Raw genomic sequence first — 144,179 nt, 5'->3', positions numbered from 1 at the left:
CTCCCTCCTCAAGCCTTCTAAATGCTGTTATTTCTATTGATAATGACATTTAAGGGGTTAAAAAGCTGGGAATGGTGAGGGCAATGCTCCTGACAGTGACAGCCGAGGCTCTGCTATCACTTAAGCCAAGCTCCCGACGATGATGGTGAGGGCACAGCCCCTGGGCCCGGCACAATCGTCATGATGTTACTGTATGTCAGTGGTTGGGAATCCCTTCCCGATCAGGACGTATAGGTATGTCAAAGGTCATGAAGGGGTTACAATTTTAGCAGCAATTTTTCATATTTCCAAGGAAATTTAAAATAAACTGCACTTTTATGGACCTATTCACTTTTGAAGTGACTTTGAAGGGCCTTTTATTGTAACCCCCTAAAAAACACCCCAATTTAAAGAATGGAGGTTTCAAAGCATACAAGAAGTTTGGTATTCCTTGAGGTGCTTTGCATTAATGAAAATATAAGGAAAAAAAATTAATAATTCCATTTAGTCAAATTCCATTCAGCTAAAATGTTACTTCAGCCCTAATATTTAGACTGCACAATTTATTAAACAATTTATCCTGAATGCAGCATTACTCCTTGTATAGCAGACACTAATATTGTATAGCTACTGTACGGTTTGGTACTCACTCGGCTGCGGCTGAGGTAGGCACAGGAAGCATTTTCATTGAAATCCAGGCTAGTTTATTCAGACAGCATAAACTGCTCAGGTAGCAAAACTAAAACACCCTTTTCCGGCACAAAGTGGAAATACAAAGTAAAATGTCCATACAATGTTGCGGGTTCGACCGCTCAGGTCAGTTTCAAATCCTTAGGTGTTTAGCACAGACCAGCATCCTGGAGATCCACATATCTCCAGACACAGAATGAGACAATTGGTCTCCATTTTATTTACCAAACCACGCCCCCGGGGTGGGGATATGTGAGCAGCCATTCCCACCAATCTCTTATGACTGCTCATAAAAGCGGCCCTCATACGTCCTATTAACCCTTTCAGTACTATATGTGCTGGAGCATGCTTTTCTGGGTTTACATCACCGAAGTTAACAACCTCGAGGACCTGTCCGGTGGCCATCTTACATACCCTCCTCTGCCCAAAGCTGGCGGGCTTGGCTATCAATAAGCAAAAAAACTCAAAATTCGAAAATCACGATACACATGAAGATTAGAAGAAGAATAATCAGTTCTGAGAAGGAAATGCATTAAGCATAACACTGTGTGTGTGTGTATGTATGTATGCATGTATGTATGCATGCATGCATGTATGTATATATATTATATATATATATATACACACACACATGTATATATACATACATACATACACTACCTAGTCAGGGTGCATGTTTAAAAAGGACTGTATAGACCAATCGGTAACTAAAACACAGAAAACCAATGATATAGAACCAAAAAGAAGACCAGAGTATGCTAAAATATAACAAATTTTAATGGATCAAGCTAAAATACGAATAGGGGTGGGAACAAAGCAACCAGGAGAAAGCGCTGAACAACATGTGTTTCCCACATGCAAATGTACAGTACAAATCAATGGAATATATACCATTGCCACCATTGCCACCAGAATACATATATATACATACAGTGGGCACGGAAAGTATTCAGACCCCTTTAAATTTTTCAATCTTTGTTTCATTGCAGCCATTTGATAAATTCTAAAAAGTTCATTTTTTTTCTCATTAAAGTACACTTTGCATCCTATCTTGACAGGAAAAAAAACAGAAACCTAGAAATTTTTGCAAATTTATTAAAAAAGAAAAACTGAAATATCACATGGTCATAAATATTCAGCCCCCTTGCTCGGTATTTGAATTAGTACAGCCATGAGTCTTCTTGGGTATGAAGCAACAAGTTTTTCACACCTGGATTTGGGGATCCTCTGCCATTCTTCCTTGCAGTTCCTGTCCAGTTCCGACAGGTTGGATGGTGAACGTTGGTGGACAGCCATTTTCAGGTCTCTCCAGAGATGCTCAATTAGGTTTAGGTCAGGGCTCTGGCTGGACCAGTCAAGAATGGTCACAGAGTTGTTGTGAGGCCACTCCTTTGTCATTATAGCTGTGTGCTTAGGGTCATTGTCTTGTTCGAAGGTGAACCTTCGGCCAAGTCTGAGGTCCAGAGCACTCTGGAAGAGGTTTTCACTCAGGATATCTCTGTACTTGGCCGCATTCATGTTTCCTTCAATTGCAACCAGTCGTCATGTCCCTGTAGCTGAAAAACACCCCCATAGCATGATGCTGCCACCACCATGTTTCACTGTTGGGATTGTATTGGGTAGGTGATGAGCAGTGCCTGGTTTTCTCCACACATACCGCTTAGAATTATCATCAAAAAGATCTATCTTCATCTCATCAGACCAGAGAATCTTATTTCTCATAGTCTGGGAGTCCTTCATGTGTTTTTGAGCAAACTCTATGCGGACTTTCATTTGTCTTGCACTGAGGAGAGGATTCCGTCGGGCCACTCTGCCATAAAGGCCTGACTGGTGGAGGGCTGCAGTGATAGTTGACTTTGTGGAACTTTCTCCCATCTCCCTACTGCATCTCTGGAGCTTAGTCACAGTGATTTTGGGGTTCTTCTTTACCTCTCTCACCATGGATATTCTCCCACGATTGCTTTGTTTGACTGGATGGCCAGGTCTAGGAAGACTTCTGGTGGTCCCAAACTTCTTCCATTTAAGGATTATGGAGGCCACTGTGCTCTTAGGAACCTTGAGTAATGCAGAAATTATTTTGTAACCTTGGCCAGATCTGTGCCTTGCCACAATTCTGTCTCTGAGCTCCTTGGGCAGTTTCTTTGAGCTCATGGTTTTCATTTGGTCTGACATGCATTGTGAGCTGTGAGGTCTTAAGCCCCCGTCTCACATAGTGATATCGCTAGCGAGATCGCTGCTGTGTCACGGTTTTGGTGACTCACCAGCGACCTCACCAGCGATGTCGCTATGTGTTACACTTTGCAACGATCAGGCCCCTGCTGTGAGGTCGCTGATCGCTGCAAAGTGTCCTGGACCATTTTTTGGTCGTTGGCCTCCCGCTGGCCAGCACACATCGCTGTGTGTGACCAGCGGGACCAAAGAACTGGCTGGTAACCATGGTAAATATCGGGTTACTAGGGGCACGCGCGCACTTAGTAACCCGCTGTTTACCATGGATACCACTCTGCTACGGTGCGCGGAGGCTCCCGCGCACCGTAGCAGAGTGGTATCCATGGTAAACAGCGGGTTACTAGGGGCACACGCGCACTTAGTAACCCGATGTTTACCATAGTTACCAGCCTGCTCCTGCTTAAGCAGCAGGCTGGTGACGGGAGCAGGACATCGTGGAACGATTCTTTCCACGATATCGCTGCTCCCCTGATCGCTGGTGAGCCTGCCTGTTTGACAGCTCACCAGCGATGTATTAGCGATGCAGCAACGATCCCTGACAGGTCGTAACGTTGTCGGGATCGCTGTTGCATCGCTTAGTGTGACGGGGCCTTTATACAGACAGGTGTGTGCCTTTCCAAATCAAGTCCTATCAGTTTAATTAAACACAGCTGGACTCCAATGAAGGAGTAGAACCATCTCAAGGAGGATCACAAGGGGTCTGAATACTTTCCATACCCATTATGTATATGTGTATATATATATACATATATATATATATATATATATATATATATATATAATACACATATAAATAAAACAATAAGAAACCAGGTGTATATCAATACAGATTATATGTATTAGATATGGGGAAAACATATGTACTACCTCTATCAGGGTGTAAATAAATATTGTGCAAAAGAACCACAGGATGCAAGAGAGGGGCAATGATGGAAATAGCTCCTAACGTATAAACTATTCCATAATAATAAACCAATATAGGCGGGTATAGAATAGTCTATATACCTGTGTATGAGTCTGGAGTAGAGGGGGCATACGGTGCAGAGTCACCACCCCGACAGCAGTGGACCCTCGACAGTGCATCAGCATTGCCATGCAGTTTCCCGGGCCTATGCTCTGCATGGAAGCTAAAATCCTGAAGGGCTAGGGACCATCTGGTCACTCCGGCATCGTTCCCCTTCTTGTCCCTCATCCACCTTAGTGCGGCATGGTCTGACACTAGCCTGAACTTCCTGCCTAAGAGGTAGTATCTTGAAGTGTCCAACACCCACTTGATGGCCTTTTCCACAATGGAGTAATTCTTCCCACAGGATGTCACATTCTGACTTAAATACATTATGGGATGCTCTTCCCCATTCACTTCCTGTGATAGGACAGCACCCAGCCCGACATCTGACATGTCTGTCTGGACCACAAACTTATTTGAGAAATCCGGTGCCACCATAACTGTCTGTTTACACAGAGCTACCTTCAGTTCCGCGAAGGCAGTCTCAGCTTCTGGAGATTACTTAGCCATAACCGACTTTGTCCCTGTAAGGAGGTCTGTCAAAGGGGCCGCTATCATGACGAAGTTAGGGATGAACCGGCGGTAATAGCCCACGATGCCTAGGAACGCTTTGACCTGTTTCCCTGAGAGGGGTAGTGGCCAACTCTTCTTGATCACGTCGACTTTATTTGGGGCTTTATTTCACCTCTCCCTACGACATAACCCAAGTATTTGGTTTCTTCAATGCCCATGGCACATTTCTTCAGGTTTATAGAAAACCCTGCCTTCTTTAAAGAATCAAGTATCGCCTGGACTTTGCTCAGATGGCTTCCCCAATCCTGGCTATAGATCACGATGTCATCCAAGTAGGCTGCTGCATACTTCTTGTGGGGAGCTAGAATCAAGTCCATGGTCCTCTGGAAGGTAGCCAGGGCTTCTTGCAACCCAAACAACATCCTTGTGTACTAGAATCAACAATCTGGCGTTGAGAAGACAGTCTTCTCCTTGGCATCTTGGGACATGGGTATTTGCCAATTCCTTTAGCGAGGTCAAGGGTGGTAATATACCTGGCTGGCCCCAACCTTTCAAACAGTTCATCTACACTGGGCATTGGGTAGGTGTCAAACTTCAAGAATTTGTTGAGTTTCCTATAGTCATTGCAAAACTGCCATTCTCTATTTGGTTTTGGCACTAAGACTATGGGACTGGACCAGCCACTCCTGGACTCCTCAATGACTCCCATGCTCAGCATCCGCTTCACCTCTTTTGCAATCACCTCTCGGTGGGCTTCGGGAATCCGATACGGCTTCATATTTACTTGGACATGATGACCCGGAAGAAACTCATGCTCTATGATCCGAGTACGCCCTGGTAGTTCTGAGAACAGGTCTCAGTTCCGCTATAGCAACTCTCGGCACTGTGGCATCTGGGCATGTGACAGCGACTCTGCCAGCTTGACTTCCTTCACGTGGGCTTTGGTCTTCGCCACCAAACAGGAGCTTCCACAAACTCCCTATGTCGCCATGGCTTGATCAGGTTGACCTGGTACACCTGGTAGGGCTTCCTTTTCCCTGGTTAGTGGACTCTATAGTTGACATTGCCAAGCTTTTCAAGAACTTCATAGGGGCCCTGCCACTTGGTCAGGAATTTGCTCTCCACCGTAGGCACTAGTACCCAATTTCCAAGGTGGAAGTGTCTCACCCTCGCTGATCTTTAGTACACCCTTGACTGTGCCTCTTGTGCTTTGAGGAGGTGTTCTTTCACAATAGGCATCGCCTCAAAAATCCTTTCTTGCATCTGGGCCACATGTTTGATTACATTCCTGTAGGGTGTAGACCCCGCCTCCGAAGTCTCCTTTGCTACATCCAGGAGTCCAAGGGGCTGTCAGCTATATAACAGCTCAAATGGTGAGAAGCCAGTAGAGGCCTGTGGGACTTCTCTAATAGAAAACAGAAGGTACGGCAGTAGACAGTACCAGTTCCGGCAGTCTTTCTCTACGACCTTCTTCAACATGGCCTTCAAGGTTTTATTAAACCTCTCCACTAAGCCGTCTGTCTGGGGGTGGTAGACTGAGGTCCTGAGTTGTGTGATTTGCAGGATTTTTCACAACTCCCTCATCCCCCTTGACATAAATGGGGTCCCTTGGTCCGTTAGGATCTCCTTAGGCAACCCCATTCTAGAAAAGATGTGGACTAGCTCCTGGACTATGCACTTGGCAGAGGAGTTTCGTGGTGGTACAGCCTCCGGGTAACATGTAGCGTTGTCCAGTACCACCAAGATATACTGATGTGCTCTGGCGGACTTGACCAGGGGTCCCACTAGATCCATGGTGATGCGATCGATTGGGACCTCAATGACAGGTAGTGGCACTAAAGGGCTACGGAAGTGAGCCACAGGGGAGGTCAACTGATAGGTGTGACAGGACCTACAGTAATTCACAATCTCTCGGTGACAACTGGGCCAGTAGACCCTCTGGAAGATTCTTTCCTGGGCTTTTTCTACCTCCAGATGACCACCTAAGACATGTACATTGGCCATATCTAACACCCTGCGTCTGTACGGCCCTGGCACTAGTAACTGATCGATTACCTCTCTTCTGAGCTTCGTGACCTGACATAGTAACTCCCCAATTCCAGCAAAGTATGGATATCAGGTATCAGCCCTAGACTCTTGAGCAACACCATTCAGAACAGTGACATTATTAAACACACCTTTTAGAGTTCAGTCCCTGAGCTGGGCGTTTCCAAAGTATCCCCACCTCCAGCTCAGGGATGCTGCTTCATCCTCACCCCCAACAAGCACATGAAAGGGAAAACTGTCGGTTGCGGCCTGCGACGAGGTTTCTTTAGGAGCGACCTGGTTGTGGTCTGGACAACCCAGCTTCCTCCCTTTCTCCCACAAGTCCCAAAGCAAGGCAAAGTCCTGCCCTATTATAACAGGGTGCAACAGGTCCTTGACTACGCCCACCTCATGGGACTCGGTGCTACAGTTTGTGCCTATGACCACTAGGACCACAGGGTAGTCCTTAGCGTCTCGATGGATACAGCAGATGTCCACTTTTTTCTGCAGAATCAGACGATGAGGAATTATGGCCCTCACTAGGGTTACCAAACTCCCAGAATCGAACAGACCAGTCATTTGCGCTCCATTCACTGACACGGGGCATGCCTGTAGTCCCACGCCTCGTGGAGGGACAGCACTACAAGCAGGATATGCAAAGTAGCGCCGTCCTGTGCTGCAGTCTACTGGCTCGTTGGTCATAGGGCAACAGGCCACTATTAGACCCGGGGTGTGACATCGCCAACAAATTAAGTTATTGGATGGGGCCTTTGGTAGCAACTCGGGACCCCTCCTGAACTCTAGGATGCCCCCCAGATGTGGTTCTAGTTCCCCACTTTTGGGTGTCCATCCCCCCTGTTGGTAACCACAGTATGGAGATGCTCCCACCCCTTACTTCCCCAAAGCACTCTCGACCGCCTGGTACCTTTCTACCAACCTCACAAGGTCATTGGCATTATGGGGATCTCCCTGGGCAACCCAGGATGGCACCAGCCTTGGAAGGGAGTGTATGAACCTGTCCATCACAATCCTCGCCACTATATGTGCTGGAGAGGAAGATTCCGGTTGCTACCATTTTTGGACCAAGTGTAGGAGGTAAAACATTTGGGACCGGGAAGGTTTGTCACTGCAATAGGCCCAGTGGTACACCCGCATCATGTCAGTCAGAGTCACTCCTAAGCACGCCAAAATCTCAGTCTTCAACTTGATGTACTCTTTTGCATCTTGCAAGGCCAAGTTATAATAGGCCTTCTGCTGTTGCCCTGTTAAATATGGTGCCAGAACCTCCGCCCACTGCTCTGGAGGCAATATCTCTCGCTCCGCCACCCTCTCAAAAATTGTCAGAAACGCCTCGTCCTCATCACCCGGGATCATCTTTTGTAAGGCTCTTCTTAACGTCTTCCTGGCAAGTGAGTCATCACTTGGACTTGGGGGTGGGGCGATTGAACTGCCATGGATTAACTCGGCTAGGAGGTTTATCTGCTGCTTGTACTGCTGCTGCTGCCACTGCTGCGGTTGATGCTGCCGGAGATTAGCCTGCACCAGTTGCTTTATCAGCTCCTCCATGATGCCAGACGTCCCCTACTGGCTGACGGCCTTCACCCAAGACATAAAAGGTTTCCTGTAGCAGTCACACTGCCCCTTGGGATTTGTGACTGTGCTTCTAGCACCAATTGTAGGGTTTAATACTCACTCGTCTGCGGTTGAGGTAGACACAGGAAGCATTTTCATTGAAATCCAAACTGGTTTATTCAGACAGCATAAACAAAAATAGCGTTTTCCGGCACAAAGTGGAAGCACAAAGTAAAATGTCCACACAATGTTACCGGTTCGCCTGCTCAGGTCAGTGTCCAATCCTTAGTACAGACTAACGCCTTGGAGATCCACAGGTCTCCAGACACAGACACTGAATGAGACATTTGGTCTCTATTTTATTTACCAAACCACGCTCCAGAGGTGGGGATATGTGGGCAGCCATTCCCACCCATTTTTTATGACTGCTCTTAAAACCGGCCTGATACGCCCTATTAACCCTGTCAGCAGTATACGTGCTGGAGCATGCTTTCTCGGGTTTACATCACCGAAGCTACCAACCTCGATGATACATATTTCCCCTCAAGGACCTGTCCGTCAGCCATCTTACACTATATACATGTCATTAAGGGTATACAAGTTTAAAGATTGCACATTTTTCAAAATTTTCAGAAAATTTGGAATATTTTCATGAACAAAGACAAAACAACAGATCTGAATTTACCGGTAGTAACAGGTAAAATGTTTTACAACAACAAAATCACAATCTCAGAATCACTGACAGAAGCATTTTAAAGTTATTACCGCAGAAAGTGACGTATCAGACTTGAAAAATGGGGCTATCAGGAAGGTTAATGCTGATTTACACGAGACAGGGTTAAGAAACATGGAATGGTATTGTGCAGTACATACCTATAGGTGAAGCATCATCTCCCTCAGAATCTTCCTCTGTATAGTAATGAAACACTTATTAGTAAGGGTGAAAAAATAATATATATATACATTATATATACAGTACAGACCAAAAGTTTGGACACACCTTCCCATTTAAAGATTTTTCTGTATTTTCATGACTTTGAAAATTGTACATTCACACTGAAGGCATCAAAACTATGAATTACCACATGTGGAATTATGTACTTAACAAAAAAGTGTGAAACAACTGAAAATATGTCTTATATTCTAGGTTCTTCAAAGTACCCACCTTTTGCTTTGATGACTGCTTTGCACACTCTTGGCATTCTCTTGATGAGCTTCAAGAGGTGGTCACCGGAAATGGTTTTCACTTCACAGGTGTGCCCTGTCAAGTTTAATAAGTGGGATTTCTTGCCTTATAAAAGGGGTTGGGACCATCAGTTGTGTTGTGCAGAAGTCTGGAGGATACACAGCTGATAGTTCAACTGAATAGACTGTTAGAATTTGTATTATAGCAAGAAAAAAGCAGCTCTTCTAGGAGTGGAATAAACAACTTGGCGGCATAAAAGCAATCTTTTTAGAGACTGGATGCTGGATGCAGCGTGATGCTCAACTTATCTCTTCAGAATTTCTCCCATAGGTGTTTCATTTGGGTTCAGATTAGAAGACATACTCACTGAATCATTTTCAATCTGTTCTTCAGAAATGCAACATATGTGTGCTTTGGATCATAGTCATGTAGCTCCCGACATCAGCAGCACTCATGCAGCCTCACTTAAGGATACTGATGCAACCACCATGTTTTACTGTAGGCATCATGCATTTTTCTAATTTCATATTTGTAAATGCATAATGCCAACACTAAAACATGGTGGCAGCAGTATCCTTATGTGGAGCTCTATGAGTACTGCTGGTGCTGGGGAGCTATATTTCATTGAAGGTATCATGAGTTCAAAGATGTACTGCTCTATATTGAAAGAAAATCTGCAACCATAACTCTGTGCCCTTGGTAGACATGCAATTTCCAACATGACAATGATCCAAAACACACATAAGTTGCATTTTTGAAAAAGAACAGGGTGAAAGAGATTCAGTCGCCAAGAATTAATCTGAGCCCAATCAAAAGACCTTCAGGGAATTCTGAAGAGACAAAATAAAGGGGTTTTCCCACAAACAATAGTACATTTTAATCAATATATCTTGGAATACTAATAATTTCCACAATTGGATATGTTTAAAAAATGTTCCTGTGCTGAGATAATCTTATAAATGTGCCCCTGCTGTGTACTGTGTAATGGCTGTGCCTGACCAGGAACGAACATGGTCTGATTATACCACAGCTCTTGGGCAGGGGGTAGAAAAAAAATGTGCACTGATATTACATCAGGGGATCGCAGATGATTCTTTCTTTGAAGTAAAACATTGTTTAAAAACAGGCAGGGAAATGTTTTACCTCACAAAAAGAATCAGTTGTGACCCCATGCTGTAATGTTTGTATATTCTTTTGCTTCCCCCTGCCCAGGAGCTATGGAATGATCAGACCAGGTCCCTGTACGATCAGACACGGCAATTACGCCATACATAGCAGGGGCACATTTATAACATCATCTCAACACAGGAACATTTTATTTAAACACATACAATTGTGGAACTTATTATTACAAAATCTATTGATTAAAATGTACTTTTTTTTGTGAGGAAAACCCCTTTAAGCATCACTCTCCATCCAGCATCCAGGCTCTAAAGAGGTTGTTCTTGAAGAAAGGGAAAAAATAGATGCTGCAGTATGTCTCCAACTTGTTCATTCCATGCCTAGAAAACTTGTTGCTGTCCTTAAAAGTCATGGCGGTCATACAAAACACTACAAGTAGTAGTTTTTGATGTGGGGTGTATACATTTTTGCATTAACAAATTTGAGAAAAACTGAAGATTTTGTAAAAAAAAAATCCTATTTTTATTCTTAATTTAACTGCTGGATACAGACAAACTCCAGGGATAAAAGATGGGAGGTAGCACAGGTGCAACATACTGATGAACAACCACTCACACCGACCATTCATAGGGAAAGGGGTGAATGATTAGAATTTAAATGCACATGAATAAAACCTGTATAATGTGCCAGTCACATAGATGCATGTAGTGCACCATGCTGGCTTATTATGTATAAGAACACACTACAGGGACAAGCATCCTATTTCCCCAACCAACACTACAGAGCCTGGTTGTATCCTGCAAAGATGAAAAATACTAGAGTTATTGGTTTATATTTTGATTATATTAAGAGGAATCTTTGTGTGTGTGAATGAATGCAGAATGGGATGGGGGCCTGGCTGGATACACAAGGGGGGGCCTGGCTGGACACACAAGGGGGGGGGGCCTGGCTGGACACACAAGGGGGGGCCTGGCTGGACACACAAGGGGGGGCCTGGCTGGACACACAAGGGGGGGCCTGGCTGGACACACAAGGGGGGAGGCCTGGCAGGACACACAAGGGGGGGGGCCTGGCTGGACACATGGGAGGGGGAGCCTCCCTGGACACATAAGGGGGGGGCCTGGCTGGACACACAAGGTGGGCCTGGCTGGACACACGAGGGGGAGCCTGGCTGGACACACAAGGGGGGGGGGCCTGGCTGGACACACAAGAGGGCCTGGCTGGACACACAACTGAGACCTGGCTGGACACATGGGAGGGGGAGCCTGCCTGGACACATAAGGAGGGAGCCTGGCTGGACACATAAGGAAGGAGCCTGGCTGGACACATAAGGAAGGAGCCTGGCTGGACACATGGGGGAGCCTGGCTGGACACACAAGGGGGTGCCTGGCTGGACACATGGGAGGGGTGGCTGGCTGGACACATAAGGGGGAGATTAGCTGGACACATAAGGGGGGAGCCTGGCTGGACACATGGGAGGGGAGGGAACCTGGCTGGACACATAAGGGGGAGCCTGCCTGGACACATAAGGGGGAGCCTGCTGGACACATAAGGGGGTGCCTGGCTGGACACATGGGTGAGGGGGCCTGGCTGGACACATAAATGGGGGGGCTGGCTGGATACATAAGGGGGGGCCTGGCTGAACATGTAAGGATGGGGGGTTTGGCTGGACACATGGGAAGGGGGGCAGGATGGATATATGGGGGGGGCAGGTTGGATTATGGGGGGGCAGGCTGGACACATGGAGGCCAGGATGGATATATGGGGGGGCAGGCTGGACAGATGGAGACCAGGATGGATATATGGGGGGGGAATGGACACAGAGGCCAGGATGGATATATGGGGGGCAGCTGGAAACATGAAGGCCAGGATGGATATATGGGGGGGGCAGGCTCGACACATGGGGGCCAGGATGGATATATGGGGGGGGGGGCGCAGGCTCGATACACGTGGGCTAGGATAAATATAAAGGGGCCACGCTGGACATATGGGGAACAGAAGGGATATATGGGGGGGAGCCAGGCTGGACAAGCGACTTAATTACTGTTTATGGTGGCGAGTGGGGAACATAATTACTTTAGATTCCAATTATGAACATTATTACTTCTGTAATATAATTTACTTTTTAGGAAACTGTTTTCCATGGGAGGGACCAAAAGTGGGGTCCTGTTACTGTGCAGGGCGGCACTATGTCGCTTTTCTTCAACTGGTGTAGTGTAGAAGTCAGGGGGGAAAAAGTGGGAATGTGCTCTAGAAGAGATCAGTTATTGATAACTGTGTGTTATTTTCTGCAGAGATGATTCATGACTGGAAGAAGTGATGGCGGTCTGTACCAGATGAAGAAGAAAAGCGAAGATGAAGGACTTCACCTAGAGACATCATTGGTGAGTCAGTGTATTACATGAACACTTACACTATATAGTATATACAGAGCTCCTGTGTATAATGTCACTGGTGATCACTGTATTATTTGTACACTATACACAGAGCTCCTGTTTATAATGTCACTAGTGATCACTATATTATCTGTACACTGACACTACACTGTGTGCAGAATTATTAGGCAAATTGTATTTTAGAGGATTATTTTTATTATTGATCAACAACTATCTTCTCAATCAACCCAAAAGACTCAAATATCCAAGCTTAATATTTTTGGAAGTTGGAGTGGTTTTTTTTTTAGATCTTAGGAGGATATCTGTTTGTGCAGGTAACTATTACTGCGCAGAATTATTAGGCAACTTAATGAAAAAATGAAAAACAAATATAATCCCATCTCACTTGTTTATTTTCACCAGGTAAACCAATATCAGTGCACAAAATTTAGAAATAAACATTTCTGACATGCAAAAACAAAAAAATTAGTGATCAATATAGCCACCTTTCTTTATGATGACACTCAACAGCCTTCCATCCATAGTTTCTGTCAGTTGCTTGATCTGTTGTCGATCAACATTGCGTGCAGCAGTCACCACAGCCTCCCAGACACTGTTCCAAGAGGTGTACTCTTTTCCTTCCCTGTACATCTCACATTTTATAATGGACCACAGGTTCTTTATGGGGTTCAGATCAGGTGAACAATGGGGCCATGTCATTATTTTTTCTTCTTTTAGACCTTTACTGGCCAGCCACTCTGTGGAGTAGTTGAATGCATGTGATGGAGCATTGTCCTGCATAAAAATCATGTTTTTCTTCAACGATACCGACTTCTTCCTGTACCACTGCTTGAAGTGAAGAAGTTGTCTTCCAGAAACTGGCAGTAGGTCTGGGAGTTGAGCTTCACTCCATCCTCAACCCGAAAAGGTCCCACAAGTTCATCTTTGATGATACCAGCCCATACCAGTACCCCACCTGCACCTTGCTGGCGTCTGAATCGGAGTGGAGCTCTCTGCCCTTTACTGATCCAGCCTCTGGCCCATCCATCTGGCCCATCAAGAGTAACTCTCATTTCATCAGTCCATAAAACCTTTGAAAAATCAGTCTTAAGATATTTCTTGGCCCATTCTTGAAGTTTTATCTTATGTTTCTTGTTCAAAGGTGGTCGTTTTTCAGCCTCCCTTACCTTGACTATGTCCCTGAGTATCGCACACCCTGTGCTTTTTGATACTCCAGTAACGCTGCAGCGCTGAAATATGGCAAAACTGGTGGCGAATGGCATCTTGGCAGCTTCACGCTTGATTTTCCTCAATTCATGGGCACTTATTTTGCGCCTTTTTTGGCTAACATGCTTCTTGCGACCCTGTTGGCTATTTGCCATGAAACGCTTGATTGTTCGGTGATCACGCTTCAAAAGTTTGGAAATTTCAAGACTGCTGCATCCCTCTGCAAGACATCTCACAATTTTGGACTTTTCAGAGCCAAACAAATCTCTCTTCTGACCCATTTTGCCAAAGGAAAGGAAGTTGCCTAATAATTAAGCACACCTTATATAGGGTGTTGATGTCATTAGTCAACACCCCTCCTCATTACAGAGATGCACATCACCAGATTTACTTAATTGGTAGTTGGCTCTCAAGCCTATGCAGCTTGGAGTAGGACAACATGTATAAAAAGTATCTCGCGATCAAAATACTCATTTGCCTAATAATTCTGCACGCGGTGTATATACAGAACTCCTGTGTATAATGTCGCTGGTGGTAATAACAGTGTTGTTAGTATTGTGGTTTGTATTCATGATCAGCATTGTAGTATTTGGTCACTTTGTGGTGGTGGTAATATGTAGTCCGGTCATGGCGTGGCAGTATTTTTTCCTTGCATGTGGTATTATTGTCACTTTGTGGTGGTAATATGTGGTCTGGTCATGGTGTGGCCGTACTTGTTCTTTGTATGTGGTATTATTCGGTCAGTAAGTGGCGGTAATATGCAGGGCTGTGGAGTCGGTAAGCCAAACCTTCGACCCAGACTCTGATTCCTCAATTTCCATCTTTCCGACTCCGACTCCCTCATACATGGTTCATATTTAAGTGATGAATTTAAAAAAGTCTAGATCCTTAGAACAGGAATAGGACAGACATTTATAGAACATTTCATAACTTTCCCAAATTCTTATGAAAAAAATATTTTCCACAAACTGCATTGAACTACTGTACCCAATTTAGTATATATTTTAGGAGTTGTACCAGAGCGTCAGAGGTACACTTACAAGGGTCTCTGGTGAAAACAAGTAATCACCTCTCCACAGGATAAGTGATAAGTTACTGATTGGTCGGGTCCTGACTGCTGGCATACAATCGGCAGAATGTGAAGCTTTTCTCCCCATTAGACTGGAGCTCATGTGCGACTCGATCACTGATCCAATCATTCCCACAGTGGCTGCGAGCGCTGCTCTTTTTTTGGAAGCCCCCAAGAGAATGAATGGAGCTGCGGTCAGACATCCCATCTGTCACTGCATTTTAAAATGGGGATAAGTGTCCTGACAGGGATAAAACTTCCCCATGCTTCCGATGCTTTTCCAATGTTCGGACCAAAACGATCAATAAGTGATCACCTATCCTGTGGAGCCCATGGATCGGTGATAACTTGCTTTAACCAAAGAACCCCTTTAATGCATACTATCGTAATTGTACATCCCAGTTATAGTATATGCACGGCAGATGTGCCGGAGCCGTCAGTCAATGCTCCACTATAACAGGGATAGAGGATAACAGATATTTGCATATTGCTGTAGGTGGGCACCTAGAGTCAATTACCCCTGTGGGCCCCAGACTCCCCAGTCCGATCCTGGACTACGTCTGGAGACCAGGCTTTTCTGAAATGGAAAACCCCTTTAATAAGTGTTATTTAGTAAAATCATCTTTGATGAATATTAGTATTCAAGCTATATCAAATGGACAGTCATATTTTCTGTGTCCTTCCAATCTCACCTTCTTTATAGCTCGCTCTCCTGCGGTTCAGAGACGTCTTTTCTAACAGCTTCCTAACCTGTCATGTAGAGAGGAGAAAATCTTCTAACATGGAGCACTTAGGCAGACTTTCTTTTTAATGAAACATGAATAGAACCAATCTATCACAACAAATATTGGCAGAATGTAAATTTAAATATAGACATCAACATGAAGGATGAAACAATGTAGTGCTTCACTTGGTCATGCCCATACCCAATACATTTAAATTATGTGTTGAAACAGTTCAAAATGCGTCACACAGACTATCATACACAGTATTTTACCTGCGGTATAAGGAATGGTTCTGGCAATTCGGGAGAGCTGTTCATATTCCCAAAATAAGGATCCGGGTCATCCTCCAGCATGTCAGGAAGTAAGTAGTGTCTAAATATGCACAAAATGTGTCACTATATAATGCAGAAACTAGTTTTACCTTCTATAAATACAGTATTTGCAACAACACATACTACATTAGGAAAAAATATTAGTAATTTAACTAACTACATGGAAAGGTATTATGCCATTCAATATGAGTGCTTTCATTTCCACATACAGTACAGACCAAAGGTTTGGATACACCTCATTTAAATATTTTTCTGTATTTTCTTGACTATGGAAATTGTACATTCACACTGAAGGCATCAAAACTATGAATTAACACATGTGGAATTATATACTTAACAAAAAAGTGTGAAACAACTGAAAATATGTCTTATATTCTAGGTTCTTCAAAGTAGCCACCTTTTGCTTTGATGACTGCTTTGCACACTCTTGGCATTCTCTTGATGAGCTTCAAGAGGTAGTCACCAGAAATGGTTTTCACTTCACAGGTGTGCCCTGTCAGGTTTAATAAGTGGGATTTCTTGCCTTATAAATGGGGTTGGGACCATCAGTTGTGTTGTGCAGAAGTCAGGTGGATACACAGCTGATAGTCCTACTGAATAGACTGTTAGAATTTGTATTATGGCAAGAAAAAAGCAGCTAAGTAAAGAAAAACGAGTGGCCATCATTACTTTAAGAAATGAAGGTCAGTCAGTCCAAAAAAATGGGCAAACTTTGAAAGTGTCCCCAAGTGCAGTTGCAAAAACCATCAAGCGCTACAAAGAAACTGGCTCACATGAGGAGCACCCCAGGAAAGGAAGACCAAGAGTCACCTCTGCTTCTGAGGATAAGTTTATCCGAGTCACCAGCCTCAGAAATCGCAGGTTAACAGCAGCTCAGATTAGAGACCAGGTCAATGGTACACAGAGTTCTAGCAGCAGACACATCTCTTCAACAACTGTTAAGAGGAGACTTTGTGCAGCAGGCCTTCATGGTAAAATAGCTGCTAGGAAACCACTGCTAAGGACAGGCAACAAGCAGAAGAGACTTGTTTGAGCTAAAGAACACAAAGAATGGACATTAGACCAGTGGAAATCTGTGCTTTGGTCTGATGAGTCCAAATTTGAGATCTTTGGTTCCAACCACCGTGTCTTTGTGCGACGCAGAAAAGGTGAATGGATGGACTCTACATGCCTGGTTCCCACCGTGAAGCATGGAGTAGGAGGTGTGATGGTGTGGGGGTGCTTTGCTGGTGACACTGTTGGGCATTTATTCAAAATTGAAGGCATACTGAACCAGCATGGCTACCACAGCATCTTGCAGAGGCATGCTATTCCATCCAGTTTGGATTTAGTTGGACCATCATTTATTTTTCAACAGGACAATGACCCCAAACACACCTCCAGGCTGTGTAAGGGCTATTTGACCAATAAGGAGAGTGATGGGGTGCTACGCCAGATGACCTGGCCTCCACAGTCACCAGACCTGAACCCAATCGAGATGGTTTGGGGTGAGCTGGACCGCAGAGTGAAGGCAAAAGGGCCAACAAGTGCTAAGCATCTCTGGGAACTCCTTCAAGATTGTTGGAAGACCATTTCTGGTGACTACCTCTTGAAGCTCATCAAGAGAATGCCAAGAGTGTGCAAAGCAGTCATCAAAGCAAAAGGTGGCTACTTTGAAGAACCTAGAATATAAGACATATTTTCAGTTGTTTCACACTTTTTTGTTAAGTATATAATTCCACATGTGTTAACTCATAGTCTTGATGCCTTCAGTGTGAATGTACAATTTTCATAGTCATGAAAATACAGAAAAATCTTTAAATGAGAAGGTGTGTCCAAACTTTTGGTCTGTACTGTATGTAATCCATGTCAATAAAGTATTAGAAGACAATAATACAGCTGAGACTGTGCACCACTAAAGTAGTGTTTTCTCCAATAGACAAATATGATTAAAAGTGCAGAACAGAGGCTCATTTTTAGGCACCGTGCTATGTAAGCGCATGACTGAGGACATAAACCAGCTTATTCCAACGCATTGTCTACTATACCTCATGGGTTATATATACTGAAAGTGAATGAAGTGAGGCTGAATGGCACCAGCCAAGACGTGGAGAGATGAAACCAAGACTAATTGCCCCAACTACTCCCCCATAAAGCCCTCTATGCTCTCCAGCTTAACCTGTCAGAATTTGCCACCACCAATACATGATTAGATTACAACTATTTAGTGAGGATGGCTAAACTGTCTTTATCTTCTTCATACATGTGTGCCAGGAGCAGTCTTATTCTCATCAGTAACTGTCATAGGTCATTTTGCTTTTCACAGTGTAGATCTTGTGTGGTACAGACCATGCAATTCAATCAAATGCACTCATTTCTTGTGACCCTCCTCAGGAAAGACAAAGACATGTAATTCTGAAGGAGTCTCTATGAGAACAACTTAATAAATTAATACTAGCAAAATGATGTAGTCTGGTGGACAAGTGACCGAATTAATTAAAAAAAAAAGTTTTACTAGGCTGCTACTTTTAGTTAAAAAATATCTACAAATTGTAAAACACTTACTGTACAGTAGGTGGTAAATCCAGGTGGGCTGTAGATAGAGGGGTGACAAAAAAGGGAAGGGATGGTCACTTCCTCTGAGAGATGAACAGATTTTTAAAGGATGAAAATGGCACAAATAAAACAGCAACAGGAGACATCAGAAAACATGTTTGAAATAAAAGAAAACTCTCTTCTAAACTCTAGCAGCTCTGGGCCTAGCTGGTTTGATTCACATCCCTTGCCTGGCGCATGTGCTGAATTTGGTGGTGTAGAGCTTCCTTAAAAATGACCCACATATGTCAGAGGTGCTGCTGAAAGTGAGGGCAGCATGTGCATGCTTTTGGCGTTCTCACCCTGCGGCTGCCGACCTGCCTGCGCTGCAGCATCACTTCTACCTTCACACTCACTGCCTCATATGCAATGTGCCAAGATGGAACTGCACCTTACATATGCTGGAGAGACTGTGTGAGCAGCAGCAGGCAATGGTGGAGTTTCAGCTGCAGCACGCACGGGGGTGGGATGCTGTGAAGAACAACACCACTTAACCACCAATGAATGGGCTTCCATGAAGGACGTTTGTGCCGTGTTGCGCTGCTTCGAATACTCCAATATAGCCAGTGCTGATGACACCATCATGAGCGTTACTATACCTCTTCTATTAAGAAATTGAAAAAACTGATAAATAGCCTATTTTGGGGAAAAGGGGTGGTTATGTGGGAGAGAATAATCGCCCTAGTAGTCTATATCCCAATCCACGTGTTAGTGGACCCCAGAAGGACAAAAGAGGGATTTAATTCCAAAAATATCAATTTTATTAGAAATTTTAAAAATTACATCATAATTCACAATATAAGAGAAGGGAAGAAGAAGAGGTGGTAGGTAAACCATAGGGGCAGGTTTTAAGGAATAAAATCCTGCCAGGAGACTAATATACCTAAACCAGCATAGAAGGTAAGCCAGGTACGCGTACTAGCTGCTATTTAAAAGATAATGGAAGGATCATATCAATCTATGTCCACACTAGTAATAACAGTGAGGTATAAAGCATGGTATACAAGATAATAATATTGATATGTGGGCATATGGCAGCATATATCAGATCATATAGCAGTGATATATGGGTAAGAGCATTAAACAAATAGCATTAGATAGATAGCATAAAACATGTACACCGGTGATACATAAGTGTAAATAGATCGATAGTGCTATTGATATAGTATTACTGTCTAGTCTGGAGCTGTCTAGTCTGGAGCTGCGGCTCTATAGAAAATCAATTACCTTGTGCCATATGAGAAGTGAGCTCCACATCCCCCCCAGCTCTCCAGGACACGCTGCTTTATCACTTCTCATATGGCAACAGGTAATTGATTTTCTATAGAGCCGCAGCTCCAGACTAGACAGCTCCAGACTAGACAGTAATACTATATCAATAGCACTATCGATCTATTTACACTTATGTATCACCGGTGTACATGTTTTATGCTATCTATCTAATGCTATTTGTTTAATGCTCTTACCCATATATCACTGCTATATGATCTGATATATGCTGCCATATGCCCACATATCAATATTATTATCTTGTATACCATGCTTTATACCTCACTGTTATTACTAGTGTGGACATAGATTGATATGATCCTTCCATTATCTTTTAAATAGCAGCTAGTACGCGTACCTGGCTTACCTTCTATGCTGGTTTAGGGATATTAGTCTCCTGGCAGGATTTTATTCCTTAAAACCTGCCCCTATGGTTTACCTACCACCTCTTCTTCTTCCCTTCTCTTATATTGTGAATTATGATGTAATTTTTAAAATTTCTAATAAAATTGATATTTTTGGAATTAAATCCCTCTTTTGTCCTTCTGGGGTCCACTAACACGTGGATTGGGATATAGACTACTAGGGCGATTATTCTCTCCCACATAACCACCCCTTTTCCCCAAAATAGGCTATTTATCAGTTTTTTCAGTTTTCTAGGGATTACTGACCATATATATATTCTTTATGGCCAGCTTGTAGGTTTTCATTCTATTAAGAAATTGACAGAGAAATTAATTGGGTATCTTGAAAATAATTTCATGTAAATATCATTATACCCTATTTACATTAATTTCAAGGATCACATTTAGAAGAAATTCATATTCAATTATATAAATATAATGAAAAAAATGGAGTGCTGACTTCATACAATGCTGGCCAAAAGTATTGGCACCCCTGCAATTCTGTCAGATAATACTCAGTTTCTTCCTGAAAATGATTGCAATCACAAATTCTTTGGTATTATTCTCTTCATTTAATTTGTCTTCAATGAAAAAAACACAAAAAGAATTGTCCTAAAGCCAAATTGGATATAATTCCTCACCAAACCTATAAATGGGGGTGGACAAAAGTATTGGCACCCTTTGAAAAATCATGTGATTCTTCTCTAATTCGTGTAATTAACAGCACCTGTAACTTACCTATGGCACCTAACAGGTGTTGGCAATAACTAAATCACACTTGCAGCCAGTTAACATGGATTAAAGTTGACTCAACCTCTGTCCTGTGTCCTTGTGTGTACCACATTGGGCATGGAGAAAAGAAAGAAGACCAAAGAACTGTCTGAGGACTTGAGAAACCAAATTGTGAGAAAGCATGAGCAATCTCAAGGCTACAAGTCCATCTCCAAAGACCTGAATGTTCCTGTGTCTTCCATGCGCAGTGTCATCAAGAAGTTTAAAGCCCATGGCACTGTAGCTAACCTCCCTAGATGTGGACGGAAAAGAAAAATTGACGAGAGATTTCAACGCAAGATTGTGCGGATGGTGGATAAAGAACCTCGACTAAAATCCAAACAAGTTCAAGCTGCCCTGCAGTCCGAGGGTACAACAGTGTCAACCCGTACTATCACTCAGCGTCTGAATGAAAAGGGACTGTATGGTAGGATACCCAGGAAGACCGCACTTCTTACCCCGAGACATAAAAAAGCCAGGCTGGAGTGTGCCAAAACTTACCTGAGAAAGCCTAAAACGTTTTGGAAGAATGTTCTCTGGTCAGATGAGACAAAAGTAGAGCTTTTTGGGAAAAAGCATCAACATAGAGTGTACAGGAAAAAAAAAGAGGCTTTCAAGAAAAGAACACGGTCCCTACAGTCAAACATGGCGGAGGTTCCCTGATGTTTTGGGGTTGCTTTGCTGCCTCTGTCACTGGACTGCTTGACCGTGTGCATGGCATTATGAAGTCTGAAGACTACCAACAAATTCTGCAGCATAATGTAGGGCCCAGTGTGAGAAAGCTGGGTCTCACTCAGAGGTCATGGGTCTTCCAGCTGGACAATGACCCAAAACACACTTCCAAAAGCACTATAAAATGGTTTGAGAGAAAGCACTGGAGACTTCTAATGTGGCCAGCAATGAGTCCATACCTGAATCCCATAGAACACCTGTGGAGAGATCTCAAAATGGCAGTTTGGAGAAGGCACCCTTCAAATATCAGGGACCTGGAGCAGTTGCCAAAGAAGAATGGTCTACAATTCCAGCAGAGCATTGTAAGAAACTCATTGATGGTTACCGGAAGCGGTTGTTCGCAGTTATTTTGGCTAAAGGTTGTGCAACCAAGTATTAGGCTGAGGGTGCCAATACTTTTGTCTGGCCCATTTTTGGAGTTTTGTGTGAAATGATCAATTATTTGATTTTTGCTTCATTCTCTTTTGTGTTTTTTCCTTGCAAGCAAATTAAATGAAGAGAGTAATACCAAAGAATTTGTGATTGCAATCATTTTCAGGAAGAAACTGAGTATTATCTGACAGAATTGCAGGGGTGCCAATACTTTTGGCCACCACTGTGTATACATGGATTGGTGGGGGGGAGGAAGCATATATACATGGATTGGTGGGGGGGGGGCAACATATATACATGGATTTTGGCATATACCAAGATGGGAGTGAGCACATTCTTTATTTCTGCAGTCTCATACCCTGCTCCTTTCTGTGGCTGCTCTATGCTGCCCTCACCAGCTCTCTGTACGAGTTGTTTTTCCTAAACTAAATCCTCAGTATTCGGGTTAATTTGCCATATTGGCACTTTACGATAAATAAGTGGGTTTTGGGTTGCAGTTTGGGCACTCGGTCTGTAAAAGGTTTGCCATCACTGCAATATACTGTTGAGACAGTTGACCCCCGAGAGCATGGATTGGGACACTCCGCTACCATCCCAGAAACAACAAAGGTGGGAGATATGGAAGAAGTCTCTGAAGGTCTTAGAGCATGTCCAAGTCTCACGCAGTTATTCCCTAAGCACCCTTTCAGCCTCCACCAGGAGAGAAATCCACATTTTCTCCGACGCATCTACAGAGGCCATAGCTGCAGTAGCCTACCTGAAAACCTCAGAAAGCAACAACAAGGTACATTGTGGATTCATCCTTGGCAAGGCAAAACTAACACTGAAACCGTCTCACTCTGTACCAATACTCAAACTTTGTGCTGCCGTACAGGCAGTGGAATTAGCTGAAGCTATAAAGGATGAAATGGACATTGTGATTGATTCATTTACATTCTACACAGACAGTAGAGCGGTACTTGGTTACATTTACAACCAAAAAAACAATTTTACGTCTACATCAGCAATAGAGTAGAGCGTATCAGAAGCTTTTCTATCCCTGAATACTGGCACTACGTCTCTACTGACCTGAACCCAGCTGACCGAGGGACAAGATTCACAGCCGCGTCTAAGCTCAATGACAACATGTGGCTGTCACCTCCAAGTCTCTTATATAAGGATTCTAGTTCAAAGGACATCAACAACACTTATAAGCTGGTGGAACCGGAGTCTGAAAAAGAGATCAGACCAATCACCTCTACTCGCTACACTTCTGTGATGCCAAAATCAAAACTAAGATCTCACTGCTTTGAAAGCTTCTCAAAATGGTCAGCTGTTGTGCGGGCCATAGCTCGTCTTGTTCACATCGCTCATTCCTTTGCCAGTGACAAATCATCAGTGTTGTGGCTGGCACATGTGTAGAGGATACCCTACTGTTGCTGACATCAGACATGCCGAGCAATTCAGCGGTGAGTGCAACAAGAATATGGTCACGAGATCGACAGTATCACAAAAGGGTACCAGCCTGTCCAAGAACAGTTTACTGCTTGAATTGAACCCAGTGGTCGATCATTACGGACTGTTAAAGGTGGATGGTCATATAGAGAAGTCTGATCTATGTAATAAGGAGCAGAATCGTATCATCATTCCGGGTCGGCACTACAATGCTACGCTATTGTTCCATCACCATCATGAAAAAGTGCAGCACCAAGGCAGACAGTTTACCGAAGGCATCATAAGGTCCGCTGGCCTCTGGATCGTGGGGATGAAGAGATGTGTCTCCTCAGAGCTCCATAAATGCTTTATGTGAGAAAAAGTAAGAAGAAAACACTAACATCTACAGATGGCAAATCTCCCAGCAGATCAGCTAAACACAGACCAGCCATGCACATATGTCGGAGTAGATGTTTTTGGACCATGGTCGGTTGTTACAAGAAGGACCCGTGGTGGAGCCGCAAAAAGTAAGTGGTGGGCTGTGCTTTTCACCTGTCTTAGCATCCAAGCAGTTCACATTGAGGTAATTGAATCCATGGATTCCTCTTGCTTCATAAATGCTCTCAGAAGATTCTTTTCTATCTGGGGACCAGCCAAATAGCTCAGATCTGACTGTGGCACTAACTTTGTGGGAGCGTGCAAGGAACTACAGTTAGACAACTTCTAGACTGACAATGGGTGCACTTGGGTGTTCAACCCTCCTCATTCATCGCATATGGGAGGATCCTGGGAACGCATGATTGGCATTGCTCGAGGAATCCTTGATTCGATGTTGCTGGATCATAAGCTACCTCTCACCCATGAAGTCCTGGTTACCTTCCTTGCTGAAGTGTCTGCTGTGATAAATGCAAGACCATTGGTACCATTATCATCGGACCCCAAAGCTCCAATGATTCTTACTCCTGCCACACTTCTTACTCAGAAGGTTGGAGATGCTGAAATCCCTCCAGGGAAGTTTGTGGACAGAGACATTTACAGGTGTCAGTGGAAACAGGTACAACACTTTTCTAATGTCTTTTGGCACCGCTGGAAGGCTGAATACCTGCACTTACTTCAAACCAGTCACAAATGGCAGACTGCAAAACCTAACCTCCAAGAGGGAGACCTCATCCTCCTTAAAGATAAAGAAGCTCATCGCAATGACTGGCCAATGGGTCTTATCACCAAGGTTACACCAAGCAATGATGGAAAGACTTGTAAGGTAGAAGGCAAGGTCATCTCGCGTTTTCTTTCGTCCAGTCACTGAACTTCTACTCCTTTTACAAAAGGAGGTCATCACATGAAAGACACTGCTTCAGGACACAGCTTACGACGGAGAGCCTACCGCCATATACTTCCAGCTGTGTTGGGACATTTGAACTTTTCCCAGTGGATTCTTAGGTTGGTGGAAGTGTTTGCACATTGCGGCTTCCCCAATCCGAAGATGGGTTTCTGTTTTGGACTCGGATTATCCGGCTGTTGAAGACTTCAATGGAAAATTGGACTACAACTATTACTGTTATTGTTGTTTGCTTGTGTATTTTCTTTTGTCTTTCAGGTCTACCATGACATTCCCAGAAAACATCACATTAAACGAATCATTAAAATCTAAAGATTTCAGACGGGGAGTGTTACGTCCCATGAATGGGAAATTTGCTGACTATACACTGAACTTTTTACAGTTGCTGTGTATTACTGTTTGATTGCATTGCTGCAAGGTTCACCTTCCTTGAAGTTTGTCCCTTCTCTCTCCCTGTCTCCCTCTTATGTGACTGTGATGTAGCTAGCCCCTCCCTTCTTCTTCCAGCCTTTCCTAATTCTCAATCTTGCAACAATTAGGAGCTCATGTGCTTACAGCCTGTCTCAGGAAAAGTTATTTTTACTTGCTGTTGATGCATGCATTCTTACAAGATTTCTCAAGATAAATAAAGCTTCTTCTGAATTCTTTACAACGTGCCTGCCTGCAGCCGAGTTAAAGCTATCTGTGTCCATCTCCCTTGTAAGTAAAGGTGAAGACACAGCACCCTATATTTACAGCACAGCCATGGGGACAGAATATTCCTCTTGGAGATTATTGTAGGTTTAATCGTTTTCTTTTTGTTTGACAGCTGTCACACACTAAAAGACGCTTTTTTTTTGGCATCACTATATTTTGAGAGCTATAATTTTTCCATATTTTGTCCAACAGCGTCATGTGAGGGCTTGTTTTACGGAACGAGTTGACATTTTATTGGTATCATTCTCAGGCACATGACATTTTTTGATCGCTTTCTATTCTGATTTTTGGGGCGCCAATCCAAGGGCAGAGAGGGCTTCCTCCCTATACAAGCTCTCTAAATGCTCCGATCGATGTCTATCGCCATGAGGTATCCATACGTCCAAGTTTGTTAAAGTGAACCTGTCAGCAGGATTGTGCTTAGAAAACTACATACACTGTCAGGTGGGCGCCGTTAAACTGAGTAAAATGATACCTTGGATGTTGTAATACGTCCAGTGGTTCTTTTATCATCTTTAGTTTCAGTTCTGCTGCCATAATGATATGTATGTGCTCTGGTGCTCTGCTTCTGTATTCATGTATTCCTATCTCTTTCCTCTGACAGGTCACTGTCTTTTCAGTGACCTGCCTACTCTTTTACATACTGCCTGTGTAATTTCTCTGCCCATGTGAAATTTACATCCCCAACATGGATGCCCGCGCATGTGCAGTAGCATCTTTTGGTTGCCGAGAGATGCTACTGTGCACACGCGAGCACCATTTTACTCAAAAGTCTGAGCATAGGGAACATGGTACCATAGAGCAGGACTTGAAAGAAGAGCACCATGAATCTAGCACTCAAGGTTAAACGGCGCACACGCGAACAACATAATTAAAGAAATAGGGCATGGTAGATGTGTAGAATGAGTCAGAAGGATAAAACAAAGAAAAAGAAAGAATACAGAAAAGGGGAAATGGGATGGCAAACATAGACAAGAAAAGTAAGAGCCAAAAGTAAGTTTTTTTTTATACCTGGTGAAGCGTTCAAATGACCTAAAGGGAGACAAAAGGGGGAAAAAAACAATTAGGATATATATGTAGGAAACACATAAAATTACAGTACAGACCAAAAGTTTGGACACACCTTCTCATTTAAAGATTTTTCTGTATTTTCATGACTATGAAAATTGTACATTCACACTGAAGGCATCAAAACTATGAATTAACACATGTGGAATTATATACTTAACAAAAAAGTGTGAAACAACTGAAAATATGTCTTATATTCTAGGTTCTTCAAAGTAGCCACCTTTTGCTTTGATGACTGCTTTGCACACTCTTGGCATTCTCTTGATGAGCTTCAAGAGGTAGTCACCGGAAATGGTTTTCACTTCACAGGTGTGCCCTGTCAGGTTTAATAAGTGGGATTGCCTTATAAATGGGGTTCGGACCATCAGTTGTGTTGTGCAGAAGTCAGGTGGATACACAGCTGACAGTCCTACTGAATAGACTGTTAGAATTTGTATTATGGCAAGAAAAAAGCAGCCAAATAAAGAAAAATGAGTGGCCATCATTACTTTAAGAATTGAAGGTCAGTCAGTGCGAAAAATTGGGAAAACTTTGAAAGTGTCCCCAAGTGCAGTTACAAAAACCATCAAGCGCTACAAAGAAACTGGCTCACATGAGGACCGCCCCAGGAAAGGAAGACCAAGAGTCACCTCTGCTTCTGAGGATAAGTTTATCCGAGTCATCAGCCTCAGAAATCGCAGGTTAACAGCAGCTCAGATTAGAGACCAGGACAATGCCACACAGAGTTCTAGCAGCAGACACATCTCTACAACAAGTGTTAAGAGAAGACTTTGTGCAGCAGGCCTTCATGGTAAAATAGCTGCTAGGAAACCACTGATAAGGACAGGCAACAAGCAGAAGAGACTTGTTTGGGCTAAAGAACATAAGGAATGGACATTAGACCAGTGGAAATCTGTGCTTTGGTCTGATGAGTGCAATTTGAGATCTTAGGTTCCAACCACTGTGTCTTTGTGCGACGCAGGAAAGGTGAACGGATGGACTCTACATGCCTGGTTCCCACCGTGAATTATGGAGGAGGAGGTGTGATGGTGTGGGGGTGCTTTGTTGGTGACACTGTTGGGGATTTATTCAAAATTGAAGGCATACTGAACCAGCATGGCTACCACAGCATCTTTCAGGGGCATGCTATTCCATCCAGTTTGCGTTTAGTTGGACCATCATTTATTTTTCAACAGGATAATGACCCCAAACACACCTCCAGGCTGTGTAAGGGCTATTTGACCAATAAGGAGAGTGAAGGGGTGCTACGCCAGATGACCTGGCCTCCACAGTCACCAGACCTGAACCCAATCAAGATGGTTTGGGGTGAGCTGGACCGCAGAGTGAAGGCAAAAGGGCCAACAAGTGCTAAGCATCTCTGGGAACTCCTTCAAGATTGTTGGAAGACCATTTCCGGTGACTACCACTTGAAGGTCATCAAGAGAATGCCAAGAGTGTGCAAAGCAGTCATCAAAGCAAAAAGTGGCTACTTTGAAGAACCTAGAATATAAGACATATTTTCAGTTGCTTCACACTTTTTTGTTAAGTATATAATTCCACATGTGTTAATTCATAGTTTTGATGCCTTCAGTGTGAATGTACAATTTTCATAGTCATGAAAATACAGAAAAATCTTTAAATGAGGTGTATCCAAACTTTTGGTCTGTACTGTATGTATTTAACAGTAAAATTATGTCAACAGATATCGCTAATCCACTGGTTAAATAACACAGAGGAAACAAAGGAATATGTTAATCAATAAGACAGTTCATACTCTGGATTGAGGCCATATGCCTGCCTCTCCTTCAATCTGTGTATTCTGTTGCCACCTCGCCTTTTCAAAGGAATAGACTCCAAGTAGCGTAATTGTGAAACGTTATGTCCGGCAGAAACAAGATGAAAGGGAACTGGCAGCATTGTCCTCTTACACCTAATGGTAGATTTATGCTGAGGTGCGCTTTTAAGGGGTTGTACACTAATATTTAAAATATGCCAAAGCGTTTTTATAATGAAAAGCAACTTCTTTATAATTACCTTCCTCTGTCAGTGAGCGGCGCTATCACTGGCCGCTCACAGGCAGCACGTGAACCCCCGCTGACGTCCCGTTTATTGAGGCGTGACTCAGCGCTGGGGTCCCCGTGGTGGCTTCTGGGTTGAAGGCGGGGTTACCCCACCGTGTCACACCCAGCATCCACCGCGCGTTTTCCCAATGAATGGGGAGAGGGACAGCATGCGGTGGATGCTGGGTATGACTTGAGGGGATAACCCCGCACACAACCCAGCAGCCACCATGGAACGCGGAAGAGAGAGACCCCCGGCAGCAGTCTGGACTTGTCGTGACATCAGCGGATGTCAGAGCCGGCTGCAGCCGGGGGTTAAGTGATGCCTGTGAGCGGTCAGTCATAGCGCCACTCACAGGCAGAAAAGGAAGAGGGAGGCAATTACAAAGAAGCAGCTTTTCAACATAAAAATGCTTTGCCATATTTTACATAGTAGTGGACAACCCCTTTAAGTACAAGGGACCTGGGTGTATGGATATGTCCAAGTCCATAAAGGGGTTAATTAATGCAAAATGGAATGAAAGAATTAAAAATGCCATTAAGTCAAATTCCATTTAGCTAATATGTTACTTTAGACCCAAATTTTAGCCTGCACAATTTATTATGTAATTTCTCCTAAACGCAGCATTGCCCCATACATAGCAGACACTAATATTTTCTAGCTATATACAGTACATAGCATTAAGGGTAAACAATTAAAGCGGTTGTGCCACCATAAAGAATACAGTTAACCAACCAGAAAAGGTGGAAATAAATAGTTTTGTAATTTACAGTGATTCAAAATTATGCTTCATTCAAAAGTTACCAAGCTTTTACTTTTATGAATGCTGCTCTCTGGCGCCCCCTGGCGTTATTCCATTACATCCTGGTAGTGGGTGATCAGCTGGTCGGGTTTGGGCAGTTCCTGTCATAAGAGCTCCCAACCGGCAGTCTGCACAATGTATTGCAAGAAAAGAAATGAAAAATTCCATCTCCAAAAACGTTGTATTAAAAAATTCCAAGTTGTTATTACATCATTTTAAAATCTGATGAGGTCACAAGGTACATGGGGATTCACATAGCAACACGTTTCCAATGCCAACCACCGTTCTTTGTCAAGCTACTATGACATGATTCTGTGATCTTTTAAATATTTCTGAAACCAATATGATGCAGTGACTGGGATTGTATACGAGGGATGTGATATATCCCCCAGAATGTGTACAGAGACCTATTAAATCCATTGGAGTGCATTGCAGTCACACGCTCACCTCCGGCTGCAATGCAGGAATGAAGGTGAGCATTGACCTGGTCAGGCTATCTGGCTAAGGCAGATTAAGTAAAACCCGGCAGGGCCTTCATTTCTTGGGGGAGGCTACAGGAAGGCAGTGGGGCGGCCTCCTCCCTCCAAGCCGGGTTTTCCAGTGGCTCTTGCCACAGGTCCTTTAAAAACCCTGCACTAAGGATTAGTGTGGTTCTATGTTGGAACCTGCTAGGAGCATAGCAGGAAAGCTCATCAGGATTGAGTGTGGCTGAACCCACGCCTGGGAAGGCTCTGCACCTGTCAGGCTCTGAGTGGCCCGGCGCGGCCGTTGCCTATGGCAACCGTTGTTTAAGGACTTGTGTTATCCCAGAGGACTTTTCTGTTTACCGGTGAGTTGCTGAATAAAGCTGTTTATATTGGACTTGCTTGGGTCACTGCCTCAGTTACTGCACGGTGTGAACACCGCTGCCTTACAGCTTGGTGGAGAATGCTGGCATAGTGACTGAGGCATACCCCACTGGCCGCTGCATGACCACAATCCGGCCGGCCACCTTTCAGCCCCACCCCGTGGACAAAATGGAGGAGCTGTTAAAGCAGCTGGTACTTACCCAGCAGCAGCAGCTGCAGTCTCAGAGGTAGGAGCTGGAACAGCAGCATAATCAGCAGCAGCAGCTACTGTACCAGCAGCAGCAAAAACCAAAGAACTGTTGCTGCAACAGATTGCTGCCCTGTGGGAGACGCCGACGGCACCAGCCCCGGAACGTCGCGAGGCCAGGGACAAGGTTCGCTCAGCGTTGAGGAAGATGGGACCGGAGGACGATGTGGAAGCCTTCCTGACCATTTATGAGCGCACAGAGGAGCGGGAAAACCTACCGGATGGCCAGTGGGCAGAAGTGGTGGCTCAGTTTCTGGTCGGCGATGCCCAAAAGGCCTTCTTCGACCTCAGTCGGGAGGACGCCCAGGACGACCAGAGACTGAAAGGTGAGATCCTTGCCCGACTGGGAGTCAATACATACGTGAGGGCTCAGCATGTATTTTCATAGGCTTATGTGGAGACCCGACACGCCCGGTCTCAGGCTTATGACCTGCAGCTGGTAAAGAGGTTGCTCCAGCCTGAGACTTTGTCTCCAGCCCAGATGGTGGAGAGGGTGGTGGTTGACCGGCTGGTGAGGACTCTGCCAGCCGCTATCCAAAGTTGGCTGGGGCAAGGGGACTCCAGCACACTCGACCAGGTGGTCAGCCTGATCGAGCGCTACTCGGCCATTCAGGACTTTATCCAGGACTCTGCCCCCTCGCGGCTGTCACGCCGATCCCTGCCAACTCAGGAACCTGGAAAGGGGTCGCGCCCCTCTGCTGAGGACAGTCAGCACCGTACCCGTGCTGAAGGGGTACCCCGAAATGAGAGTCGCAGGAGACCTGTTCCCTCCCAAACAGTCAGAAGACCTAACAGTACTTCCACCATTAGGTGCTGACGGTGTCAGGGGAAGGGACATGTGGTTGCTAACTGCCCCCTAACTACGGAACCCATGGACTGCGGGATTATCCACCGGGTCTCAATGTACGCCCAGACTGTCTGCACTGCGAGCGCCGACCCCCCTGACAATGAACCCCAACTGTGCCAGGTACTGGTTAATGGGTACCCCACAGAGGCCCTCCTAGATTCGGGGAGCCTAGTGACTTTGGTACATGGGTCGATGGTGGCAGGAGACAACCTCAGTGGACGGACTGTCGGGGGTTGTGTGCATCCATGGGGACCTCCGAGAGTACCCAACCACAGGTAGTTTTATCCAAGCCAAGTGGAGACATAAAACATGTGGTGGGGGTGGTAAAAACTCTTCCCTATGGGACTGTGTTGGAAAGAGACTTGCCCCTGTTCTGGACTCTGTGGAAAAACAAAATCCACTCTCCCCCGATAAAATGTATTACAGGCGCTGTACCCGACGAACCTGATTCAGGGGTACCTGCCGTAGTGGTATCCAACCTAGGGACAGAGTGTGACCCCGATAGGTTTCCCCTAGAGGTGCTGGCAGGAGAGGTCGAGGAGACCCCATCGATCCCTGAGCTGGAAGTGTCCCGGGACACGTTTGGGACAGTTCAGCTACAGGATGCCACTCTGACTCGCGGGAAAGGGTGTTAGAGGTAAATGGCGTAGCTCAACAGCCCCGTGCAGATACTGTATTTACACGCATGGTAGTCAAGAGTGAGTTGCTCTATAGGGTAGACAAAATCAGGGACCAGGTCGTGGAACAGTTAGTGGTATCTCAGTTGTACCGTCTGCAGTTGGCACACACACACCAGCTGGGTGGACAATTGGGGGTTAAAAAGACGTAAGAGCGTATCTTGCAGCGGTTCTTTTGGCTGGGGATTTACGCGGAGGTCCAAAAGTACTGTGAATCCTGCCCTGAATGTCAGTTGACCACACCCACCACAAGTTTCCGTAGCTCATTGGTACCCCTGCCAGTAATAGAGGTACCTTTTGAACGGATTGCAATGTACTTGGTAGGGTCCATTGTAAAATCCGCTCGTGGCCACCAACATATACTGGTGGTCGTTGACTGTGCCACCCGGTGCCCGGAGGCTATACCGCTATGCCACACCTCGGCATAACAAATTGCACAGGAGCTGTTTGCTATGTTCTGTCGCCTTGGACTACCTAAGGAGATCCTGATGGATCAGGGGACCCCTTTTATGTCCAAAATGACAAGGGAACTGTGCAAACTGCTAAAAATTAAACAACTGCGCACCTCGGTGTACCAACCTCAAACCGACGGGCTAGTAGAACGGTTCAATAAAACCCTCAAGTTCATGTTAAAAAAGGTGGTTTCTAAGGACGGAAGGGATTGGGACATGTTGCTACCCTATTTGATGTTCGCCATCCGTGAGGTACCCCAGGCTTCCACAGGGTTCTCTCCCTTTCAGTTATTGTACGGCAGACACCCTAGAGGTCTGTTGGACGTAGCCAAAGAGACGTGGGAACAAGAGCCGACTCCACATAGGAGTATAACTGAACACGTGGCTAGCATGCAGGACCGGATCGCGGCGGTCATGCCCATCGTGAAAGAACATTTTTTAGATGCCCAGGCAGCCCAGAGGTGCACATATATTAAAATAGCCAGAGTCAGGTCTTTTAACAAGGGCGATTGGGTGTTAGTACTTGTACCCACAGCCGAGAGTAAGCTCATGGCCAAGTGGCAAGGGCCATATGAGGTTCGAGAAAAGGTGGGGGAGATAAATTACCGGTGTATCAGCCCGGAAGGAGGAAACGGGAGCAGCTTTATCATGTAAACCTGCGAAAACCTTGGAAAGATCGAGAGTGGTTAGTTACAGACATCACTCCGGGCATATCACCAGAGAGTTCTCTACCTTCAGCCAGGGATGCGTCCGGGGGAGAGGTCAGGATAAGTGATGCTCTCACTAAACAGCAGCGACGGGCGGCTCGCTCACTGGTGCAGCAGAATACCGACGTGTTCTCAGAGCTACCGGGTAGGACTACAGTTCTCCAACATGACATTGTCACCGAACCTGGGGTAAGGGTGCGAATGAGACCGTACCGGGTACCCGAAGCCCGGAGGCAAGCCATCACGGCTGAGGCAAAACAGATGCTCCAGTTAGGCGTCATTGAGAAATGACGGAGTGGGCTAGCCCCATCGTACTGATTACAAAACCAGACGGATCGTTACGCTTCCGTAACGATTTCCGAAAACTAAATGAAGTGTCGAAGATTGACCTTTATCCAATGCCCAGGGTGGATGAGCTGATTGAGAGACTGGGGTAGGCCCAGTACTTTACCACGCTCGATCTCACCAAGGGTTACTGGCAGGTACCTCTCACGAAATCGGAGGAGGAAAAGACCGCCTTCATAACTCCGGAGGGTCTATATCACTATGCGGTCTTACCTTTTGGGTTACATGGGGCCCTGGCTACATTCCAGAGGTTGATGGACATAGTGCTCAAGTCTCATCAGGAGTACGCCTCCGCATATCTAGATGATATTATCATCTTTAGCACCGACTGGCATACGCATCTATCCCAGGTACAAGCAGTGCTGGATTCTCTCAGAGCAGCGGAGTTAACGGCAAACCCGAAAAAATGTGCGATAGGGCTAGAGGAAGTCCGATATTTGGGGTATGTGATTGGCCGAGGAGTTATCAAGCCCCAAATCAATAAAGTTGAGGCCATAAAAAATTGGCCTAAACCGTCAAGTACACAGCAGGTGAGGGCGTTCCTTGACATCCTTGGGTATTACCGCTGGTTTATACCTAATTTTGCTGGGAGAACGGCGGCCCTGACCGATCTCTTGAAAGGAAAAAAATCAGTAATGGTTCAGTCGAACCTTCAGGCAGAAGAAGCCTTTCAGTCCATGAAGTTGGCCCTGTATGGACAGCCGGTCCTCATCAGCCCCAACTTCAAGGAAACTTTCATTGTACAGACAGATGCCTCAGAAGTAGGCCCAGGGTGCCAGTGGCGACTTTGCCAATCCTGGTGTTATGTGGCAAATGCCAAGCGTCCTGCACGGTGTTGGGCTGTGAGCACAACCCCCATCTGTGGACGTCAGACCATCATACCACCCTCATGGAGTCGGTTTCCAACCGATTGTGCAGACACATGCACATTTGTGACCTGCTGGAGGTCATTTTGCACGGCTCTGGCAGTGCTCCTCCTGTTCCTCCTTGCACAAAGGCGGAGGTAGCGGTCCTGCTGCTGGGTTGTTGCCCTCCTACGGCCCTCTCCACGTCTCCTTTTGTACTGGCCTGTCTCCTGGTAGTGCCTCCAGCCTCTGGACACTACGGTGACAGACACAGCAAACCTTCTTGCCACAGCTTGCATTGATGTGCCATCCAGAATGAGCTGCACTACCTGAGCAACTTCTGTGGGTTGTCGAGTCCGTCTCATGCTACCACAAGTATGAAAGTACAACCAACATTCAAAAGTGACCAAAACATCAGCCAGAAAGCATTGGTACTGAGATATGGTCTGTGCTCCCCACCTGCAGAACCACTCCTTTATTGAGGGTGTCTTGAAAATTGACAATCATTTTCATCTATTGTCTATTCCATTTGCAAAACAGCATATGAAATTGATTGTCAATCAGTGTTGCTTCCTAAGTGGACAGTTTGATTTCACAGAAGTTTGATTTACTTGGAGTTATATTCTGTTGTTTAAGTGTTCCCTTTATTTTTTGAGCAGTGTATTTGATATGTAACTTTCTATGTATTTGTCTCTACTTGTTCTTATTGGGGTTTGTTGTTAAGAGTTTTTTTTTAATATGGGTGTGATCTCATTGGTCATGTAATCGGTGTATTACTTGTAATTGGTTTCGGAAATATTTAAAAGATCACAGAACCATGTCATAGTAGCTTGACAAAGAAAGGTGGTTGGCATTGGAAACGCGTTGCTATGTGAATCCCCATGTACCTTGTGACCTCATCAGATTTTAAAATGATGTAATAACAACTTGGAATTTTTTAATACAACGTTTTTGGAGATGGAATTTTTCATTTCTTTTCTTGCAATACATTGTGCAGACTGCCGGTTGGGAGCTCTTATGACAGGAACTGCCCAAACCCGACCAGCTGATCACCCACTACCAGGACGTAATGGAATAACGCCAGGGGGCGCCAGAGAGCAGCATTCATAAAAGTAAAAGCTTGGTAACTTTTGAATGAAGCATAATTTTGAATCACTGTAAATTACAAAACTATTTATTTCCACCTTTTCTGGTTGGTTTACTGTATTCTTTATGGTGGCACAACCGCTTTAATTGTTTACCCTTAATGCTATGTACTGTATATAGCTAGAAAATATTAGTGTCTGCTATGTATGGGGCAATGCTGCGTTTAGGAGAAATTACATAATAAATTGTGCAGGCTAAAATTTGGGTCTAAAGTAACATATTAGCTGAATGGAATTTGACTTAATGGAATTTTTCACTTCTTTTTTTGCATTGATTCCAAGTGTGACCACACGTTGTTCCTGGCTTCAACACACTGAAATCCCTGGAGGGTGAGCTGACTTCCATTTGTTCTCTATTGTTATGCACCATGTACTCTTGGTCACAAGGCCCCCTGCTGTAAGCACAGAGTGTCTGTCATTCACCCCCTCCCTCTGTGCTCATAGCTGATCTCCAGGTGGGACACCTCCTCCCCCTGCTTCATAGCTGATCTCGGGGTGAGACACTCCCCCCCCCCCTGCACTCACAGCTGATCAACGGGTGAGATACCTCCCCCCTGTGTTCACAGATGATCTCCAGGTGAGATACTCCCTCCCATTGTGCTCACAGCTCATAGCTCATCTCCAGGTTAGACACCCTCTCCCCCTGCGCTCACAGCTCATCTCCGGGTGAGATCATCTGCTTCACAGACTTGAGAGCCCGATAGCAGGGAAACACTTCCCATGCTTAGTCTGTGAAGCAGATGATCTCATCCAGAGCTGAGCTGTGAGCACAGGGGGAGGAGGTGTCTCACCTGGAGATGAGCTGTGAGTGCAGGGGAGTATCTCACCTAGAGATCAGCAGTGAGTCAGTTGACCACACCCACCGCAAGTTTCCGTAGCTCATTGGTACCCCTGCCAGTAATAGAGGTACCTTTTGAACGGATTGCAATGGACTTGGTAGGGTCCATTGTAAAATCCGCTCGTGGCCACCAACATATACTGGTGGTCGTTGACTGTGCCACCCGGTGCCCGGAGGCTATACCGCTATGCAACACCTCGGCATAACAAATTGCACAGGAGCTGTTTGCTATGTTCTGTCGCCTTGGACTACCTAAGGAGATCCTGATGGATCAGGGGACCACTTTTATGTCCAAAATGACAAGGGAACTGTGCAAACTGCTAAAAATTAAACAATTGCGCACCTCGGTGTACCAACCTCAAACCGACGGGCTAGTAGAACGGTTCAATAAAACCCTCAAGTTCATGTTAAAAAAGGTGGTTTCTAAGGACGGAAGGGATTGGGACATGTTGCTACCCTATTTGATGTTCGCCATCCGTGAGGTACCCCAGGCTTCCACAGGGTTCTCTCCCTTTGAGTTATTGTACGGCAGACACCCTAGAGGTCTGTTGGACGTAGCCAAAGAGACGTGGGAACAAGAGCCGACTCCACATAGGAGTATAACTGAACACGTGGCTAGCATGCAGGACCGGATCGCGGCGGTCATGCCCATCGTGAAAGAACATTTGTTAGATGCCCAGGCAGCCCAGAGGTGCACATATATTAAAATAGCCAGAGTCAGGTCTTTTAACAAGGGCGATTGGGTGTTAGTACTTGTACCCACAGCCGAGAGTAAGCTCATGGCCAAGTGGCAAGGGCCATATGAGGTTCGAGAAAAGGTGGGGGAGATAAATTACCGGTGTATCAGCCCGGAAGGAGGAAACGGGAGCAGCTTTATCATGTAAACCTGCGAAAACCTTGGAAAGATCGAGAGTGGTTAGTTACAGACATCACTCCGGGCATATCACCAGAGAGTTCTCTACCTTCAACCAGGGATGCGTCCGGGGAGAGGTCAGGATAAGTGATGCTCTCACTAAACAGCAGCGACGGGCGGCTCGCTCACTGGTGCAGCAGAATACCGACGTGTTCTCAGAGCTACCGGGTAGGACTACAGTTCTCCAACATGACATTGTCACCGAACCTGGGGTAAGGGTGCGAATGAGACCGTACCGGGTACCCGAAGCCCGGAGGCAAGCCATCACGGCTGAGGTAAAACAGATGCTCCAGTTAGGCGTCATCGAGAAATGACGGAGTGGGCTAGCCCCATCGTACTGATTACGAAACCAGACGGATCGTTACGCTTCCGTAACGATTTCCGAAAACTAAATGAAGTGTCGAAGATTGACCTTTATCCAATGCCCAGGGTGGATGAGCTGATTGAGAGACTGGGGTAGGCCCAGTACTTTACCACGCTCGATCTCACCAAGGGTTACTGGCAGGTACCTCTCACGAAATCGGAGGAGGAAAAGACCGCCTTCATAACTCCGGAGGGTCTATATCACTATGCGGTCTTACCTTTTGGGTTACATGGGGCCCTGGCTACATTCCAGAGGTTGATGGACATAGTGCTCAAGTCTCATCAGGAGTACGCCTCCGCATATCTAGATGATATTATCATCTTTAGCACCGACTGGCATACGCATCTATCCCAGGTACAAGCAGTGCTGGATTCTCTCAGAGCAGCGGAGTTAACGGCAAACCCGAAAAAATGTGCGATAGGGCTAGAGGAAGCCCGATATTTGGGGTATGTGATTGGCCGAGGAGTTATCAAGCCCCAAATCAATAAAGTTGAGGCCATAAAAAATTGGCCTAAACCGTCAAGTACACAGCAGGTGAGGGCGTTCCTTGACATCCTTGGGTATTACCGCTGGTTTATACCTAATTTTGCTGGGAGAACGGCGGCCCTGACCGATCTCTTGAAAGGAAAAAAATCAGTAATGGTTCAGTCGAACCTTCAGGCAGAAGAAGCCTTTCAGTCCATGAAGTTGGCCCTGTATGGACAGCCGGTCCTCATCAGCCCCAACTTCAAGGAAACTTTCATTGTACAGACAGATGCCTCAGAAGTAGGCCCAGGGTGCCAGTGGCGACTTTGCCAATCCTGGTGTTATGTGGCAAATGCCAAGCGTCCTGCACGGTGTTGGGCTGTGAGCACAACCCCCATCTGTGGACGTCAGACCATCATACCACCCTCATGGAGTCGGTTTCCAACCGATTGTGCAGACACATGCACATTTGTGACCTGCTGTAGGTCATTTTGCACGGCTCTGGCAGTGCTCCTCCTGTTCCTCCTTGCACAAAGGCGGAGGTAGCGGTCCTGCTGCTGGGTTATTGCCCTCCTACGGCCCTCTCCACGTCTCCTTTTGTACTGGCCTGTCTCCTGGTAGTGCCTACAGCCTCTGGACACTACAGTGACAGACACAGCAAACCTTCTTGCCACAGCTTGCATTGATGTGCCATCCAGAATGAGCTGCACTACCTGAGCAACTTCTGTGGGTTGTCGAGTCCGTCTCATGCTACCACAAGTATGAAAGTACAACCAACATTCAAAAGTGACCAAAACATCAGCCAGAAAGCATTGGTACTGAGATATGGTCTGTGCTCCCCACCTGCAGAACCACTCCTTTATTGAGGGTGTCTTGAAAATTGCCAATCATTTTCATCTATTGTCTATTCCATTTGCAAAACAGCATGTGAAATTGATTGTCAATCAGTGTTGCTTCCTAAGTGGACAGTTTGATTTCACAGAAGTTTGATTTACTTGGAGTTATATTCTGTTGTTTAAGTGTTCCCTTTATTTTTTGAGCAGTGTATTTGATATGTAACTTTCTATGTACAGTCATGGCCAAAAGTTTTGAGAATGACACCAAAATTATATTTTCACATGATCTGCTGGCCTCTGGTTTTTATTAGTGTTTGTCTGATGTTTATATCACATACAGAAATATAATTGCAATCATATTATGAGTACCAATAGGTTACATTGACAGTTAGAATGAGTTAATGCAGCAAGTCAATATTTGCAGTGTTGCCCCTTCTTCTTCAAGACCTCTGTAATTCTCCCTGGCATGCTCTCAATCAACTTTTGGACCAAATCCTGACTGATAGCAGTCCATTCTTGCATAATCAATGCTTGCATTTTGCCAGAATTTGTTGGTTTTTGTTTGTCCACCCGTAACTTGATGATTGACCACAAGTTCTCAATGGGATTAAGATCTGGGGAGTTTCCAGGCCATGGACCCAAAATCTCTATGTTTTGTTCCATGAGTCATTTAGTTATCACCTTTGCTTTATGGCAAGGTGCTCCATCATGCTGGAAAAGGCATTGTTGGGCGCCAAACTGCTCTTGGACGGTTGGGAGTAGTTGTTCTTGGAGGACATTCTGGTACCATTCTTTTTTCATTTCTGTGTTTTTAGGCAAGACTGTGAGTGAGCCGATTCCCTTGGCTGAGAAGCAACCCCACACATGAATGGTTTCAGGATGCTTTACAGTTGGCATGAGACAAGACTGGTGGTAGCGCTCACCTCTTCTTCTCCGAATAAGCTGTTTTCCAGATGTCCCAAACAATCGAAAAGGGGATTCATCAGAGAAAATGACTTTGCCCCAGTCCTCAGCAGTCCACTCCCTGTACCTTTTTCAGAATATCAGTCGGTCCCTGATGTTTTTTCTGGAGAGAAGTGGCTTCTTTGCTGCCCTCCTTGAAACCAGCACTTGCTCAAAGAGTCTCCGCCTCACAGTGCGTGCAGAAGCACTCACACCAGCCTGCTGCCATTCCTGAGCAAGCTCGGCACTGCTGGTAGTCAGATCCCACAGCTGAAACAGTTTTAAGATACGGTCCTGGCGCTTGATGGTCTTTCTTGGGCGCCCTGGAGCCTTTTTGACAACAATGGAAGCTCTCTCCTTGAAGTTCTTGATGATGCGATAGATTGTTGACTGAGGTGCAATCTTTGTAGCTGCGATACTCTTCCCTGTTAGGTCATTTTTGTGCAGTGCAATGATGGCTGCACATGTTTCTTTAGAGATAACCATGGTTAACTGAAGAGAAACAATGATACCAAGAACCAGCCTCCTTTTAAAGTGTCCAGTGATGTCATTCTTACTTAATCATGACTGATTGATCGCCGGCCCTGTCCTCATCAACACCCACACCTGTGTTAATGGATCAATCACTAAAACGATGTTAGCTGCTCCTTTTAAGGCAGGACTGCACTGATGTTGAAATGTGTTTTGGGGGTTAAAGTTCATTTTCTGGGCAAATATTGACTTTGCAAGTACAGTAATTGCTGTTAAGCTGATCACTCTTTGACATTCAGGAGTATATGCAAATTGCCATTACAAAAAATGAAGCAGTAAACTTTGGAAAAATTACTATTTGTCTCATTCTCAATACTTTTGGCCATGACTGTATTTGTCTCTACTTGTTCTTATTGGGGTGTGTTGTTAAGAGTTTTTTTTTAATATGGGTGTGATCTCATTGGTCATGTAATCGGTGTATTACTTGTAATTGGTTTCGGAAATATTTAAAAGATCACAGAACCATGTCATAGTAGCTTGACAAAGAACGGTGGTTGGCATTGGAAACGCGTTGCTATGTGAATCCCCATGTACCTTGTGACCTCATCAGATGTTAAAATGATGTAATAACAACTTGGAATTTTTTAATACAACTTTTTTGGAGATGGAATTTTTCATTTCTTTTCTTGCAATACATTGTGCAGACTGCCGGTTGGGAGCTCTTATGACAGGAACTGCCCAAACCCGACCAGCTGATCACCCACTACCAGGACGTAATGGAATAACGCCAGGGGGCGCCAGAGAGCAGCATTCATAAAAGTAAAAGCTTGGTAACTTTTGAATGAAGCATAATTTTGAATCACTGTAAATTACAAAACTATTTATTTCCACCTTTTCTGGTTGGTTTACTGTATTCTTTATGGTGGCACAACCGCTTTAATTGTTTACCCTTAATGCTATGTACTGTATATAGCTAGAAAATATTAGTGTCTGCTATGTATGGGGCAATGCTGCGTTTAGGAGAAATTACATAATAAATTGTGCAGGCTAAAATTTGGGTCTAAAGTAACATATTAGCTGAATGGAATTTGACTTAATGGAATTTTTCACTTCGACCACAGGTTGTTCCTGGCTTCAACACACTGAAATCCCTGGAGGGTGAGCTGACTTCCATTTGTTCTCTATTGTTATGCACCATGTACTCTTGGTCACAAGGCCCCCTGCTGTAAGCACAGAGTGTCTGTCATTCACCCCCTCCCCCTGTGCTCATAGCTGATCTCCAGGTGGGACACCTCCTCCCCCTGCTTCATAGCAGATCTCGGGGTGAGACACTCCCTCCCCCTGCACTCACAGCTGATCAACGGGTGAGATACCTCCTCCCCTGTGTTCACAGATGATCTCCAGGTGAGATACTCCCTCCCATTGTGCTCACAGCTCATAGCTCATCTCCAGGTTAGACACCCTCTCCCCCTGCGCTCACAGCTCATCTCCGGGTGAGATCATCTGCTTCACAGACTTGAGAGCCCGATAGCAGGGAAACACTTCCCATGCTTAGTCTGTGAAGCAGATGATCTTATCCAGAGCTGAGCTGTGAGCACAGGGGGAGGAGGTGTCTCACCCGGAGATGAGCTGTGAGTGCAGGGGAGTATCTCACCTAGAGATCAGCAGTGAGCGCAGGGGGAATCTCACTCTGAGATGAGCTGTGAGGGCAGGGGGAGGAGGTGTCTCACCTGGAGATGAGCTGTGAGTGCAGGGGAGTATCTCACCTAGAGATCAGCAGTGAGTGCAGGGGGAATCTCACTCTGAGATGAGCTGTGAGTGCAGGGGGAGGCTGTGTCTCACCCGGAGATCAGCAGTGAGCGCAGGAGGAGGGGGTGTCTCACCCGGAGATCAGCAGTGAGCGCAGGAGGAGGGGGTATCTCACCCGGAGATCAGCAGTGAGCGCAGGGAAAGGGTTTATTTCACTCAGAGATGAGCTGAGAGGGCAGTGGAGTATCTCACTCGGAGAAGAGCTGTGAGGGCAGGGGAGTAACTCACTCGGAGATGAGCTGTGAGGGCAGGGAAGTATCTCACTCAGAGATGAGCTGTGAGGGCAGTGGAGTATCTCACTCGGAGATGAGCTGTGAGGGCAGGGAAGTATCTCACTCGGAGATGAGCTGTGAGGGCAGGGGAGTTTCTCACTCGGAGATGAGCTGAGAGGGCAGTGGAGTATCTCACTCGGAGATGAGCTATGAGGGCAGGGGAGTATCTCACTCGGAGATGAGCTGTGAGGGCAGGGGAGTATCTCACTCGGAGATGAGCTGTGAGGGCAGGGGAGTATCTCACTCGGAGATGAGCTGTGAGGGCAGGGGAGTATCTCACTCGGAGATGAGCTGTGAGGGCAGGGGAATATCTCACTCGGAGATGAGCTGTGAGGGCAGGGGAGTATCTCACTCGGAGATGAGCTGTGAGGGCAGGGGAGTAACTCACTCGGAGATGAGCTGTGAGGGCAGGGGAGTATCTCACTGGGAGATGAGCTGTGAGGGCAGGGGAGTATCTCACTGGGAGATGAGCTGTGAGGGCAGGGGAGTATGTCACTGGGAGATGAGCTGTGAGGGCAGGGGAGTATCTCACTCGGAGATGAGCTGTGAGGGCAGGGGAGTATCTCACTCGGAGATGAGCTGTGAGGGCAGGGAAGTATCTCACTCGGAGATGAGCTGTGAGGGCAGTGGAGTATCTCACTCGGAGATGAGCTATGAGGGCAGGGGAGTATCTCACTCGGAGATGAGCTGTGAGGGCAGTGGAGTATCTCACTCGGAGATGAGCTGTGAGGGCAGGGGAGTAACTCACTCGGAGATGAGCTATGAGGGCAGGGGAGTATCTCACTCGGAGATGAGCTGTGAGGGCAGGGGAGTATCTCACTCGGAGATGAGCTGTGAGGGCAGGGGAGTATCTCACTCGGAGATGAGCTGTGAGGGCAGGGGAGTATCTCACTCGGAGATGAGCTGTGAGGGCAGGGGAGTATCTCACTCGGAGATGAGCTGAGAGGGCAGTGGAGTATCTCACTCGGAGATGAGCTGTGAGGGCAGGGGAGTAACTCACTCGGAGATGAGCTGTGAGGGCAGGGAAGTATCTCACTCAGAGATGAGCTGTGAGGGCAGTGGAGTATCTCACTCGGAGATGAGCTGTGAGGGCAGGGAAGTATCTCACTCGGAGATGAGCTGTGAAGGCAGGGGAGTTTCTCACTCGGAGATGAGCTGAGAGGGCAGTGGAGTATCTCACTCGGAGATGAGCTATGAGGGCAGGGGAGTATCTCACTCGGAGATGAGCTGTGAGGGCAGGGGAGTATCTCACTCGGAGATAAGCTGTGAGGGCAGTGGAGTATCTCACTCGGAGATGAGCTGTGAGGGCAGGGAAGTATCTCACTCGGAGATGAGCTGTGAGGGCAGGGGAGTATCTCACTCGGAGATGAGCTATGAGGGCAGGGAAGTATCTCACTCGGAGATGAGCTGTGAGGGCAGGGGAGTATCTCACTCGGAGATAAGCTGTGAGGGCAGGGGAGTATCTCACTCGGAGATGAGCTGAGAGGGCAGTGGAGTATCTCACTCGGAGATGAGCTATGAGGGCAGGGGAGTATCTCACTCGGAGATGAGCTGTGAGGGCAGGGGAGTATCTCACTCGGAGATAAGCTGTGTGTATACCTTGACTTCTCCAAAGCGTTTGATACCGTGCCACACAAAAGGTTGGTATATAAAATGAGAATGCTTGGTCTGGGGGATAATGTGTGCAAGTGGGTAAATAGCTGGCTGAGTGATAGAAAGCAGAGGGTGGTTATCAATGGAGTAAGCTCAGGGTGTGTCAGGGTTACTAGCGGGGTGCCTCAAGGGTCTGTCTTGGGCCCTATATTATTTAATATATTTATTAATGATCTAGTGGAAGGGTTGCATAGTAAAATAGCAATATTTGCAGATGATACTAAACTTTGTAAAGTAGTTAATACAGATGAGGACAGGGCACAGCTACAGGAGGATTTAGATAAATTGGGGAGTTGGGCCAAAAAATGGCAAATGGGGTTCAATGCCGATAAATGTAAGGTCATGCACATGGGAAAGAAAAACAGCAGTCACCCATACATATTAAATGGGAAACCGTTGGGGAAATCTGACATGGAGAAGGACCTGGGCGTCTTGGTTAACAGCAAATTAAATTGGAGTGCCCAGTGTCAGGCAGCAGCTGAGAAGGCAAAAAGAGTCATGGCATGCATCAGAAGAGGAATAGGGGCATATGATGAGAACATTGTTCTTCCTCTGTATAAAGCGCTGGTAAGGCCGCACTTAGAATATTGTGCACAGTTCTGGGCTCCGGTGCTCAGGAAAGACATATTGGAGCTAGAGAGGGTACAAAGGAGGGCGACTAAGGTAATAAAGGGAATGGAGGGACTAGAATACCCAGAGAGGTTGTCAAAATTAGGCCTATTTACATTGGAAAAGAGAAGGCTTTGGGGAGACCTCATAAACATGTATAAATACATCAGGGGGCAGTACAGAGATCTCTCCCATGACCTGTTTATACCAAGTACCAAGGATGGTGACAAAGACGAGGGGGCACACTATGCGTCTGGAGGAAAGGAGGTTCCTGCACCAGCATAAAAGGGGATTCTTTACGGTCAGAGCCGTGAGACTCTGGAACTCTCTGGGAGAGGAAGTGGTGATGTCCAACTCACTTAAAGAGTTCAAGAGAGGCCTGGACGCCTTTCTTGAGAACAATAAAATTACATCTTATGCTTAGTTAATTAATCCAGGGATTTAATCTTACTGCCAGATTGGTGTCGGGAAGTGAATTTTTCCTCAGTGATGTAAATTGGCCTATACCTCATGGTTTTTTGTTGCCTTCCCCTGGATCAACGCTGCGGAATAGCTGCAGTGCACAAGAAATAGGCTGAACTGGATGGACGCTTGTCTTTTTTCGGCCTTATAAACTATGTAACTATGTAACTATGAGGGCAGGGGAGTATCTCACTCGGAGATGAGCTGTGAGGGCAGGGGAGTATCTCACTCGGAGATGAGCTGTGAGGGCAGGGGAGTATCTCACTCGGAGATGAGCTGTGAGGGCAGGGGAGTATCTCACTCGGAGATGAGCTGTGAGGGCAGGGGAGTATCTCACTCGGAGATGAGCTGTGAGGGCAGGGGAGTATCTCACTCGGAGATGAGCTGTGAGGGCAGGGGAGTATCTCACTCGGAGATGAGCTGTGAGGGCAGGGGAGTATCTCACTCGGAGATGAGCTGTGAGGGCAGGGGAGTATCTCACTCGGAGATGAGCTGTGAGGGCAGGGGAGTATCTCACTCGGAGATGAGCTGTGAGGGCAGGGAAATATCTCACTCGGAGATGAGCTGTGAGGACAGGGAAGTATCTCACTCGGAGATGAGCTGTGAGGGCACGGGAGTATCTCACTCGGAGATGAGCTGTGAGGGCAGGGGAGTATCTCACTCGGAGATGAGCTGTGAGGGCAGGGGAGTATCTCACTCGGAGATGAGCTGTGAGGGCAGGGGAGTATCTCACCTAGAGATCAGCAGTGAGTGCAGGGGGAGGGGGTATCTCACTCGGAGATGAGCTGTGAGTGCAGAGGGAGGCCATGTCTCACCCGGAGATCAGCAGTGAGCACAGGGGGAGGGGGTATCTCACCCGGAGATTAGCTATGAGCTCAGGGGGAGGGGGTATCTCATCCGGAGATCAACTGAGAGCTATGAGCAGAGGAGGAGGGGGTTTTCTGACCCAGAGGTGAGCTGTGAGCGCATTGGGAGGGGGTATCTCACCCGGAGATCAGCTGTGAGCTATGAGCACAGGGGGAGGGGGTGAATCACACACACTCTGTGCTTACAGCAGGGAGTGTTGTGACAGAGAATACATTTTGCATGCTGCGGGTAGGGAGCTCTTACGCAAGGAACTGCGCAAACCCGACCAGCTGATCACCTACTACCAGGACGTAGTGGAATAACGCCAGGGGGTGCCAGAGAACAGCATTTGAAAAATAAAAGCTTGGTATCTTTTGAATGAAGCATAATTTTGAATCACTATACATTACAAAACAATTTATTTACACCTTTTCTGGTTGGTCAATTGTATTCTTTATGGTGGCACAACCGCTTTAAGTTTAAAATTTCACATTTTTCTAAATTTTTAGAAAATCTGGGATATTTTCATGAATAACAACAAAACGTATTAATTTAAAATTTACCAGCTGCAACAGGTACAATTTGTTCCAAAAAGAAGATCAGAAATATCAGACTGACTAGCAGAAGCATTTCAAAGTTATTACCAAATAAAGTGACGTTTCAGATATGAAAAATGGGGCTGTCAGAAAGGTTAATACTGATTACCATGAGACAGGGTTAAGAAACATGAAATGGTAATGTGCAGTACATACCTATGCTCAAAAGTGCAGGCATATCATGCCAGTAATAAAAGGAAATACTGATTAGTCAGGGTGATAAAACAATGTATGTAACATGTAGGTGTGTGGTATGTATAAATATCTTTTTTTTTTTTCAGTGCCCAGCATAAAGTGACTACAAGAAGTAGGATTTTAGTTAATACCTCACTGAACACAAGAACAGTTTCCAAAATACTGACAAGACGGAGTTTCACAGAACATTTTTTTCACCCATAGCATGAAAGTAATGTTAATATTATAACTTTCATTACAAAATCTTCAGTTTTACCCAAATTCAGTGATGCACCCTACACCAAAACTACTACATGTAGTATTTTGTATGACCTCTATGATTGTTAAGGACAGCACCAAGTCTTCTACACATGGAACGAATAAGTTGGTGACATAAAGTAACATCTATCTCTTTCTATTCCTCCAGAACGACCATTTTAGAACCTGAATGTAGAGCCATTCTAACTTGTCTCTTCAGAATTCCTCGGTATGTCCTGCACTTCTGTGATGCGTGTTGGAGTACTTGTAAGATGTGTGCAGCTTATTCTTGTGATCTTTCTGATATGTGCACATCTACTTGTGTGATTTGTGCACTGTGCTTGTGTGACATCTCTCAAGTCTACGCTGTGCTTGTGTGACATCTCTCAAGTCTGCGCTGTGCTTGTGTGACATCTCTCAAGTCTGCGCTGTGCTTGTGTGACATCTCTCAAGTCAGAGCTGTGCTTGTGTGACATCTCTCAAGTCTGCGCTGTGCTTGTGTGACATCTCTCAAGTCTGCGCTGTGCTTGTGTGACATCTCTCAAGTCTGCGCTGTGCTTGTGTGTCATCTCTCAAGTCAGAGCTGTGCTTGTGTGACATCTCTCAAGTCTGCGCTGTGCTTGTGTGACATCTCTCAAGTCAGAGCTGTGCTTATGTGACATCTCTCAAGTCTGCGCTGTGCTTGTGTGACATCTCTCAAGTCTGCGCTGTGCTTGTGTGACATCTCTCAAGTCTGCGCTGTGCTTGTGTGACATCTCTCAAGTCAGCGCTGTGCTTGTGTGACATCTCTCAAGTCTGCGCTGTGCTTGTGTGACATCTCTCAAGTCTGCGCTGTGCTTGTGTGACATCTCTCAAGTCTGCGCTGTGCTTGTGCGATTTGTCTGGTGTGTGACAAGTGATTTTTTGATGTGTGCCTAACATGTTTTTATTGCATCAAATAATGTTACTTAAAGTGAATTTCTGTTTTAATTCTTTTACCGCCCTTAGGCTTACCCTAGAGAAAAACAATAAAGTCAGGGATACTCTCAGGGTCAGCAATTCCTCTTCCGCTACTGCCCTGGTCTTTGTTTTCAGGCTGCAGCCGTGATGTCCTGACTAAAACACGTGACTGCTGGAGCTTAAAGGGGTTTTCCCACAAACAAAAGTTCATTTTAAAAATGGTCTGTGTCTGACCGTGTATGGAAAATACCACAGCTCCTGAGCGGAGGAGGAAGCCAAAGACAATACAGACATTACATCAGGGGATCACAAAGGATTCACATAGGATTCATTTTGAGAGGTAAAATATTGTTTAAACACAGGCAGTGAAATATTTTACCTCACAAAATGAATCAATCCTATGCGATCCCGTGCTGTAATGTCTGCATTGTATTTTGCAGCCTTCCCTGGTAGATGGAACAAGCTGATGACCCTATGATTGGCTACAGTGGTCACATGAGATATTACCACTGCAGCCTGTAAACACGGACAGGCCAGGAGCACAAACACATCAATAGACTAGGTGAAAATGAGTAACTCTGATTTTATTATTTTTAGACCAGGTGAAAATGAGTAACTCTGATTTTATTATTTTTAGACTAGGTGAAAATGAGTAACTCTGATTTTATTATTTTTAGACTAGGTGAAAATGAGTAACTCTGATTTTATTATTTTTAGACCAGGTGAAAATGAGTAACTCTGATTTTATTATTTTTAGACCAGGTGAAAATGAATAACGCTGATTTTATTGTTTTTAGACTAGGTGAAAATGAGTAACGCTGATTTTATTATTTTTAGACTAGGTGAAAATGAGTAACTCTGATTTTATTATTTTTAGACCAGGTGAAAATGAGTAACTCTGATTTTATTATTTTTAGACTAGGTGAAAATGAGTAACTCTGATTTTATTATTTTTAGACTAGGTGAAAATGAGTAACGCTGATTTTATTATTTTTAGACTAGGTGAAAATGAGTAACTCTGATTTTATTATTTTTAGACTAGGTGAACATGAGTAACGCTGATTTTATTATTTTTAGACTAGGTGAAAATGAGTAACTCTGATTTTATTATTTTTAGACCAGGTGAAAATGAGTAACTCTGATTTTATTATTTTTAGACTAGGTGAAAATGAGTAACTCTGATTTTATTATTTTTAGACTAGGTGAAAATGAGTAACTCTGATTTTATTATTTTTAGACCAGGTGAAAATGAGTAACTCTGATTTTATTATTTTTAGACTAGGTGAAAATGAGTAACGCTGATTTTATTATTTTTAGACTAGGTGAAAATGAGTAACGCTGATTTTATTATTTTTAGACTAGGTGAAAATGAGTAAAGCTGATTTTATTATTTTTAGACTAGGTGAAAATGAGTAACGCTGATTTTATTATTTTTAGACTAGGTGAAAATGAGTAACTCTGATTTTATTATTTTTAGACTAGGTGAAAATGAGTAACGCTGATTTTATTATTTTTAGACTAGGTGAAAATGAGTAACGCTGATTTTATTATTTTTAGACTAGGCGAAAATGAGTAACTCTGATTTTATTATTTTTAGACTAGGCGAAAATGAGTAACTCTGACTTTATTATTTTTAGACTAGGTGAAAATGAGTAACGCTGATTTTATTATTTTTAGACTAGGTGAAAATGAGTAACGCTGATTTTATTATTTTTAGACTAGGTGAAAATGAGTAACGCTGATTTTATTATTTTTAGACTAGGTGAAAATGAGTAACGCTGATCTTATTATTTTTAGACTAGGTGAAAATGAGTAACTCTGATTTTATTATTTTTAGACTAGGTGAAAATGAGTAACGCTGATTTTATTATTTTTAGACTAGGTGAAAATGAGTAACTCTGATTTTATTATTTTTAGACTAGGTGAAAATGTGTAACTCTGATTTTATTTTTTTTTTTCCCTAGCGCAAGCCGATGAGCACAAAAATAATTAAAATGAAAGTCCCCTTTAAGAAGGGGGGGGGCATACACAATTCTTGCACAGGGACCCTTTGGTCTCAGTGCCCGCCCCTGCATGAGACGTTATAATAATTCATAAATCATATGGTTTTGATTGGCTGCTCCTAGTAAGAACACAATAAAATAAGCTCTAGTGGGCTGTGTGCCCACTATGCATTTTTTAAGCGTTTCCGCAGCGGCAATTACGCTTAAAAAACGCTTGGTAGGAGGTCTGCAATGTTCCCCAATGATAATCCACATGTGCTGTGCACATGCTGCAGAAATTTCCGCTGCGGATTATTATTACGGAAAAAAGCGCAGCACTACCAACTATTTTGCGTAAGCGCAGCGTTTTTGCCGCCATTGACTTGCATTGAATCGCATAATATCCGCATGACTACATGAACACATGTGGAAATTAAGCAATTCAATGTGCGGATGGATTAGAGGAGACTCTCATCCAGACCCGGGTACCATAGTACCTGTAAAAAAAAAATTAAAATAAAAAAAAACATTATACTCACCTTCTGATGGCCTGCGGTCTTCTCTCCGGTGTGTCTTGGCTCCCCGGTGGCTCGTCAACGTCAGCGGTCATGTGACCTGTCACCTGACTAAATTACATCATGGAAGGTCCTTTTACACCACCGCGGGCCACCAGGGAGAACGGAGAAGGAAACCGGGGGCCATCGGAAGGTGAGTATAATGTTTTTTTTTATAGCTTTTACCATTTTTATTCTTTTTTTTAACTAACTTGGTCACACGGTTGCATGGATTTATATAGTGTGACCAAGTTGTCAAGCACTTTTCCAAGCCAAAATCTTTTAGAAAACGCTTGACAACCCGCATGGGAAATCGCATGTGCTAAAGGCGTGACAAACACTTGTCCCGGGCTGAAAATACGCATGTAAAATCCACACGAGTTTTTTCTGCCAAGGAGATGCAGAAACGCTCAGGAAAAATCCAGAGCGTTTCTGCATTGTGGGCACATTGCCTAATAGTGGCAGTGGATCAACATACTTAATTCTCATCAATAGTAAGCAGTATAAATTAATATAACTTTGCTTAATATTTCCACTAATATTCTTAAATTCAGTGTGTTGGTTTAGCCCTGCACTACAGTCACAGTATTTCATGTGAGCCCTTGAGAAAACTAATTGCCGACCCCCGATCCATGCTCTGTTAACCCCTTTACACCCCTTCACAGCAGAGGTCCCCAACCGCCGGTCCGCGGACCAGGACTGGGCCGTTGGGGTTTTTCAGCCGGTCCGCGGCACCGCCACAGACAATCACAAAGCAAAGCGCCGGGTCCAGGACATCTCATAATTCCTCTGACTTCCGGTCATGTGACGGCGCCGTCACATGACCGGAAGGCAGGAGAACCTGGTGTCAGCGATTTGGACGAGCGCCAGGATTCTGCAGGGATCGCATGGGGGTAAGTATAACAAGTTTTATTTTTTTTTAAATACAATTAACTAGGAGTGGGGGGAATGGGAGATGCACATGGGGGGGAGGGGAGAGATGCACATGGGGGGAAGGGGGAGAGATGAGAGATCGACATGGGGGGGAGGGGAGAGATGAGAGATGCACATGGGGGGGAGGGGAGAGATGAGAGATGCACATGGGGGGGAGGGGAGAGATGAGAGATGCACATGGGGGGGAGGGGAGAGATGAGAGATGCACATGGGGGGAGGGGAGAGATGAGAGATGCACATGGGGGGCAGGGGAGAGATGCACATGGGGGGGAGGGGAGAGATGAGAGATGCACGGGGGGGATGAGAGATGCACGGGGGGATGAGAGATGCACGGGGGGGGTGAGAGATGCACGGGGGGGATGAGAGATGCACGGGGGGGATGAGAGATGCACAGAGGGGGATGATAGATGCACGGAGGGGGATGAGAGATGCACGGGGGGGATGAGAGATGCACGGGGGGGGATGAGAGATGCACGGAGGGGGATGAGAGATGCACGGGGGGATGAGAGATGCACGGGGGGTGGATGAGAGATGCACGGAGGGGGATGAGAGATGCACGGAGGGGGATGAGAGATGCACGGAGGGGGATGAGAGATGCACGGGGGGTGGATGAGAGATGCACGGAGGGGGATGAGAGATGCACGGAGGGGGATGAGAGATGCACGGAGGGGGATGAGAGATGCACGGGGGGTGAGCTGCACATGGGGGGGTGAGAGATGCACATGGGCGGGGGTTATGTTTACATAACTTTGTTGCCTTATGAAGGGCGGGGGGGGCCCCCAAAAATTTCTTGCACAGGGGCCCACTACAGTCTGTGTCCGCCCCTGGGATGAAGTAAATGCAGCTGAACAGCAGCTGTTAGGACAGCTGCCCTGTCTTGCTGCAGGGCGTGATGGGGCCTCAGTGATGCGGCTCCTGGCACAGCACATTATGTGGGGCTCCTGGCATAGCTCCTGGCGGGGACCTGGTCTACACTATATGATAAGTATGCACTAAACTCCAAATCCCTCCATTACCCTGCCCCCATATGACCAAAGCCCCGCCCACCCCACCCCCTCCTTGCTGGGCCATGGAAAAATGATCTTGCTTCAAGCCGGTCCCTGGTGCAAAAAAGGTTGGGGACCACTGCTTTACAGCATTTCTCACTGTTTCCGGCAATGTGATTGCCGGAAACAGAGGAGCACCGATCCTAGGCTGCAGATCAAACAGCACCAATCCTAGGCTATTGCTAGGACACCCCAGCCCTGGCCCCAGACGGCTATGATCGGTGCGATCGCCGATTACATCGATCGCACCGATCGTAGCGCGACCGCGCGGTGACAGGGCGGTCATGGGGCGGTGACCAGCTTGTGACCTGCCTGTCACTGCCCCATGACCCCCTGTAATGTAATCAAAGTCCCCAGACTGCTGTGATTGGAGCGATCGATGATGACATCGATCGCTCCAATCAGAGTTCCTGAATACAGGTGACCGGGCTGTCATAGGGAGGTGTCACCTCTCTGTTACCCCCTGTGGTGCGTGCTCTGCTACAGCCATGTCTGATTGGTGCAATCAATGTCACCAATCAGATGACTGGGGCACAGCATGCACCACAGGGGGTCACAGAGAGGTGACACCTCCTTGTGACCGCCCGGTCACCTGTATTCAGGAACTCTGATTGGAGCAATCATTGGTGACATTGATTGCTCCAATCAGATTACCTGACTACCTCCACCTGTCACCACCCCATCATCACCCTGTGACCGCCCTGCAGACCCTCACACTTGGTGAGGATTTCTACAGAGCGGTCACATCTGATGTGTCTGTGCTGGGCCTTGTAGTGCCACAGAATATTCTGTGACACCACAAGACCATTTTCTCACCTGTTCCAGTCGCTGCTGCTGCTGCTCCTGGATCTTCTGCTCCACCGTCCTGGGTATCCTGCTCCAGAGCCTGCTGCTGATCCTGCTGCTGATCCTGCAGAGAAGACTTTGGTAAGTCTGTTCTCCCCTCATCCACCCCAATCCCCCCTCCCCGCTCTTTTTACCCCTCCCCCCCTTACCACCATTTTTTTTTTTGCGTCCTGCAGCAGTCTCCTGCTCCGGACTCCCGGTCTCCTGCTCTGGGCTCCCGGTCACCAGCGCTGGTCTCCTGCTCCGGGCTCCCGGTTTCCTGCTCCAGGCTCCCAGTCTCCTGCGCCGGGCTCTTGGTCACCAGCACCGGGCTCCCAGTCACCAGCGCCGGGCTCCCGGTCACCAGCGCAGGGCTCCCGGTTACCAGCGCAGGGCTCCCGGTCACCAGCGCAGGGCTCCCGGTCACCAGCGCCGGGCTCCCGGTCCAGGCTCCTGATCCTGAAAGAAGAACAGAGAGGACTTTGGTAAGTCATCTCTGATCTCCCCTCATCCACGCCAATTCCCCTCTTCCCACTCCCCACACATCCGTGCGCACATCCAGCAGCCGCCGAGTATTGATCAGTGACATCATTGCTGTTTGCACCACATACAGTATTTCCCTTTTCCACACACTCTAAAAAAAGTATTGACACACACACACTCTAAATAAAGTATTGACACACACGCACCACATACATAACAAACAATGTCCCGCTCATCCCAAACTCGCTATTCAGCGGAGGAGGCATACGCTATTCTTGCCACCGACACTGACAGCGAGGGCGAGGATCCCACATTTATTTATTTTTCCGACTCCTCGTCGTCTTCCTCTTCTTCCTCCGGTTCTGCTGGACTGCCCCGCCGTCGTCGCAGGAGAGACAATGATCCAGCGCTCCCCACTACTGATCCCATATGGACCTCGCCCCCCGAAAATTATGAACCACTGATTTCTGATTTTGTGGCGGAATCAGGAATCAAGTTTGACACCACCGGCCTCACAGAAATAGACTTTTTCAAAGTCTTTTTCTCTGAGGATTTTGTAAACCTCATGGTGGGCCAAACTACTTTATACGCTCATCAATTTTTGGAACAAAACCCCTCTTCATCATTTTCTAACTGGTCTCCTGTAGACACAGTAGAAATGATGAAGTTTTGGGGCCTGGTCCTTCTTATGGGGATCCTGAACAAGCCCGAGCTTCGGCAATACTGGAGTGTTGACGTTTTGTATAACACTCCAGTGTTCCGAATGGCCATGATCTGGAGACGCTTTCAGGCCATCCACAAGTTCTTGCATTACCAAGATAATGCAAGGTGTCCTGCACGCGATGACCCGAACTTTGATCGTCTTTTCAAAGTTCGGCCGGTCATCGAACACTTCAACAACAAGTTTGCTGAAGTGTACGTGCCCCAAAGGGACATCTGTGTGGATGAGTCCTTAATCTCTTTTAAAAGGCGGCTTGGATTGCGGCAGTACCTGCCCAGTAAGAGGTCCAGGTACGGGATCAAGCTGTATAAACTCTTTGAGAGTACCTCAGGGTACACTCACAAGTTTAGAGTTGATGAAGGGAAGGACTCCCGGATTGAACCCCCTGAATGCCTCCCCGTTCTGGGAGTGAGTGGGAAAATTGTGTGGGACTTGGTGCACCCACTGCTGGATAAAGGTTATCACCTCTTTGTGGATAACTTTTATACAAGTATCCTGCTCTTCAAGTCCCTCTCTGCGCGACGTACTGCAGCCTGCGGTACTGTCCGCAAAAATTAGAAAGGCCTCCCAAAGACGCTAATTGGGCAGCTGCTCAGAAGGGGTGAGAGCAGAGCCTAATGTATCGACCACCTGCTGATGGTCAAGTACAAGGACAAAAGGGATGTCCTTTTGTTGACCACCATACATGGTGATGGCAGCACCCTCAGCTCTGTAAGAGGTTCCACTACACAGGTCGCCAAACCAGACTGTGTAGTGGGGTACAACAAGTACATGGGGGGAGTTGATCTTTCAGATCAAGTCCTCCAGCCGTACAGTGCTTTGAGAAAGGCCAAGGTATGGTATAAGAAGCTGGCCGTGCACATTGTACAGATGGCAATGCACAACGCTTTCCTTCTGTCACAATGTGCAGGCCAGACTTCTACGTCGTACCTTCACTTCCAGGAGACTGTTATCAAGGCCCTGATATTTGGCAGCGGTGACAGAGCAGGCCCTAGTAGTTCCGGAATTGAAGGACTGAGAATTGTACCAGGCCAGCATTTCCCAGGGCAGATCCCTCACAGCGGGAAAAAAGGAAAGTCACAAAAGAGGTGCTGAGTGTGTTATAAAAGTGGAATACGCAAGGACACCATTTATCAATGTGACAACTGCCCTGACAAACCTGGCCTGTGTATGAAAGACTGCTTGAAAAGGTACCATACTTTGATGGACTATTAAATTAATTTCTGACGTATGAGAACCTGACAAACACTACACAACTGACGTAGTGTTCGTCAGGTTGTCATACGTCAGTTGTGCAGTGCTCGTCAGGTTGTCCTACACAACTGATGTATAACACTACTGTTAGGTGTCGGTCTGGTGCTGGATTCAAAATGGGTCCAAGACCTTATATGGTCTCCCATTTCAGTCCAGCCAGGGATGATGCTGCTCAGAATCACCATCAGCCCCAACGCCTAGCTGGTCCACGAGAACTGTTTATCTCCCAGGTAGTTGTGCCTAGCAATGTTAAGCCTGGGTTGCAGAAGGAGACAGGGCTTGTGGAATCTAAGTCCAGGATTTGCCGAACTGAGCATGTCCGTGACCTGGCGGATCATGATTGGTGGGTTGGCACTCACCTGACCCGGTGGTGACCTGCCACCGCCTGATTGGTCCACGGGTAACATCACCAATGGCGCGTCGGTGGGCAGGGCTTAGTCTTTAAAAGGCCCGCCCACAAAAATGGCGACGCGCTCAGATCATTTTGCAAGTGTTGTTTGTGTGGACGAGTGTATTCCACGTGCTCTCTACCTGCTCTCTCCGTGACCTGCCGATGCCAGAGTTAGCTCGGCTAATTAGCGTAGGTCACTCAGGCAGGTAGCTACGTCTAGCAGCCTGGCTCAGCCAAAGGGGTCTCCTAATACCTCGAGCAGCCTGCAGACACCCTGTCCACGGCTATCGCCTGTCAGCCACGTGGAGTAGTACCCTTCAGTCCGGTGGCACGCCGGCTGGAGGCACGTGTACCCGTCGCGTAGTCACACACGCATCTAGCGCCAATCCCTACAGAGTAGCGCCTGTATCGAAGACAGGGCTACTGCTTTCCCTCCAGTCGCACGTCTCCCTGCAGTTCTTGGAGATTGTGTGAACCGCTGAAGCCCGCTCCGTGTGCATTAACACGGAGTGGTTCTTCAGTTAAGTAGGTGCTATCCCAGTCACTCTTCTCCCGTGCAGTTAACGGAGATAGAGCGAACCGCTATACCCGTTCCTGTGTGCGGTAACACGGAAGGGTTTAACATTTAAGATGGTTGCGTACCTTTCCACCCGGAAAGTGTTCGGCAGCAGTCCTCCAGGCCGAATCGCGGACCCCGGGGTCGGTTGCGTTCCATTTTAATAAAGTTGTCTGCAACCGCCCTCCTAACAACTACATTATAAAATTCAAAAATCAACTACCACTACCAAAAGGGGGGCACTTGTTGGGCATTTCCACTGTTTAGGCACATCAGGGGTTCTGAGAACGTGACATGACGCCCGCAGACAATTCCATCAAAGTCTGCGTTCAAAAGCGTCACTCCTTCCCTTCCGAGCCCTGACATGCGCCCAAACAGTAGTTTTCTCCAACACATGGGGTATCTGCGTACTTAGGAGAAATTGCACAACAACTTATGGGGTGCAATTTCTCCTGGTACCCTTGTGAAAATAAAAAAATTGGGGTCTAAAATAAAATGTTAGTGAAAAAAAGTTAAATGTTAATTTTTTCCTTTCATGTTCAATTAATTGGTGTGAAGCATCTGAAGGGTTAATAAAGTTCTTGAATGTGGTTTTGAGCACCTTGAGGGGTGCAGTTTTTAGAATGGTGTCACTTTTGGGTATTTTATGTCATATAGACCCCTCAAAGTGACTTCAAATGTGATGTGGTACCTAAAAAAAATGTTTTTGTAAATTTTGTTGTAAAAATGAGAAATCGCTGGTCAACTTTTAACCCTTATAGCTCCCTAACAAAAAAAAAATTTTGGTTCCAAAATTGTGCTGATGTAAAGTAGACATGTGGGAAATGTTATTTATTGCAAAATTTTCTAAATTTTCGCCAAATTTCCATTTTTTTCACAAATAAACGCAAGTGATATCGAAGAAATTTTACCACAATCATGAAGTACAATATGTCACGAAAAAACAATCTCAGAATCAGGGGGATCCGTTGAAGCGTTCCAGAGTAATTACCTCATAAAGTGACAGTGGTCAGAATTGTAAAAATTGGCCCGGTCATTAACGTGCAAACCACCTTAGGTTGTAAAGGGGTTAAAGGGAATCCGTCAGCAGGTTTTTGCTATGTAATCTGAGGACAGCAGGAGATAGGGGCTGAAACACAGAATTCAGAGATGTGTCACTTGTCAAAGTGCATGCGGTGTTGCTTAGTAATTGTCAAGGATTTATCACGAAGAGATTAACATTGCCGGACAACACTAGTCCAGCAACGCCCCCTGCTGTGATAAGCAGCACACCGTCTATGGACTTTGTACATGGAGAGCCTGGTGTGGGTGGGGACAGCTTTCTCAGCTCTGCTTCATTCTAAATCTAAAAGCTCTGATTGGGTCAGAACTGCTGCACCCAGTAATCTAAGTGATACATTGATAGATTCAGCTTCTATTTGTCTACATTACGCTCCTCTCAGATGAGAAGTAAAACCTGCCGACAAATTCCCTTTTAGATTTTGTTGCCGGTGTCAAGCTATTATTTATATGTACATTTTATAAAACCTATAAAAAGTTTGGAATCAATAAAATATAAAGTCATAGATTTCATTATACCTTCTGAATGCTCGTAGAGTTGTCCGCTAGGCCCACTTGCACTGCAGATTTAAGAAAAAAAAAGACATTACTACATGCATGTAAGAATTATTAACTACAATAAAAAATGGTTCTTTCCTTAAAGGGAACCTGTCACCTGAAAAAAACACAATCAGCCTGCAGATATGGGGATAATCTCCAGATTAACCCTGCTCTGAACTTTATTTCTCCCGGCATCCATTGGATTCAGTCACCGCTCTGTGTATAGTGAGAAGTGGCAGCAAACACTCCCCTGCACTTACTTACAGCAGCTCAGCAGTAGGGTCGGCTGTCAATCACTGCCGGGGACGAGGTTACAGCCGCCGCTCTCTATACAGAGAACGGTGACTGAACCCGCGCCGGCGCCACCCGTGACTGAAACCAGAATGCTAAAAGGAGGAATAAAGATCATTTCCTCATGACAGTAGGGGTCTAAGTGCTGGGCAGGTTCAGAACGCTATTAATCTGCAGATTAACTCCATATATGCAGAAAAATAGCTTCTTTCATGTCACAGGTTCCCTTTAAGGAAAGAAAAAATAATATTACATCAGTTGAGACACTAGAAAGACCTAGGTGCATTCTGACCATAGGAAGAATCACCAAATACCACAAGGTTCAGGAAGAACCAAATAGAGGACAATATACAGTAGGTACGGAAAGTATTCAGACCCCTTTAAATTTTTCACTCTTTGTTTCATTGCAGCCATTTGGTAAATTCTAAAAAGTTCATTTTTTTCTCATTAAAGTACACTCTGCGCCCCATCTTGACTGAAAAAAAAACAGAAATGTAGAAATTTTTGCAAATTTATTAAACAAGAAAAACTGAAATATCACATGGTCATAAATATTCAGCCCCTTTGCTCGGTATTGAGTAGAAGCACCCTTTTGAGCTAGTAGAGCCATGAGTCTTCTTGGGAATGATGCAACAAGTTTTTCACACCTGGATTTGGGGATCCTCTGCCATTTTTCCTTTCTCCAGTTCTGTCAGGTTGGATGGTGAACGTTAGTGGACAGCCATTTTCAGGTCTCTCCAGAGATGCTCAATTGGGTTTAGGCCAGAGCTCTGGCTGGACCAGTCAAGAATGGTCACAGAGTTGTTCTGAAGCCACGCCTTTGTCATTATAGCTGTGTGCTTAGGGTCATTGTCTTGTTCGAAGGTGAACCAAGTCTGAGGTCCAAAGCACTCTGGTAGAGGTTTTCATCCAGGATATCTCTGTACTTGGCCACATTCATGTTTCCTTCAATTGCAACCAGTCGTCATGTCCCTGCAGCTGAAAAACACCCCCATAGCATGATGCTGCCACCACCATGTTTCACTGTTGGGATTGTATTGGGCAGGTGATGAGCAGTGCCTGGTTTTCTCCACACATACCGCTTAGAATTATCACCAAAAAGTTCTATCTTCGTCTCATCGGTCCAGAGAATCTTATTTCTCATAGTCTGGAGTCCTTCATGTGTTTTTCAGCAAACTCTATGCAGGCTTTCATATTTCTTGCACTGAGGAGAGGCTTCCATTGGGCCACTCTGCCATAAAGGCCCAACTGGTGGAGGGCTACAGTGACTTTGTGGAACTTTCTCCCATCTCCCTACTGCATCTCTGGAGCTCAGCCAGTGATCTTGGGGTTCTTCTTTACCTCTCTCACCAAGGCTCTTCTCCCATGATTGCTCTGTTTGGCTGGACGGCCTGGTCTAGGAAGACTTCTGGTGGTCCCAAACTTCTTCCATTTAAAGATTATGGAGGCCACATTGCTTTTAGGAACCTTGGGTAATGCAGAAATTCATTTGCAACCTTAGCCAGATCTGTGCCTTGCCACAATTCTGTCTCTGAGCTCCTTGGGCAGTTCCTTTGAGCTCATGATTCTCATTTGGTCTGACATGCACTGTGAGCTGTGAGGTCTTAAACAGACAGCTGTGTGCCTTTTCAAATCAAGTCCTATCAGTTTAATTAAACACAGCTGGACTCCAATGAAGGAGTAGAACCATCTCAAGGAGGATCACAAGGAAATGGACAGCATGTGACTTAAATATGAGTGTCTGAGCAAAGGGTCTGAATACTTATGACCATATGATATTTCAGTTTTTATTTTTTAATAAATTTGCAAAAATGTCTACATTTCTGTTTTTTTTTCAGTCAAGATGGGGTGCAGAATGTACTTTAATGGGAAAAAAATGAACATTTTAGAATTTACCAAATGGCTACAATGGAAAAAAGAGTGAAAAATTTAAAGGGGTCTGAATACTTTCCATACCCACGGTATCTGTTTGCACTTAGCAGTGAGAGATGTCACCAGTAGCAGTGCAGGAAGGATTGTGAAATCTGGAGACAGATCCACTTTAACCATTCACATACACATACATGAAACCAAGTAAATTTAAAGGGGTTGTCTGGTCAAAAGTGATAAGTCTGCAGTCACTCTATGTGACTTCAGACTTATGAATCCCAACCCCCAGCACAGGCACTGTGCGATGCGGTGATTTGCCGGTATGAGACCTGGTAATGGAGGGTATGCATGTGTTATACATACCCTTGGCCAGTGGACAGGCCTCACTCTCCATACACTTGTATTGAGCGAGGCTGCGTCTTCTAGTCGAAGCTCCTACTGGCAATCCACGGCACTAGACAGGGCCTGGCCTCACTCCATACAAGTGAACGAAGCGAGGCGGCGCTGACTGGCCAGGTGTATGTATAACACATACATAGCCTCCGGTCCCGGGTCTCATATCGGCAAATCCCCATAGCGCAAAGTGCCTGCGCTAGGGGGATTCATGAGTCTGCAGTCACACAGTGTGACTGCAGACTTATCCATTTGGACCGGACAACCCCTTCAACATTTAGAACTTCAGGATATATGAGAAAAGAGGACAGCTTCTTGAGTAATAAATTACAAAGAGAAGAAAAAGTAACAGCACTGAAGGGGTTCACTATAAGGCTTAGTTCACACGATGCGTATTTCATGCGTTTCCGCGGCGTTTTTGCAGTTGCGTAAACGCAGCGGAAACGCATGAAAAACGCATGGTAGAAGGGAAGCAATGTTCCCCAATGGAAATCCGCATGTGCTGTGCCCATGATGCGGATTTTTCCGCAGCGTTAACGCTGCGGTCAAAAATCCGCAGCATGTCAATTAATTTTGCGGAAACGCGGCGATTTCGCCGCCATTGACTTGCATTAGAACGCGCCAATTCCGCAAGACAGCATTTGTACTTGCGTTATTGGCGCGTTCTAATATGCGGATGGTACCCGGGTGTGGAGGAGAGGAGAGTCTCATCCACACCCAGGTACCATTAAAAAAGCTGTAAAACAAGAATAAAATAAAAAATAAATGTATTCTTACCATCTGTCGGCCCGCGCAGCGCTCCCGCTTGGTTCCCGGCACTTGCATTGAGTTGTAGGACCTGATCTGACGTCAGAGTCATGTGACGGGTCACGTGACGCTGACGTCGGCAGGTCTTTCAATTCAAAGTTGCCGGCGAGGGAGAACAGATTGAGCAGGACAGCGCGGGCCATCGGAGGTAAGTATATACACTCTCTCTGGTCACACTATATAAATCCATGCTGTTTGCATGGATTTATATAGTGTGACCTAGTTGTCAAGCACTTTCCAGGTGATGCTAACATCGCCTGGAAAGCGCTTGTCAATCTGCATGCGGAAACGCATGTGAATCTGCATGTGGATCCGCATGTATTCTGCAGGAAAAACGCATGCACAATCTGCATGCGTTTTTTCTGCCAGGGAGATGCAGAAATGATGCAGAAATTTTCTGCTTCATTTCTGCATCGTGTGCACATACCCTAAAGGGATGCTCATGTACAATACCAATAAAAAGTTTGAACACAACAGTTGATGAAATAGTTTACCTTCATTTTATTGGAATGGGCTCATAGGTCGCTTCACGGGTCACTCCCGGTCATGTCTCATGAGTAGTGTTGAGCATTCCGATACTGAAAAATCGGGTATCGACCGATATTCGCGGTATCGGAGTTCTGATACTGAGTTCCGATACTTTTAGAATATCGAATACCGGAATCGGAAGTTCCCATAATGCCTGCGCTCTGCAGTGTCTCTGAAGGATGACAAGCTGGATGGCAGCGCTCAGCTTACTGTACTTGTCATTTAGTGTAAAGGATTTATTAAAAAAAATAATAGTGTTTTCATGCACCGTATCTTAAAAAAAGCCGGCCGGCAATTCAGCAGCGGTACCCGACAATTTAGAATAGAAAGAATAGAGCATCACACATAGATTAGATACATTGAAACATGTCAGTCACATATATAATAAGTACAGTGACAGTGTTGCTTACTGTACTTGTCATTTAGTGTAAAGGATTTATTTAAAAAAATAATAGTGTTTTCATGCACCGTCTCTTTAAAAAAGCTGGCCGGCAATTCAGCAGCGGTACCCGACAATTTAGAATAGAAAGAATAGAGCATCACACATAGATTAGATACATAGAAACATGTCAGTCACATATATAATAAGTACAGTGCCAGTGTTGCTTACTGTACTTGTCATTTAGTGTAAAGGATTTATTTAAAAAAATAATAGTGTTTTCATGCACCGTCTCTTTAAAAAAGCCGGCCGGCAATTCAGCAGCGGTACCCGACAATTTAGAACAGAAAGATAGAGCACCACACATCGATTAGATAGATATTATGTATGTGACTGACATGTTTCTAAGTACAGAGACAGTGTTGGTTACTGTACTTGTCATTTAGTGTTAAAATAAAGGATTTATTAAAAAAAAAATTGGCGTAGGGTTCCCCGTAATTTTAGGCTCTAGCGGAGGTTAAGCAGACGGCTGGGGCAGATGTTTGAAGTCTGGGAAGGGGGTAATACCCATGGAGCTTCCCAGGCTACTAATATCAGCCCCCAGCTGAATACCTAGCCTTTACTAGCTATTAAAATGGGGGACCCCCCCAAAAAAATGACGTGGGGTCCCTCTATTTTAATAACTAGCAAAGGCTAGGCAGACAGCTGGGGGCTGATATTAATAGCCCAGGAAGGGTGCCATGAATATTGGCACCCTCCCAGGCTAGAAACATCAGCCGTCAGCCGCCCCCAGATATTTCCTGATACCGGAAGGTATCACTCAACACTACTCATGAGCGATGACATTACTAAGTTACTGACGTTATCGGTTGTGAGACATAACCGGGAGTGACCTATGAAGCATGGTTCTCAAAACGACGCTCCATAGCTTGCTGTACAGAATCGTTAGATGTCGTGGGAACCCCAATGGGTTACGTCGCAGGTGCAGAGATTGTAATTTAAAAATAAATTGGCGAATGAGCGAGAGTTTCTTCCTTTTATTTATTTAACTTTCCTTTTATGTCTTTCAGGTTCCCATTTTTGGACTTCTTCTGATTGGCTGGATTACGTTGGATCTTCATGTTTTTTTTTTGCTTTTTAATAAATAGGTGAACGAGGTGTGGGGGAGTGTTCTTTAAAATAAACTATGTTTTCCTGTGTGTGTGTTTTTTTTTATTTTTTATTACTGGGTTAGTAATGGGGGTGTCTGATAGACACCACTCCATTACTAACCCTTGGTTTTGATGCCAGCTGACATTACAAGGCTTAAAATGACAAATCCCGTCACTCATGTGGTTGATTAAAAGTTCTTTTTAATGGAGGTCCACATACAAAACATTTCAGCCCATCCCAGACTTTTGTCAATCATTACATTACAAAGCTGACATCAACCTGATAAAACTACTACCCCAATTGCCACTGCACCATCGCAATCAGGAAAAGCCAGCAAAGAGCCTGAGTTGGCGCATCTCATCGATGCACCAATTCTGGGGTAACTGCAGGCTTTTATTTTTAGGCTAGGAAAGGGCCAATATCTATGGACCTTCCTATCTTGTTAATACAAGAGCACACCTCTGTTCTTTACATAGGCTGGTTATAAAAAGTAGGGGGGAACATACATCATTTTTTTTTATTTATTTATGATATGCATGTGTTTTTGGGTGCATTTGCGCTGTGAAAACACACGTTACAAAGTGTGTTCTTTTTTTACTGCAGTGCTGTTGGAAAGTTCTCACCGCACATGCGTTAATGTCAGTGAGGTGAACAGAGTTCATTGGATAAGGACTCCGATGACCTTTCTGCCAGCACGGGAGACACTGAGGTGCGCAAGCTTGCACAGCTAATTGTCTCTGCAGGATGGCAGACTGTATAGTCGTATCTTGCGACAATACAGCCTGCCATCTTGATGTAGCAGACCTAGACCTGTCGCGCAACAAATGGATGATTTTATTCACGTCAGGGACAGGTGAGGATGATGATGCTTTATTATTTTATTTCAATTGACATCGGCTTCAATGGAATGGGTGTTATGTTATTAGTTAAATTTAGATTTATTAAAGGAGTCTATGTGTTTCTTTCAAATAAATTAATTGATTCTAGGTATTTAAAAATTGAGCAGCAGTCGCAAGGTCCGAGAGCCGTGTGATTTTATTTTTCTCGCACCCATTGACTTGCGATTTTTTTTCTAAGTCCGATTTCAGCTGTGAAAAAAATCACAGATGAGCTGTAACTCATAAATTAATATTGGTCAAAGTAGAATCCAATTTTTTATCGGATTGCACTCGTTCGTTTTCCTTGAAAATGAATGTGAGATAAAACATTTCCCTGCCTGTTTTTAAAAAATGTTTTACCTCAAAGAAAGAATTTTTTGTGATCCAGTCCTGTAATGTCTGTAGACTCTTTTGCGTCTCCCCCTTCCCAGGAGCTGTGGAATTATCTGTCCATGTCCCTGTACCGTCAGACAAAGCCATTACACAGTACACAGCAGGGGCCCATTTATAAGATTAAATAAAATGTTCCTGTGCTGAGATAAACACATCCAATTGTGGAATTTATTATTATCAAGATCTATTGATTAAAATGAACTTTGCGGGTAAACCCCTTTAACTTTTTTACTTTGGCTGTGTTCACACATGTTGTGTTTTTCAGCTTCAGAAAACTGCATCAAAACACAATCTCTGGCAGGAAATCAGCTGCGTCAAAAACGTTTTGCTGCGTTTTTTGAGTTTTTTCAGCGATTTTTTTCACTGTCCTGTCTCTATTTATGCATGTACATAAAGTTCTGTTAAAAAAGAACCCCATTCTATTTCACCATCAAAAACGCTGCTGCAAATTTTAGTGCATTTTTTCAGCGTTTTTTTCACCACTGTATAAGGATGCGATTTTCCTCCAAACTATCAGTAATTAATGGGGGAACTCTCCTACACCTCTATTGAGGTCCGATATTAACTATTAACATCAAACTTGACTATTAATAATTAATTTCCACTAACGTTATCTGTGCCTTATACTATATACCAACTGAGACAAAACCGTGTGCTAATAAAAGGTATTTATTACACAAAAGTCTACAGTTAATATACTGCTATGTATCACACTAACACAGTACACAAAACGGATTCACAATTCCCAATTACCTAATATATTTTCCACCCACGTTTGCTAATCACTCATGCAATATCGGCCCACCCAACTATACCAACTTTGCCTATATATATCTATCAATATCTAGGAGGGTTAGTACAGGGTATGTAGGGCTAGTAAGTAAAGAAGTTACAGGGGAAGAGAGATACTCAGCCATGTGTTGTTATGTCCATCTTCAAGAGTCTAAGGGGCCCTAGCACATGTGGATTCTGGGGTTTTAGGTCCAGCCAGTGTCCAGCTTCATGTCACAGGAAATGATGTATTATTCCCTGCCCACTGGCTAAGGTCTTTGTTCAAGTCCAACCATACTCGCAAAACCTGTTTTAGCACATGGCTGGACATTCTATTGAAACCTCCCCCAGCAGCAAACAGACTGAAACACATGGGGAGATGTGGGGCCAATATATACATGTATACTTATCTGCAAGCATGGCTAGCATGTATATACATGTACAACCTGGGACACTTCCCTTTACAACCACCCATTATTTCCCATGGGTGAAAAAACACTGACAAAAATGCTGAAAGAAGTGACATGCTCTATTTTCCAAAAACCCAACCAAGGCACAAAATACACAACAACAAAAAAGCATGATGTGTGAACAGACAATTCTGGTTTCTCATAGACTTTGCTGGTACTGCAAAACACAGCTGAAAATTTGCATAAAAATCTGCAGCAAAAAATGCTAAAAAAACACAACATGCGTGAACATAGCTTTTAAGTGAAGTTTAACTTAAACTTATTATATGTTGTCAAAATTACTCACAAAACGTCGCTTTCAAAAGCCACAAAAGACGACGGGGGGGTTTCCTCATTTCTTGTGAATTTCTTTCTGTAGAAACATACAAATCAAGGTCTGTGTTAAGAGTCAAAGTGAAAAGAAAAATACTATTTTAAATGATAAAACCATCAAGGTAGAGGGAGTTGTACTTGCAAAAGTGGAGTGAAGAAATGTTCATTGTTCTCATGGGTCTTAATTCACCAACAACGACTTGGATATTGCATTTTACCTAACCAGGTGGGTGTCAAAAAGGGCAGATAGACACCTACACCATCACAAGACCCTACAATTACCATGAAAGGCAGCACCCACCACTTCCTCACTGATACCTCAGATGCCTCTCCTAGATAAGAGCGGTCTATGCGGTATGCAATGTATCGTCCTTCAGGGAGCGCTTCTTCCCAGACCATTTCAAGGTCTCCAGCATATCCAACTCCTTTTAAGTACCAGCCTACTGCTCCAATCATGCATTCCCCGTCACCTCTTTTGCCATACTTAGGGATGCAAAGTCTGCTTCCAATATCACGGGCTGGAGTGACTTGTAAGTTTCGTAATAGTGAGATCACAGATGTCTATGCAAGCACCGTGTAACGCATGTTACACAAGTCTTGAATGGTGGCTCAAAAAAAGATGAAGAAGCATCAACTTCAATATCATCATAAGAAGCGTCGACACAAGTTTGCAAAAAGGTATGAAAAGTGAACTGTAGAAGATAGGAAACGGGTGGTTTGGAGCTATGGGACAAAAGTCAATAGACTAGGCTATGATGGGTGCAAATGGGTCTGGAAGAAACAAAAGGAAAATGGGGCTAACGGATGGAGAAATTGAAGGAACTGTCAAGTTCGGTGAAGGAAGCCTGATGATATGGGGTTGTTTCACAGCTAAAGGCATTGGATACTTTACCAGAATCGATGGTGGTCTCAATGCTGAGCTATATGTGAGTATCCTACAAGACAAATTACTTTGTACACTCGAGTACCATCGGTATAAAAAGGACAACATAGTGTTCCAGCAGGACAACGACCCAAAGCATACGTTGAGATTGGCAAATAAATGGTTCAATGACAATGAAGTCGAAGTGCTGGATTGGCCCCCACAGACCTCAGACCTTAATCCAATTTAACACTTGTGGGTAGAATGGAATAAAAAACTATATACATGTCCAAGCGAGTCGAACAGCATGCACCAACTGGGAACATGTAAAAGAGAACCGGAATTAGATGTCGGTCAAGACATGTTTGAATCTGATCGAGAGCATGCCCAGAAGGATTCAGGCAGTGTTGAAAGCCAAAGGTGGATTTACAAAATACTAATAAAATAATAAAAAAATGTATTTAGATTTTTAGGAGCAAAACAGTAACAGTGCAGTGACATGACAAGAATCTGCATAATTAATCATATGCTAAATAGTTGCAACTCAAGTTTCAATATGAGATAGACAAGATGATTGTCTATAAAATGAGGGTAGTCTCACAATAAAAGAAGTAGTGGATGGTGAGATATGGAGCCTGAAAGTCAAAAGTTCAAAACATTGATACTCTTTTGCTCTTCACTGTATTCATGTGCAGTTGGTGGTTCTGGCGATGTATTCAATTAATAATGATGGTCCCAGTGCTATATTCAATTACCGATTATGGTTCTAATAATGAATTAGTGTATTAATGGTTGTTTTGGTGCTGTATCTAAGTACTGATGATGATGCTGGTGCCATTCATGTACTGATGGAATGTTCTGGTGATGTATTCATTTAATGATCATGGATCTGGTGCGGTCTTCCCTCATTAAAAACAAATTAAACAATTAAAAAAAATTTGGTATGTCCACATCCTTAAAAGTCTGATCTATCAAAATATAAAAAGAACTAACATATGCAGTAAAGAGAAAAAAAATAGCAGAACTACATTTTTTTGTCACCACACCTCTTACAGCAAAAAGCCATCCAAATGTATGCACCCTGAATTGATAGCAATAAATATTTCAACTTACTATGCAAAAAACAGCTCTCACATAGCTTCATAGATATATTTTTATTGTTCTAACAGGTCCTAAAAAAAGCATCACAAGCTAAATGTTGGTTTTTTTTTTACAAAAATAAGAATCTCTGAAAGTTTGGGATTACTGTAATCACAAAGACCTGGAGAATCATGTTCACACGTCACTTTTACCACATAATGAATATCTTAAAAGCAAAACCTAAAAAACAATGATGGGATTGTGTTTATTCACTGCAGGTATACCATGAACTGCTGGGAGGGGTGCCACTTGAATTTTCGCCTTGGGCACCAAAAAAAAAGCTAGAATCAGGCCTGTCCCCACAGACGTTAGGAAGCTAACCGATTCAAGCCAAAATCACCGGGTTTAGCCAACTTCTATCTCATGAGTCTCAGGGCATTTAGAATTAAATAACTTTTTGATCGCTGGGCATCAAAACAGCTCAGACCCCAAGTGATAAAGTCACAATATGATGCTGTTTTTCAGTTACAGTATGGTGGTTCTAAAATCATGTTATAAAAGTATAATTTAGTAACTATATGGCAGTATTAGTTACGGTATTAACCACACATGGTATAGAGAGATTCAGTAATGCTATGGTGGTATGTGGTGGTACTGTTCAATCAATACAATCAATATAGTTGAGGATTTCTGTCCTTTAACCCTTTCACGACCTTGGGATTTTCCGTTTTTCGCTCCCCTTTTTCCCAGAGGCATAACTTTTTTATTTTTTAATATGTCCCTGTGATGGTTTATTTTTTCTGGGACGAATTGTAATTTTGAACGACATCATTGGTTTTACAATGTCGTGTACTGGAGAAAAAGGAAAAAATTCAAAAGTGCGTCAAAATTGCAAAAAAAGTATAATTCTACACTTGTTTCTTGGTTGTTGTTATTTTACCATGATCACTAAATGCTAAAACTGACCTGCAATTATGATTCTCCAGGTCATTATGAGTTTGTAGATACCAAATATGAATAGGTTATTTTTTTTAAAGTGGTGAAATAAATTCCAAAGTTTGTAAAAAAAATTATAATGGCACCATATTCCGAGACCCGTAGCGTCTCCCTTTTTCAGGATCTGGGGCTGGGTGAGGGCTTATTTTTCGCACGCTGAGCTGAAGGTTTTATTGATAATATTTTTAGGTAGATATGTTTTAATCGCCGGTGATTGCGTTTTATTGCGATGTTGCAGCGACCAAAAAAACTTAATTCTGGTGTTTTGATTTTTTTTCTCGTTACACCGTTTACAATTTGGATTAATTCTTTTTATATCTTGATAGATCGGGCGATTCAGAATGCAGCAATATATGTATATTTTTGTTTTATTATTCATTTATTTTGAATGGGGCAAAAGGGGGGTGATTTGAACGTTTATATTTAAAAAAAAAATAATTTTTTTTTTTTACTTTTTTCTGGCCTTAATAGTTTCCTTAGAAGACTTGAAGGTGCCTTCATCCGATCACTTGTGCTACACATGGTTAAAATGATCATCTGCTATGAGCGATGGCCAACGGGTAACGCTCATGGCAAATCGGCACATGATCCTGCTAAAAAACAGATTGCAGTAAAAAAGAAAACTATTTAAGACATTCCCGTCCTTATTTGAATGAACTAATTTTGCATTGTATCTTTTCATTTTTTATCACCCCTAACAAATCCAAAAACAGTTATAACTACCAGACATGTGAACATAGCCTTACAATACAATGTAACGAATGATAGTCGTATTTAGTGCTTACGTTGGCTGCACCTCCTCCTCACTGTCGTCCTCAATAATCGGACGCTTTCTGCCTCTTATTCTGGACGTCCTTCCTAAAATATATAACAAAACTGATTATGATTCTCATTCACCTCCAGATTTACACATCATCAGAGAAGCAGTCTCCACCTCTCACCATGGAAGAAGCAGAACCTATTACACACTGTAGGGATAAAATTATTGGGACACATACACATTACTCCTGGAGGAAATTTTATGACATTCCTTTTTAAATCCAGGGTCATTAACATGGAGTTGATCTCCCTTTGCAGCTAATAAAGCTTCCACTCTAAAAAAAAAATTGGGGATATTTCTGTGCAATTTGTTGTCTATTCTTCCAGAAGAGCAGTTATCAGGTCAGACACTGATGTTGGACAAGGGGACCTGGCTTGTAATCTCTGGTTAATCCAAAAGGTATCTATCTGATGGAGTTGAGGTTAGGTCTCTTGAAGGGTCAGTCATGTTCTTCCACACCAAACTCACCCAGCCATGTCTTATTTGAACTTTCATGAACTGACTTGTGACAACATATGACAGCAAGATGCTGAATTCAGGGAGCTCTTTAGAACAAGCCATTTTATCACAACTGTTTGCACAGGCAGACTACATGTTTAGATGCTGGATTTTATACCCATGGCAATGAACCAAAAGAGAAAACCTTAATTCAATGATTAAGAGGTGACTTTTCATACTTGTTCACACAGTGTGTAAAGCTTCTGTAACGGGTCTGGGAGGCGGAACCTCTGAGCAACTTATACAAGGGGGCGGTCCTTGTAAGGAAGCGGGTGGCGACCAGGGAAGACAGGCAGGTAGTCACAGCAGGTGACCGGGACAGTCTATGGGTAAACGGGCAGGAGGTCACAGCAAGTGACCGGGGCAGTCTCTGGGTGAACGGGCAGGAGGTCACGGCAAGTGACCGGGACAGTCTCTGGGTGAACGGGCAGGAGGTCACGGCAAGTGACCGGGACAGTCTCTGGGTAAAGGGTAGGTACGACCTGTGACGGCTGAGCCTCCAGGTAGGCTAGCAGGCAGATGGCAGATGTGTGCTCCCAGGTGAGCAGGCGAGAGTCTCTGGATAAGCAGGTGGTCACAGCATGTGACGGCGGAGCCTCCAGGTAGGCTAGCAGGCAGATGGCAGATGTGTGCTCCCAGGTGAGCAGGCGAGAATCTCTGGATAAGCAGGTGGTCACAGCATGTGACGGCGGAGCCTCCAGGTAGGCTAACAGGCAGGTAGCAGATGAGCGCTCCCAGGTGAGCGGGCAAGAGTCTCTGGACTGGCAGGTGGTCACAGCACGTGACGGCGGAGCCTCCAGGTAGGCTAGCAGACAGGTAGCAGATGAGCGCTCCCAGGTGAGCGGGCAAGCTGGTCCATAGACAGACTGACAGGTGTCGGAAGGCAGACCGTCGGACCTCAGGCTAGCAAGCAGGTAAGCGGATAACAGGCAGGAATCAGACAGCAATCTGGCAGGAAACTGGCAGGTGACTGGCAGGTAACTGGAAACGGGACCTGAGGGCTGAAGCAGAGTAGTGAACAGTGCAACAACATTGCTTAGGCACCTCCATTTTGGAGGAGGTGCCTTATATATGGTGAAGTCCTCCGGCCATTGGCCGGGGACTCCTTAGGACGGCGCGCGCGGCCCCTTTAAGAGGGGGGGAGCGCGCGCGCCCTAAGCACCATGGCCGGGAAGGAGCGCGCGCTGCCAGCAGAGCGGGAGGAGGACGCCGGGCTCGGAGCGGAGAGGTGAGGGGAACAGCGTCCCTGCCTAGCAGAGGGCAGGGACGCCGACGCTACAGCTTCCTTCACATGTACATGTTTTCAGCACGTGTGGCATTCGCTTTCACATGCATTGAAGACACGTATCCACACATACCTATCATAATCTATGGAGATCTTTGCATGAGACCCGTCCGCATGGATTACAAGGGCCAATACACATTTCGGGCTCCGTGTGAAACATCCTTGTGACAACCGTGTGCTGTACATGTTTAACATTGCAAAGTATAGGAGAAGCTTTGGAATTGATATTTAAGTCATGGTGGAAAAAAAATGAATTGCACACGGATGGAACACTGATGGCACACGGACGGCACACTGATCCAAAATACTTATGACACCGGTACCATTTTTCCAGTACCGGTATTATATGGACATGTGAAGGGTGGTTTAGTCAAAGGAATCTGTTAAACATGTCGTCGGTCGGGTAACAAACCCTGAGCTGGAGGTTTTCAGGAGGCAGACACAGAGCTTTTCCCCAGGATATTGTAACTTAGTTTTTCCTCTCCTTGTAACAAGAACCATAACCTTTCTAATATTTCGACATAGCCGCAAGAGGGCTTGTTTTTTGCAGAACACCACTTATTCTATGAAATAAGTGGAAACGGTGAGGAGAAAAACTGTAATTCCACATTTTCTTTTTCAAGGTTTTGTACTAGCGCCGCTTACTTTGTGCTAATCTAGTGGTGATCTGTTACCTTTGCTCTATGGGTCAGTATGGTTACGGGAAACCAAATCTATATATTTCTTTTCATGATTTACTAATTAAAAAAAAAATAAAACATTTACAAAAACAATTTGGCTTTTGTCACCATATTCTGAGAGCCATATATATATTTTTTTAAAGTGGTCATCCGGCAGTCAAGGTAACCCTTCGTCAATCTGCATTCATACTGCACGGTGGCCCCATGTTCATTAGAACTGATGGCCATTATGTTAAAGTCTGTTACATGTCACCATCACACTTGACAGCGGTATTAACCCCATAACGCCCAATGACGGACACTGCACGGCATGAGCAGGTGTAAGTTAATGCTCCTTGCCGTGCAGTGTCCGTTATGGCTTTAAACTGTCACAGCGTGTAAACACTCAGTGACAGATAAGTGCGGACAGCTATCTGTGACAGCTGAGCAGCACAAAAAGGGGTGCAGGGAGCCATATGGTCGGTCCGCACACCTAGATTGCTGCGATCGGTCAGTCAATCTGACTGACCGATCTCAGCATGATCGTGCAGGAGATACTGAAATATCAGCGTCTCCAGCCCGATCAGTGTCGGAGTTCAGCGCCGCCAGTGGCTGAGCTCCGGCACTAAACAGCTAGTAGCCGTGTCAGCACCATCCCTGGCTGTTAAATCCGCTGACAGATCGGTGGCCCTGCGATGTCGTGGGGCCCAATCATTGCCATGGTGACCAGGGCTCAGGAACTTTCACTAAAGGTATAATGAATGCACTGCAATCTAGTACATTGCAATACATTATACCTGTGATCAAAGAGAAACAAGTGAAAGTCCCATAAAGGGACTAAGTAAAAAAGTAAAAAATAAATGGCAAAAAATGTGTAAAAATAGGTAAAAAAATAAATAAATAAATAAATAATAATAATTAAAAAAAATATTCACTAATAAATACACATTTTTATGTAAAAAAAAAAAAAAAATAAAATAAAAAAAGTACACATATTTGGTATTGCCGAGTCTGGAACAACCCGACCTATAAAAGTGTCACACTAGTTAACCCCTTCAGTGAACGCCGCACAAAAAAAACGTAAAAAAACGAGACTAACGATGCTTTATCATCATGCCACTGGGAAAAAAAAGTGGAATAAAACACGATAAAAAAAACAAATATAAATAAAATTAGTACCACTGAAAACGTCATCTTGTCCCACAAGAAACAAGCCGCCATACAGCCCCATCAGTGGAAAAATAAAAAAATTATAGCTCTCAGAATAACGCGATGCAAAAAATATATATATTTTTTGTATAAAAACGCTATTAATGTGGTACCGCTGTAAACGTACAGAGCTGAAGAATAACTCTGCCTTATCAATTTTACCACACGCAGAACGGTATTAAAAAAAAAAAAACACAATTCCTGAATTGCCAGTTTTTGTTTATTTTCCCTCCCCAAATTTAGAATAGAAAGCAATCAAAAAATGACATGTGACCAAAAATGGTACCAATAAAAACGTCAAATCGTCCCGCAAAAAACAAGCCCTTACATGACTGTCCCAGAGGATGATTCCCTAAAACAAGGCAGATGGCAACACTGGATGCCGTCTGGCCTGTGAGTTGGTATTGTCCGTCTTTTTAGGTGTGCATAAATGCGCGATCGGCCGCAGTTTTGGACACCTCTGAAAAGTAGGACAACGCTGAACAGAGGTAAGATGGAGCCCAGAAGAGTAACTCTGCTGCCTCATTATAATGAATGGATCCACTGGGGGGTGTCACCTGAATCACGTCACCCAGAGGTTTTGATGGAAACCCCAAAATAAGTGCTCAGCATAGAGCACAGGATAAATATGATCCAAAATGTTATGTTAAATGTTCCCAATAAAAGCTTCAATTCTATCCACAAAACAAACAAAACACTCAGATCCATAGAATCATACAATTGTAGAGTTGGAAGGGACCTCCTGGGTCATCTGGTCCAACCCCCAGCTCAAAGCAGGATTCACTAAATCATCTCAGACAGATGTCTGTCCAGCCTCTGCTTGAAGACGTCCATTGAAGGAGAACTCACCACCTCTCGTGGCAGCCTGTTCCACTCGATGATCATCCTAACTGTCAAAAAGTTTTTTATAATATCTAATCTGTGTCTCCTCCCATTCAGTTTCATCCCATTGCTTCTAGTCTTTCCTTGTGCAAATGAGAATAAAGATGATCCTTCTACAATGTGACAGCCCTTGACATATTTGTAGACAGCTATTAAGTCTCCTCTCAGTCTTCTTTTTTGCAAGCTAAACATTCCCAAATCCTGCAACCGTTCCTCATAGGACATGGTTTGCAGACCGGTCACCATTCTGGTCGCTCTTCTCTGAACTTGCTCCAGTTTGTCGATGTCTTTTTTAAAATGTGGTGCCCAAAACTGGACACAGTATTCCAGATGAGGTCTCACCAAAGAGGAGTAAAGTCCGATAATGACTTCACGTGATCTAGACTGTATGCTTCTGTTAAAACATCCCAGAATTGTATTTGCCTTTTTTTGCTGCTGCATCACACTGTTGACTCATGTTCAGTCTATGATCTATTAGTATAACTAAGTATTTTTCACATGTACTGTTGCTTAGCTCTATTCCTCCCATTTTGTATATGCCTTTTTCATTTTTATTGCCCAGATGTAGTACTTTACATTTTTCCCTGTTAAAAAACATTCTGTTACTTGCTGCCCACTGCTCCAGATTATTTAGGTCTTTTTGAATCCTGTCTCTCTCTTCTCTAGTGTTAGCTATCCCTCCTAGCTTTGTGTCATCAGCAAATTTAATCAGTTTACCCTCAATTCCTTCATCTAAATCATTGCTAAAGATGTTGAACAATACAGGTCCCAGGACAGAGCCCTGTGGTACCCCACTTGAGACATTCATCCAGCTGGATGTGAAGCCATTTACGACCACCCGTTGAGTCCGATCACTAAGCCAGTTATGAATCCACCTAACAGTTGCCTTGTCCTTTCAATTCTTGATCATTTTTTCAATAAGGATGGTGTGAGATACTTTGTCAAATACTTTGCTGAAGTCAAGATATACTATATCTACAGCATTTCTGTTAGGCGTCGGGCGTTTGCTGGTTTCGAAAGGGGTTCAGAACCATCAGTGGATTCTGTAGTCTCCCATTCCAGTCCAGCCAGGGCTGATGCTGTTCAGCATCATCATCAGTCCCAACGCCTAGCTGGTGCACGAGATATACAGGTTGTCTCTTTGGTCTTTGTTCCTAGCAACATGAAGGATAGGTTGCGGAGGGAAACAGGGCTGCTAAAGCTTAAGTCCAGGATTCTCTGCACTGAGCATGCCCGTGACATGGTGGACCGTGATTGGTGGTTTGGGAGTCAGCTGATCCGGTGACCTGGCGCCGCCTGATTGGTTGCGGGTGACGTCACCTATAGTGCGACGGTGGGCAGGGCTTAATCTTTAAATAGCCCGCCCACAGATATGGCGGCGCGCTCTGATCATTGAGCTGTGATGGTGTTGTGTGGACGCTTGGTCTGTTGGGCTCCACATGTGCTTTAGTTTCTGGCAGGCAGGTTTAGTGAAAATAGACAGGCTTAGATGAAATAGGCAGGTAGCTTCATCTGACAGTCTGGCTCCGACAAAGGGGTCGCCATACACCCCGAGCAGTCTGCAGACACCCTATTCCCGGCACCGCCTGTAAGCCACGTGGAGAGATACTCTTCAGTCCGGTAGCACGCCGGCTGGGAGCACGTATTCGCCGACGTGAGTCACACACGCATCCTAGCGTCTGCTGTGTAGTCCCTATGCAGTTAACAGGGCTACAGATATATTATTTATCGCACATCTCTCGTGCTGTTAACGGAGATAGTGCGAATCCCTATTCCCGTTCCGGTGTGCAGTAACACGGAAGGGATTGTTATTTAAGTTGGTTGTTTTACCTTCTCACCCGGAAGGTGTTTGGCCGCAGTCCACCAGGCTGCATCGCGGACCCCGTGTAAGGTTGCTTTCCATTATTTAATAAAAGTTGTTTGCAACCGTCCCCTTAACAATTTCCCTGATCCACCCAGTCAGTGATTCTGTCGTAGAAGGAAATTAAGTTAGTCTGACATGACTTGTTAGTTACAAACCCATGCTGACTCTGGTTAATCACTTCATTCTTATCCAGGTACTTACATACATGTTGTTTAATAATTTGTTCAAAGATCTTTCCTGGTATAGAAGTCAGACTCACCGGCCTATAGTTCCATGGGTCCACTTTCTTCCCCTTTTTGAAGATAGGAACAACATTTGCTCTTCTCCAGTCTTCTGGGACTTCTCCTGTTCTCCAAGAATTTTCAAAGATTATGGAGAGTGGTTCTAAAATTTCTTCTACGATCTCCTTCAGTACTCTGGGGTTTAATTCATCTGGACCTGTAGACTTGAACTCATTTATGTTAGCTAAATATTCCCTCACAATCTTTCTGTTTACAGATAACCTGGATTCTTCAATTCCTTTAATAGGACAGTGAAGATCAGTTGATGTTCCATTTTCTTTCTGAGAGAAAACAGATGCAAAATAGGAATTAAAAAGTTCGGCCTTCTCAACATCCTTTCTTACCATTTCACCATTTTCATCCTGTAAAAATCCTATAGCATCTTTGACTTTTCTTTTACTTTTGACATACCCCCAAAATCCTTTTTTATTGCTTTTGACATCTCTTGCAAGCCTTAATTCATTGTCAGCTTTAGCTGACCTGATACGTGCCCTGCAGGATCTGCAGACTGCATTATAATCTTCTTTAGATATGACTCCTTCTTTCCATTTGATAAACATTTCTTTCTTTCTTTTTAGCATGTGTTTAAGTGCTGTGTTCATCCATCTTGGTTTCCTTAAATGCTTCCCATTCTTCCTACTTTTCGGGATTGTTAACGATTGTGATTTGAGAATCTCATTTTTAAAAATTTCCCATCCTTCCTGGACATTTTTGTCCTTAAGGACATCCAGCCATTGGATCCCTCCTATTCTCTTTCTGAGTCTCTTAAAATCTGCCTATCTAAAATCTAACCTTGAAGTTTGAGTCTTCACATGTCTTCCTCCTCTAGTTATCCAAAATTCTATAATAGCATGATCGCTGCCACCTAGGGTCACAGCCACTTTTATCTCCTCAACCATTTCCTCCCTGTTTATAAGGATTAGATCCAAAGTAGCAGATCCCCTTGTTTTCTCCCCTACCTTTTGGAAGATAAAGTTGTCAGCAAGAGAGGATAAGAATTTGCTTGACCTGTTAGTTTTACTTGAGAGAGATTCCCAACAAATGTCTGGATAGTTGAAATCTCCCATGACCACTACGTCATATTTTTTGGAGAACTTGGTCATTTGATACATAAAGAGTTCATCCATATCTTCAGCTTGCCCAGGTGGCCTGTAGTAAATGCCTACAATGGTGTCCTTTCCGTTGTTCTCTCCTTGTATTCTGACCCAAACACTTTCCACAGAACTCGAAGTCTCTGCTTCAATCTCTCTGCAGATATACGCTTTTCTAACATACAATGCAACACCTCCTCCTCGTTTATCAAGTCTGCTTCTTGCAAATAAGTTGTATCCTTTTAGCCTTGCATTCCAATCATGTGTATCGTCCCACCAAGTTTCAGTGATTCCAATGACATCATATTTCTTTTCCTGCGTTAGTAGTTCCAATTCTCCTTGTTTCTTGCCCATGCTTTGTGCATTTGTATAAAAACATTTTAGTTTGTGATTGGTTTCTCTTCCTCCCATATTTTTATTACTTAGATTTTTTTGTCTTTGTTCTTCCTTTCCACTTCCAATAGCAGAGATCTCAATAGTATTTGTCAGCTGTATGGCTTTTTCTGGCCTTTTGCTTCCCTTCCCATATTGTTCTAGTTTAAAGCTCTCCTGATGAGTGTAGCAAGGCGACTTCCAAATACATGTTTTCCAGTCTTCGTAAGGGGCACCCCATCTCTAGCAAGTAGTCCATCATATAGGTAATTCATTCCATGATCCAGAAATCCAAATCCTTGTTGACAGCACCATCGACGTAGCCAGTTGTTTACCTGTAGAATCTTATTCCACCTCATTGCTCCATGGCCATCCACTGGGAGGATGGATGAGAAGACCACCTGCGCTCCCAATTCTTTCACTTTCTTGCCTAAGTTTTCAAAGTCACTGCAGATGGTTTCCAGGTCCTTTCTTGCGGTGTCATTTGTACCCACATGTATAAGCAGGAATGGGTAGTGATCTGTAGGTCTGAAAAGTCTTGATATTCTGTCAGACACATCTTTAATTTTTGCTCCTGGAAGACAGCACATTTCTCTTGAGGTTATGTCTGGTCTGCAGATAGCGGCCTCTGTTCCTTTCAACAGGGAATCCCCCATGACCACCACTCTCCGTTTTTTCTTCACAACATTTTCTTTCTCTATCCAGGAGGATTCTGAGGGCTTACAAGGTTATTCATTGTGGGCAAAGTCTTATCTTGCTGTATTTCTTCATGGTTCTCCTGTGTGAGAGCCTGGTACTGGTTCCTGAGCAGTATGGGTGCTGACTGCCTCTCGATACTCCTGCTTCTCTGGGTCACATGCTTCCATTCCTCTGTTTCATCAGGTGCAGTTCGAATTTCTTCTCTTCCTGTATCATGAAGAGATAATTCTCCTCTGTCTTAAGAACTCTTCACCTTCCTTAATGATTTTCAAGGTAGTTAACCTCTCGTCTAGATTTTGCAACTTTTCCTCCAACAGGGACACAAGCTTGCATTTCTGGCATGTGAAGTTTGGCTTTTCCCTGGCAAGTATGTGAACATGTATCAGGATATGCAGCTCACCAAATGGCTCCTGGACTCTTCCATGTTCTTATTGTTAATGTGTTATGAAAACAGTGAAAAACGCTCCAAAATTCGGTTTACCGATATCCTCCTTTCAGCTCCAACGGCCAAAATCCAGTGTTCTTTGAGCTCGCGGAGACTCTTCACTTATCCCAAAATGCAGTGGGAATATGCAAATTATCTCCTCAAGACTCCTCCCCTGGTTTCATCTGTCAATGTAAATATAGGGTGCTTCCACGTTACTGGTAGCACAAGGGCACTGGAAAAGTGAAATAACTCCTCGCCCCCAAAAGAAATATAGCAAATTCTGTGCTCCTCGAAATTTTAATGCTACCCCCCCCCATCCCGCCCTCCAGAGCTCCAGTGTGTGCCTACATCAGATTTACCATCCACATGTTTGTCAGTGGTATAACTTACAAAATGGGGTCACTTGAGGGGGGGTATTCTGCTCTTTTAGCATTTAGGGTCTCTGTATATGGAGTCCGCAAACTATTCTAGGAAAACCTATACTCCAGCAGTCAAATAGCGCTCCGTCCTTCCCGAGTGTCGCCGTGTGGCTAAGCAGTACTGTACAGCCACATATGAGGTATTGCCACATTCAGCAGAAATTGTGGGCCACATTTTAGGGGCCAGTTTTATCCATTAACCCCATTTAAAACGTAAAATCTGGGGCTAAAACAAAATATTTGAGATAAAAATGTAATTATTTTTTCTTCACTGCCCAATGGTATAAAATTCTGTGACACACCCATGGTGTTAATATGATCATTGCACCCCTAGAAGAGTTCACTGAGAGGTGTACTTTGTAAAATGGGGTCCTCAGGCTGTTATGGCACCTTAGGGGTTCTCCCAGTGTATGATGGCACCTGATGCAGATCACGTAGGAGAGGGAGCCCTCTCCCTCCTCAAGCCTTCTAAATGCTGTTATTTCTATTGATAACGACATTTAAGGGGTTAAAAAGCTGGGAATGGTGAGGGCAATGCTCCTGACAGTGACAGCCGAGGCTTTGCTATCACTTAAGCCAAGCTCCCGACGATGATGGTGAGGGCAAAGCCCCTGGGCCCGGCACAATCGTCATGATGTTACTGTATGTCAGTGGTCGGGAATCCCTTCCCGATCAGGACGTATAGGTATGTCAAAGGTCATGAAGGGGTTACAATTTTAGCAGCAATTTTTCATATTTCCAAGGAAATTTAAAATAAACTGCATTTTTATGGACCTATTCACTTTTGAAGTGACTTTGAAGGGCCTTTTATTGTAACCCCCTAAAAATCACCCCAATTTAAAGAATGGAGGTTTCAAAGCATACAAGAAGTTTGCTATTCCTTGAGTTGCTTTGCATTAACGAAAATAGAAGAAAAAAAATTAATAATTCCATTTAGCCAAATTCCATTCAGCTAAAATGTTACTTCAGCCCTAATTTTTAGACTGCACAATTTATTACGCAATTTCTCCTGAATGCAGCATTACTCCTTGTATAGCAGACACTAATATTGTATAGCTACTGTACGGTTTGGTACTCACTCGGCTGCAGCTGAGGTAGGCACAGGAAGCATTTTCATTGAAATCCAGGCTAGTTTATTCAGACAGCATAAATTGCTCAGGTAGCAAAACAAAAACACCCTTTTCCGGCACAAAGTGGAAATACAAAGTAAAATGTCCATACAATGTTGCGGGTTCGCCCGCTCAGGTCAGTTTCCAATCCTTAGGTCTTTAGCACAGACCAGCATCCTGGAGATCCACACATCTCCAGACACAGAATGACACAATTGGTCTCCATTTTATTTACCAAACCACGCCCCTGGGTTGGGGAGATGTGAGCAGCCATTCCCACCCATCTCTTATGACTGCTCGTAAAAGCGGCCCTCATACGACCTATTAACCCTTTCAGTACTATATGTGCTGGAGCATGCTTTTCTGGGTTTACATCACCGAAGATAACAACCTCGAGGACCTGTCCGGTGGCCATCTTACATACCCTCCTCTGCCCAAAGCTGGCGGGCTTGGCTATCAATAAGCAAAAAAGCTCAAAATTCGAAAATCACGATACACATGAAGATTAGAAGAAGAATAATCAGTTCTGAGAAGGAAATGCATTAAGTATAACACTGTGTGTGTGTATGTATGTATGTATGCATGCATGCATGCATGTATGTATATATATATATACATACATACATACACTACCTAGTCAGGATGCATGTTTAAAAACGACTGTATAGACCAATCGGTAACGAAAACACAGAAAACCAATGATATAGAACCAAAAAGAAGACCAGAGTATGCTAAAATATAACAAATTTTAATGGATCAAGCTAAAATACGAATAGGGGTGGGAACAAAGCAACCAGGAGAAAGCGCTGAACAACATGTGTTTCCCACATGCAAATGTACAGTACAAATCAATGGAATATATACCATTGCCACCAGAATACATATATATACATACAGTGGGAATGGAAAGTATTCAGACCCCTTTAAATTTTTCACTCTTTGTTTCATTGCAGCCATTTGATAAATTCTAAAAAGTTCATTTTTTTCTCATTAAAGTACACTCTGCATCCTATCTTGACTGGAAAAAAAACAGAAATCTAGAAATTTTTGCAAATTTATTAAAAAAGAAAAACTGAAATATCACATGGTCATAAATATTCAGCCCCTTTGCTCGGTATTGAGTAGAAGCACCCTTTTGAACTAGTACAGCCATGAGTCTTCTTGGGTATGAAGCAACAAGTTTTTCACACCTGGATTTGGGGATCCTCTGCCATTCTTCCTTGCAGTTCCTGTCCAGTTCCGACAGGTTGGATGGTGAACGTTGGTGGACAGCCATTTTCAGGTCTCTCCAGAGATGCTCAATTAGGTTTAGGTCAGGGCTCTGGCTGGACCAGTCAAGAATGGTGACAGAGTTGTTGTGAAGCCACTCCTTTGTCATTATAGCTGTGTGCTTAGGGTCATTGTCTTGTTCGAAGGTGAACCTTCGGCCAAGTCTGAGGTCCAGAGCACTCTGGAAGAGGTTTTCACCCAGGATATCTCTGTACTTGGCCGCATTCATGTTTCCTTCAATTGCAACCAGTCGTCATGTCCCTGCAGCTGAAAAACACCCCCATAGCATGATGCTGCCACCACCATGTTTCACTGTTGGGATTGTATTGGGTAGGTGATGAGCAGTGCCTGGTTTTCTCCATTATCATCAAAAAGATCTATCTTCATCTCATCAGTCCAGAGAATCTTATTTCTCATAGTCTGGGAGTCCTTCATGTGTTTTTGAGCAAACTCTATGCGGACTTTCATTTGTCTTGCACTGAGGAGAGGATTCCGTCGGGCCACTCTGCCATAAAGGCCTGACTGGTGGAGGGCTGCAGTGATAGTTGACTTTGTGAAACTTTCTCCCATCTCCCTACTGCATCTCTGGAGCTCAGTCACAGTGATTTTGGGGTTCTTCTTTACCTCTCTCACCATGGCTCTTCTCCCACAATTGCTCTGTTTGACTGGATGGCCAGGTCTAGGAAGACTTCTGGTGGCCCAAACTTCGTCCATTTAAGGATTATGGAGGCCACTTTGCTCTTAGGAACCTTGAGTAATGCAGAAATTATTTTGTAACCTTGGCCAGATCTGTGCCTTGCCACAATTCTGTCTCTGAGCTCCTTGGGCAGTTTCTTTGAGCTCATGGTTTTCATTTGGTCTGACAAGCATTGTGAGCATTGTGAGCTGTGAGGTCTTATACAGACAGGTGTGTGCCTTTCCAAATCAAGTCCTATCAGTTTAATTAAACACAGCTGGACTCCAATGAAGGAGTAGAACCATCTCAAGGAGGATCACAAGGAAATGGAAAGCATTTGACTTAAATATGAGTGTCTGAGCAAAGGGTCTGATTATGATAATGTGATATTTCAGTTTTTCTTTTTTAATACATTTGCAAAAATTTCTACATTTGTTTTTTTTTTCAGTCAAGATGGGGCGCAGAGTGTACTTTAATGAGAAAAAAAAATGAACTTTTTAGAATTTACCAAATGACTGCAAAGAAACAAAGAGTGAAAACTTTGAAGGGGTCTGAATGCTTTCCATACCCATTATGTATATGTGTGTATATATATATATAATACACATATAAATAAAACAATAAGAAACCAGGTGTATATCAATACAGACTATATGTAGTAGATATGGGGAAAACATATGTACTACCTCTATCAGGGTGTAAATAAATATTGTGCAAAAGAACCACAGGATGCAAGAGAGGGGCAATGATGGAAATAGCTCCTGACGTATAAACTATTCCATAATAATAAACCAATATAGGCGGGTATAGAATAGTCTATAAACCTGTGTACGAGTCTGGAGTAGAGGGGGCATACAGTGCAGCGTCTCCACCCCGACACGCTATCAAGCAGTGGACCCTCGACAGTGCGTCAGCATTGCCATGCAGTTTCCCGGGCCTATGCTCTGCATGGAAGCTAAAATCCTGAAGGGCTAGGGACCATCTGGTCACTCCGGCATCATTCCCCTTCTTGTCACTCATCCACCTTAGTGGGGCATGGTCTGACACTAGCCTGAACTTCCTGCCTAAGAGGTAGTATCTTGAAGTGTCCAACACCCACTTGATGGCCTTTTCCACTATGGAGTAATTCTTCCCACAGGATGTCACATTCTGACTTAAATACATTATGGGATGCTCTTCCCCGTTCACTTCTTGTGATAGGACAGCACCCAGCCCGACATCTGACATGTCTGTCTGGACCACAAACTTATTTGAGAAATCCGGTGCCACCATAACTGTCTGTTTACACAGAGCTACCTTCGAAGGCAGTCTCAGCTTCTGGAGATTACTTAGCCATAACCGACTTTGTCCCTGTAAGGAGGTCTGTCAAAGGGGCCGCTATCATGACGAAGTTAGGGATGAACCGGCGGTAATAGCCCACGATGCCTAGGAACGCTTTGACCTGTTTCCCTGAGAGGGGTAGTGGCCAACTCTTCTTGATCACGTCGACTTTATTTGGGGCTTTATTTCACCTCTCCCTACGACATAACCCAAGTATTTGGTTTCTTCAATGCCCATGGCACATTTCTTCAGGTTTATAGAAAACCCTGCCTTCTTTAAAGAATCAAGTATCGCCTGGACTTTGCTCAGATGGCTTCCCCAATCCTGGCTATAGATCACGATGTCATCCAAGTAGGCTGCTGCATACTTCTTGTGGGGAGCTAGAATCAAGTCCATGGTCCTCTGGAAGGTAGCCAGGGCTTCTTGCAACCCAAACAACATCCTTGTGTACTAGAATCAACAATCTGGCGTTGAGAAGACAGTCTTCTCCTTGGCATCTTGGGACATGGGTATTTGCCAATTCCTTTAGCGAGGTCAAGGGTGGTAATATACCTGGCTGGCCCCAACCTTTCAAACAGTTCATCTACACTGGGCATTGGGTAGGTGTCAAACTTCAAGAATTTGTTGAGTTTCCTATAGTCATTGCAAAACTGCCATTCTCTATTTGGTTTTGGCACTAAGACTATGGGACTGGACCAGCCACTCCTGGACTCCTCAATGACTCCCATGCTCAGCATCCGCTTCACCTCTTTTGCAATCACCTCTCGGTGGGCTTCGGGAATCCGATACGGCTTCATATTTACTTGGACATGATGACCCGGAAGAAACTCATGCTCTATGATCCGAGTACGCCCTGGTAGTTCTGAGAACAGGTCTCAGTTCCGCTATAGCAACTCTCGGCACTGTGGCATCTGGGCATGTGACAGCGACTCTGCCAGCTTGACTTCCTTCACGTGGGCTTTGGTCTTCGCCACCAAACAGGAGCTTCCACAAACTCCCTATGTCGCCATGGCTTGATCAGGTTGACCTGGTACACCTGGTAGGGCTTCCTTTTCCCTGGTTAGTGGACTCTATAGTTGACATTGCCAAGCTTTTCAAGAACTTCATAGGGGCCCTGCCACTTGGTCAGGAATTTGCTCTCCACCGTAGGCACTAGTACCCAATTTCCAAGGTGGAAGTGTCTCACCCTCGCTGATCTTTAGTACACCCTTGACTGTGCCTCTTGTGCTTTGAGGAGGTGTTCTTTCACAATAGGCATCGCCTCAACAATCCTTTCTTGCATCTGGGCCACATGTTTGATTACATTCCTGTAGGGTGTAGACCCCGCCTCCGAAGTCTCCTTTGCTACATCCAGGAGTCCAAGGGGCTGTCAGCTATATAACAGCTCAAATGGTGAGAAGCCAGTAGAGGCCTGTGGGACTTCTCTAATAGAAAACAGAAGGTACGGCAGTAGACAGTACCAGTTCCGGCAGTCTTTCTCTACGACCTTCTTCAACATGGCCTTCAAGGTTTTATTAAACCTCTCCACTAAGCCGTCTGTCTGGGGGTGGTAGACTGAGGTCCTGAGTTGTGTGATTTGCAGGATTTTTCACAACTCCCTCATCCCCCTTGACATAAATGGGGTCCCTTGGTCCGTTAGGATCTCCTTAGGCAACCCCATTCTAGAAAAGATGTGGACTAGCTCCTGGACTATGCACTTGGCAGAGGAGTTTCGTGGTGGTACAGCCTCCGGGTAACATGTAGCATTGTCCAGTACCACCAAGATATACTGATGTGCTCTGGCGGACTTGACCAGGGGTCCCACTAGATCCATGGTGATGCGATCGATTGGGACCTCAATGACAGGTAGTGGCACTAAAGGGCTACGGAAGTGAGCCACAGGGGAGGTCAACTGATAGGTGTGACAGGACCTACAGTAATTCACAATCTCTCGGTGACAACTGGGCCAGTAGACCCTCTGGAAGATTCTTTCCTGGGCTTTTTCTACCTCCAGATGACCACCTAAGACATGTACATTGGCCATATCTAACACCCTGCGTCTGTACGGCCCTGGCACTAGTAACTGATCGATTACCTCTCTTCTGAGCTTCGTGACCTGACATAGTAACTCCCCAATTCCAGCAAAGTACGGATATCAGGTATCAGCCCTAGACTCTTGAGCAACACCATTCAGAACAGTGACATTATTAAACACACCTTTTAGAGTTCAGTCCCTGAGCTGGGCGTTTCCAAAGTATCCCCACCTCCAGCTCAGGGATGCTGCTTCATCCTCACCCCCAACAAGCACATGAAAGGGAAAACTGTCGGTTGCGGCCTGCGACGAGGTTTCTTTAGGAGCGACCTGGTTGTGGTCTGGACAACCCAGCTTCCTCCCTTTCTCCCACAAGTCCCAAAGCAAGGCAAAGTCCTGCCCTATTATAACAGGGTGCAACAGGTCCTTGACTACGCCCACCTCATGGGACTCGGTGCTACAGTTTGTGCCTATGACCACTAGGACCACAGGGTAGTCCTTAGCGTCTCGATGGATACAGCAGATGTCCACTTTTTTCTGCAGAATCAGACGATGAGGAATTATGGCCCTCACTAGGGTTACCAAACTCCCAGAATCGAACAGACCAGTCATTTGCGCTCCATTCACTGACACGGGGCATGCCTGTGGTCCCACGCCTCGTGGAGGGACAGCACTACAAGCAGGATATGCAAAGTAGCGCCGTCCTGTGCTGCAGTCTACTGGCTCGTTGGTCATAGGGCAACAGGCCACTATTAGACCCGGGGTGTGACATCGCCAACAAATTAAGTTATTGGATGGGGCCTTTGGTAGCAACTCGGGACCCCTCCTGAACTCTAGGATGCCCCCCAGATGTGGTTCTAGTTCCCCACTTTTGGGTGTCCATCCCCCCTGTTGGTAACCACAGTATGGAGATGCTCCCACCCCTTACTTCCCCAAAGCACTCTCGACCGCCTGGTACCTTTCTACCAACCTCACAAGGTCATTGGCATTATGGGGATCTCCCTGTGCAACCCAGGATGGCACCAGCCTTGGAAGGGAGTGTATGAACCTGTCCATCACAATCCTCGCCACTATATGTGCTGGAGAGGAAGATTCCGGTTGCTACCACTTTTGGACCAAGTGTAGGAGGTAAAACATTTGGGACCGGGAAGGTTTGTCACTGCAATAGGCCCAGTGGTACACCCGCATCATGTCAGTCAGAGTCACTCCTAAGCACGCCAAAATCTCAGTCTTCAACTTGATGTACTCTTTTGCATCTTGCAAGGCCAAGTTATAATAGGCCTTCTGCTGTTGCCCTGTTAAATATGGTGCCAGAACCTCCGCCCACTGCTCTGGAGGCAATATCTCTCGCTCCGCCACCCTCTCAAAAATTGTCAGAAACGCCTCGTCCTCATCACCCGGGATCATCTTTTGTAAGGCTCTTCTTAACGTCTTCCTGGCAAGTGAGTCATCACTTGGACTTGGGGGTGGGGCGATTGAACTGCCATGGATTAACTCGGCTAGGAGGTTTATCTGCTGCTTGTACTGCTGCTGCTGCCACTGCTGCGGTTGATGCTGCCGGAGATTAGCCTGCACCAGTTGCTTTATCAGCTCCTCCATGATGCCAGACGTCCCCTACTGGCTGACGGCCTTCACCCAAGACATAAAAGGTTTCCTGTAGCAGTCACACTGCCCCTTGGGATTTGTGACTGTGCTTCTAGCACCAATTGTAGGGTTTAATACTCACTCGTCTGCGGTTGAGGTAGACACAGGAAGCATTTTCATTGAAATCCAAACTGGTTTATTCAGACAGCATAAACAAAAATAGCGTTTTCCGGCACAAAGTGGAAGCACAAAGTAAAATGTCCACACAATGTTACCGGTTCGCCTGCTCAGGTCAGTGTCCAATCCTTAGTACAGACTAACGCCTTGGAGATCCACAGGTCTCCAGACACAGACACTGAATGAGACATTTGGTCTCTATTTTATTTACCAAACCACGCTCCAGAGGTGGGGATATGTGGGCAGCCATTCCCACCCATTTTTTATGACTGCTCTTAAAACCGGCCTGATACGCCCTATTAACACTGTCAGCAGTATACGTGCTGGAGCATGCTTTCTCGGGTTTACATCACCGAAGCTACCAACCTCGATGATACATATTTCCCCTCAAGGACCTGTCCGTCAGCCATCTTACACTATATACATGTCATTAAGGGTATACAAGTTTAAAGATTGCACATTTTTCAAAATTTTCAGAAAATTTGGAATATTTTCATGAACAAAGACAAAACAACAGATCTGAATTTACCAGTAGTAACAGGTAAAATGTTTTACAACAACAAAATCACAATCTCAGAATCACTGACAGAAGCATTTTAAAGTTATTACCGCAGAAAGTGACGTATCAGACTTGAAAAATGGGGCTATCAGGAAGGTTAATGCTGATTTACACGAGACAGGGTTAAGAAACATGGAATGGTATTGTGCAGTACATACCTATAGGTGAAGCATCATCTCCCTCAGAATCTTCCTCTGTATAGTAATGAAACACTTATTAGTAAGGGTGAAAAAATAATATATATATACATTATATATATACAGTACAGACAAAAAGTTTGGACACACCTTCCCATTTAAAGATTTTTCTGTATTTTCATGACTTTGAAAATTGTACATTCACACTGAAGGCATCAAAACTATGAATTACCACATGTGGAATTATGTACTTAACAAAAAAGTGTGAAACAACTGAAAATATGTCTTATATTCTAGGTTCTTCAAAGTAGCCACCTTTTGCTTTGATGACTGCTTTGCACACTCTTGGCATTCTCTTGATGAGCTTCAAGAGGTGGTCACCGGAAATGGTTTTCACTTCACAGGTGTGCCCTGTCAAGTTTAATAAGTGGGATTTCTTGCCTTATAAAAGGGGTTGGGACCATCAGTTGTGTTGTGCAGAAGTCTGGAGGATACACAGCTGATAGTTCAACTGAATAGACTGTTAGAATTTGTATTATAGCAAGAAAAAAGCAGCTCTTCTAGGAGTGGAATAAACAACTTGGCGGCATAAAAGCAATCTTTTTAGAGACTGGATGCTGGATGCAGCGTGATGCTCAACTTATCTCTTCAGAATTTCTCCCATAGGTGTTTCATTTGGGTTCAGATTAGAAGACATACTCACTGAATCATTTTCAATCTGTTCTTCAGAAATGCAACATATGTGTGCTTTGGATCATAGTCATGTAGCTCCCGACATCAGCAGCACTCATGCAGCCTCACTTAAGGATACTGATGCAACCACCATGTTTCACTGTAGGCATCATGCATTTTTCTAATTTCATATTTGTAAATGCATAATGCCAACACTAAAACATGGTGGCAGCAGTATCCTTATGTGGAGCTCTATGAGTACTGCTGGTGCTGGGGAGCTATATTTCATTGAAGGTATCATGAGTTCAAAGATGTACTGCTCTATATTGAAAGAAAATCTGCAACCATAACTCTGTGCCCTTGGTAGACATGCAATTTCCAACATGACAATGATCCAAAACACACATAAGTTGCATTTTTGAAAAAGAACAGGGTGAAAGAGATTCAGTCGCCAAGAATTAATCTGAGCCCAATCAAAAGACCTTCAGGGAATTCTGAAGAGACAAAATAAAGGGGTTTTCCCACAAACAATAGTACATTTTAATCAATATATCTTGGAATACTAATAATTTCCACAATTGGATATGTTTAAAAAATGTTCCTGTGCTGAGATAATCTTATAAATGTGCCCCTGCTGTGTACTGTGTAATGGCTGTGCCTGACCAGGAACGAACATGGTCTGATTATACCACAGCTCTTGGGCAGGGGGTAGAAAAAAAATGTGCACTGATATTACATCAGGGGATCGCAGATGATTCTTTCTTTGAAGTAAAACATTGTTTAAAAACAGGCAGGGAAATGTTTTACCTCACAAAAAGAATCAGTTGTGACCCCATGCTGTAATGTTTGTATATTCTTTTGCTTCCCCCTGCCCAGGAGCTATGGAATGATCAGACCAGGTCCCTGTACGATCAGACACGGCAATTACGCCATACATAGCAGGGGCACATTTATAACATCATCTCAACACAGGAACATTTTATTTAAACACATACAATTGTGGAACTTATTATTACAAAATCTATTGATTAAAATGTACTTTTTTTTGTGAGGAAAACCCCTTTAAGCATCACTCTCCATCCAGCATCCAGGCTCTAAAGAGGTTGTTCTTGAAGAAAGGGAAAAAATAGATGCTGCAGTATGTCTCCAACTTGTTCATTCCATGCCTAGAAAACTTGTTGCTGTCCTTAAAAGTCATGGCGGTCATACAAAACACTACAAGTAGTAGTTTTTGATGTGGGGTGTATACATTTTTGCATTAACAAATTTGAGAAAAACTGAAGATTTTGTAAAAAAAAAATCCTATTTTTATTCTTAATTTAACTGCTGGATACAGACAAACTCCAGGGATAAAAGATGGGAGGTAGCACAGGTGCAACATACTGATGAACAACCACTCACACCGACCATTCATAGGGAAAGGGGTGAATGATTAGAATTTAAATGCACATGAATAAAACCTGTATAATGTGCCAGTCACATAGATGCATGTAGTGCACCATGCTGGCTTATTATGTATAAGAACACACTACAGGGACAAGCATCCTATTTCCCCAACCAACACTACAGAGCCTGGTTGTATCCTGCAAAGATGAAAAATACTAGAGTTATTGGTTTATATTTTGATTATATTAAGAGGAATCTTTGTGTGTGTGAATGAATGCAGAATGGGATGGGGGCCTGGCTGGATACACAAGGGGGGGCCTGGCTGGACACACAAGGGGGGGGGCCTGGCTGGACACACAAGGGGGGGCCTGGCTGGACACACAAGGGGGGGCCTGGCTGGACACACAAGGGGGGGCCTGGTTGGACACACAAGGGGGGAGGCCTGGCAGGACACACAAGGGGGGCCTGGCTGGACACACAAGGGGGGGGCCTGGCTGGACACATGGGAGGGGGAGCCTCCCTGGACACATAAGGGGGGGGCCTGGCTGGACACACAAGGTGGGCCTGGCTGGACACACGAGGGGGAGCCTGGCTGGACACACAAGGGGGGGGGCCTGGCTGGACACACAAGAGGGCCTGGCTGGACACACAACTGAGACCTGGCTGGACACATGGGAGGGGGAGCCTGCCTGGACACATAAGGAGGGAGCCTGGCTGGACACATAAGGAAGGAGCCTGGCTGGACACATAAGGAAGGAGCCTGGCTGGACACATGAGGGAGCCTGGCTGGACACACAAGGGGGTGCCTGGCTGGACACATGGGAGGGGTGGCTGGCTGGACACATAAGGGGGAGATTAGCTGGACACATAAGGGGGGAGCCTGGCTGGACACATGGGAGGGGAGGGAACCTGGCTGGACACATAAGGGGGAGCCTGCCTGGACACATAAGGGGGAGCCTGCTGGACACATAAGGGGGTGCCTGGCTGGACACATGGGTGAGGGGGCCTGGCTGGACACATAAATGGGGGGGCTGGCTGGATACATAAGGGGGGGCCTGGCTGAACATGTAAGGATGGGGGGTTTGGCTGGACACATGGGAAGGGGGGCAGGATGGATATATGGGGGGGGCAGGTTGGATATATGGGGGGGCAGGCTGGACACATGGAGGCCAGGATGGATATATGGGGGGGCAGGCTGGACAGATGGAGACCAGGATGGATATATGGGGGGGGGGAATGGACACAGAGGCCAGGATGGATATATGGGGGGCAGCTGGACACATGAAGGCCAGGATGGATATATGGGGGGGGCAGGCTCGACACATGGGGGCCAGGATGGATATATGGGGGGGGGGGGCGCAGGCTCGATACACGTGGGCTAGGATAAATATAAAGGGGCCACGCTGGACATATGGGGAACAGAAGGGATATATGGGGGGAGCCAGGCTGGACAAGCGACTTAATTACTGTTTATGGTGGCGAGTGGGGAACATAATTACTTTAGATTCCAATTATGAACATTATTACTTCTGTAATATAATTTACTTTTTAGGAAACTGTTTTCCATGGGAGGGACCAAAAGTGGGGTCCTGTTACTGTGCAGGGCGGCACTATGTCGCTTTTTTTTCTTCAACTGGTGTAGTGTAGAAGTCAGGGGGGAAAAAGTGGGAATGTGCTCTAGAAGAGATCAGTTATTGATAACTGTGTGTTATTTTCTGCAGAGATGATTCATGACTGGAAGAAGTGATGGCGGTCTGTACCAGATGAAGAAGAAAAGCGAAGATGAAGGACTTCACCTAGAGACATCATTGGTGAGTCAGTGTATTACATGAACACTTACACTATATAGTATATACAGAGCTCCTGTGTATAATGTCACTGGTGATCACTGTATTATTTGTACACTATACACAGAGCTCCTGTTTATAATGTCACTAGTGATCACTATATTATCTGTACACTGACACTACACTGTGTGCAGAATTATTAGGCAAATTGTATTTTAGAGGATTATTTTTATTATTGATCAACAACTATCTTCTCAATCAACCCAAAAGACTCAAATATCCAAGCTTAATATTTTTGGAAGTTGGAGTGGTTTTTTTTTTAGATCTTAGGAGGATATCTGTTTGTGCAGGTAACTATTACTGCGCAGAATTATTAGGCAACTTAATGAAAAAATGAAAAACAAATATAATCCCATCTCACTTGTTTATTTTCACCAGGTAAACCAATATCAGTGCACAAAATTTAGAAATAAACATTTCTGACATGCAAAAACAAAAAAATTAGTGATCAATATAGCCACCTTTCTTTATGATGACACTCAACAGCCTTCCATCCATAGTTTCTGTCAGTTGCTTGATCTGTTGTCGATCAACATTGCGTGCAGCAGTCACCACAGCCTCCCAGACACTGTTCCAAGAGGTGTACTCTTTTCCTTCCCTGTACATCTCACATTTTATAATGGACCACAGGTTCTTTATGGGGTTCAGATCAGGTGAACAATGGAGCCATGTCATTATTTTTTCTTCTTTTAGACCTTTACTGGCCAGCCACTCTGTGGAGTAGTTGAATGCATGTGATGGAGCATTGTCCTGCATAAAAATCATGTTTTTCTTCAACGATACCGACTTCTTCCTGTACCACTGCTTGAAGTGAAGAAGTTGTCTTCCAGAAACTGGCAGTAGGTCTGGGAGTTGAGCTTCACTCCATCCTCAACCCGAAAAGGTCCCACAAGTTCATCTTTGATGATACCAGCCCATACCAGTACCCCACCTGCACCTTGCTGGCGTCTGAATCGGAGTGGAGCTCTCTGCCCTTTACTGATCCAGCCTCTGGCCCATCCATCTGGCCCATCAAGAGTAACTCTCATTTCATCAGTCCATAAAACCTTTGAAAAATCAGTCTTAAGATATTTCTTGGCCCATTCTTGAAGTTTTATCTTATGTTTCTTGTTCAAAGGTGGTCGTTTTTCAGCCTCCCTTACCTTGACTATGTCCCTGAGTATCGCACACCTTGTGCTTTTTGATACTCCAGTAACGCTGCAGCGCTGAAATATGGCAAAACTGGTGGCGAATGGCATCTTGGCAGCTTCACGCTTGATTTTCCTCAATTCATGGGCACTTATTTTGCGCCTTTTTTGGCCAACATGCTTCTTGCGACCCTGTTGGCTATTTGCCATGAAACGCTTGATTGTTCGGTGATCACGCTTCAAAAGTTTGGAAATTTCAAGACTGCTGCATCCCTCTGCAAGACATCTCACAATTTTGGACTTTTCAGAGCCAAACAAATCTCTCTTCTGACCCATTTTGCCAAAGGAAAGGAAGTTGCCTAATAATTAAGCACACCTTATATAGGGTGTTGATGTCATTAGTCAACACCCCTCCTCATTACAGAGATGCACATCACCAGATTTACTTAATTGGTAGTTGGCTCTCAAGCCTATGCAGCTTGGAGTAGGACAACATGTATAAAAAGTATCTCGCGATCAAAATACTCATTTGCCTAATAATTCTGCACGCGGTGTATATACAGAACTCCTGTGTATAATGTCGCTGGTGGTAATAACAGTGTTGTTAGTATTGTGGTTTGTATTCATGATCAGCATTGTAGTATTTGGTCACTTTGTGGTGGTGGTAATATGTAGTCCGGTCATGGCGTGGCAGTATTTTTTCCTTGCATGTGGTATTATTGTCACTTTGTGGTGGTAATATGTGGTCTGGTCATGGTGTGGCCGTACTTGTTCTTTGTATGTGGTATTATTCGGTCAGTAAGTGGCGGTAATATGCAGGGCTGTGGAGTCGGTAAGCCAAACCTTCGACCCAGACTCTGATTCCTCAATTTCCATCTTTCCGACTCCGACTCCCTCATACATGGTTCATATTTAAGTGATGAATTTAAAAAAGTCTAGATCCTTAGAACAGGAATAGGACAGACATTTATAGAACATTTCATAACTTTCCCAAATTCTTATGAAAAAAATATTTTCCACAAACTGCATTGAACTACTGTACCCAATTTAGTATATATTTTAGGAGTTGTACCAGAGCGTCAGAGGTACACTTACAAGGGTCTCTGGTGAAAACAAGTAATCACCTCTCCACAGGATAAGTGATAAGTTACTGATTGGTCGGGTCCTGACTGCTGGCATACAATCGGCAGAATGTGAAGCTTTTCTCCCCATTAGACTGGAGCTCATGTGCGACTCGATCACTGATCCAATCATTCCCACAGTGGCTGCGAGCGCTGCTCTTTTTTTGGAAGCCCCCAAGAGAATGAATGGAGCTGCGGTCAGACATCCCATCTGTCACTGCATTTTAAAATGGGGATAAGTGTCCTGACAGGGATAAAACTTCCCCATGCTTCCGATGCTTTTCCAATGTTCGGACCAAAACGATCAATAAGTGATCACCTATCCTGTGGAGCCCATGGATCGGTGATAACTTGCTTTAACCAAAGAACCCCTTTAATGCATACTATCGTAATTGTACATCCCAGTTATAGTATATGCACGGCAGATGTGCCGGAGCCGTCAGTCAATGCTCCACTATAACAGGGATAGCGGATAACAGATATTTGCATATTGCTGTAGGTGGGCACCTAGAGTCAATTACCCCTGTGGGCCCCAGACTCCCCAGTCCGATCCTGGACTACGTCTGGAGACCAGGCTTTTCTGAAATGGAAAACCCCTTTAATAAGTGTTATTTAGTAAAATCATCTTTGATGAATATTAGTATTCAAGCTATATCAAATGGACAGTCATATTTTCTGTGTCCTTCCAATCTCACCTTCTTTATAGCTCGCTCTCCTGCGGTTCGGAGACGTCTTTTCTAACAGCTTCCTAACCTGTCATGTAGAGAGGAGAAAATCTTCTAACATGGAGCACTTAGGCAGACTTTCTTTTTAATGAAACATGAATAGAACCAATCTATCACAACAAATATTGGCAGAATGTAAATTTAAATATAGACATCAACATGAAGGATGAAACAATGTAGTGCTTCACTTGGTCATGCCCATACCCAATACATTTAAATTATGTGTTGAAACAGTTCAAAATGCGTCACACAGACTATCATACACAGTATTTTACCTGCGGTATAAGGAATGGTTCTGGCAATTCGGGAGAGCTGTTCATATTCCCAAAATAAGGATCCGGGTCATCCTCCAGCATGTCAGGAAGTAAGTAGTGTCTAAATATGCACAAAATGTGTCACTATATAATGCAGAAACTAGTTTTACCTTCTATAAATACAGTATTTGCAACAACACATACTACATTAGGAAAAAATATTAGTAATTTAACTAACTACATGGAAAGGTATTATGCCATTCAATATGAGTGCTTTCATTTCCACATACAGTACAGACCAAAGGTTTGGATACACCTCATTTAAATATTTTTCTGTATTTTCTTGACTATGGAAATTGTACATTCACACTGAAGGCATCAAAACTATGAATTAACACATGTGGAATTATATACTTAACAAAAAAGTGTGAAACAACTGAAAATATGTCTTATATTCTAGGTTCTTCAAAGTAGCCACCTTTTGCTTTGATGACTGCTTTGCACACTCTTGGCATTCTCTTGATGAGCTTCAAGAGGTAGTCACCAGAAATGGTTTTCACTTCACAGGTGTGCCCTGTCAGGTTTAATAAGTGGGATTTCTTGCCTTATAAATGGGGTTGGGACCATCAGTTGTGTTGTGCAGAAGTCAGGTGGATACACAGCTGATAGTCCTACTGAATAGACTGTTAGAATTTGTATTATGGCAAGAAAAAAGCAGCTAAGTAAAGAAAAACGAGTGGCCATCATTACTTTAAGAAATGAAGGTCAGTCAGTCCAAAAAAATGGGCAAACTTTGAAAGTGTCCCCAAGTGCAGTTGCAAAAACCATCAAGCGCTACAAAGAAACTGGCTCACATGAGGAGCACCCCAGGAAAGGAAGACCAAGAGTCACCTCTGCTTCTGAGGATAAGTTTATCCGAGTCACCAGCCTCAGAAATCGCAGGTTAACAGCAGCTCAGATTAGAGACCAGGTCAATGGTACACAGAGTTCTAGCAGCAGACACATCTCTTCAACAACTGTTAAGAGGAGACTTTGTGCAGCAGGCCTTCATGGTAAAATAGCTGCTAGGAAACCACTGCTAAGGACAGGCAACAAGCAGAAGAGACTTGTTTGAGCTAAAGAACACAAAGAATGGACATTAGACCAGTGGAAATCTGTGCTTTGGTCTGATGAGTCCAAATTTGAGATCTTTGGTTCCAACCACCGTGTCTTTGTGCGACGCAGAAAAGGTGAATGGATGGACTCTACATGCCTGGTTCCCACCGTGAAGCATGGAGTAGGAGGTGTGATGGTGTGGGGGTGCTTTGCTGGTGACACTGTTGGGCATTTATTCAAAATTGAAGGCATACTGAACCAGCATGGCTACCACAGCATCTTGCAGAGGCATGCTATTCCATCCAGTTTGGATTTAGTTGGACCATCATTTATTTTTCAACAGGACAATGACCCCAAACACACCTCCAGGCTGTGTAAGGGCTATTTGACCAATAAGGAGAGTGATGGGGTGCTACGCCAGATGACCTGGCCTCCACAGTCACCAGACCTGAACCCAATCGAGATGGTTTGGGGTGAGCTGGACCGCAGAGTGAAGGCAAAAGGGCCAACAAGTGCTAAGCATCTCTGGGAACTCCTTCAAGATTGTTGGAAGACCATTTCTGGTGACTACCTCTTGAAGCTCATCAAGAGAATGCCAAGAGTGTGCAAAGCAGTCATCAAAGCAAAAGGTGGCTACTTTGAAGAACCTAGAATATAAGACATATTTTCAGTTGTTTCACACTTTTTTGTTAAGTATATAATTCCACATGTGTTAACTCATAGTTTTGATGCCTTCAGTGTGAATGTACAATTTTCATAGTCATGAAAATACAGAAAAATCTTTAAATGAGAAGGTGTGTCCAAACTTTTGGTCTGTACTGTATGTAATCCATGTCAATAAAGTATTAGAAGACAATAATACAGCTGAGACTGTGCACCACTAAAGTAGTGTTTTCTCCAATAGACAAATATGATTAAAAGTGCAGAACAGAGGCTCATTTTTAGGCACCGTGCTATGTAAGCGCATGACTGAGGACATAAACCAGCTTATTCCAACGCATTGTCTACTATACCTCATGGGTTATATATACTGAAAGTGAATGAAGTGAGGCTGAATGGCACCAGCCAAGACGTGGAGAGATGAAACCAAGACTAATTGCCCCAACTACTCCCCCATAAAGCCCTCTATGCTCTCCAGCTTAACCTGTCAGAATTTGCCACCACCAATTACATGATTAGATTACAACTATTTAGTGAGGATGGCTAAACTGTCTTTATCTTCTTCATACATGTGTGCCAGGAGCAGTCTTATTCTCATCAGTAACTGTCATAGGTCATTTTGCTTTTCACAGTGTAGATCTTGTGTGGTACAGACCATGCAATTCAATCAAATGCACTCATTTCTTGTGACCCTCCTCAGGAAAGACAAAGACATGTAATTCTGAAGGAGTCTCTATGAGAACAACTTAATAAATTAATACTAGCAAAATGATGTAGTCTGGTGGACAAGTGACCGAATTAATTAAAAAAAAAAGTTTTACTAGGCTGCTACTTTTAGTTAAAAAATATCTACAAATTGTAAAACACTTACTGTACAGTAGGTGGTAAATCCAGGTGGGCTGTAGATAGAGGGGTGACAAAAAAGGGAAGGGATGGTCACTTCCTCTGAGAGATGAACAGATTTTTAAAGGATGAAAATGGCACAAATAAAACAGCAACAGGAGACATCAGAAAACATGTTTGAAATAAAAGAAAACTCTCTTCTAAACTCTAGCAGCTCTGGGCCTAGCTGGTTTGATTCACATCCCTTGCCTGGCGCATGTGCTGAATTTGGTGGTGTAGAGCTTCCTTAAAAATGACCCACATATGTCAGAGGTGCTGCTGAAAGTGAGGGCAGCATGTGCATGCTTTTGGCGTTCTCACCCTGCGGCTGCCGACCTGCCTGCGCTGCAGCATCACTTCTACCTTCACACTCACTGCCTCATATGCAATGTGCCAAGATGGAACTGCACCTTACATATGCTGGAGAGACTGTGTGAGCAGCAGCAGGCAATGGTGGAGTTTCAGCTGCAGCACGCACGGGGGTGGGATGCTGTGAAGAACAACACCACTTAACCACCAATGAATGGGCTTCCATGAAGGACGTTTGTGCCGTGTTGCGCTGCTTCGAATACTCCAATATAGCCAGTGCTGATGACACCATCATGAGCGTTACTATACCTCTTCTATTAAGAAATTGAAAAAACTGATAAATAGCCTATTTTGGGGAAAAGGGGTGGTTATGTGGGAGAGAATAATCGCCCTAGTAGTCTATATCCCAATCCACGTGTTAGTGGACCCCAGAAGGACAAAAGAGGGATTTAATTCCAAAAATATCAATTTTATTAGAAATTTTAAAAATTACATCATAATTCACAATATAAGAGAAGGGAAGAAGAAGAGGTGGTAGGTAAACCATAGGGGCAGGTTTTAAGGAATAAAATCCTGCCAGGAGACTAATATACCTAAACCAGCATAGAAGGTAAGCCAGGTACGCGTACTAGCTGCTATTTAAAAGATAATGGAAGGATCATATCAATCTATGTCCACACTAGTAATAACAGTGAGGTATAAAGCATGGTATACAAGATAATAATATTGATATGTGGGCATATGGCAGCATATATCAGATCATATAGCAGTGATATATGGGTAAGAGCATTAAACAAATAGCATTAGATAGATAGCATAAAACATGTACACCGGTGATACATAAGTGTAAATAGATCGATAGTGCTATTGATATAGTATTACTGTCTAGTCTGGAGCTGTCTAGTCTGGAGCTGCGGCTCTATAGAAAATCAATTACCTTGTGACGAGAGATTTCAACGCAAAAAAATTGACGAGAGATTTCAACGCAAGATTGTGCGGATGGTGGATAAAGAACCTCGACTAAAATCCAAACAAGTTCAAGCTGCCCTGCAGTCCGAGGGTACAACAGTGTCAACCCGTACTATCACTCAGCGTCTGAATGAAAAGGGACTGTATGGTAGGATACCCAGGAAGACCGCACTTCTTACCCCGAGACATAAAAAAGCCAGGCTGGAGTGTGCCAAAACTTACCTGAAAAAGCCTAAAACGTTTTGGAAGAATGTTCTCTGGTCAGATGAGACAAAAGTAGAGCTTTTTGGGAAAAAGCATCAACATAGAGTGTACAGGAAAAAAAAAGAGGCTTTCAAGAAAAGAACACGGTCCCTACAGTCAAACATGGCGGAGGTTCCCTGATGTTTTGGGGTTGCTTTGCTGCCTCTGTCACTGGACTGCTTGACCGTGTGCATGGCATTATGAAGTCTGAAGACTACCAACAAATTCTGCAGCATAATGTAGGGCCCAGTGTGAGAAAGCTGGGTCTCACTCAGAGGTCATGGGTCTTCCAGCTGGACAATGACCCAAAACACACTTCCAAAAGCACTATAAAATGGTTTGAGAGAAAGCACTGGAGACTTCTAATGTGGCCAGCAATGAGTCCATACCTGAATCCCATAGAACACCTGTGGAGAGATCTCAAAATGGCAGTTTGGAGAAGGCACCCTTCAAATATCAGGGACCTGGAGCAGTTTGCCAAAGAAGAATGGTCTACAATTCCAGCAGAGCATTGTAAGAAACTCATTGATGGTTACCGGAAGCGGTTGTTCGCAGTTATTTTGGCTAAAGGTTGTGCAACCAAGTATTAGGCTGAGGGTGCCAATACTTTTGTCTGGCCCATTTTTGGAGTTTTGTGTGAAATGATCAATTATTTGATTTTTGCTTCATTCTCTTTTGTGTTTTTTCCTTGCAAGCAAATTAAATGAAGAGAGTAATACCAAAGAATTTGTGATTGCAATCATTTTCAGGAAGAAACTGAGTATTATCTGACAGAATTGCAGGGGTGCCAATACTTTTGGCCACCACTGTGTATACATGGATTGGTGGGGGGGAGGAAACATATATACATGGATTGGTGGGGGGGGGGCAACATATATACATGGATTTTGGCATATACCAAGATGGGAGTGAGCACATTCTTTATTTCTGCAGTCTCATACCCTGCTCCTTTCTGTGGCTGCTCTATGATGCCCTCACCAGCTCTCTGTACGAGTTGTTTTTCCTAAACTAAATCCTCAGTATTCGGGTTAATTTGCCATATTGGCACTTTACGATAAATAAGTGGGTTTTGGGTTGCAGTTTGGGCACTCGGTCTGTAAAAGGTTTGCCATCACTGCAATATACTGTTGAGACAGTTGACCCCCGAGAGCATGGATTGGGACACTCCGCTACCATCCCAGAAACAACAAAGGTGGGAGATATGGAAGAAGTCTCTGAAGGTCTTAGAGCATGTCCAAGTCTCACGCAGTTATTCCCTAAGCACCCTTTCAGCCTCCACCAGGAGAGAAATCCACATTTTCTCCGACGCATCTACAGAGGCCATAGCTGCAGTAGCCTACCTGAAAACCTCAGAAAGCAACAACAAGGTACATTGTGGATTCATCCTTGGCAAGGCAAAACTAACACTGAAACCGTCTCACTCTGTACCAATACTCAAACTTTGTGCTGCCGTACAGGCAGTGGAATTAGCTGAAGCTATAAAGGATGAAATTGACATTGTGATTGATTCATTTACATTCTACACAGACAGTAGAGCGGTACTTGGTTACATTTACAACCAAAAAAACAATTTTACGTCTACATCAGCAATAGAGTAGAGCGTATCAGAAGCTTTTCTATCCCTGAATACTGGCACTACGTCTCTACTGACCTGAACCCAGCTGACCGAGGGACAAGATTCACAGCCGCGTCTAAGCTCAATGACAACATGTGGCTGTCACCTCCAAGTCTCTTATATAAGGATTCTAGTTCAAAGGACATCAACAACACTTATAAGCTGGTGGAACCGGAGTCTGAAAAAGAGATCAGACCAATCACCTCTACTCGCTACACTTCTGTGATGCCAAAATCAAAACTAAGATCTCACCGCTTTGAAAGCTTCTCAAAATGGTCAGCTGTTGTGCGGGCCATAGCTCGTCTTGTTCACATCGCTCATTCCTTTGCCAGTGACAAATCATCAGTGTTGTGGCTGGCACATGTGTAGAGGATACCCTACTGTTGCTGACATCAGACATGCCGAGCAATTCAGCGGTGAGTGCAACAAGAATATGGTCACGAGATCGACAGTATCACAAAAGGGTACCAGCCTGTCCAAGAACAGTTTACTGCTTGAATTGAACCCAGTGGTCGATCATTACGGACTGTTAAAGGTGGATGGTCATATAGAGAAGTCTGATCTATGTAATAAGGAGCAGAATCGTATCATCATTCCGGGTCGGCACTACAATGCTACGCTATTGTTCCATCACCATCATGAAAAAGTGCAGCACCAAGGCAGACAGTTTACCGAAGGCATCATAAGGTCCGCTGGCCTCTGGAACGTGGGGATGAAGAGATGTGTCTCCTCAGAGCTCCATAAATGCTTTATGTGAGAAAAAGTAAGAAGAAAACACTAACATCTACAGATGGCAAATCTCCCAGCAGATCAGCTAAACACAGACCAGCCATGCACATATGTCGGAGTAGATGTTTTTGGACCATGGTCGGTTGTTACAAGAAGGACCCGTGCTGGAGCCGCAAAAAGTAAGTGGTGGGCTGTGCTTTTCACCTGTCTTAGCATCCAAGCAGTTCACATTGAGGTAATTGAATCCATGGATTCCTCTTGCTTCATAAATGCTCTCAGAAGATTCTTTTCTATCTGGGGACCAGCCAAATAGCTCAGATCTGACTGTGGCACTAACTTTGTGGGAGCGTGCAAGGAACTACAGTTAGACAACTTCTAGACTGACAATGGGTGCACTTGGGTGTTCAACCCTCCTCATTCATCGCATATGGGAGGATCCTGGGAACGCATGATTGGCATTGCTCGAGGAATCCTTGATTCGATGTTGCTGGATCATAAGCTACCTCTCACCCATGAAGTCCTGGTTACCTTCCTTGCTGAAGTGTCTGCTGTGATAAATGCAAGACCATTGGTACCATTATCATCGGACCCCAAAGCTCCAATGATTCTTACTCCTGCCACACTTCTTACTCAGAAGGTTGGAGATGCTGAAATCCCTCCAGGGAAGTTTGTGGACAGAGACATTTACAGGTGTCAGTGGAAACAGGTACAACACTTTTCTAATGTCTTTTGGCACCGCTGGAAGGCTGAATACCTGCACTTACTTCAAACCAGTCACAAATGGCAGACTGCAAAACCTAACCTCCAAGAGGGAGACCTCATCCTCCTTAAAGATAAAGAAGCTCATCGCAATGACTGGCCAATGGGTCTTATCACCAAGGTTACACCAAGCAATGATGGAAAGACTTGTAAGGTAGAAGGCAAGGTCATCTCGCGTTTTCTTTCGTCCAGTCACTGAACTTCTACTCCTTTTACAAAAGGAGGTCATCACATGAAAGACACTGCTTCAGGACACAGCTTACGACGGAGAGCCTACCGCCATATACTTCCAGCTGTGTTGGGACATTTGAACTTTTCCCAGTGGATTCTTAGGTTGGTGGAAGTGTTTGCACATTGCGGCTTCCCCAATCCGAAGATGGGTTTCTGTTTTGGACTCGGATTATCCGGCTGTTGAAGACTTCAATGGAAAATTGGACTACAACTATTACTGTTATTGTTGTTTGCTTGTGTATTTTCTTTTGTCTTTCAGGTCTACCATGACATTCCCAGAAAACATCACATTAAACGAATCATTAAAATCTAAAGATTTCAGACGGGGAGTGTTACGTCCCATGAATGGGAAATTTGCTGACTATATACTGAACTTTTTACAGTTGCTGTGTATTACTGTTTGATTGCATTGCTGCAAGGTTCACCTTCCTTGAAGTTTGTCCCTTCTCTCTCCCTGTCTCCCTCTTATGTGACTGTGATGTAGCTAGCCCCTCCCTTCTTCTTCCAGCCTTTCCTAATTCTCAATCTTGCAACAATTAGGAGCTCATGTGCTTACAGCCTGTCTCAGGAAAAGTTATTTTTACTTGCTGTTGATGCATGCATTCTTACAAGATTTCTCAAGATAAATAAAGCTTCTTCTGAATTCTTTACAACGTGCCTGCCTGCAGCCGAGTTAAAGCTATCTGTGTCCATCTCCCTTGTAAGTAAAGGTGAAGACACAGCACCCTATATTTACAGCACAGCCATGGGGACAGAATATTCCTCTTGGAGATTATTGTAGGTTTAATCGTTTTCTTTTTGTTTGACAGCTGTCACACACTAAAAGACGCTTTTTTTTTGGCATCACTATATTTTGAGAGCTATAATTTTTCCAGATTTTGTCCAACAGCGTCATGTGAGGGCTTGTTTTACGGAACGAGTTGACATTTTATTGGTATCATTCTCAGGCACATGACATTTTTTGATCGCTTTCTATTCTGATTTTTGGGGCGCCAATCCAAGGGCAGAGAGGGCTTCCTCCCTATACAAGCTCTCTAAATGCTCCGATCGATGTCTATCGCCATGAGGTATCCATACGTCCAAGTTTGTTAAAGTGAACCTGTCAGCAGGATTGTGCTTAGAAAACTACATACACTGTCAGGTGGGCGCCGTTAAACTGAGTAAAATGATACCTTGGATGTTGTAATACGTCCAGTGGTTCTTTTATCATCTTTAGTTTCAGTTCTGCTGCCATAATGATATGTATGTGCTCTGGTGCTCTGCTTCTGTATTCATGTATTCCTATCTCTTTCCTCTGACAGGTCACTGTGCTTTCAGTGACCTGCCTACTCTTTTACATACTGCCTGTGTAATTTCTCTGCCCATGTGAAATTTACATCCCCAACATGGACGCCCGCGCATGTGCAGTAGCATCTTTTGGTTGCCGAGAGATGCTACTGTGCACACGCGAGCACCATTTTACTCAAAAGTCTGAGCATAGGGAACATGGTACCATAGAGCAGGACTTGAAAGAAGAGCACCATGAATCTAGCACTCAAGGTTAAACGGCGCACACGCGAACAACATAATTAAAGAAATAGGGCATGGTAGATGTGTAGAATGAGTCAGAAGGATAAAACAAAGAAAAAGAAAGAATACAGAAAAGGGGAAATGGGATGGCAAACATAGACAAGAAAAGTAAGAGCCAAAAGTAAGTTTTTTTTTATACCTGGTGAAGCGTTCAAATGACCTAAAGGAAGACAAAAGGGGGAAAAAAACAATTAGGATATATATGTAGGAAACACATAAAATTACAGTACAGACCAAAAGTTTGGACACACCTTCTCATTTAAAGATTTTTCTGTATTTTCATGACTATGAAAATTGTACATTCACACTGAAGGCATCAAAACTATGAATTAACACATGTGGAATTATATACTTAACAAAAAAGTGTGAAACAACTGAAAATATGTCTTATATTCTAGGTTCTTCAAAGTAGCCACCTTTTGCTTTGATGACTGCTTTGCACACTCTTGGCATTCTCTTGATGAGCTTCAAGAGGTAGTCACCGGAAATGGTTTTCACTTCACAGGTGTGCCCTGTCAGGTTTAATAAGTGGGATTGCCTTATAAATGGGGTTCGGACCATCAGTTGTGTTGTGCAGAAGTCAGGTGGATACACAGCTGATAGTCCTACTGAATAGACTGTTAGAATTTGTATTATGGCAAGAAAAAAGCAGCCAAATAAAGAAAAATGAGTGGCCATCATTACTTTAAGAATTGAAGGTCAGTCAGTGCGAAAAATTGGGAAAACTTTGAAAGTGTCCCCAAGTGCAGTTACAAAAACCATCAAGCGCTACAAAGAAACTGGCTCACATGAGGACCGCCCCAGGAAAGGAAGACCAAGAGTCACCTCTGCTTCTGAGGATAAGTTTATCCGAGTCATCAGCCTCAGAAATCGCAGGTTAACAGCAGCTCAGATTAGAGACCAGGACAATGCCACACAGAGTTCTAGCAGCAGACACATCTCTACAACAAGTGTTAAGAGAAGACTTTGTGCAGCAGGCCTTCATGGTAAAATAGCTGCTAGGAAACCACTGCTAAGGACAGGCAACAAGCAGAAGAGACTTGTTTGGGCTAAAGAACATAAGGAATGAACATTAGACCAGTGGAAATCTGTGCTTTGGTCTGATGAGTGCAATTTGAGATCTTAGGTTCCAACCACTGTGTCTTTGTGCGACGCAGGAAAGGGGAACGGATGGACTCTACATGCCTGGTTCCCACCGTGAATTATGGAGGAGGAGGTGTGATGGTGTGGGGGTGCTTTGTTGGTGACACTGTTGGGGATTTATTCAAAATTGAAGGCATACTGAACCAGCATGGCTACCACAGCATCTTTCAGGGGCATGCTATTCCATCCAGTTTGCGTTTAGTTGGACCATCATTTATTTTTCAACAGGATAATGACACCAAACACACCTCCAGGCTGTGTAAGGGCTATTTGACCAATAAGGAGAGTGAAGGGGTGCTACGCCAGATGACCTGGCCTCCACAGTCACCAGACCTGAACCCAATCAAGATGGTTTGGGGTGAGCTGGACCGCAGAGTGAAGGCAAAAGGGCCAACAAGTGCTAAGCATCTCTGGGAACTCCTTCAAGATTGTTGGAAGACCATTTCCGGTGACTACCACTTGAAGGTCATCAAGAGAATGCCAAGAGTGTGCAAAGCAGTCATCAAAGCAAAAAGTGGCTACTTTGAAGAACCTAGAATATAAGACATATTTTCAGTTGCTTCACACTTTTTTGTTAAGTATATAATTCCACATGTGTTAATTCATAGTTTTGATGCCTTCAGTGTGAATGTACAATTTTCATAGTCATGAAAATACAGAAAAATCTTTAAATGAGGTGTATCCAAACTTTTGGTCTGTACTGTATGTATTTAACAGTAAAATTATGTCAACAGATATCGCTAATCCACTGGTTAAATAACACAGAGGAAACAAAGGAATATGTTAATCAATAAGACAGTTCATACTCTGGATTGAGGCCATATGCCTGCCTCTCCTTCAATCTGTGTATTCTGTTGCCACCTCGCCTTTTCAAAGGAATAGACTCCAAGTAGCGTAATTGTGAAACGTTATGTCCGGCAGAAACAAGATGAAAGGGAACTGGCAGCATTGTCCTCTTACACCTAATGGTAGATTTATGCTGAGGTGCGCTTTTAAGGGGTTGTACACTAATATTTAAAATATGCCAAAGCGTTTTTATAATGAAAAGCAACTTCTTTATAATTACCTTCCTCTGTCAGTGAGCGGCGCTATCACTGGCCGCTCACAGGCAGCACGTGAACCCCCGCTGACGTCCCGTTTATTGAGGCGTGACTCAGCGCTGGGGTCCCCGTGGTGGCTTCTGGGTTGAAGGCGGGGTTACCCCACCGTGTCACACCCAGCATCCACCGCGCGTTTTCCCAATGAATGGGGAGAGGGACAGCATGCGGTGGATGCTGGGTATGACTTGAGGGGATAACCCCGCACACAACCCAGCAGCCACCATGGAACGCGGAAGAGAGAGATCCCCGGCAGCAGTCTGGACTTGTCGTGACATCAGCGGATGTCAGAGCCGGCTGCAGCCGGGGGTTAAGTGATGCCTGTGAGCGGTCAGTCATAGCGCCACTCACAGGCAGAAAAGGAAGAGGGAGGCAATTACAAAGAAGCAGCTTTTCAACATAAAAATGCTTTGCCATATTTTACATAGTAGTGGACAACCCCTTTAAGTACCAGGGACCTGGGTGTATGGATATGTCCAAATCCATAAAGGGGTTAATTAATGCAAAATGGAATGAAAGAATTAAAAATGCCATTAAGTCAAATTCCATTTAGCTAATATGTTACTTTAGACCCAAATTTTAGCCTGCACAATTTATTATGTAATTTCTCCTAAACGCAGCATTGCCCCATACATAGCAGACACTAATATTTTCTAGCTATATACAGTACATAGCATTAAGGGTAAACAATTAAAGCGGTTGTGCCACCATAAAGAATACAGTTAACCAACCAGAAAAGGTGGAAATAAATAGTTTTGTAATTTACAGTGATTCAAAATTATGCTTCATTCAAAAGTTACCAAGCTTTTACTTTTATGAATGCTGCTCTCTGGCGCCCCCTGGTGTTATTCCATTACGTTCTGGTAGTGGGTGATCAGCTGGTCGGGTTTGGGCAGTTCCTGTCATAAGAGCTCCCAACCGGCAGTCTGCACAATGTATTGCAAGAAAAGAAATGAAAAATTCCATCTCCAAAAACGTATTAAAAAATTCCAAGTTGTTATTACATCATTTTAACATCTGATGAGGTCACAAGGTACATGGGGATTCACATAGCAACGCGTTTCCAATGCCAACCACCGTTCTTTGTCAAGCTACTATGACATGATTCTGTGATCTTTTAAATATTTCTGAAACCAATATGATGCAGTGACTGGGATTGTATACGAGGGATGTGATATATCCCCCAGAATGTGTACAGAGACCTATTAAATCCATTGGAGTGCATTGCAGTCACACGCTCACCTCCGGCTGCAATGCAGGAATGAAGGTGAGCATTGACCTGGTCAGGCTATCTGGCTAAGGCAGATTAAGTAAAACCCGGCAGGGCCTTCATTTCTTGGGGGAGGCTACAGGAAGGCAGTGGGGCGGCCTCCTCCCTCCAAGCCGGGTTTTCCAGTGGCTCTTGCCACAGGTCCTTTAAAAACCCTGCACTAAGGATTAGTGTGGTTCTATGTTGGAACCTGCTAGGAGCATAGCAGGAAAGCTCATCAGGATTGAGTGTGGCTGAACCCACGCCTGGGAAGGCTCTGCACCTGTCAGGCTCTGAGTGGCCCGGCGCGGCCGTTGCCTATGGCAACCGTTGTTTAAGGACTTGTGTTATCCCAGAGGACTTTTCTGTTTACCGGTGAGTTGCTGAATAAAGCTGTTTATATTGGACTTGCTTGGGTCACTGCCTCAGTTACTGCAGGTTGTGAACACCGCTGCCTTACAGCTTGGTGGAGAATGCGGGCATAGTGACTGAGGCATACCCCACTGGCCGCTGCATGACCACAATCCGGCCGGCCACCTTTCAGCCCCACCCTGTGGACAAAATGGAGGAGCTGTTAAAGCAGCTGGTACTTACCCAGCAGCAGCAGCTGCAGTCTCAGAGGTAGGAGCTGGAACAGCAGCATAATCAGCAGCAGCAGCTACTGTACCAGCAGCAGCAAAAACCAAAGAACTGTTGCTGCAACAGATTGCTGCCCTGCGGGAGACGCCGACGGCACCAGCCCCGGAACGTCGCGAGGCCAGGGACAAGGTTCGCTCAGCGTTGAGGAAGATGGGACCGGAGGACGATGTGGAAGCCTTCCTGACCATTTATGAGCGCACAGAGGAGCGGGAAAACCTACCGGATGGCCAGTGGGCAGAAGTGGTGGCTCAGTTTCTGGTCGGCGATGCCCAAAAGGCCTTCTTCGACCTAAGTCGGGAGGACGCCCAGGACGACCAGAGACTGAAAGGTGAGATCCTTGCCCGACTGGGAGTCAATACATACGTGAGGGCTCAGCATGTAATTTCATAGGCTTATGTGGAGACCCGACACGCCCGGTCTCAGGCTTATGAACTCCTGCAGCTGGTAAAGAGGTTGCTCCAGCCTGAGACTTTGTCTCCAGCCCAGATGGTGGAGAGGGTGGTGGTTGACCGGCTGGTGAGGACTCTGCCAGCCGCTATCCAAAGTTGGGTGGGGCAAGGGGACTCCAGCACACTCGACCAGGTGGTCAGCCTGATCGAGCGCTACTCGGCCATTCAGGACTTTATCCAGGACTCTGCCCCCTGTCACACCGATCCCTGCCAACTCAGGAACCTGGAAAGGGGTCGCGCCCCTCTGCTGAGGACAGTCAGCACCGTACCCGTGCTGAAGGGGTACCCCGAAATGAGAGTCGCAGGAGACCTGTTCCCTCCCAAACAGTCATAAGACCTAACAGTACCTCCACCATTAGGTGCTGACGGTGTCAGGGGAAGGGACATGTGGTTGCTAACTGCCCCCTAACTACGGAACCCATGGACTGCGGGATTATCCACCCGGTCTCAATGTACGCCCAGACTGTCTGCACTGCGAGCGCCGACCCCTCTGACAGTGAACCCCAACTGTGCCAGGTACTGGTTAATGGGTACCCCACAGAGGCCCTCCTAGATTCGGGGAGCCTAGTGACTTTGGTACATGGGTCGATGGTGGCAGGAGACAACCTCAGTGGACGGACTGTCGGGGGTTGTGTGCATCCATGGGGACCTCCGAGAGTACCCAACCACAGGTAGTTTTATCCAAGCCATGTGGAGACATAAAACATGTGGTGGGGGTGGTAAAAACTCTTCCCTATGGGACTGTGTTGGAAAGAGACTTGCCCCTGTTCTGGACTCTGTGGAAAAACAAAATCCACTCTCCCCCGATAAAATGTATTACAGGCGCTGTACCCGACGAACCTGATTCAGGGGTACCTGCCGTAGTGGTATCCAACCTAGGGACAGAGTGTGACCCCGATAGGTTTCCCCTAGAGGTGCTGGCAGGAGAGGTCGAGGAGACCCCATCGATCCCCGAGCTGGAAGTGTCCCGGGACACGTTTGGGACAGTTCAGCTACAGGATGCCACTCTGACTCGCAGGAAAGGGTGTTAGAGGTAAATGGCGTAGCTCAACAGCCCCGTGCAGATACTGTATTTACACGCATGGTAGTCAAGAGTGAGTTGCTCTATAGGGTAGACAAAATCAGGGACCAGGTCGTGGAACAGTTAGTGGTATCTCAGTTGTACCATCTGCAGTTGGCACACACACACCAGCTGGGTGGACAATTGGGGGTTAAAAAGACGTAAGAGCGTATCTTGCAGCGGTTCTTTTGGCTGGGGATTTACGCGGAGGTCCAAAAGTACTGTGAATCCTGCCCTGAATGTCAGTTGACCACACCCACCGCAAGTTTCCGTAGCTCATTGGTACCCCTGCCAGTAATAGAGGTACCTTTTGAACGGATTGCAATGGACTTGGTAGGGTCCATTGTAAAATCCGCTCGTGGCCACCAACATATACTGGTGGTCGTTGACTGTGCCACCCGGTGCCCGGAGGCTATACCGATACGCCACACCTTGGCATAACAAATTGCACAGGAGCTGTTTGCTATGTTCTGTCGCCTTGGACTACCTAAGGAGATCCTGATGGATCAGGGGACCCCTTTTAAGTCCAAATTCACAAGGGAACTGTGCAAACTGCTAAAAATTAAACAATTGCGCACCTCGGTGTACCAACCTCAAACCGACGGGCTAGTAGAACGGTTCAATAAAACCCTCAAGTTCATGTTAAAAAAGGTGGTTTCTAAGGACGGAAGGGATTGGGACATGTTGCTACCCTATTTGATGTTCGCCATCCGTGAGGTACCCCAGGCTTCCACAGGGTTCTCTCCCTTTGAGTTATTGTACGGCAGACACCCTAGAGGTCTGTTGGACGTAGCCAAAGAGACGTGGGAACAAGAGCCGACTCCACATAGGAGTATAACTGAACACGTGGCTAGCATGCAGGACCGGATCGCGGCGGTCATGCCCATCGTGAAAGAACATTTGTTAGATGCCCAGGCAGCCCAGAGGTGCACATATATTAAAAGAGCCAGAGTCAGGTCTTTTAACAAGGGCGATTGGGTGTTAGTACTTGTACCCACAGCCGAGAGTAAGCTCATGGTCAAGTGGCAAGGGCCATATGAGGTTCGAGAAAAGGTGGGGGAGGTAAATTACCGGTGTATCAGCCCGGAAGGAGGAAACGGGAGCAGCTTTATCATGTAAACCTGCGAAAACCTTGGAAAGATCGAGAGTGGTTAGTTACAGACATCACTCCGGGCATATCACCAGAGAGTTCTCTACCTTCAGCAAGGGATGCGTCCGGGGGAGAGGTCAGGATAAGTGATGCTCTCACTAAACAGCAGCGACGGGCGGCTCGCTCACTGGTGCAGCAGAATACCGACGTGTTCTCAGAGCTACCGGGTAGGACTACAGTTCTCCAACATGACATTGTCACCGAACCTGGGGTAAGGGTGCGAATGAGACCGTACCGGGTACCCGAAGCCCGGAGGCAAGCCATCACGGCTGAGGTAAAACAGATGCTCCAGTTAGGCGTCATCGAGAAATGACGGAGTGGGCTAGCCCCATCGTACTGATTACGAAACCAGACGGATCGTTACGCTTCCGTAACGATTTCCGAAAACTAAATGAAGTGTCGAAGATTGACCTTTATCCAATGCCCAGGGTGGATGAACTGATTGAGAGACTGGGGTAGGCCCAGTACTTTACCATGCTCGATCTCACTAAGGGTTACTGGCAGGTACCTCTCACGAAATCGGAGGAGGAAAAGACCGCCTTCATAACTCCGGAGGGTCTATATCACTATGCGGTCTTACCTTTTGGGTTACATGGGGCCCTGGCTACATTCCAGAGGTTGATGGACATAGTGCTCAAGTCTCATCAGGAGTACGCCTCCGCATATCTAGATGATATTACCATCTTTAGCACCGACTGGCATACGCATCTATCCCAGGTACAAGCAGTGCTGGATTCTCTCAGAGCAGCGGAGTTAACGGCAAACCCGAAAAAATGTGCGATAGGGTTAGAGGAAGCCCGATATTTGGTGTATGTGATTGGCCGAGGATTTATCAAGCCCCAAATCAATAAAGTTGAGGCCATAAAAAATTGGCCTAAACCGTCAAGTACACAGCAGGTGAGGGCGTTCCTTGACATCCTTGGGTATTACCGCCGGTTTATACCTAATTTTGCTGGGAGAACGGCGGCCCTGACCGATCTCTTGAAAGGAAAAAAATCAGTAATGGTTCAGTCGAACCTTCAGGCAGAAGAAGCCTTTCAGTTCATGAAGTTGGCCCTGTATGGACAGCCGGTCCTCAACAGCCCCAACTTCAAGGAAACTTTCATTGTACAGACAGATGCCTCAGAAGTAGGCCCAGGGTGCCAGTGGCAACTTTGCCAATCCTGGTGTTATGTGGCAAATGCCAAGCGTCCTGCACGGTGTTGGGCTGTGAGCACAACCCCCATCTGTGGACGTCAGACCATCATACCACCCTCATGGAGTCGGTTTCCAACCGATTGTGCAGACACATGCACATTTGTGACCTGCTGGAGGTCATTTTGCACGGCTCTGGCAGTGCTCCTCCTGTTCCTCCTTGCACAAAGGCGGAGGTAGCGGTCCTGCTGCTGGGTTGTTGCCCTCCTACGGCCCTCTCCACGTCTCCTTTTGTACTGGCCTGTCTCCTGGTAGTGCCTACAGCCTCTGGACACTACGGTGACAGACACAGCAAACCTTCTTGCCACAGCTTGCATTGATGTGCCATCCAGAATGAGCTGCACTACCTGAGCAACTTCTGTGGGTTGTCGAGTCCGTCTCATGCTACCACAAGTATGAAAGTACAACCAACATTCAAAAGTGACCAAAACATCAGCCAGAAAGCATTGGTACTGAGATATGGTCTGTGCTCCCCACCTGCAGAACCACTCCTTTATTGAGGGTGTCTTGAAAATTGACAATCATTTTCATCTATTGTCTATTCCATTTGCAAAACAGCATGTGAAATTGATTGTCAATCAGTGTTGCTTCCTAAGTGGACAGTTTGATTTCACAGAAGTTTGATTTACTTGGAGTTATATTCTGTTGTTTAAGTGTTCCCTTTATTTTTTGAGCAGTGTATTTGATATGTAACTTTCTATGTATTTGTCTCTACTTGTTCTTATTGGGGTGTGTTGTTAAGAGTTTTTTTTTAATATGGGTGTGATCTCATTGGTCATGTAATCGGTGTATTATTTGTAATTGGTTTCGGAAATATTTAAAAGATCACAGAACCATGTCATAGTAGCTTGACAAAGAACGGTGGTTGGCATTGGAAACGTGTTGCTATGTGAATCCCCATGTACCTTGTGACCTCATCAGATGTTAAAATGATGTAATAACAACTTGGAATTTTTTAATACAACGTTTTTGGAGATGGAATTTTTCATTTCTTTTCTTGCAATACATTGTGCAGACTGCCGGTTGGGAGCTCTTATGACAGGAACTGCCCAAACCCGACCAGCTGATCACCCACTACCAGAACGTAATGGAATAACGCCAGGGGGCGCCAGAGAGCAGCATTCATAAAAGTAAAAGCTTGGTAACTTTTGAATGAAGCATAATTTTGAATCACTGTAAATTACAAAACTATTTATTTCCACCTTTTCTGATTGGTTAACTGTATTCTTTATGGTGGCACAACCGCTTTGTTTACCCTTAATGCCATGTACTGTATATAGCTAGAAAATATTAGTGTCTGCTATGTATGGGGCAATGCTGCGTTTAGGAGAAATTACATAATAAATTGTGCAGGCTAAAATTTGGGTCTAAAGTAACATTAGCTGAATGGAATTTGACTTAATGGAATTTTTCACTTCTTTTTTTGCATTGATTCCAAGTGTGACCACACGTTGTTCCTGGCTTCAACACACTGAAATCCCTGGAGGGTGAGCTGACTTCCATTTGTTCTCTATTGTTATGCACCATGTACTCTTGGTCACAAGGCCCCCTGCTGTAAGCACAGAGTGTCTGTCATTCACCCCCTCCCCCTGTGCTCATAGCTGATCTCCAGGTGGGACACCTCCTCCCCCTGCTTCATAGCTGATCTCGGGGTGAGACACTCCCTCCCCATGCACTCACAGCTGATCAACGGGTGAGATACTCCACTGCCCTCACAGCTCATCTCCGAGTGAGATACTCCACTGCCCTCACAGCTCATCTCCGAGTGAGATACCTCCCCCCCTGTGTTCACAGATGATCTCCAGGTGAGATACTCCCTCCCATTGTGCTCACAGCTCATAGCTCATCTCCAGGTTAGACACCCTCTCCCCCTGCGCTCACAGCTCATCTCCGGGTGAGATCATCTGCTTCACAGACTTGAGAGCCCGATAGCAGGGAAACACTTCCCATGCTTAGTCTGTGAAGCAGATGATCTTATCCAGAGCTGAGCTGTGAGCACAGGGGGAGGAGGTGTCTCACCCGGAGATGAGCTGTGAGTGCAGGGGAGTATCTCACCCGGAGATCAGCAGTGAGCGCAGGGAAAGGGTTTATCTCACTCAGAGATGAGCTGTGAGGGCAGGGGAGTATCTCACTCGGAGATGAGCTGAGAGGGCAGTGGAGTATCTCACTCGGAGATGAGCTGTGAGGGCAGGGGAGTATCTCACTCGGAGATGAGCTGAGAGAGCAGTGGAGTATCTCACTCGGAGATGAGCTGTGAGGGCAGGGGAGTATCTCACTGGGAGATGAGCTGTGAGGGCAGGGGAGTATCTCACTCGGAGATGAGCTGAGAGGGCAGTGGAGTATCTCACTCGGAGATGAGCTGTGAGGGCAGGGGAGTATCTCACTCGGAGATGAGCTGTGAGGGCAGGGGAGTATCTCACTCGGAGATGAGCTGTGAGGGCAGGGGAGTATCTCACTCGGAGATGAGCTGTGAGGGCAGGGGAGTATCTCACTCGGAGATGAGCTGTGAGGGCAGGGGAGTATCTCACTCGGAGATGAGCTGAGAGGGCAGTGGAGTATCTCACTCGGAGATGAGCTGTGAGGGCAGGGGAGTATCTCACTCGGAGATGAGCTGTGAGGGCAGGGGAGTATCTCACTGGGAGATGAGCTGTGAGGGCAGGGGAGTATGTCACTGGGAGATGAGCTGTGAGGGCAGGGGAGTATCTCACTCGGAGATGAGCTGTGAGGGCAGGGGAGTATCTCACTCGGAGATGAGCTGTGAGGGCAGGGGAGTATCTCACTCGGAGATGAGCTGAGAGGGCAGTGGAGTATCTCACTCGGAGATGAGCTGTGAGGGCAGGGGAGTATCTCACTCAGAGATGAGCTGTGAGGGCAGGGGAGTATCTCACTCGGAGATGAGCTGAGAGGGCAGTGGAGTATCTCACTCGGAGATGAGCTGTGAGGGCAGGGGAGTATCTCACTCGGAGATGAGCTGTGAGGGCAGGGGAGTATCTCACTGGGAGATGAGCTGTGAGGGCAGGGGAGTATGTCACTGTGAGATGAGCTGTGAGGGCAGGGGAGTATCTCACTCGGAGATGAGCTGTGAGGGCAGGGGAGTATCTCACTCGGAGATGAGCTGTGAGGGCAGGGGAGTATCTCACTAAGAGATGAGCTGAGAGGGCAGTGGAGTATCTCACTCGGAGATGAGCTGTGAGGTCAGGGGAGTATCTCACTCGGAGATGAGCTGTGAGGGCAGGGGAGTATCTCACTCGGAGATGAGCTGTGAGGGCAGTGGAGTATCTCACTCGGAGATGAGCTGAGAGGGCAGTGGAGTATCTCACTCGGAGATGAGCTGTGAGGGCAGGGGAGTATCTCACTCGGAGATGAGCTGTGACGGCAGGGGAGTATCTCACTCGCAGATGAGCTGTGAGGACAGGAGAGTATCTCACTCGGAGATGAGCTGTGAGGGCAGGGGAGTATCTCACTCGGAGATAAGCTGTGAGGGCAGGGGAGTATGTCACTCGGAGATAAGCTGTGAGGGCAGGGGAGTATGTCACTCGGAGATGAGCTGTGAGGGCAGGGGAGTATCTCACTCGGAGATGAGCTGTGAGGGCAGGGGAGTATCTCACTCGGAGATGAGCTGTGAGGGCAGGGGAGTATCTCACTCGGAGATGAGCTGTGAGGGCAGGGGAGTATCTCACTCGGAGATGAGCTGTGAGGGCAGGGGAGTATCTCACTCGGAGATGAGCTGTGAGGGCAGGGGAGTATCTCACTCGGAGATGAGCTGTGAGGGCAGGGGAGTATCTCACTCGGAGATGAGCTGTGAGGGCAGGGGAGTATCTCACTCGGAGATGAGCTGTGAAGGCAGGGGAGTATCTCACTCGGAGATGAGCTGTGAGGGCAGGGGAGTATCTCACTCGGAGATGAGCTGTGAGGGCAGGGGAGTATCTCACTCGGAGATGAGCTGTGAGGGCACGGGAGTATCTCACTCGGAGATGAGCTGTGAGGGCAGGGGAGTATCTCACCTAGAGATCAGCAGTGAGCGCAGGGGGAGGGGGTATCTCACTTGGAGATGAGGTGTGAGTGCAGAGGGAGGCCATGTCTCACCTGGAGATCAGCAGTGAGCTCAGGGGGAGGGGGTATCTCACCCGGAGATTAGCTATGAGCTCAGGGGGAGGGGGTATCTCACCCGGAGATCAACTGAGAGCTATGAGCAGAGGAGGAGGGGGTTTTCTGACCCAGAGGTGAGCTGTGAGTGCATTGGGAGGGGGTATCTCACCCGGAGATCAGCTGTGAGCTATGAGCACAGGGGGAGGGGGTGAATCACACACACTCTGTGCTTACAGCAGGGAGTGTTGTGACAGAGAATACATTTTGCATGCTGCGGGTAGAGAGCTCTTACGCAAGGAACTGCGCAAACCCGACCAGCTGATCACCTACTACCAGGACGTAGTGGAATAACGCCAGGGGGCGCCAGAGAACAGCATTTGAAAAATAAAAGCTTGGTATCTTTTGAATGAAGCATAATTTTGAATCACTATAAATTACAAAACGATTTATTTCCACCTTTTCTGGTTGGTCAATTGTATTCTTTATGGTGGCACAACCGCTTTAAGTTTAAAATTTCACATTTTTCTAAATTTTTAGAAAATCTGGGATATTTTCATGAATAACAACAAAACGTATTAATTTAAAATTTACCAGCTGCAACAGGTACAATTTGTTCCAAAAAGAAGATCAGAATATCAGAATGACTAGCAGAAGCATTTCAAAGTTATTACCAAATAAAGTGACGTTTCAGATATGAAAAATGGGGCTGTCAGAAAGGTTAATACTGATTACCATGAGACAGGGTTAAGAAACATGAAATGGTAATGTGCAGTACATACCTATGCTCAAAAGTGCAGGCATATCATGCCAGTAATAAAAGGAAATACTGATTAGTCAGGGTGATAAAACAATGTATGTAACATGTAGGTGAGTGGTATGTATAAATATCTTTTTTTTTTTTCAGTGCCCAGCATAAAGTGACTAAAAGAAGTAGGATTTTAGTTAATACCTCACTGAACACAAGAACAGTTTCCAAAATACTGACAAGACGGAGTTTCACAGAACATTTTTTTCACCCATAGCATGAAAGTAATGTTAATATTATAACTTTCATTACAAAATCTTCAGTTTTACCCAAATTCAGTGATGCACCCTACACCAAAACTACTACATGTAGTATTTTGTATGACCTCTATGATTGTTAAGGACAGCACCAAGTCTTCTACACATGGAACGAATAAGTTGGTGACATAAAGTAACATCTATCTCTTTCTATTCCTCCAGAACGACCATTTTAGAACCTGAATGTAGAGCCATTCTAACTTGTCTCTTCAGAATTCCTCGGTATGTCCTGCACTTCTGTGATGCGTGTTGGAGTACTTGTAAGATGTGTGCAGCTTATTCTTGTGATCTTTCTGATATGTGCACATCTACTTGTGTGATTTGTGCACTGTGCTTGTGTGACATCTCTCAAGTCTGCGCTGTGCTTGTGTGACATCTCTCAAGTCTGCGCTGTGCTTGTGTGACATCTCTCAAGTCTGCGCTGTGCTTGTGTGACATCTCTCAAGTCTGCGCTGTGCTTGTGTGACATCTCTCAAGTCTGCGCTGTGCTAGTGTGACATCTCTCAAGTCAGAGCTGTGCTTGTGTGACATCTCTCAAGTCAGAGCTGTGCTTGTGTGACATCTCTCAAGTCTGCGCTGTGCTTGTGTGACATCTCTCAAGTCAGAGCTGTGCTTGTGTGACATCTCTCAAGTCTGCGCTGTGCTTGTGTGACATCTCTCAAGTCTGCGCTGTGCTTGTGTGACATCTCTCAAGTCAGAGCTGTGCTTGTGTGACATCTCTCAAGTCAGAGCTGTGCTTGTGTGACATCTCTCAAGTCTGCGCTGTGCTTGTGCGATTTGTCTGGTGTGTGACAAGTGATTTTCTGATGTGTGCCTAACATGTTTTTATTGCATCAAATAATGTTGCTTAAAGTGAATTTCTGTTTTAATTCTTTTACTGCCCTTAGGCTTGCCCTAGAGAAAAACAATAAAATCAGGGATACTCTCAGGGTCAGCAATTCCTCTTCCGCTACTGCCCTGGTCTTTGTTTTCAGGCTGCAGCCGTGATGTCCTGACTAAAACACGTGACTGCTGGAGCTTAAAGGGGTTTTCCCACAAACAAAAGTTCATTTTAAAAATGGTCTGTGTCTGACCGTGTATGGAAAATACCACAGCTCCTGAGCGGAGGAGGAAGCCAAAGACAATACAGACATTACATCAGGGGATCACAAAGGATTCACATAGGATTCATTTTGAGAGGTAAAATATTGTTTAAACACAGGCAGTGAAATATTTTACCTCACAAAATGAATCAATCCTATGCGATCCCGTGCTGTAATGTCTGCATTGTATTTTGCAGCCTTCCCTGGTAGATGGAACAAGCTGCTGACCCTATGATTGGCTACAGTGGTCACATGAGATATTACCACTGCAGCCTGTAAACACGGACAGGCCAGGAGCACAAAGACATCAATAGACTAGGTGAAAATGAGTAACTCTGATTTTATTATTTTTAGACTAGGTGAAAATGAGTAACTCTGATTTTATTATTTTTAGACTAGGTGAGAATGAGTAACTCTGATTTTATTAGTTTTAGACTAGGTGAAAATGAGTAACTCTGATTTTATTATTTTTAGACTAGGTGAAAATGAGTAACGCTGATTTTATTATTTTTAGACTAGGTGAAAATGAGTAACTCTGATTTTATTATTTTTAGACCAGGTGAAAATGAGTAACGCTGATTTTATTATTTTTAGACTAGGTGAAAATGAGTAACTCTGATTTTATTATTTTTAGACTAGGTGAAAATGAGTAACTCTGATTTTATTATTTTTAGACTAGGTGAAAATGAGTAACGCTGATTTTATTATTTTTAGACTAGGTGAAAATGAGTAACTCTGATTTTATTATTTTTAGACTAGGTGAAAATGAGTAACGCTGATTTTATTATTTTTAGACTAGGTGAAAATGAGTAACTCTGATTTTATTATTTTTAGACTAGGTGAAAATGAGTAACGCTAATTTTATTATTTTTAGACTAGGTGAAAATGAGTAACTCTGATTTTATTATTTTTAGACTAGGTGAAAATGAGTAACGCTAATTTTATTATTTTTAGACTAGGTGAAAATGAGTAACTCTGATTTTATTATTTTTAGACTAGGTGAAAATGAGTAACTCTGATTTTATTATTTTTAGACTAGGTGAAAATGAGTAACGCTGATTTTATTATTTTTAGACTAGGTGAAAATGAGTAACTCTGATTTTATTATTTTTAGACTAGGTGAAAATGAGTAACGCTGATTTTATTATTTTTAGACTAGGTGAAAATGAGTAACGCTGATTTTATTATTTTTAGACTAGGTGAAAATGAGTAACTCTGATTTTATTATTTTTAGACTAGGTGAAAATGAGTAACGCTGATTTTATTATTTTTAGACTAGGTGAAAATGAGTAACTCTGATTTTATTATTTTTAGACTAGGTGAAAATGAGTAACGCTAATTTTATTATTTTTAGACTAGGTGAAAATGAGTAACTCTGATTTTATTATTTTTAGACTAGGTGAAAATGAGTAACGCTGATTTTATTATTTTTAGACTAGGTGAAAATGAGTAACTCTGATTTTATTATTTTTAGACTAGGTGAAAATGAGTAACGCTGATTTTATTATTTTTAGACTAGGTGAAAATGAGTAACGCTGATTTTATTATTTTTAGACTAGGTGAAAATGAGTAACGCTGATCTTATTATTTTTAGACTAGGTGAAAATGTGTAACTCTGATTTTATTATTTTTTTTCCCTAGCGCAAGCCGATGAGCACAAAAATAATTAAAATGAAAGTCCCCTTTAAGAAGGGGGGGGGCATACACAATTCTTGCACAGGGACCCTTTGGTCTCAGTGCCCGCCCCTGCATGAGACGTTATAATAATTCATAAATCATATGGTTTTGATTGGCTGCTCCTAGTAAGAACACAATAAAATAAGCTCTAGTGGGCTGTGTGCCCACTATGCATTTTTTAAGCGTTTCCGCAGCGGCAATTACGCTTAAAAAACGCTTGGTAGGAGGTCTGCAATGTTCCCCAATGATAATCCACATGTGCTGTGCACATGCTGCAGAAATTTCCGCTGCGGATTATTATTACGGAAAAAAGCGCAGCACTACCAACTATTTTGCGTAAGCGCAGCGTTTTTGCCGCCATTGACTTGCATTGAATCGCATAATATCCGCATGACTACATGAACACATGTGGAAATTAAGCAATTCAATGTGCGGATGGAGAAGAGGAGACTCTCATCCAGACCCGGGTACCATAGTACCTGTAAAAAAAAAAATTAAAATAAAAAAAAACATTATACTCACCTTCTGATGGCCTGCGGTCTTCTCTCCGGTGTGTCTTGGCTCCCCGGTGGCTCGTCAACGTCAGCGGTCATGTGACCTGTCACCTGACTAAATTACATCATGGAAGGTCCTTTTACACCACCGCGGGCCACCAGGGAGAACGGAGAAGGAAACCGGGGGCCATCGGAAGGTGAGTATAATGTTTTTTTTTATAGTTTTTACCATTTTTATTCTTTTTTTTTAACTAACTTGGTCACACGGTTGCATGGATTTATATAGTGTGACCAAGTTGTCAAGCACTTTTCCAAGCCAAAATCTTTTAGAAAACGCTTGACAACCCGCATGGGAAATCGCATGTGCTAAACGCGTGACAAACGCTTGTTCCGGGCTGAAAATACGCATGTAAAATCCTCATGAGTTTTTTCTGCCAAGGAGATGCAGAAACGCTCAGGAAAAATCCAGAGCGTTTCTGCATTGTGGGCACATTGCCTAATAGTGGCAGTGGATCAACATACTTAATTCTCATCAATAGTAAGCAGTATAAATTAATATAACTTTGCTTAATATTTCCAGTAATATTCTTAAATTCAGTGTGTTGGTTTAGCCCTGCACTACAGTCACAGTATTTCATGTGAGCCCTTGAGAAAACTAATTGCCGACCCCCGATCCATGCTCTGTTAACCCCTTTACACCCCTTTACAGCATTTCTCACTGTTTCCGGCAATGTGATTGCCGGAAACAGAGGAGCACTGATCCTAGGCTGCAGATCAAAGAACACCTCCTTGTGACCGCCCGGTCACCTGTATTCAGGAACTCTGATTGGAGCAATCATTGGTGACATTGATTGCTCCAATCAGATTACCTGACTACCTCCACCTGTCACCACCCCATCATCTCCCTGTGACCGCCCTGCAGACCCTCACACTTGGTGAGGATTTCTACAGAGCGGTCACATCTGATGTGTCTGTGCTGGGCCTTGTAGTGCTACAGAATATTCTGTGACACTAGAAGACCATTTTCTCACCTGTTCCAGTCGCTGCTGCTGCTGCTCCTGGATCTTCTGCTCCAGAGTCCTGGGTATCCTGCTCCAGAGCCTGCTGCTGATCCTGCTGCTGATCCTGCAGAGAAGACTTTGGTAAGTCTGTTCTCCCCTCATCCACCCCAATCCCCCCTCCCCCCTCTTTTTACCCCTCCCCCCCTACCACCATTTTTTTTTTTTGCGTCTGCAGCAGTCTCCAGCTCCGGTCCGAGTCTCCAGCTCCGCCCCCGGTTACCAGCGCCGGGCTCCGGCGCCGGGCTCCCAGTCACCAGCGCCGGGCTCTCGCTCCGGGCTCCCAGTCACCAGCGCCGGGCTCTCGCTCCGGGCTCCCGGTCACCAGCGCCGGTCTCCTGCTCCGGGCACCGTCTCCTGTTCTGGTCCTGCTGCTGATCCTGTTGACCCCTTGGTAAGTCCATCTCTGATCTCCCCTCATCCACCCCAATCCCCCTCTCACCACTCCCCCATCTTTTTACCCCCCTTCCCACCCAATCTCCCTCACTTCAGTGTCCCTGTTAATTATCTCGGTTCTGGTCTCCAGCTCCAGTACCGGACTCCTGCTCTGGGCTCCCGGTCTCCAGCGCCACTCCCGGTATCCTGCTCCGGGCTCCTGCTCTGGGTCTTCTGTTCCAGTCCTGGTGACCCTTTGGTAAGTCCATCTCTGATCTCCCCTCGTCCACCCCAATCCCCCTCTACCCACTCCCCCATCTTTTTACCCCCCTTCCCACCCCAATCCGCCTCACCCCAGTGTCCCTGTTAATTCTCTTGGTTCTGTTCTCCAGCTCCAGTATCGGTCTCCTGCTCCGGGCTCCCGGTCTCCTGCTCTGGGCTCCCGGTCTCCTGCTCCGCGCTCCTGGTCTCCAGCGCCGCTCCTGGTCTCCAGCGTCGGGCTCCCGGTCTCCTGCTCCGGCCTCCCGGTCTCCTGTCCTGGGTCTTCTGTTCCAGTCCTGCTGACCCTTTGGTAAGTCCATCTCTGATCTCCCCTCGTCCACCCCCATCCCCCTCTCCCCACTCCCCCATCTTTTTACCCCCCCTTCCCACCCCAATCCGCCTCACACCAGTGTCCCTGTTAATTCTCTTGGTTCTGTTCTCCAGCTCCAGTATCGGTCTCCTGCTCCGGGCTCCCGGTCTCCTGCTCTGGGCTCCCGGTCTCCTGCTCCGCGCTCCTGGTCTCCAGCGCCGCTCCTGGTCTCCAGCGTCGGGCTCCCGGTCTCCTACTCCGGGCTCCCGGTCTCCTGTTCTGGGTCTTCTGTTCCAGTCCTGCTGACCCTTTGGTAAGTCCATCTCTGATCTCCCCTCGTCCACCCCAATCCCCCTCTCCCCACTCCCCCATCTTTTTACCCCCCCTTCCCACCCCAATCCGCCTCACACCAGTGTCCCTGTTAATTCTCTTGGTTCTGTTCTCCAGCTCCAGTACCGGTCTCCTGCTCCGGGCTTCCGGTCTCCTGCTCCGGGCTCCCGGTCTCCTGCTCTGGGCTCCCGGTGACCAGCGCTGGTCTCCTGCTCCGGGCTCCCGGTTTCCTGCTCCAGGCTCCCAGTCTCCTGCGCCGGGCTCTTGGTCACCAGCACCGGGCTCCCGGTCACCAGCGCAGGGCTCCCGGTCACCAGCGCCGGGCTCCCGGTCACCAGCGCCGGGCTCCCGCTCCAGGCTCCTGATCCTGAAAGAAGAACAGAGAGGACTTTGGTAAGTCATCTCTGATCTCTCCTCATCCACCCCAATTCCCCTCTTCCCACTCCCCACACACCCGTGCGCACATCCAGCAGCCGCCGAGTATTGATCAGTGACATCGTTGCTGTTTGCACCACATACAGTATTTCCTTTTTCCACACACTCTAAAAAAAGTATTGACACACACACACTCTAAATAAAGTATTGACACACACGCACCACATACATAACAAACAATGTCCCGCTCATCCCAAACTTGCTATTCAGCGGAGGAGGCATACGCTATTCTTGCCACCGACACTGACAGCGAGGGCGAGGATCCCACATTTATTTATTTTTCCGACTCCTCGTCGTCTTCCTCTTCTTCCTCCGGTTCTGCTGGACTGCCCCGCCGTCGTCGCAGGAGAGACAATGATCCAGCGCTCCCCACTACTGATCCCATATGGACCTCGCCCCCCGAAAATTATGAACCACTGATTTCTGATTTTGTGGCGGAATCAGGAATCAAGTTTGACACCACCGGCCTCACAGAAATAGACTTTTTCAAAGTCTTTTTCTCTGAGGATTTTGTAAACCTCACGGTGGGCCAAACTAATTTATACGCTCATCAATTTTTAGAACAAAACTCCTCTTCATCATTTTCTAACTGGTCTCCTGGAGACACAGTAGAAATGATGAAGTTTTGGGGCCTGGTCCTTCTTATGGGGATCCTGAACAAGCCCGAGCTTCGGCAATACTGGAGTGTTGACGTTTTGTATAACACTCCAGTGTTCCGAATGGCCATGATCTGGAGACGCTTTCAGGCCATCCACAAGTTCTTGCATTACCAAGATAATGCAAGGTGTCCTGCACGAGATGACCCAAACTTTGATCGTCTTTTCAAAGTTCGGCCGGTCATCGAACACTTCAACAACAAGTTTGCTGAAGTGTACGTGCCCCAAAGGGACATCTGTGTGGATGAGTCCTTAATCTCTTTTAAAAGGCGGCTTGGATTGCGGCAGTACCTGCCCAGTAAGAGGTCCAGGTATGGGATCAAGCTGTATAAACTTTTTGAGAGTACCTCAGGGTACACTCACAAGTTTAGAGTTGATGAAGGGAAGGACTCCCGGATTGAACCCCCTGAATGCCTCCCCGTTCTGGGAGTGAGTGGGAAAATTGTGTGGGACTTGGTGCACCCACTGCTGGATAAAGGTTATCACCTCTTTGTGGATAACTTTTATACAAGTATCCTGCTCTTCAAGTCCCTCTCTGCGCGACGTACTGCAGCCTGCGGTACTGTCCGCAAAAATTAGAAAGGCCTCCCAAAGACGCTAATTGGGCAGCTGCTCAGAAGGGGTGAGAGCAGAGCCTAATGTAGCGACCACCTGCTGATGGTCAAGTACAAGGACAAAAGGGATGTCCTTTTGTTGACCACCATACATGGTGATGGCAGCACCCTCAGCTCTGTAAGAGGTTCCACTACACAGGTCGCCAAACTAGACTGTGTAGTGGGGTACAACAAGTACATGGGGGGAGTTGATCTTTCAGATCAAGTCCTCCAGCCGTACAGTGCTTTGAGAAAGGCCAAGGTATGGTATAAGAAGCTGGCCGTGCACATTGTACAGATGGCAATGCACAACGCTTTCCTTCTGTCACAATGTGCAGGCCAGACTTCTACGTCGTACCTTCACTTCCAGGAGACTGTTATCAAGGCCCTGATATTTGGCAGCGGAGACAGAGCAGGCCCTAGTAGTTCCAGAATTGAAGGACTGAGAATTGTACCAGGCCAGCATTTCCCAGGGCAGATCCCTCACAGCGGAAAAAAGGAAAGTCACAAAAGAGGTGCCGAGTGTGTTATAAAAGTGGAATACGCAAGGACACCCATTTATCAATGTGACAACTGCCCTGACAAACCTGGCCTGTGTATGAAAGACTGCTTCAAAAGGTACCATACTTTGATGGACTATTAAATTAATTTCTGACGTATGAGAACCTGACAAACACTACACAACTGACGTAGTGTTCGTCAGGTTGTCATACGTCAGTTGTGCAGTGCTCGTCAGGTTGTCCTACACAACTGATGTATAACACTACTGTTAGGTGTCGGTCTGGTGCTGGATTCGAAATGGGTCCAAGACCTTATATGGTCTCCCATTTCAGTCCAGCCAGGGCTGATTCTGCTCAGAATCACCATCAGCCCCAACGCCTAGCTGGTCCACGAGCACTGTTTATCTCCCAGGTAGTTGTGCCTAGCAATGTTAAGCCTGGGTTGCAGAAGGAGACAGGGCTTGTGGAATCTAAGTCCAGGATTTGCCGAACTGAGCATGTCCGTGACCTGGCGGATCATGATTGGTGGGTTGGCACTCACCTGACCCGGTGACCTGCCACCGCCTGATTGGTCCAAGGGTAACATCACCAATGGCGCGTCGGTGGGCAGGGCTTAGTCTTTAAAAGACCCGCCCACAAACATGGCGACGCGCTCAGATCATTTTGCAAGTGTTGTTTGTGTGGACGAGTGTATTCCACGTGCTCTCTAGCTGCTCTCTCCGTGACCTGCCGATGCCAGAGTTAGCTCGGCTAATTAGCGTAGGTCACTCAGGCAGGCTTAGATTTGCTTAGGCAGGTAGCTACGTCTAGCAGCCTGGCTCAGCCAATGGGGTTTCCTAATACCTCGAGCAGCCTGCAGACACCCTGTCCACGGGTATCGCTTGTCAGCCACGTGGAGTAGTACCCTTCAGTCCGGTGGCACGCCGGCTGGAGGCACGTGTACCCATCGCGTAGTCACACACGCATCTAGCGCCAATCCCTACAGAGTAGCGCCTGTATCGAAGACAGGGCTACTGCTTTCCCTCCAGTCGCACGTCTCCCTGCAGTTCTTAGAGATTGTGTGAACCGCTGAAGCCCGCTCCGTGTGCATTAACACGGAGTGGTTCTTCAGTTAAGTAGGTGCTATCCCGGTCACTCTTCTCCCGTGCAGTTAACGGAGATAGAGCGAACCGCTACACCCGTTCCTGTGTGCGGTAACACGGAAGTTGGTTGCGTACCTTTCCACCCGGAAAGTGTTCGGCAGCAGTCCTCCAGGCTGAATCGCGGACCCCGGGGTCGGTTGCGTTCCATTTTAATAAAGTTGTCTGCAACCGCCCTCCTAACAACTACATTATAAAATTCAAAAATCAACTACCACTACCAAAAGGGGGGCACTTGTTGGGCATTTCCACTGTTTAGGCACATCAGGGGTTCTGAGAACGTGACATGACGCCCGCAGACAATTCCATCAAAGTCTGCGTTCAAAAGCGTCACTCCTTCCCTTCCGAGCCCTGTCATGCGCCCAAACAGTAGTTTTCTCCAACACATGGGGTATCTGCGTACTTAGGAGAAATTGCACAACAACTTATGGGGTGCAATTTCTCCTGGTACCCTTGTGAAAATAAAAAAATTGGGGTCTAAAATAAAATGTTAGTGAAAAAAAGTTAAATGTTAATTTTTTCCTTTCATGTTCAATTAATTGGTGTGAAGCATCTGAAGGGTTAATAAAGTTCTTGAATGTGGTTTTGAGCACCTTGAGGGGTGCAGTTTTTAGAATGGCGTCACTTTTGGGTATTTTATGTCATATAGACCCCTCAAAGTGACTTCAAATGTGATGTGGTACCTAAAAAAAATGTTTTTGTAAATTTTGTTGTAAAAATGAGAAATCGCTGGTCAACTTTTAACCCTTATAGCTCCCTAACAAAAAAAAATTTTGCTTCCAAAATTGTGCTGATGTAAAGTAGACCTGTGGGAAATGTTATTTATTGCAAAATTTTCGCCAAATTTCCATTTTTTTCACAAATAAACGCAAGTGATATCGAAGAAATTTTACCACAATCATGAAGTACAATATGTCACGAAAAAACAATCTCAGAATCAGGGGGATCCGTTGAAGCGTTCCAGAGTAATTACCTCATAAAGTGACAGTGGTCAGAATTGTAAAAATTGGCCCGGTCATTAACGTGCAAACCACCTTGGGTTGTAAAGGGGTTAAAGGGAATCCGTCAGCAGGTTTTTGCTATGTAATCTGAGGACAGCAGGAGATAGCGGCTGAAACACAGAATTCAGAGATGTGTCACTTGTCAAAGTGCGTGCGGTGTTGCTTAGTAATTGTCAAGGATTTATCACGAAGAGATTAACATTGCCGGACAACACTAGTCCAGCAACGCCCCCTGCTGTGATAAGCAGCACACCGTCTATGGACTTTGTACATGGAGAGCCTGGTGTGGGTGGGGACAGCTTTCTCAGCTCTGCTTCATTCTAAATCTAAAAGCTCTGATTGGGTCAGAACTGCTGCACCCAGTAATCTAAGTGATACATTGATAGATTCAGCTTCTATTTGTCTACATTACGCTCCTCTCAGATGAGTAGAAAAAACCTGCCGGCAAATTCCCTTTTAGATTTTGTTGCCGGTGTCAAGCTATTGTTTATATGTACCTTTTATAAAACCTATAAAAAGTTTGGAATCAATAAAATATAAAGTCATAGATTTCATTATACCTTCTGAATGCTCGTAGAGTTGTCCGCTAGGCCCACTTGCACTGCAGATTTAAGAAAAAAAAAGACATTACTACATGCATGTAAGAATTATTAACTACAATAAAAAATGGTTCTTTCCTTAAAGGGAACCTGTCACCTGAAAAAAACACAATCAGCCTGCAGATATGGGGATAATCTCCAGATTAACCCTGCTCTGAACTTTATTTCTCCCGGCATCCATTGGATTCAGTCACCGCTCTGTGTATAGTGAGAAGTGGCAGCAAACACTCCCCTGCACTGACTTACAGCAGCTCAGCAGTAGGGCCGGCTGTCAATCACTGGCGGGGACGAGGTTACAGCCACCGCACTCTATACAGAGAACGGTGACTGAACCCACGCCGGCGCCACCCGTGACTGAAACCAGAATGCTAAAAGGAGGAATAAAGATCATTTCCTCATGACAGTAGGGGTCTAAGTGCTGGGCAGGTTCAGAACGCTATTAATCTGCAGATTAACTCCATATATGCAGAAAAATAGCTTCTTTCATGTCACAGGTTCCCTTTAAGGAAAGAAAAAATAATATTACATCAGTTGAGACACTAGAAAGACCTAGGTGTATTCTGACCATAGGAAGAATCACCAAATACCAAGGTTCAGGAAGAACCAAATAGAGGACAATATACAGTAGGTACGGAAAGTATTCAGACCCCTTTAAATTTTTAACTCTTTGTTTCATTGCAGCCATTTGGTAAATTCTAAAAAGTTCATTTTTTTCTCATTAAAGTACATTCTGCGCCCCATCTTGACTGAAAAAAAAACAGAAATGTAGAAATTTTTGCAAATTTATTAAACAAGAAAAACTGAAATATCACATGGTCATAAATATTCAGCCCCTTTGCTCGGTATTGAGTAGAAGCACTCTTTTGAGCTAGTAGAGCCATGAGTCTTCTTGGGAATGATGCAACAAGTTTTTCACACCTGGATTTGGGGATCCTCTGCCATTTTTCCTTTCTCCAGTTCTGTCGGGTTGGATGGTGAACGTTAGTGGACAGCCATTTTCAGGTCTCTCCAGAGATGCTCAATTGGGTTTAGGCCAGAGCTCTGGCTGGACCAGTCAAGAATGGTCACAGAGTTGTTCTGAAGCCACGCCTTTGTCATTATAGCTGTGTGCTTAGGGTCATTGTCTTGTTCGAAGGTGAACCAAGTCTGAGGTCCAAAGCACTCTGGTAGAGGTTTTCATCCAGGATATCTCTGTACTTGGCCACATTCATGTTTCCTTCAATTGCAACCAGTCGTCATGTCCCTGCAGCTGAAAAACACCCCCATAGCATGATGCTGCCACCACCATGTTTCACTGTTGGGATTGTATTGGGCAGGTGATGAGCAGTGCCTGGTTTTCTCCACACATACCGCTTAGAATTATCACCAAAAAGTTCTATCTTCGTCTCATCGGTCCAGAGAATCTTATTTCTCATAGTCTGGAGTCCTTCATGTGTTTTTCAGCAAACTCTATGCAGGCTTTCATATTTCTTGCACTGAGGAGAGGCTTCCATTGGGCCACTCTGCCATAAAGGCCCAACTGGTGGAGGGCTACAGTGATAGTTGACTTTGTGGAACTTTCTCCCATCTCCCTACTGCATCTCTGGAGCTCAGCCAGTGATCTTGGGGTTCTTCTTTACCTCTCTCAACAAGGCTCTTCTCCCATGATTGCTCTGTTTGGCTGGACGGCCTGGTCTAGGAAGACTTCTGGTGGTCCCAAACTTCTTCCATTTAAAGATTATGGAGGCCACTTTGCTTTTAGGAACCTTGGGTAATGCAGAAATTCATTTGCAACCTTAGCCAGATCTGTGCCTTGCCACAATTCTGTCTCTGAGCTCCTTGGGCAGTTCCTTTGAGCTCATGATTCTCATTTGGTCTGACATGCACTGTGAGCTGTGAGGTCTTAAACAGACAGGTGTGTGCCTTTTCAAATCAAGTCCTATCAGTTTAATTAAACACAGCTGGACTCCAATGAAGGAGCAGAACCATCTCAAGGAGGATCACAAGGAAATGGACAGCATGTGACTTAAATATGAGTGTCTGAGCAAAGGGTCTGAATACTTATGACCATATGATATTTCAGTTTTTATCTTTTAATAAATTTGCAAAAATGTCTACATTTCTGTTTTTTTTCAGTCAAGATGGGGTGCAGAGTGTACTTTAATGGGAAAAAAATGAACATTTTAGAATTTACCAAATGGCTACAATGGAAAAAAGAGTGAAAAATTTAAAGGGGTCTGAATACTTTCCATACCCACGGTATCTGTTTGCACTTAGCAGTGAGAGATGTCACCAGTAGCAGTGCAGGAAGGATTGTGAAATCTGGAGACAGATCCACTTTAACCATTCACATACACATACATGAAACCAAGTAAATTTAAAGGGGTTGTCTGGTCAAAAGTGATAAGTCTGCAGTCACTCTATGTGACTTCAGACTTATGAATCCCAACCCCCAGCACAGGCACTGTGCGATGCGGTGATTTGCCGGTATGAGACCTGGTAATGGAGGGTATGCATGTGTTATACATACCCTTGGCCAGTGGACAGGCCTCACTCTCCATACACTTGTATTGAGAAAGGCTGCGTCTTCTAGTCGAAGCTCCTACTGGCAATCCACGGCACTAGACAGGGCCTGGCCTCACTCCATACAAGTGAACGAAGCGAGGCGGCGCTGACTGGCCAGGGGTATGTATAACACATACATAGCCTCCGGTCCCGGGTCTCATATCGGCAAATCCCCATAGCGCAAAGTGCCTGCAAGAGGGGGATTCATGAGTCTGCAGTCACACAGTGTGACTGCAGACTTATCCATTTGGACCGGACAACCCCTTCAACATTTAGAACTTCAGGATATATGAGAAAAGAGGACAGCTTCTTGAGTAATAAATTACAAAGAGAAGAAAAAGTAACAGCACTGAAGGGGTTCACTATAAAGGGATGCTCATGTACAATACCAATAAAAAGTTTGAACACAACAGTTGATGAAATAGTTTACCTTCATTTTATTGGAATGGGCTCATAGGTCTCTGTGTCTCTGAAGGATGACAAGCTGGATGGCAGCGCTCAGCTTACTGTACTTGTCATTTAGTGTAAAGGATTTATTAAAAAAAATAATAGTGTTTTCATGCACCGTATCTTAAAAAAAGCCGGCCGGCAATTCAGCAGCGGTACCCGACAATTTAGAATAGAAAGAATAGAGCATTACACATAGATTAGATACATAGAAACATGTCAGTCACATATATAATAAGTACAGTGACAGTGTTGCTTACTGTACTTGTCATTTAGTGTAAAGGATTTATTTAAAAAAATAATAGTGTTTTCATGCACCGTCTCTTTAAAAAAGCCGGCCGGCAATTCAACAGCGGTACCCGACAATTTAGAACAGAAAGATAGAGCATCACACATAGATTAGATAGATATTATGTATGTGACTAACATGTTTCTAAGTACAGAGACAGTGTTGGTTACTGTACTTGTCATTTAGTGTTAAAATAAAGGATTTATTACAAAAAAAATTGGCGTAGGGTTCCCCGTAATTTTAGGCTCTAGCGGAGGTTAAGCAGACGACTGGGGCAGATGTTTGAAGTCTGGCAAGGGGGTAATACCCATGGAGCTTCCTAGGCTACTAATGTCAGCCCCCAGCTGAATACCTAGCCTTTACTAGCTATTAAAATGGGGGACCCCCCAAAAAAAATGACGTGGGGTCCCCCCTATTTTAATAACTAGCAAAGGCTAGGCAGACAGCTGGGGGCTGATATTAATAGCCCAGGAAGGGTGCCATGAATATTGGCACCCTCCCAGGCTAGAAACACCAGCCGTCAGCCGCCCCCAGATATTTCCTGATACCGGAAGGTATCACTCAACACTACTCATGAGCGATGACATTACTAAGTTACTGATGTTATCGGTTGTGAGTAGTGTTGAGCGATACCTTCCGATATCAGGAAATATAGTATGGATTGGATCGGACCAATACTCAAAAAGTATCGGATATCGCCGATTCCGATACCGGAAACCGGAAGTCAATGGGACACTAATATCGGAATGAAAATAAACCCTTTCTTTCCTTGTAGGTTAATTCTACATGAAGTAAAACAACTAAGAATAATGTAGAATGTATTATGCGAAAAGCCGGCAATTCAGCAGCGGCATACACCGGTACCTGACAATTTACAACAGAAAGAATAGAGCTTCACACATAGATTAGATAGATAGAAACATGTCAGTCACATATATATGAAGTACAGGGACAGTGTTGCTTACTGTACTTGTCATTTAGTGTAAAGGATTTATTTAAAAAAACAATAGTGTTTTCATGCACCGTCTCTTTAAAAAAGCCGGCCAGCAATTCAGCATCTGTACCCGACAATTTATAACAGACAGAATAGAGCTTCACACATAGATTAGATAGATAGAAACATGTCAGTCACACATATAAGAAGCACAGTGACAGTGTTGGTTACTGTACTTGTCATTTAGTGTAAAGGATTTATTTAAAAAAATAATAGTGTTTTCATGCACCGTCTCTTTAAGAAAGCCGGCCGGCAATTCAGCATCTGTACCCGACAATTTAGAATAGAAGGAATAGAGAATCATACATAGATTAGATAGATAGAAACATGTCAGTCACATATATATGAAGTACAGTGATAGTGTTGATTACTGTACTTGTCATTTAGTGTTAAAATAAAGGATTTATTTAAAAAAAAATTGGCGTGGGGTTCCCCTTAATTTTAGTCTCTAGCGGAGGTTAAGCAGACAGCTGGGGCAGATGTTTGAAGCCTGGGAAGGGGGTAATACCCACGGAGCTTCCCAGGCTACTAATATCAGCCCCCAGCTGAATACCTAGCCCTTACTAGCTATTAAAATGGGGGACCCCCCCAAAAAAATGACGTGGGGTCCCCCCTATTTTAATAGCTAGCAAAGGCTAGGCAGACAGCTGGGGGCTGATATTAATAGCCCAGGAAGGGAGCCATGAATATTGGCCCCCTCCCAGGCTAGAAACACCAGCCGTCAGCCGCCCCAGAAATGGCGCATCCATAGGATGCGCCAATTCTGGCACTTAGCCTCGCTCTTCCCACTGCTCTGTAGCGGTGGCAGTGGGGTAATAGGGCTGGGGTTGATGTCAGCTTATAATGCCAGCTGACATCAAGCCCAGGTTAGTAATGGAGAGGCGTCTATAAGACACCCCCATTACTAACCCCATAGTGAAAGTTAAAAAAAAACCACAAACACCCAGAATAAAGTCCTTTAATTGAAATAAACACACAATTCTTTATTGTTCTAAATTAAACCATACTTACCGTCACGCCCATTCCAGCTGAAGCCAACGATCTCCTGCAATAAAAGAAAAACAATAAACCAACATCATCCTTACCTTTCCATGGTTCCCACGACGGCTCCAGCTCTGCTACATTGAGATGACAGGCTGGACCGCAGCAGAACGCTGCCATCCAGCCTGTCATCCCGCAGACACTGAGAAGCGCAGGCATGCTTGCGCTCCTGTGTCTCTCTGTGACGGCATCCAGATGAGCCGACAATGAACTCGGCTCACCTCATGCACGTCACTGACAGCGTGGGAGAATTCTCACGCTGAAGCGCTGAGTGCAGGAGAATTTTCCCACGCTGTCAGTGACGTGCATGAGGTGAGCCGAGTTCATTGGACATGACCTCACCTCATGCACGTCACTGACAGCGTGGGAAAATTCTCCTGCACTCAGCGCTTCAGCATGAGAATTTCCCCACGTTGTCAGTGACGTGCATGAAGTGAGCTCATGTCCAATGAACTCAGCTCACTTCATGTACGTCACTGACAGCGTGGGAGAATTCTCACGCTGAAGCGTTGAGTGCAGGAGAATTTTCCCACGCTGTCAGTGACGTGCATGAGGTGAGCTGAGTTCATTGGATATGAACTCGACTCATCTTTATGCCGTCACAGAGACACACTAAGGAGCGCAAGCATGCCTGCGCTTCTCAGTGTCTGCGGGATGACAGGCTGGATGGCAGCGTTCTGCTGCGGTCCAGCCTGTCATCTTGATGTAGCACAGCTGAAGCTGTCGTGGGATCCATGGGAAGGTAAGGATGAGGTTGGTTTATTATTTTTCTTTTATTGCAGGAGATCGTTGGCTTCAGCTGGAATGGGAATGATGGTAAGTATAGTTTAATTTAGAACAATAAAGAATTGTGTCTTTATTTCAATTAAAGGACTTTATTCTGGGTGTTGTGTTTTTTTTAAATACTTTACTAGAAATTCATGGTGGTCATGTCTAATATTGGCGTGACCCCATGAATTTCGGGCTTAGGGCCAGCTGATAATGCCAAGCTGGCCTTAACCCCTTTATTACCCAGTGAGCCACCGGACCAGGGCCCTGGATGAGTTGGGTACAGCGCCAGAAGATGGCGCTTCTATGAACGCGCCATTTTCCGGGGCGGCTGCGGACTGCAATTTGCAGCGGGTGGGGCCCAGAAAGCTTGGGTCTCCCTGCGCTGCAGATTCCAGCTGCCTAGTTGTACCTGGCTGGACACAAAAATAGGGCGAAGCCCCACGTATTTTTTTTTTTTCATTATTTCATGAAATTCATGAAATAATTAAGAAAAAAAGGGCTTCCCTATATTGTTGTGTCCGGCCAGGTACAAATAGGCAGCTGGTGGTTGGGGGAGACCGTTCCTGCCTGCTGTACCTGGCTGGACACAAATATAGTGCGAAGCTCCACGTCAATTTTTTTTTAATTATTTCATGAAATAATTTTTTAAAAAAAGGGCTTCCCTATATTGTTGTGTCCGGCTAGGTACAAATAGGCAGCTGGTGGTTGGGGGCAGCCCGTTCCTGCCTGCTGTACCTGGCTGGACACAAATATAGGACGAAGCCCCACATCAATTTTTTTTAAATTATTTCATGAATTTTCTGAAATAATTAAAAAAAAATTGACGTGGGGCTTTGCACTATATTTGTGTCCAGCCAGGTACAGCAGGCAGGAACGGGCTGCCCCCAACCACCAGCTGCCTATTTGTACCTGGCCGGACACAACAATATAGGGAAGCCCTTTTTTTCTTTATTATTTCATGAATTTCATGAAATAATTAAAAAAAAAAATACGTGGAGCTTCGCCCTATTTTTGTGTCCAGCCAGGTACAACTAGGCAGCTGGGGGATGGAATCTGCAGCGCAGGGAGACCCAAGCTTTCTGGGCCCCACCCGCTGCAAATTGCAGTCCGCAGCCGCCCCGGAAAATGGCGCGTTCATAGAAGCTGGATGCTATACCTGGCTGGCATACAAAAATATGACAAAGCCCACGTCAAAATTTTTGGGAAAAATTAATTAAAAAATAAATAATAATTTAGGGACTGCATCTTTATTAACTCATCAAATGTCATTTAGTGTTAAAATAAAGGATTTATTTTAAAAAAAATTGGCGTGGGATCCCCTATAATTTTAGTCTCTAGCGGAGGTTAAGCAGACGGCTGGGGAAGATGTTTGAAGCCTGGGAAGGGGGTAATACCCACGGAGCTTCCCGGGCAACTAATATCAGCCCCCAGCTGAATACCTAGCCCTTACTAGCTATTAAAATGGGGGACCCCCCCAAAAAAATGACGTGGGGTCCCCCCTATTTTAATAGCTAGCAAAGGCTAGGCAGACAGCTGGGGGCTGATATTAATAGCCCAGGAAGGGTGCCATGAATATTGGCCCCCTCCCAGGCTAGAAACACCAGCCGTCAGCCGCCCGAGAAATGGCGCATCCATAGGATGCGACAATTCTGGCACTTAGCCTCGCTCTTCCACGCTGCCCTGGTGCGGTGGCAGGGGGTAATAGGGCTGGGGTTCATGTCAGCGCCAGCTGCCATGAAGCCCAGGTTAGTAATGATGGGCGTCTATAAGACACCCCCATTACTAACCTACAAAGTGTTAAAAAGAAAAAACACACTACACCCAGAAAAAAATAATTTATTTGAAATAAAACACACCATTTTATTTAATTCTTAGTTTACTAAAAAAAAATAGTTACCTGTCCACGTTCCTGCGCTGATCTCCCATGCACAGCTGTCACATCTGGAGAAGGTGACAGCTGTGCATGGCTGCTGTAAGCTCACGCTGCCGGGAACACGTCCGCTCCCGGCAGCGGGAGCCACTGACTGAGGTCACCGGAGTGCATTCAGGCAGCGCAGCTCCGGAGACCTCCTTTACGGCACTGCTGTACCATGGGAATTTCTCACGATACAGTAGGGCCGTAAAGCAGCTAACCGGAGCAGCGCTGCCTGAACTCCGGCGAACCCGCTTATGCAATGACGGGGCTGCTTTACGGCCCCATCATTCTAGCGGCGGCAGCGGTTCAGAGCGGTCACATTCTATGTGGCTGCTCTGAAATGGAGATCTTCGTGGGACACTCGTGGACTACTACGGAGGGGTAAGGATAAGGTTGTGGTTTATTATTTTATATTTTATTACAGGAGATCGATGGCTTCGGGGAATTAGGTGTCTAGGTGAGTATAGGTGTAGTTTTTTATTTTTTACTTTATTTTAGGTGGCGTTCGGCGGGGACAGGTAATGTATGAACTAATTTCTTTTAGGTAACCACTGGCCACCAATGACATGTATCTAACATTTATTGGGGACACAGTAGTGCAATTTAAATAGCAGGATCAGGCTGATGGGAACTACTGCTCCCATCAAGCTGATCCTGCTGGCACGAGTGGACGGGGGACAGACATAGGCCGATGGGAGTAGTAGTGTCACATCGGCCTATGTCTGCCTGCACGCACACACCTGCACACATCGCACAGACACCGCACACACCCGCACACATCGCACAGACACCGCACACATCGCACAGACACCGCACAGACATCGCACAGACACCGCGCACACCCGCACACATCGCACAGACACCCACACACCAATCATGACGGGTCTGGGAGGTGTGGCTGACCTGTGCGGCCGTGGGAAAGTTCATGTGAGCTCATGCAGTCAAGCATGAACTCACATGAACCCTCTGAGGGCAACGCGGCGACTTCAAATGAACAGCTGATCGGCATCAGCTGATACCTCAGCTGTTCATTTGAAATATCCGGCGGGAAAGCGCAGCACAGAACGGGAAAGCCGGCGGTGAAGTCTTTTCACTGCCGGCTTCCCCGCCCGGGTCCTTCGCTCCCCGCTCCTTGGTGCTGTGCTCCCCGCCCGGTCCTAACTTACGATCGGGATGGGAGGTGGCGAGGGGAGCGGAGGATCGGGGTGGGAGGCTGCGGGGAAGCAGTATGGGACTGTGTGAATGTTTAAAAGCCGGCGGCTTTTTACCGCCCGCCGGCTTTTAAACAATCAGGAGAATTCTCTCACGCTGGGATGGCGTTCTGATGACAGGCTGGATCTCAGCTGAGCGCTGCCATCCAGCTTGTCATCCTTCAGAGACACTGCAGAGCACAGGCATTATGGGAACTTCCGATTCCGGTATTCGATATTGTAAAAGTATCGGAATTAAGTATCGGAATTCCGATACCGCGAATATCGGCCGATACCCGATATTTCAGTATCGGAATGCTCAACACTAGTTGTGAGACATAACCGGGAGTGACCTATGAAGCATGGTTCTCAAAACGACGCTCCATAGCTTGCTGTACAGAATCGTTAGATGTCGTGGGAACCCCAATGGGTTACGTCGCAGGTGCAGAGATTGTAATTTAAAAATAAATTGGCGAATGAGCGAGAGTTTCTTCCTTTTATTTATTTAACTTTCCTTTTATGTCTTTCAGGTTCCCATTTTTGGACTTCTTCTGATTGGCTGGATTACGTTGGATCTTCATGTTTTTTTTTTGCTTTTTAATAAATAGGTGAACGAGGTGTGGGGGAGTGTTCTTTAAAATAAACTATGTTTTCCTGTGTGTGTGTTTTTTTTTATTTTTTATTACTGGGTTAGTACCACTCCATTACTAACCCTTGGTTTTGATGCCAGCTGACATTACAAGGCTTAAAATGACAAATCCCGTCACTCATGTGGTTGATTAAAAGTTCTTTTTAATGGAGGTCCACATACAAAACATTTCAGCCCATCCCAGACTTTTGTCAATCATTACATTACAAAGCTGACATCAACCTGATAAAACTACTACCCCAATTGCCACTGCACCATCGCAATCAGGAAAAGCCAGCAAAGAGCCTGAGTTGGCGCATCTCATCGATGCACCAATTCTGGGGTAACTGCAGGCTTTTATTTTTAGGCTAGGAAAGGGCCAATATCTATGGACCTTCCTATCTTGTTAATACAAGAGCACACCTCTGTTCTTTACATAGGCTGGTTATAAAAAGTAGGGGGGAACATACATCATTTTTTTTTATTTATTTATGATATGCATGTGTTTTTGGGTGCATTTGCGCTGTGAAAACACACGTTACAAAGTGTGTTCTTTTTTTACTGCAGTGCTGTTGGAAAGTTCTCACCGCACATGCGTTAATGTCAGTGAGGTGAACAGAGTTCATTGGATAAGGACTCCGATGACCTTTCTGCCAGCACGGGAGACACTGAGGTGCGCAAGCTTGCACAGCTAATTGTCTCTGCAGGATGGCAGACTGTATAGTCGTATCTTGCGACAATACAGCCTGCCATCTTGATGTAGCAGACCTAGACCTGTCGCGCAACAAATGGATGATTTTATTCACGTCAGGGACAGGTGAGGATGATGATGCTTTATTATTTTATTTCAATTGACATCGGCTTCAATGGAATGGGTGTTATGTTATTAGTTAAATTTAGATTTATTAAAGGAGTCTATGTGTTTCTTTCAAATAAATTAATTGATTCTAGGTATTTAAAAATTGAGCGGCACTCGCAAGGTCCGAGAGCCGTGTGATTTTATTTTTCTCGCACCCATTGACTTGCGATTTTTTTTCTAAGTCCGATTTCAGCTGTGAAAAAAATCACAGATGAGCTGTAACTCATAAATTAATATTGGTCAAAGTAGAATCCAATTTTTTATCGGATTGCACTCGTTCGTTTTCCTTGAAAATGAATGTGAGATAAAACATTTCCCTGCCTGTTTTTAAAAAATGTTTTACCTCAAAGAAAGAATTTTTTGTGATCCAGTCCTGTAATGTCTGTAGACTCTTTTGCGTCTCCCCCTTCCCAGGAGCTGTGGAATTATCTGTCCATGTCCCTGTACCGTCAGACAAAGCCATTACACAGTACACAGCAGGGGCCCATTTATAAGATTAAATAAAATGTTCCTGTGCTGAGATAAACACATCCAATTGTGGAATTTATTATTATCAAGATCTATTGATTAAAATGAACTTTGCGGGTAAACCCCTTTAACTTTTTTACTTTGGCTGTGTTCACACATGTTGTGTTTTTCAGCTTCAGAAAACTGCATCAAAACACAATCTCTGGCAGGAAATCAGCTGTGTCAAAAACGTTTTGCTGCGTTTTTTGAGTTTTTTCAGCGATTTTTTTCACTGTCCTGTCTCTATTTATGCATGTACATAAAGTTCTGTTAAAAAAGAACCCCATTCTATTTCACCATCAAAAACGCTGCTGCAAATTTTAGTGCATTTTTTCAGCGTTTTTTTCAACACTGTATAAGGATGCGATTTTCCTCCAAACTATCAGTAATTAATGGGGGAACTCTCCTACACCTCTATTGAGGTCCGATATTAACTATTAACATCAAACTTGACTATTAATAATTAATTTCCACTAACGTTATCTGAGCCCTATACTATATACCAACTGAGACAAAACCGTGTGCTAATAAAAGGTATTTATTACACAAAAGTCTACAGTTAATATACTACTATGTATCACACTAACACAGTACACAAAACGGATTCACAATTCCCAATTACCTAATATATTTTCCACCCACGTTTGCTAATCACTCATGCAATATCGGCCCACCCAACTATACCAACTTTGCCTATATATATCTATCAATATCTAGGAGGGTTAGTACAGGGTATGTAGGGCTAGTAAGTAAAGAAGTTACAGGGGAAGAGAGATACTCAGCCATGTGTTGTTATGTCCATCTTCAAGAGTCTAAGGGGCCCTAGCACATGTGGATTCTGGGGTTTTAGGTCCAGCCAGTGTCCAGCTTCATGTCACAGGAAATGATGTATTATTCCCTGCCCACTGGCTAAGGTCTTTGTTCAAGTCCAACCATACTCGCAAAACCTGTTTTAGCACATGGCTGGACATTCTATTGAAACCTCCCCCAGCAGCAAACAGACTGAAACACATGGGGAGATGTGGGGCCAATATATACATGTATACTTATCTGCAAGCATGGCTAGCATGTATATACATGTACAACCTGGGACACTTCCCTTTACAACCACCCATTATTTCCCATGGGTGAAAAAACACTGACAAAAATGCTGAAAGAAGTGACATGCTCTATTTTCCAAAAACCCAACCAAGGCACAAAATACACAACAACAAAAAAGCATGATGTGTGAACAGACAATTCTGGTTTCTCATAGACTTTGCTGGTACTGCAAAACACAGCTGAAAATTTGCATAAAAATCTGCAGCAAAAAATGCTAAAAAAAACACAACATGCGTGAACATAGCTTTTAAGTGAAGTTTAACTTGAACTTATTATATGTTGTCAAAATTACTCACAAAACGTCGCTTTCAAAAGCCACAAAAGACGACGGAGGGGTTTCCTCATTTCTTGTGAATTTCTTTCTGTAGAAACATACAAATCAAGGTCTGTGTTAAGAGTCAAAGTGAAAAGAAAAATACTATTTTAAATGATAAAACCATCAAGGTAGAGGGAGTTGTACTTGCAAATGTGGAGTGAAGAAATGTTCATTGTTCTCATGGGTCTTAATTCACCAACAACGACTTGGATATTGCATTTTACCTAACCAGGTGGGTGTCAGAAAGGGCAGATAGACACCTACACCATCACAAGACCCTACAATTACCATGAAAGGCAGCACCCACCACTTCCTCACTGATACCTCTCCTAGATAAGAGCGGTCTATGCGGTATGCAATGTATCGTCCTTCAGGGAGCGCTTCTTCCCAGACCATTTCAAGGTCTCCAGCATATCCAACTCCTTTTAAGTACCAGCCTACTGCTCCAATCATGCATTCCCCGTCACCTCTTTTGCCATACTTACGGATGCAAAGTCTGCTTCCAATATCACGGGCTGGAGTAACTTGTAAGTTTCGTAATAGTGAGATCACAGATGTCTATGCAAGCACCGTGTAACGCATGTTACACAAGTCTTGAATGGTGGCTCAAAAAAAGATGAAGAAGCATCAACTTCAATATCATCATAAGAAGCGTCGACACAAGTTTGCAAAAAGGTATGAAAAGTGAACTGTAGAAGATAGGAAACGGGTGGTTTGGAGCTATGGGACAAAAGTCAATAGACTAGGCTATGATGGGTGCAAATGGGTCTGGAAGAAACAAAGGAAAATGGGGCTAACGGATGGAGAAATTGAAGGAACTGTCAAGTTCGGTGAAGGAAGCCTGATGATATGGGGTTGTTTCACAGCTAAAGGCGTTGGATACTTTACCAGAATCAATGGTGGTCTCAATGCTGAGCTATATGTGAGTATCCTACAAGACGAATTACTTTGTACACTCGAGTACCATCGGTATGAAAAGGACAACATAGTGTTCCAGCAGGACAACGACCCAAAGCATACGTTGAGATTGGCAAATAAATGGTTCAATGACAATGAAGTCAAAGTGCTGGATTGGCCCCCACAGACCTCAGACCTTAATCCAATTTAACACTTGTGGGTAGAATGGAATAAAAAACTATATACATATCCAAGCGAGTCGAAGAGCATGCACCAACTGGGAACATGTAAAAGAGAACCGGAATTAGATGTCGGTCAAGACATGTTTGAATCTGATCGAGAGCATGCCCAGAAGGATTCAGGCAGTGTTGAAAGCCAAAGGTGGATTTACAAAATACTAATAAAATAATAAAAAATTGTATTTAGATTTTTAGGAGCAAAACAGTAACAGTGCAGTGACATGACAAGAATCTGCATAATTAATCATATGCTAAATAGTTGCAACTCAAGTTTATATATGAGATAGACAAGATGATTGTCTATAAAATGAGGGTAGTGTCACAATAAAAGAAGTAGTGGATGGTGAGATATGGAGCCTGAAAGTCAAAAGTTCAAAACATTGATACTCTTTTGCTCTTCACTGTATTCATGTGCAGTTGGTGGTTCTGGCGATGTATTCAATTAATAATGATGGTTCCAGTGCTATATTCAATTACCGATTATGGTTCTAATAATGAATTAGTGTATTAATGGTTGTTTTGGTGCTGTATCTAAGTACTGATGATGATGCTGGTGCCATTCATGTACTGATGGAATGTTCTGGTGATGTATTCATTTAATGATCATGGATCTGGTGCGGTCTTCCCTCATTAAAAACAAATTAAACAATTAAAAAAAATTTGGTATGTCCACATCCTTAAAAGTCTGATCTATCAAAATATAAAAAGAACTAACATATGCAGTAAAGAGAAAAAAAAATAGAAGAACTACTTTTTTGTGTCACCACACCTCTTACAGCAAAAAGCCATCCAAATGTATGCACCCTGAATTGATAGCAATAAATATTTCAACTTACTATGCAAAAAACAGCCCTCACATAGCTTCATAGATATATTTTTATTGTTCTAACAGGTCCTAAAAAAAGCATCACAAGCTAAATGTTGTTTTTTTTTTTACAAAAATAAGAATCTCTGAAAGTTAGGGATTACTGTAATCACAAAGACCTGGAGAATCATGTTCACACGTCACTTTTACCACATAAAGAATATCTTAAAAGCAAAACCTAAAAAACAATGATGGGATTGTGTTTATTCACTGCAGGTATACCATGAACTGCTGGGAGGGGTGCCACTTGAATTTTCGCCTTGGGCACCAAAAAAAAAGCTAGAATCAGGCCTGTCCCCACAGACGTTAGGAAGCTAACCGATTCAAGCCAAAATCACCGGGTTTAGCCAACTTCTATCTCATGAGTCTCAGGGCATTTAGAATTAAATAACTTTTTGATCGCTGGGCATCAAAACAGCTCAGACCCCAAGTGATAAAGTCACAATATGATGCTGTTTTTCAGTTACAGTATGGTGGTTCTAAAATCATGTTATAAAAGTATAATTTAGTAACTATATGGCAGTATTAGTTACGGTATTAACCACACATGGTATAGAGAGATTCAGTAATGCTATGGTGGTATGTGGTGGTACTGTTCAATCAATACAATCAATATAGTTGAGGATTTCTATCCTTTAACCCTTTCACGACCTTGGGATTTTCCGTTTTTCGCTCCCCTTTTTCCCAGAGGCATAACTTTTTTATTTTTTAATATGTCCCTGTGATGGTTTATTTTTTCTGGGACGAATTGTAATTTTGAACGACATCATTGGTTTTA

The sequence above is a fragment of the Phyllobates terribilis genome, unplaced genomic scaffold, assembly GCF_046119375.1.
Source record: "Phyllobates terribilis strain yellow unplaced genomic scaffold, ASM4611937v1 Scaffold_95__1_contigs__length_6072419, whole genome shotgun sequence".
Classification (NCBI taxonomy): Eukaryota; Metazoa; Chordata; class Amphibia; order Anura; family Dendrobatidae; genus Phyllobates; species Phyllobates terribilis.
Note: the sequence above shows the minus strand (reverse complement) of the source record.